Source organism: Dipteris shenzhenensis, chromosome 5 (genome assembly GCF_047967505.1).
Source record: "Dipteris shenzhenensis isolate YYH24624 ecotype China chromosome 5, Dip_SZ_1.0, whole genome shotgun sequence".
Lineage (NCBI taxonomy): Eukaryota > Viridiplantae > Streptophyta > Polypodiopsida > Gleicheniales > Dipteridaceae > Dipteris > Dipteris shenzhenensis.
In genome coordinates, this window is record NC_141600.1 from 10,338,213 (window position 1) to 10,482,391 (window position 144,179).

At 42.0% G+C, this 144,179-nt stretch overlaps 1 protein-coding gene across 2 annotated transcripts; it reads right to left on the reverse strand.

The window, feature by feature from the left end:
- Positions 1 to 44,502: 44,502 nt before the first annotated feature.
- AUG3 (HAUS augmin-like complex subunit) lies at positions 44,503 to 116,636 on the reverse strand. Of its 2 annotated transcripts, XR_015541011.1 has the most exons (19): positions 116,327 to 116,636; positions 92,420 to 92,456; positions 86,906 to 87,009; positions 86,482 to 86,677; positions 86,062 to 86,128; positions 85,547 to 85,650; positions 85,295 to 85,379; positions 82,720 to 82,777; positions 82,085 to 82,216; positions 70,069 to 70,138; positions 69,867 to 69,924; positions 69,702 to 69,757; positions 67,889 to 68,041; positions 67,636 to 67,747; positions 67,402 to 67,543; positions 67,237 to 67,312; positions 45,525 to 45,620; positions 45,170 to 45,361; positions 44,503 to 45,046 (listed from the first exon to the last, which is right to left on the reverse strand). XR_015541011.1 is itself a non-coding variant. In XM_087374848.1 (18 exons), exons 1-18 carry the CDS (start codon positions 116,500 to 116,502, stop codon positions 45,233 to 45,235), a joined length of 1,851 nt encoding a protein of 616 aa, XP_087230974.1. In that variant the 5' UTR covers positions 116,503 to 116,636; the 3' UTR covers positions 44,503 to 45,232. The 2 variants fall into 2 exon arrangements, 1 of the variants encoding a protein (XP_087230974.1); XM_087374848.1 differs by having other exon boundaries at positions 44,503 to 45,361.
- Between the last annotated feature and the right edge of the window lie 27,543 nt (positions 116,637 to 144,179).

The window sequence follows — 144,179 nt, forward strand, 5'->3', positions numbered from 1 at the left end:
CATTGTAGAGTATTGATGGGTGTCGGATGATATTAGGATGCCCATCTTCTCTCTTAAAGGCACATTGGCCTTTAAGTGGGAGGTTGTTGGGGTAAAGTCCAATGGCCTAGTATATACCCCTTTGCACCATACATACATAATAAGAGCTTACCTTGATCTGGGTGAGTTAGCACCCACAATTTCAGTGTTCTCCCTTTCTTTGTTGCTCTCTGATAAGACCTCCTCTCCATCAAGCTATGGCGCTCCTGAAGTGGTGGCTCATCAACCGCCTCATGGTGGCCATCACTACTGCTACGCCCTTTTTATCTTCTATTATCTCTCCAGCAGTCGTGATTTCATAGGACAAGTCCTCGACCGGGTAAGGAGGACTCATGGTAGTGGTAGAGTCAAAGCGAGTGGTGTTTGTGCAAGCGCTTCCAGAGCGAGGAGTAGCAGTGGGAGTAGGAGAGGGCAAGGGACATGATTGGTACTGGGTCTCGAGACCAAGTGGAGACCTATAGAGATGTGAGTGTGCTGACTTGTCTACATCTCCCGAGTCAGCACAACATAAGTGACCCCTCCTACTCTTCCTTCCCTTATGAGGGGCACGCCCAGGTGATGACCCCTCAGTCAAAGGGGCTAGAGGGGATGGCTGGACAATAGGTCTAGCCGTTGGTGTAGGAGAGAGATTTGCTGAGGTCTTGTGGGATAGCAGAGAGAAGAATCTCGCTGCCTCCTCAACATTCATCTGTGCGACAAACTCGTCGGGACTCCCAACAAAGACATGGGCTGCTAGCAAAGGAGTTCCCCGAGGGGTAGTCACAGTGCTATGTCCGAGAGGAGTCGGGCCAGGGGTAGTCGTAGGGGTAGGCCCCTGAGGTGTTGCCTGAGTGGAATCAAAGTCCTCTGCAGAATAGAGATCATGATGTCTCCTCCTACGAGAATTTTTGTACTCGTCGGATGTGTGACATGATCCCATGTCTAATTTGGGGGGATCGGACAAACGTAGACACAAACACAAAAATAAAAAACAAAAAACAAGAGCTAGTAAGAAGTGGAAAGCATATGAGGGAAAGCATAAGAAGCAAAAGAGAAGGAGAAGCATAAGAGAAGGAGAGGGAAAAAGAAGAGAAAGAAAAGGGGAAAAGAGATTGAAAGAGGGGAAAAGAACCAAATATGCATAAGAGAAAAAAGCGAGAAAGCATATGCATAAGAGAAAAAGAGAGAAAGCATATGCTTATGCTTATGCATAAGCATATGAGCATATGCTCATGCATAAGCATAAGCATAAGCATAATCATAAGCATAAGCATAAGCATAAGCATAGGCATAGGCATAGGCATATGCTTATAAAAAGAAGAGAAAAAGAGAGGGAAAAAGAAGAGAAGGAAGGGAGAAAGAGAAGGAGAAGGAGACATATGCTCATGCATAAGCATAAGCATAAGAGAAGAAAAAACATATGCATAAGAGAAAAAGAGAGAAAGCATATGTTTGAAAGAGGCATATGTTTGAAAGATGCATAGGCATAGGCATATGCTTATGAAAAGAAGAGAAAAAGAGAGGGAAAAAGAAGAGAAGGAAAGGAGAAGGAAAAGGAGACATATGCTCATGCATAAGCATAAGCATAAGAGAAGAAAAAACATATGCATAAGAGAAAAAGAGAGAAAGCATATGTTTGAAAGAGGGGAAAAGAGATTGAAAGAGGGGAAAAAGAGATTGAAAGAGGGGAAAAGAGCATAAGCATAAGAGAAGGAAGAGGGAAAAAGAGATTGAAAGGGGAAAAAGAAGAGAAGGAAAGGAGGGAAAAAGAGATTGAAAGAGGGGAAAAAAGAAGAGGGGAAAAGAGATTGAAAGAGGGGGAAAAGAAGAGGAAAAAAGAAGAGAAGGAAGAGGGGAAAAGTGTTAGATATCAATGCTCCACTCTCGTGTAACTACGCGGGAACCAGCTAACTCTACTTGTAAGCCCCCCATATGAGGAGAAGGCATTTGAGTAGCTCGGTTATCTGGTAGGTCCTGGTTTGAACACCAGATGGGGGCCATGTGTGGCCTGATAGCTGGACAGCTTCAAATAGAGTTGGCACACCACCAACTAGGCTACATGCAAGTGCAGGAAGGCATCCCTTGACTGACCGCACTGAGGGTAGATGGAGCATTTCTCGAGGCAGCCCACTCTCGGGTTGCGGGGCCTGTTTGGAGCCTCAGATGATCCCGGATGGCTGTGGGCCGAATAGTAACCGTAGGTTTGTTGCTCTGTCTTACACACTGGTTCTATCGTATGGTCGATGGCCTATTTTGGGACCGACCCCTAGTCAACCGTTTTGGGTGGACTGGGTCGGCCACCCAATTGAGCCTAACCGACTATGACTGGTGGCTATATAAGAGCAAGCCCGTGAAGCCCATTTCATCACTAGCTACAGCAACCTTGATTCCTTAGCATTCAGCCTCCGTCTTCTACTATTTCCAGCACGCCATCGAAGCTTCTTTCACAGGGGCGCACGGCTAGGAGGCAGTGCCATCTATTGTATCAATTCTATAGTAATCAAATTTTTTATTCTCCATACTATCTTGTTTTCTCTCTTGCATACGAGATCCTATTATCTGTTGAGCACAGACATTGTATTATTTTCTTACATGGTATCAGAGCCTAGACTCTAGCAAGAAGATTTGGTAGTGTGTTTCTGTTTGCAAGTAGATTGTGAGAGATGGCCCAGCCTGCAAGACTGCGAATCCCACCATTCAGCGAAAGCAGAAAGTTGGACGGCTCTAATTATCCTCTCTGGAAGTTCAAGATGAAGACCATCCTAAGTGCATATGAGCTTTGGGACACTACTACTGGGGTGGACGTGAGGCCGGTTCTAAGACCGAATCTAGCCAATGCAGGACAATAGATAGTACCAACTACAGATGAGATTCTCGCGTGGACAAGAAGAAATGCAGATGCACTGTGTTGTATTTTCTGCAGTGTTAGTGATTCCGTCATGGCGTTAATTCAGCATGTCACCACTGCGGAGGAGGCATGGACGGTCTTTAAAAATCGGTACGAGACCACGAATCAGATGCGGATTCAGAATCTGGAGACTCAACTCGCGAATGAAAAGTTGTCTGAGTTTGAAGCAGCACAGAAGTTCATCACCAGGGTGAAGAATCTGCGCGATCAGATGACTATGATTGGCATCACCATCACCAGCGAGAATCTAGCACGAAGGTGCATACGGATTCTCCCACCAAAGTATGATGGTCTTGTTACGACGCTGAATACGCAGAATAGAAATTCGCCCCTCAACTTTGAGGATTTCAGCGTGATGCTTCTGGAGGAGGAGATGCATCAAAAGACAAGGACTAGAGAAGATTCGGCTTTCTGGACCGGATCAAAGGTAGGTAAGTGTAAGGTTTCTGGTAACCCATCTTCTTCTGATGATAAAAAGAGAAAGAAGAAGATCAAGTGCTTCTATTGCAACAAGGCAGGGCACAAGCAGAATGAGTGTCGCAAGAAGATTGCAGATGAGAAGAACGGAGTGAAGAAAGAGTCCAGCAATAGTGCGCAGGCAATACCCATAGAGCTGTTCATCGCAATTGAGGAGATTTGCACAGAGACAGTTCATGTACCTGCGGATGAACCTTGGATCACTGACAGTGGTGCATCACGCCACATGACCAGTCGAAAGGATTGATATACCTCTCTATAGTCGGTAGGGAATGACATCATGGTAGCAATCAGCAATGATGCAAAATGTCCAGCAAAAGGAAAAGGTACGATTGCTCTCAAGTCAGATGGAGTTGTAAAATAGTTGTCCGATGTTCTTTATGTGCCAGATATCGAGAGGAACTTGTTGTCCGTTTCTGCGATCACGAATCGGGACCTCAAAGTTCAATTCGATAAAAATGGTGCACAGATCCTAGATCTTCAAGGAAAGGTCGTTGGTAAAGGTACAGGTGCAACAACATTTACGAACTCTCAGCTTTCAATGCTCGAGCGGATGTGAAGAACACTAAGTTGTGGCATGAGAGGTTTGGTCATCTAAACCTTAGTTCTTTCAAGGAGATGCATAAAAGTGGAATGATTGCAGACCTACTAGAAATTTCAGATCTACCCGATGTATGTGAAGCTTGCATGATGGGCAAGCAGCATCGGCAGCCCTTTCCTAAAGAGGCCAGTAGGGCAAAGGCTCCTCTAGAGCTTGTTCACACAGACCTCTGCAGAAAGATGGAGACAGAAGCTTTGGGTGGTTCCTTCTACTTCATGATGTTGATCGACGACTATAGTAGAAGGATATGGATATACTTCTTGAAGACGAAAGACGAGGCTTTCAGTAGGTTCAAGGAATGGCATGTAATGGTCGAGAAAGAATCGGGGAGGAAGGTGAAGAAACTGAGATCAGACAGAGGTGGAGAGTTCACATCGACTAAATTCAAAAGTTACTGCAAAAGTCATGGAATCAAGAGGCAGAAACCCCTGCCACATACATCACAGCAAAATGGAGTAGTAGAACGCAAGATGCACGTCATCTGTGAAATGGGCTGGAGTATGATGAAAGGGAAAGATTTGCCAAAGACTTTCTGGGCTGAAGCATGTAACACTGCTGTTTACATCCTCAATCATAGCTACACGAAGGCTATGAACGGGATGACTCCACTACAAGCCTTTTCTGGTAAGAAACCTTCAGCTGCACATTTCAGAGTTTTTGGATGTAACTGTTTTGTGCATGTCCCTGATGCTACCAGGACCAAATGGGAACCGAAGAGCCAGAAGTGTATTTTCTTGGGCTACAGTGAAGAGGCGAAGGGTTATCGTCTCTATAACCCTGTTACCAAGAAGGTAATTGTAAGTCGCAATGTGGTCTTCTCAGAACAACCGCATCAAGCAGGACCAGGATATCCATCCACTACCCCCACCAACAGCAGACCGAACTCCCCCAATGGTGCTTGGGAGGATTCAAGACAAAGAAGATGAAGAAGAGCTTGCAAAACCACAACGGCAACGGCCATTTTCGAAGTGGGTAAAGCAGCTTTTGGACGGTAGAGAACCTCCAGCAATTGAGGAGGAACCATCCGAACACCACCGATCCAAGAGATTAGAGGAGCAAAGAAGGGTGCAGGAACACTTGGTCAACTATGCTTTGATGACACAAGTGATCCGTGCTGATGAACCCAACTGTCTTGAAGAGGCACAGGGTGATGATAGGTGGATGGAGGCTATGCAGTTGGAGTATGGCTCCATAATGAAGAAGAACACTTGGGACCTTGTGGATCGACCACCAAAACGCAAGGTAATCGGAACCAAGTGGGTGTACAAGATCAAGTACAAGTTCGACAGCACGTTGGATAAGTACAAGGCTCGGTCGTGGCAAAAGGATTTGCATGGGTACATGGTTTTGATTATCAAGATACTTTTGCTCCCATAGCTCGACTAACCACAATTTGCAGTGTTTTGGCTTTAGCTGCCCAGGGAAGTTGGCCCGTGTTTTAGATGGATGTGAAATCCACCTTTCTGAATGGAGATCTCAAGGAGGAGGTATACGTAGAACAACCACTAGGTTTTGAGATCCCCGATTCAGAAGGTAAAGTCTGCAAACTAAAGAAGGCACTTTACGAGCTGAAACAAGCCCCACGAGCATGGTACCAGTGAATTGATGCCTACTTTCTGCAAAATGGGTTTAGGAGGAGCCCATCTAATGCAAATTTGTATATCTTTAGAGAAGGAGGCAGGTGTATGATCATGGTCCTTTATGTTGATGACCTTGTCATAACAAGGAACCATGAAGAGAAGATCTTGCAGACGAAGCATTTGCTAGGAAGAGAGTTTGAAACGACAGACCTCGGACTGATGCATCTTTGTTTGGGGATTGAATTTTGGCAGGAGCCGAAACAGATCTTCATTTCACAGCTGAAGTATGCTAGAGAGATACTGAAGGCATTTGGCATGGCTGAGTGCAAAACAGTTAGTACCCATATGGAGGTTGTTGTGAAGCTCTCAAATGAGGATTCATCACCACTGGTGGATGAAGTGAAGTACAGAAGGCTTGTGGGCAGCTTGATCTACTTATGCAACACACGGTCGGACATCAACTTTGTGACTGGTGTACTAAGCAGGTTTTCCAATAAGCCCTGGGAGAACCATTGGAGGGCAGGGATGCGGGTGCTGAAATACATCAAAGGTACACTGATTACGGTAGCACCTATACCAAGGGCAACATCTTGATCGGATTCTGTGACTCGGATTGGGCAGGAGACGTGGACAGCAGGAGATCAATGACGGGGTACTATTTCTCACTTGGATCTGGAGTTGTGTCATGGGTCAGCAAGAAGCAATCCATAGTTGCTCTTTCTTCTACCTAGGCCGAGTTCAAATTTGCATGCTTTGCTTCTTGCGAGGTAGTGTGGTTGAGGAGGATTTTGGGGGACATGGGTGTAGTGCAGAACAAGCCTACGTAGTTATCATGTGACAATCAGAAATGCATGGCGATTGCAAAGAACCCGGTGTTCCACGCTCGCATAAAACACATTGAGATTCAATATCACTTTGTACATGAGCTGATCATGGATGGAGAGGTCGACTTGGTGTACTGTCTGACTACAGAGAATGCTACGGACATCTTCACGAAGGCTCTTGGAAGAGACTTGCTAGAGAGGCATCTTCATTGACTTGGCATTGGGCCGAAAAAGTAAGTTTACTTGTGGGTGGACATTGAGGGGGGGTGTTAGATATCAATGCTCCACTCTCATGTAACTATGCGGGAACCAGCTAACTCTACTTGTAAGCCCCCCATATGAGGAGAAGGCATTTGAGTAGCTCGGTTATCCAGTAGGTCCTCGTTTGGACACCAGATGGGGGCCATGTGTGGCCTGATGGCTAGACGGCTTCAAATAGAGTTGGCACACTGCCAACTAGGCTACATGCAAGTGCAGGAAGGCATCCCTTGACTGACCGCACTGAGGGTAGATGGATCATTTCTCGAGGCAGCCCACTCTCGAGTTGCAGGGCCCGTTTAGAGCCTAAGATGATCCGGGATGGCTGTGGGCCGAATGGATACCGTAGGTTAGTTGCTCTATTTTGTGCACCAGTTCTATCGTATAATCGGTGGCATATTTCGGGACCGACCCCCAGTCAACCATTTTGGGTGGACTGGGTCGGCCACCCAATTGAGCCTAACCGACTACGACTGGTGGCTATATAAGAACAAGCCCGTGAAGCCCATTTCATTACTAGCTACAGCAACCTTGATTCCTTAGCATTCAGCCTCCGTCTTCTACTATTTCCAACACGCCATCGAAGCTTCTTTCACAGGATTGCACGGCTGGGAGGTAGCGCCATCTATTGTATCAATTCTACAGTAATCAAATTTTTTATTCTCCATACTATCTTATTTTCTCTCTTGTGTATGAGATCCTGTTATCTATTGAGCACAGACATTGTATTATTTTCTTACAAAAAGAGCACCTTTGATAGAAGAGTTACAGATCTTATAGAGAGGAGTGCGGGTCTTTGATATTTCTAGAGCTCGTAGACATACCAATGATATTTTGGTCAAGGGTGTCTTGATGTGGACCATGCATGACTACCCAGGATATGGAGAGTGCGCAAGTACGTCGTTGTGTCTTTACATGTATAATATAGGATTATGCTTTTATGACTCTCTTTCGCACGCATGTCTTATCCTAACACATTCATGCATGCATGCAGGACTTGTTACAAGTGGGTACCATGCTTGTCCTATTTGTGGACTGGGTTTGAAATTGCTTGCACGATACTCCAAACATATGAGGAAAAATGTTTATGAAGGTCATGCTCGATACCTTCCATTGGACCATCTCACGCGTGGAGGTCAGCTTGATCCACCACCACCATATTTGAAGGCAAGTGATTGGATTCAGGATTGCTGGAGGGCAAATGGAGAGGAACCTCCTCGTGGTATGAAGAGGCTATCGATCTTTCACAAGCTTCCTTATTGGGGTCAGTTACAAATCAATCATCTCTTGGATCCCATGCATATCTTCAAGAATGTGGGGGCTACTATTTGGGCACACTTGGTTGGTTCCAAAGACTCGAGAGGAGTGCGAGAAGACTTGTGTGCTATGAATAGGATGTCTCGTTTGTGGCCCCAAGTGCATGCTTCGGGAAAAGTTATCCTCCCAAAAGTAACATGGATCCTCTCCATGAGAGAGGAGGCAGCGGTCAAGGCGGACATTGTCTCTTTTCAAACACCCACAAGGTACATGTGTTGCTTGAAAGGAGCATTTTCAAAGGACAATAAGCTTAGTGGGCTCAAGTCCCATGATTGGCACAAGGTCTTACAAGTATTCTAAGCTATAGGATTAGTGTACCGATAATCGTGATGCATTAGTGTAATTATGATTATGTTATATTATTGACATGACTTCTTTGTTGCTTTAATAGGTCATCCTCCCAATTACAATAAAAGGGTGCTTATTACAAGAAGATGTTAGAAATGCTATATTCAAGATCAGTGGTATTGTGAGGTATGCTTACTATCAAATCGCATTGATTGCATTTTCTTCAATTTAATCTTAATAATCTGTAGACTGATTATGAATATATATTACATGGGCATGTGAAATAGGTGGATATCTCAAAAAGAGATCTCCATAGCGAGCATCGAGAAGGCTAGGTTGGAATCCATCGAAGCCATGTGCTTGCTTGAGAAGCACTTCCCTCGAGCATTATGACAACTCAAGTGCACTTGCTTGTGCACATAGTTGATGAGGTGGCCATTGCAGGTTCCGTTCATAGTCGGTGGATGTTTTTTCTCAAGTGGTTTATGAAAACTTTGAAGGGATTTGTAAGACAAAGAGCAAGACCAGAAGTAAGCATCGCAGAGGGATGACTTGTGCAAGAGTCATTCGGGGTTGAACATGTTGTGGTGGATGCACTGGTGCATATGCATGGCATGGCTGCAGTGGTGCGTGCGGCTGCGTTGGGAGGAATGCAACATATGATTGGGGACGTGGGTGCATTGGTGCTTGTGGTTGTGGTGGATGTAATGCAGCATCTGACTGGGGGCATGGGTGCATTGATGCTTGTGGTTGCAGCTGTGCTTGGGGGCATGGGTGCAGTGATGGAAGGGAGGTCGAGGTAGCTCCTTTGCCTTTGTAACCTCACCACGCATTCTTGATGTATGTGACCCTAGCATCTATAGTAGGACCCTCCCACTTTGTGTCACATGATTTTATTTCTCAATCTATTTGACCAAGGCATCGTCGGCCCTCCATCACTAAGTGGTACAAATACTGGTCTATAGACTCTACTATGAAAACATCTAGAAATCGATCACGCAAGGTTCTCCCTCCATGCTCTGCCATTGTCCTCATCAAATTTTGTACACCACTCTCACCATTTTGGAAAGTTGTCTCAATGATGTCCTGATCGACATTCATTAAGAAGTGTACATTCTTGTTTTTCAGCACCTTCCTCTGAGACTTTGTGAGATCAGGTTGTTGACACTTCCTCTTCTCACTTGCATGAGCCATCTCATATGCAGTAAGCTGCAACACAGAATTCAATAAAGAATTCAGTGCCAGGCGCAATAAGAAAATCAATGCAAGCAGTCTAAGAAATTACTTAGGTATAACCTCTCAACTCAAGCTCAAGCCTCAAATCATGTAACATACTATAGAAAATCAAAACACAAAAAATGTTCTAGGTATAACCTAATCGTGGACTTCACCATCTAACAATAGGCTTCAACTGCAACACACAACTATCAAGGGACAGTTGAGTGCCAGACTAAGTGTCTAAAAGCACATCGCATGATTTCTAACTTAGGCTACAATACACAACTATCCAGGGACAGTTGAGTGCCAGACTAAGTGTCTAAGACAATGTCGCATGATATCTAACTTAGACTGCAACACATAACTATCAAGGGACAGTTGAGTGCCAGACTAATTACTTGAAAACATCTCTAAACTTAGACTGTAACACACAACTCTCAAGGGAGAGATGAGTGCCAGAATAAGCATCTATGAAAACATCACTAAGTTTGGACTGTAACACACAACTCTCTTAAGAGAGATGAGTGCTAGCCCAAGAGTTCCTACAAACAAACATTTTTATACAAACTGAGACTGCAACGCACAACTCTCTTAAGAGAGATGAGTGCCAGTCTTAGGTAAAAGATAATTATTTATATTATATTTAAAATTGCAAGACACGACAAAAACAGACTGCAACACACAACTCTCGCAAGAGAGATGAGTGCCAGCCTGTCTACACACTTAAATACAATACAAAATAAATATTAAACAATTTAAAAAGACTGCAACACACAACTCTCCTAAGAGAGATGAGTGCTAGTCTTAAACAAAACAAGAGATAGAGAAACATTGATTACTAATGAAAGATTATAACAAAAGTAAGGTGTAGTAAGGTACCTATGACGAGAGCTGGTAGGTATGGAAGTAAGCAACAGGTAGCACGCAACAGGTAGCACGTAGGCAACCAAGAGATGGCAGGTAGGCAAGCAGGTGGCTCAAGAATACAGTTGGATGTATTCATATGAATACCGAAAATAACAATTGTTTCAAATTTATACTATGTTTATTCGTACAAATAACATCATTTATTTGTACGAATAAAGGTTTATTCATACAAATAACCTATTCGTACAAATAAATTAGGAAAAAACATTGGATTCGTTTTAATTCGAGAAATTGCAATTTTTTGCGTTTTTTCGAATCGAAAAAAAAAATCGAGCGAATTAATGCAACTTAGGTGCACAATCCAACTTCTAAGAGAGCCTGAGGACCACAGAGAGCCATGAGGGCAAATGCCCTTAAGAAGCGGAAGAATTAGGGAGGGGAAGAATCTGAGGTCACAAATGATTGCAAAGAAGCCCAAGATGTATGAAAAAAGAAAAAGGGGAAATGACTCTCTTGTAGATTTGATGCTGTAGATTAAGAAATGGAACCACTTTTGACATGCTTATGGGCCTCATTACAAGGTTGTGACTCTAAAAGTAACCACTGCAAAATGATAAATACTGTGGGATTTATTCAAAGATCAATGTGCATGTATGAATTTAGCTTTTTATAGTGCATCTATTTATGGGTAAACTTAATATCAAATTTCACAAAATATCAAAGTTTTGAGACCACCATGCACTAGTTCCATAAGTCTAGAGTACATTTTTTTAAAAAGTTTGCCTTTCTGACCAAATGAGAAAAGGTTATTGAGCTTGCTCTCAAATGTATGCACACAATTGCAGCATAGTACTAGAGACCCCCTAAAGCATAGCAATGGTTCTCAATTGGTTTCCTCCTTTGGTTTATTGGAATCTCGAGTAGTGCAGTTTGAACTAAACAATTGCTTCTATATATGTGTACAACAATTATTTGATGCTTTTAAAATTCTTAAGATATCCTATATAGTCCAAAATGCATGCTTCATAGGAGTTTTAGCATTTTCAATAGTTTAATTATCTCATTCAAGATGCCAATTGTGTAATTTTTTGGCCTCAAATTCAAGTTTAGAATGTGTGGATTAGTTCAGACACCAATTTTGTCAAATTTTACTAAGAAATGCATAAGTTATGAATCGAGCAAGTCAGCCATATGCAAAATTTGCCCAAACTTCATAAAAAATGGCTACACCCAACAAGGTGACTGTTCGTTTGTTTAGAAATCGGTACACTCTTGTAATAATAGATAATGGTACTAAATGGGTTCAAAAGTGAGCAATGCACAACAACTCAATGGCCTCTATTTCCAAATGAAGTTATCATTGCAAAGTTCAATTGCCAAATCAAGTTTGTCAATGACTAAGGTGGACATTTTATCAACGATCTTATCAAAGTGCTGATGGAGTGGCACATGATTATCCATAAGATGTCCACCACGTCTTGCATGTAGGCTAATGTTCAAGTAGAGTCATCTAACAAAGTCATGTAGGTGGTGATAAAGAAGATGGTAATGAGAACCAAATTGACTAGGACCAGAAGCTATATTCTTCCCTATAGGTCTTTTGGATAATTTTTAAGGACACCATTGGCATTAGGTTGGGATTACCCCTTTTCAATATGGTTTATGGAGTCAAAGTAGTTGTCCCCATGGAATGCACAAGAAAGAAAAGGTCAAAACATACTTAGGAAGGATGAAAAGATTAATAGCAAAGTGTGTCCCCCATCTGGATGACTATCTCATTGCATGGTTCATCTCTGGACTGAAAAAGTACATTCGCAAGGACATGAAAAAAGTGAGCAACTATGCGCATTTTAGCAATGCTCATGAAGCTAAATTGACATCGAGGACAACATGACCAATTCTAATGGCGATAATGATGACTATAAATCAAGTTATCATGACAAGAAATTTTCAAAGAAGGGAAGCACTTCCACCAATGACCACACCACCAAGGACCAAGGACCAAGTGGAAGCCATGGCCTTAAGGGTAAAGGACAACATGCTGCAAGCCCCAACAGAAGGTGATAGCCAAAGTGACATCAACAATTGGACATAGGAATTTGTCACAATCAACAACTACGAAACAACACATCCAATGTTGCTAGATATGGATGCACAAATCTAGGATGAAGAATCAGAGTGGTGGATGTACCTATCTTCATGGCAGTCATAGAATGGATACTGATCCCAAAGAGGCCATCATTGAAGGCTATGGTGACAAATTTGATTGAGATCTAGAAACAAAAGCTGAGAATGCCACATTAGAAGGTCAAATCTTTGATAAAGGCTTGACGATCCTTCATGCACTAATGGCGATATAATATCCCAAGCTAGACTCTCTGGCAGAAATAAATAACAGAGGGTCAAGGAAGAAGAAAGAGGGTGTCCAATGCTAGAAGGCTAAGGTGGATCACTTCAACAAGTTAAGCCAGGGTGGTGGAACTATACTTAACCAAGCCCACCCAAGTGCAAGAGCCACCAAATTTGCAATGGGACCCAAAGGGCCTTGAGGGTGTATGCAAGGCAGAGGAACCACTCTTAAAAAACGAAATGCCCATTGAGAATCAGAGATGTTTTTATCGAAGCTATGCTTAAATATTGATATAATATCTTGGCAAAAGTTTACTGAGATAAATTTATTAGTTTCATAATTTTGATAGAACATCTATCAATTTTACATATTTTCTTTTGAATTTCAAAGACAAAGTTGTAAATCTTGGGGAAAATGTATAATTTTTCTTATAAAAGTTTCAAATCTTGGCGAATGTTTGAAACCTTTATTTTTATCCAGGCATACAAACTTTCGACACCAATATAAATTTTTTTCTTCTTAACAAAACTAATAGGAAAAAATCATCCCTGTTGAGAACCCAGTGCCAGTCTCCCAAAGCAAGAAGTTGCATAAGTTTAAACCTAATGTGCGGATGAAGATTGAACTGGATAATACACTCACAAAAAAAAAAGTCGGTATCGATTCAACAAATCAAGGCTCCTCCACAGTAAGAAGTAGCACAAATAGTCAGGCTAGCACCTCATAATGCTATGAAAGCCTTACATTAGGGGAGAATTGGGGTCTCAATAGGGCCTCATGAGGAATGGATTAAAAAATGGATTAGTCCTAATGAAAAGGCCAAGGTAAATCCCAAAAAGTCCTAATTCCCCCTCACCTAGGTGAGTTAAGCCCAAAAGTGACCCCACCTCTTACACAACTCTTACTCCTAGGTGGGAACCAAAAAATTCAAAATTCAAAATTCAAATTTTGATCGTCCTTCTTTGTCCTCCTTCCCTCCCTCCCCCTCCTCCCTCCCCCTCCCTCCCTCCCCCTCCTCCCTCCCTCCTCCCCCTCCCTCCCTCCCTCCTCCCCCTCCCCCCTCCTCCCCTCCCCCCCCTCCTCACTCCCTCCTCCCCCTCCCTCCGTCCCTCCTCCATGCCTGCTCCTCCTGCCCTCCCCCTCCCTCCCTCCTCCATGCCTGCTCCTCCACCCCTTCCCCTCCCTCTTCCTCCACCACTGCTCCTCCTCCCTCCTCCCTCCTGCTCGTCCCTCCTCCCTCCCTCCTCCTCCATGCCTACTCCTCCTCACCCTCCACACCTGTTGGTCTGCCCCCCTTTCCTCCTCTTCAACTACTGGTCCTCCCTCCCCCATCCCTCCTCCTCCTCGCTCTCCCTCTTCCTGCGTGATGCTCCTTCAAGCTTGCATCTCCACATCTTCTCCTTCTCTACACTCCTTTAGTCATAGCACCATTCAAGGACATCTCCAACAAGTACCAGGTTCACTTAGAGTTGGACATTGAATATGCAAGCACACATAGTCTAGGATTGAGGGGAGCTTCCAAAATCCACAGTCTTCATTTGCAAGGAAAGAAGCATCTCAACCTTTGGGTAGAAGGATCCTTGTATCCTTTAGATCCTGCCAACCAAAAGAGCCCTCCTTTCCATACAATGCATGAGCTAGTTCGGTTTGTTGGAAATGGACATGCGAGGTTGCTTGGTTATTGCAATCGATTAAACAATGCTCAATCAATGGCTATGCAAGCAAGCAAGATGCGCAGAGCCCAAGCAGAGATGTTAGCACATTTAGGAAGTAGCACCATTGTTGCAATGCATAACTCTATGCAGGATCTTTAAAGGAAGACCCAGGATCTTCATGATAAAACCAAAGCATTGGACTTGGAGCGAAATGCATTGGACTTGCAGCGACATAAATTAAAAGAGTCACTCTATAAGCTAGTTGAGTCCAAAAAAAGCTTGGAAAGATCTATATACAATCAAGTTCGACGAGCCATAGAGAAGGAATGAGAGAAGGAGAAAGAATGAGTGCAGAAGATGAAAGAAACACCTTTGGGATTGAAGGAGAGGAAAAGAATGTACTTACATAACATGGATGCATTGGCACCCACTCGTGGTGCTAGAAAGAGGAGAGTCTGGGCTACAAGGTTGGTTATTGTAAGAAAATAATACGTCTGTGCTCAACAGATAACATGATCTCGTACACAAGAGAGAAAACAACATAGTATGGAGAATCAAAAATTCGAATCAGGGTTGTTGTATCCAGTGATGAAATGGGCTTCACGGGCTTGCTCTTATATAGCCACCAGTCGTAGTAAACTAGGCTCAATTGGGTGGCCGACCCAGTCCACCCAAAACGGTCGACTAGGGGTCGGTCCCAAAATAGGCCACCGACCATACGATAGAACCAGTGCGCAAAACAAAGCAAGTGACCTATGGTCATCGTTCGGCCCAGAGCCATCCGGGATCATCTGAGGCTCGAAACGAGCCCCGCAACCCGAGAGTGGGCTACCCTAGGAAATGCTCTGTCTACCCTCAGTGTGGTCAGTCAAGGGATGCCTTCCCGCACTTGCATGTAGCCTAGTTGGCGGTGTGCCAACTCTATCTGAAGCCGTCCAGCCATCAGGCCACACATGGCCCCCATCTGGTGTCCAAACTAGGACCTACCGGATACCCGAGCTACTCAAATGCCTTCTCCTCATATGGGGGGCTTACAAGTAGAGTTAGCTGGTTCCCGCAGAGTTACACGAGAGTGGAGCATTGATATCTAACACCCCCCCTCAATGTCCACCCGCAAGTGACTTACTTTTTTGGCCCAATGCCAAGTCGATGAAGATGCCTCTCCAGCAAGTCTCTTCCAAGAGCCTTCATGAAGATGTCCGCAGCATTCTCTGTAATCGGATAGTACACCAAGTCGACCTCTCCATCCATGATGAGCTCACGTACAAAGTGATATTGAATCTCAATGTGTTTTGTATGAGCGTGGAACACCGGGTTCTTTGCAATCGCCATGCAACTCTGATTGTCACATGATAACTGCGTAAGCTTATTCTGCACTACACCAATGTCCCCCAAAATCCTCCTCAACCACAGTACCTCGCAAGAAGCAAAGCATGCAGATTTGTACTCGGCCTCGGTAGAAGAAAGAGCAACTGCTGTGGGTTGCTTCTTACTGACCCATGACACAGCTCTAGATCTGAGTGAGAAATAGTAACCTGTCACTGACCTTGTGCTGTCCACATCTCCTGCCCAATCTGAGTCACAGAATCCGGTCAAGATGTTGCCCTTGGTATAGGTGATGCCATAGTCAAGTGTGCCTTTGATGTACTTCAGCACCCGCATCCCTTCCCTCCAATGGTTCTCCCGGGGCTTATTGGAAAACCTGCTAAGTACACCAGTCGCAAAGCTGATGTCCGACCATGTGTTGCACAGGTAAATCAAGCTGCCCACAAGTCTTATGTACTTTGCTTCATCCACCAATGGTGATGAATCCTCACTTGAGATCTTCGTGTCAACTTCCATAGGGGTACCAACTACAGCCATGCCAAATGCTTTCAGTATCTCTCCAGCATACTTCAGCTGTGAAATGAAGATCTGTTTCGGCTCCTACCAAACTTCAATCCCCGAACAGAAATGCATCAGTCCAAGGTCTATCATTTCAAACTCTCTTCCTAGCAAATGCTTCTTCTGCGAGATCTTCTCTTCATGGTTCCCTGTTATGACAAGGTCGTCCACATAAAGGACCACGATCATACACCTACCTCCTTCTCTGAAGATATACAAATTAGCATCAGATGGGCTCCTCCTGAACTCGTTTTGCAGAAAGCAGGCATCAATTCACTGGTACCACACTCGTGGGGCCTGTTTCAGCCCGTAAAGTGCCTTCTTCAATCTACATACTTTACCTTCTGAACCGGGGATCTCAAAACCTAGTGGTTGTTCCACGTATACCTCCTCCTTGAGATCTCCATTTAGAAAGGTTGATTTCACATCCATCTGAAACACGGGCCAACTTCCCTGGGTAGCTAAAGCCAAAACACTGTGAATTGTGGTTAGTCGAGCTGTGGGAGCAAAAGTATCTTGATAATCAAAACCATCTACCTATGCAAATCCTTTTGCCAGGAGCCGAGCCTTGTACTTATCCAACATGCCATCGGAGTTGTACTTGGTCTTGTACACCCACTTGGTTCCGAATACCTTGCGTTTTGGTGGTCGATCCACAAGGTCCCAAGTGTTGTTCTTCATTATGGAGCCATACTCCGACTACATAGCCTCTATCCACCTAATATCGCCCTGTGCCTCTTCAAGACACTTGGGTTCATCAGCACAGATCACTTCTGTCATCAAAGCATAGTTGACCAAGTGTTCCTGCACCCTTATTTGCTCCTCTAATCTCTTGCACCGGCGGTGTTCGGATGGTTCCTCCTCAATGGCTAGAGGTTCTCTGCCATCCAAAACCTACTTTACCCACTTCGACAATGGCCGTGGCCGTTGTGGTTCTGTAGGCTCTTCTTCATCTTCTTTGTCTTGAATCCTCCCAAGCACCGTTGGGGGAGTTCAGTCTGTTGTTGGTGGTCGTACTACATGGATATCCTAGTCCTGGGACCCAAGACACAAGCGCCTACATGTGGCAGGACCACACTGATGCATAGGTATCCTCATGCTGAGGAATGATTTGCTGATTGAAGGAGGTGTGGATCCAAGGGTGGTGCAATGCAGCATGATTGAGCAATAATTGTTGAAATGTCCTGAAGACTGATGTGTTGATTTGAACTATTGAAGGGAATTGAGCCCAAGGCATGCTCTGTGTTAGAGGTAAAAGCATCAATGATGGATGTTGTAATGGAATCACCTGAAGAGTTGGATGCACTATGGCATAAATCTATGCATGCGGCTGGAGATGTGAGTGCCTCATACCGAGGACTTATCTATGCTAAATAACTACATGATCATAACTGAACTCTTGATGAGTATCCGCATGTGATGTGATAGTAAATGTAGTTAGATCCATGCATGAATGTGATGGCTCTACATCACTAGAATCAGATTGTGCTGATGTAAATGAGACTGCCTCGTACTGACAAATGTGCCTCGTGTTGAGGGCTTACCGAGAAGTGTGCCTCATTCTAAGGGCTTGCCGAGGAATGTACCTCATGCTGAGGGCTTACTGAGAAATGTGCATGATCTACAATTTGATCCATGCTAACATGTGAAGTATCTGTATCCAATTGCTCAAGGCTAATGAGGCTCGAGTCTGCATCATAGATTGGTACATACCCGATGGAAATGAATGGTCGAATAAGGTTCTCTTTCCACTCACGGATCTCGTCTGGAGTCATGACTAGTGTATCATCAATTGCATGATGTGGATAACTCTGTGCCAAAGTTATGACTAGTGTATCATCAACTGTGTGATGTGGATAACTCCATGCCGGAGTCGGTTTGGTGCTCTATGCAAGAGGCTTACCATACCAGCGAGAGTGTCTACCTCCATGAGAACACTGTGTGAGAGTTGCCACCACTAGGGGGGGCTTATACTGAACGGTCAAAACCAAGTCATGTGAGAAGAACTCCAATGTGCCAAGGATCAAGACTATAACTAAATGATGACAACTATGTGTTGGGATAGCCAAAAGGCTGTACAAGGTTGAGGTATGTGGAACCAATGCCAAAAAATAGTCATCAGTGCGTGACTTTACATGGGTGTCCTGTGTGTGTGCAAGAAGTATGCCACCATCTTGAATCTGAGAGAGATCATTGCCAAGTGTTACTGATGTGCTGAAGTGCCAAATGCCAAGGGACTGAGCTGGTGTCAGATGTGTGAAAGTATACACCAATGATAGAACCACATGCATTGATGCTAGTGGGAACTAATTGGGTAATGTGACAAGGCTAACTTGGCTTGGTGGAGTTGGATCTTCTCTATGGTAGTGCTAGTCTACAACGACTACACATTGAATCATAAAATTCAGCAAATGAATTTTATCTTGATTCATTTTATGTGTTGGGTACACTGCAAGGATCAAGAGGTGGTTCTGATGATGAGGATGCAATGAAGTTGACCTATGGAAATTTCAGATGTAAAATCTAAGGTAATAGGTGCATAGAGCACAAGCTGACAAGCAATTTTACTTTTTGGAGTCCTGCAAAATTCCTCCTAGATCAAAAGATACGGCTTTTGGAAGGAAAAGCCAAACTTTGATTCCAAGAAAGTGCTCAAAATGATGTGGATGCAGTGATGTGGTAGTGTGACATGGCAATGGTGGTCACATGTTGCTTACAAAGCTGTGGCTATATGGCATTGTGTTCTTACATGGCACTGGTGACATAGCACTCTATGTCACATGCAAAGAGCAAAGTGTGCCTGTGAGGAGACAATGTGCCCAGAAGTCACATGCTGATGTTGCAGTGCCACATGGATGCTGAGGTGGTAGATAAGGTGCCATGTGGCAACTTCTAAGCCTAGGGTTGAAGTAAACCACCTTGCCACATGTCACGGTACTAGACCAAGGTTAACTTAACCTAATCAACCCCATAGTAACTTAGTCTAACCAAACCCCAAACTAACTTAACCAACCTTATCTCTTCACGGTTGGCTTAAGTGATGCCACTTGTCTCTCCTAAGGTTTAAAACCTTGGAGATCAGGATGACAGAGATGAAGATGAAGAAGCAAGGCCTTTTGGAGCCGTGGATGCTCGGAGTGCCAGTGTAGAAGCTACCAGTTAAGTGCTCATAAAGAGTGCAAGCCTGTTGATGTTCCTTCCTTTGTGGAGGAGATCCCCAAGTCTGTCGTGCATGGAGCTTGGCCGTTGCTACGCTTTGTATGTTGCGGCATGGAGACAGAGGAACGACCTACTTGGGAGAGTCAACAAAGAAGCTTATTGGTGGCTCATCAATGTTGGAGGAGCTTGCAGGGAAGCTGTTGCATGACAGTGAGAGTCACTTGGCATTGAATGCATTGAAGAAGTGTTGCTTGAAGTCGTATAGGCTATTGGAGATAAGCGTACAATGACCTTCTGATGCCTCCAATGTAAAACTGCAGATTGGGAAATGGGTAATCTTTAGGGGGGAAATACATTAGTAAGATTAAATGAAGCATTTAATGGAGTCAAAACCATTGTCACTATCAAGCTCCCTTGGATGGTCCAGATGCACGAGAGCAGTTTTCAAATATTTGATCCACGAGATCAAATGACTCACAAATGGCACTTCAATTAGAGCCATTAGATCAATTTCATCAAAGGTTCATGAGCACTTCTTGAATTCAAACGTTGGATCATCACATGCATTTAAGGGTGCACAATGGCAAGGCTTTGGTTGGCGTGGTGACATGTCACATAATCTAAGATCAAGGGTACACCATCCAAAGGGACGTGATCAGCACGACATCTCCATACTTGGATGGAGATCTTCATCCAAGGATGCACAAAGCACGCCATATGCTAGCCATTAGATGTCAAGGAGATCTAATGGTACTATGTCAAGGGGTAGACCATATTAAAAACATACCCTAAGATAAGATAGGCTACACAATGAAAAGAATTTGATGACACACAATCATCTACTATGAATGTGGAGCATTGGATGGAAAAGCTCATCCAAGGGCATGCAAGAGTTGCCATTCTCTAGCCCTTAGTTCTTTGAGATCTAAGGGTTGTGATTGAGCTCATGTAGGCCACCACCATGATTGACTCTTGCATTAAGTGCACCTTTAGTTTATCTCACCATATCCATTGGATTATGTATGGTCCAATGGATTATATTTATCCATTGTAATTTGGGGGCCATAAAAGTAATTTGGGGGCCTAGGGGTAGGGAGCCATGTCTCTCCACCAATTCTAGTCCCTTAAGCTAAAGTTCTCTTTTAAACTTCAAATCTCCCCTAATGAATATCCTCATGAACGAGGCCAGGTACACATAAGAAATCTACTACAAAATACATTGAAAAGCCATAGACACATTCTTCAAGTCAAAGGTCATCACACTTGATGCAAAAACTCCCCATTTTATGATGAGTGCTTTCTTTCTCATCTAGACCTAGTTTTAGCCACTCAACATATCAAAAAAGGAATACATTTCATGGCTGACAATTGCTTCAAGCATAGAGTCCATGAAGGGTAGTGGAAAGGGATCGTTCATGGTAGTAACATTGAGTTAGCAATAGTCCTTATAGACGTGCAGCTTGTTATTATCTAGGACAATGAAAATGGGCAAAATCTAGGTAGCCCTATCAATCGAATAAATGAATCCCACTTGAAGCAACTTGTTGGTATAGTTTAGATTCATCGGATATTGTCATTGGCACATTGTGTTTGCATCATCTTTTAGCATGATCTAGTGTTGGTAGAACTTGGGGTCAATGCCCTTCATATTTGTGTAACTCTAGCTGAATAAATCAACAAATGAGATGAGTAGCGATGACTAAAGTTCCAACCATAACTTTGGGGTGAGATGCATGCTAACATGCTTGGCCTCCATCTTGAGGTTGAGGTTGGATAGTTCATCTTCCTTGACCATCAAGATTGCAGAAGCTTGTGCTCATAATCATCATCCACATTGATACTCTTGATAATATCATATCATCTTCCAAGTTTAATTTGTGTAGAATGTTGGTGTTGAAATGTGCAGAATGCTAGAGTTCAATTTGTGTAGCATGGTGGAGTTGAAATGTGCAGAATCACCATCTTGCTACACCACTGCATCTCATGGCAACAATTGATATTTGTCTAGAATTGCCACCACATCCACATAAAATAGGACGATGAATTATGAGATTGGGGTTTATTTTTAGGTATTAATCCTCTTCATATCATCATTCCACCTATCAACCATATTAAATCCTTCTACTATCCTCAATCAAAGTCGAGTTTGAATCAGTCATCGTGCCTTGATGGGATAACTTTTCATTATTTTATCCTTTGTAGATGGTGACTCTATCTCCCTTCCACACTCTAGCTTGGGTAGCCAAGGCCGTTCCCATAGCATGGGGTAAATATCGCTTATACCTTCCATGCATAACACCATAATTGTGATGATGAACTTGATGTCCATGAGTGTAATTGTAACTTATAGAGAAGGTCTATTGGCTGCAGTCACCATTGGTCATCCATTCTAACTGCAGAAGGGGTGGGTTCTAATCCAAAAAACCATAGCTTCTAGCATAATGCATTGACCATGATATTGACACCCAAGCCTGCATCAAACAATATTCCAAAATTTCCTAGCCATTTAGTCTCATTGTGATGACCGTAATGATATCATCTCATAAATCGAACCTTTCAAACCATCTAGTGGAAAATTAGGCTATGCAATGTAGATGGTCAGACAGTAAATTTTAAATTTTACATATAATATGTCTCATTAATTTTTGACTAGTGCACCCTCCAAAGCAAAAAGTACACTTAATTTTTAAAAAACTAAACAAAATGGCAAACTTTGAAATTGTCTATGTGAAATACCAAAGGTTGTCCATTGGGGGGTGGGAGGGGAGAGAGGGGGATGTTGCTCTTGCTACAAGGGGGAGAGAAGGGGGAAAAGGGGAGTGAGGGAGAGAGGGGAATGAGGGGGGTGAGAGAGGGGGTATGAAAAAATATGAAGAGGGAGAAAAGAAGAGTGGAGATGAGGAGAGAGCACACCACAAATTAATTGTACACTTTATTAGTTTAAAAGAATGAATTTGTACATATCCCTTTAAGCTCAGAGTTAGGGATACGGTTAGGGATAGGGTTAGGGTTTCTAACCCTTTCACCTTTTAGCACTCTTTGTGTTAGTGCTATGCACATTATGATGTTGAGATGAATGAGAGAGAGAGAGAGAGAGAGAGAAGAAGCAACTATAGATAAGTGGATTCAAAAATCTACATGAGTATTAACCCATTTCTAGGGTTAATATATTGGCCATCCATGTCAGCAGATTCTAGCTAGGCACGTCCATAGGCATGACTAGAACTTGATAATAAGCTTGTGAGGGACCTATTGCTCAAGCTATCCAGCTCACAAGGGGGTCCACGGATGGTTGTCAGTTGAAGATGCAGATTCAATTGAGGGATCCCAAGAATTACTTAGTGCCTTAGAAGCATTGAAGAAAATGTGGGATGCATTTCCAAGTGGTGGTGGTGTTGTACCTTCAGCAGCAGTAAGTGCAGCAGTATGTATGCCATCTATAACATTTAACCCTCAAGTTATACTTCCAATATCTGTGGCAATAACTACGGTAACTCCAACAAGAGTAACTACAATATCTGTGGCAATAACTACAGTATCTCCAACTGTACCTACACCATCGACTACTACAACTACAGGAACAAGGAGTGATCATGGAGCAGATTCAAGTTCTACAGCTATTCCCAAAAAGAGAGCAAAAATAACTCCTACTCCACGTGCAGATCGTTCAAGTGCAGGTTATTTAAAACCAGGCAAAAATTTGGATAGCGATGAACAAGAGGATCCACAAGAAGAAGATACAAGTCTCGAAGACTTTTCTATAAGTGTGCCAGACTTACATCCTCCAAAGGATGAGGGGTACATTTGGGGATTTTCACAATTCAGCATGGCCACAATGCTTATTGATTAAGCTTCATTGTTCACAAATCAAAGAAAGGTAGATAAGACATTTGCACGCAAATTGTATGAAGATACGAGGAAAACAAGAACTCCAGTTGCCACTAATATCACTCTTCGTCCTATGGCATTTAAGAGACTTCAAGAAGATGATCCTACATTGCCTGATGTCACATTTCAAAAGCGTGCGGACTTTCTTGATGCTTTTGAGAACTTTAGAAGGAGTGACTTTGTTCATGGAGAGTCTTTGTACCAAAGCCGATATGGGACTGACATCAAGAAGAGATACATGCTGGCAAAGAATAGATTCTTGGAAAGATGCAGGTTTGAGCCCATTGATGCGCAACACTTTTGTGAAGCTTGCAGGATCGCCCTTGATGAGGGAAGAAAAGGAAACTTGCCACAGATTGAGTGGATGGAAAAGTTTCAACGGGTCATTTGTCATGTATGCATATTTAATAATGACTCGAAGTACATTCTAGAATCAGAAAGGCTGAATTCTGCTCCATTTAGGTTGAAAAAAAGCTCTTCTCTTTCTGAGATCTTGATAAAGGCAAGGGAGTTATGGGTGGGCTGTGGAAAGCCACAAACAGTGAAGGGTAGGAGACCTACATCTGAGTACATGGCAAAGAGGACTCAGTTCTATAGATGCTTGAAAGGTGTTGTAAGCAATACTCAAGGCATACCAAGTAATAAGGTTGAGGCAAAGGATTTGAACACCACCGTTGCAAGATACAGGGATGTTACTTGCATTTTCTTCCACGAGGACTCAGTGTTTCAGAGCATGGTGGATGTTTGCCAAGCATATGAAACAGGGAAGATATCCTTTGAGGAACCAGAGCACACTGCAACTCAGAGGAAAGAAATAAAGAAACCGATGTCTATTGTTTGGGGGAGAGCATTAAGGTTTGTTCCAGATGCAATAACAGAAGAAGTATGCAAGAAGATCCTAAGTGGTGACTGCTTCTTTGGAAAGAAGAGCAAGCATAGCAACTTGGATGAAGTGGTCACCCGAATGATTTAAAGTGAGGCTGCTCTCTCGGCACTATTGTTTTTATTGAAATCTGATGATGAGTTAGTTGGCAAGTCAATTGATGTGGATAAGAAGAAAGCACTTAGCCTAGGTCAACTCCTTAATAAGACATGGGCTAGAAAGTGGTTGACTTCAATGGATGCAGATGCCACACCAACAAAGGATCTAAGAGCTAAAATGCCAAAGGTTGTTGAGACAGAATATATGGACATCAAGAAAAAGGCCTTGCAGTCCACTGCCCAAGGTAGAGCAATTAGTGGTTTAGATGATGGTTCTCCATTCAGCTTCTCCTATATTAGAGAATGATACAAAATTTGCACACATCAATGGCATTGATATAGATCATTTCATAACAATGAGCAGTCATGCTTGGGAGAAGTCATGCGTATTTTTCATAGATGAATTGCAAGACCTTGCAGTGTCACGGATAGTTGAACTTGTGCGGTTTATCATAGAAGGTCCTATGGCAGATAAGAAAAGATCAACGTTGGTCCTGCTCGTGACATAATCACAAAGAGATGCCTTGTATGCGAGTTTGACATCTGCATTTGGGTATTTACTTTCAAAAGTATACCATGGTATAGTCCTACGCAATCATATGACTATCTTGGAAGGCACTGCCATTCAAGTCTTGCAGCCTTTCTTGATGTGCTTCTTATCTAGGGGTGGTGGCAATCTAATCAAAATTCCTTTAAGGACTCTCGAGCTTCATTACTTTGAGGACAATAAGGTTAAGCTTGATGCAGCAATGGTGGATTACAGAAAGCCGATGGATCCTGATGTGATACTAGAGATGACAAAGAATTTATTGAATGATGGGTGGGAAGTAGCATTGTATCGAATGGGTTTCGCTGCTAAGAAATTGCTACGCCAAGGTAGAAATGTAAATGTCATTGATACCCCCCATCAAATTGAGTTCTTTGACACATATTACAGTTGCACTACCTTCTTTGAAGAGGAAGCACTTCCCTTGAAATTAAAAGTGAAGAAGGCACCCTTGATCTTGGGTGAAGGACATGCAAGTGGATCAAGTAAGGAAGCCTTACTCAAAGAAGGTATGGACGAGGCAAAGCATGACCAGGAGAAGTTACCAGGAGGCATAGATGGTTCTTCAACCATGACCTTACAGACTCCACAGCAGCCTACTAGTCAAGAACCTAGTAGCCAAGTCCCTACTCACCAAGAACTTGGTCATGAGACTCTAGAGCAGCCTACTAGTCAGGTGCTTGGAACTGAAGAGCAAACTACTGAGGACCTTGCTACTGAGACTCTAGTCTTAGAGTAGCCTATTAGTCAGGACCCTGGTAGTCAAGGGCTTGGCATTGAGGACATTGGTACTGAATAACATGATGGCTGACGGCTTTGTAATCACAAGTTTTGAACTTCTATGTAAAGTGAATATCTAATAAAAAGTTTACTACTTTTTTTATTTCTTTACTCTTATTATTGTGTATAAAGATTGTTTATGAGGTCCATTTTATACTTAATGGTGTATTTAAAACTTTATGTCAAATATATTTTTATAGTTAAGGGTGTTTTTTAATACCAAGTGAGGTGTATATGTACACCACTTGCATATAAAAGCATTTATCTACACCACATTTCTAAAAGAAATGGTCATAAAGGTGTGTGCACACCACTTATACATAAAGGTATTTATTTACACCAGCTTTCTAAGAGAATTGGTCATCTATTATTGGTCATCTATTGATGTTCTTAGGTGACAGTAGCTCAATTCACAAGAAGTTATGAGGATGTTTATGTAGACCACCTTTGTAAGAGATTTTTGTGAAGTTATGAAGATGTTTATGTAGACCACCTTTGTAAGAGATTTGGTTATGCATTGATGTTCTTAGTACTTAATCATCAAATCTTTTGTTTTGAGTTGTCAAATCTAGTTCAAAAAACAACATTACTAGTATATTCAAAATTTTTGGACTGTTTTTTAGTCCATTTCTCAAATTGGACTTTACACAAGTCCAAAAATTTTGAATAGTGTATTGAAAAGAGAGGACATTGCAAAGAATGCACTTGGAATTGCACAAAAGACAATGGAGGAAGAAAAGATTCAGAAGATGAGCAATGAGAAAGTTGGTGTGACCCTTGTTATTTTAAAAGCTCAAGTTCCATCAGCACAAGACAAGCTAGCTTCACCTCTTGAAAACTCCCATTGAGAGACCCAAACTTGAGCTACAAATAGCAACAAACCAATTAATGTTGGAGTTGCATGGAGTAGGATCAGATGACTCTGATACATTGTCCCTTATTGAGGTACTCTTATCAATTTTTGTGTTTCTCTATTTCGATTGTAATATGTAAGTGTATATAAATGAATTGCCTTTGCATGTTTTCTGTATTGCAAGCTGATGTGGAGCTACAGTTTCACCTCGTGAAGGAGTTGGAAGGGCAACATGCATTGCTTCTAGAGATGCTCTACAATTTCACCTCGTGAAGGAGTTGAAAGGGAATCATGCATTGCTTCTAGAGATGCTCCACCAAGTGCAAGCAAGCTACCAAGCTTGCCTTATACCATCTGCTCCTTCTATGGTTAGTAGTCATGCAAACAACCTAACTCATTCAAGAAACTATGTTGGTTGTGGAATGGCATCCAATGTAGAGGAGACCTTGATGCTGGTAATGCTACCATGCCATTTCTTTGCAATTGCATGCTCAGTTGGTGGTGTATGCAAATATCCCAATTATACGCTTTTGGTCGTTAGACTCTCTCTCTCTCTCTCTCTCTCTCTCTCTCTCTCTCTCTCTCTCTCTCACACACACACACACACACACACACACATGCATGCATGCACGCATGCACATGGAACGGATAAGGAGCTCATGGGTATACATACATCTAGGATGTGAGCTTAGATGGAACAAGCCCACTACCAAAGAGCAGTGACCTTGAATGACCCATGACCTCGAGCCCCACCACGGTAAAAGGAGTCGAAAAGGCATTCAATATGCCGCCTCAGGACGATCTTTCTCCCCTCGATTGTTGGGGAGGCTTTCGAATTCTAGAGCCTTTAGTGAACCAAGAATTGGCCCAAAAACCATAGAAACTGAGGCGATAGCTAGTCGGAGAGGGATATGAAGAGCTGCCTTTGGATATGCCTTGAGCACGATACTCAGAGGAGAGTACATAGCTGGGGAGAGCTAAGCAAAGCATCCTGGAGGTGCCAGCATTGAGCTTGACAATGAGTCTCTAGCTTTGGCAAAATCTTGGGAGCAACTCCAACAGAGCGGCTACCTACCTTGCGTGAATATGGAGTCTGCACAGGTAAGTTGATTAAGGCTGAGTCTCCATATCCCTCTTATATAGGATTGGTAGATTTTATGCTCATTTTTGCTTTAACCTTTTATATAATAATTAAAATTTCCCTCCCCTCATTTATGCTTTAACCCTTTATACAATAATTAAAATGTTCCTCCCCGCATTTATGCTTTAACCCTTTATACAATAATTAAAATGTTCCTAGTTAATACACTATTATGGACTTAATCACAATTAACCCCTTGATCTTGTCTAAACCGACCGACCCCTGATAACACCAACCCTTAACATAACCCGTTCCTCATTCTACCTAACCCTATCCATTCAAACCAACCCACCACCTACGGGTCGTTACTTGGCATGGCGTTATACACCGCCTCTTTCGCGCAACGTCCTCTTCTCTTTACTTATCTATTTGCTTGCATGGTAGCTCTTTGTCTCGAACCCGGTTCCCTGTACTTGACGAGCTGCATGCTTACTTGACGAGCTGCGTACTCTCACAGGCATGCTTCTACTTGTTGCTTCTTTTTTATTGCATTCTCCTTGTTAGTATTCTCCCTTGTAGATCATGTCGAGTCTTCGCTTGGCTTCTACTTCCACTTAGTTAATCCTAACTCCTCTCAGCTGCCTCTTACAAGCCCTTCTCAGCTCCCTTTCATGCTTCTTCGAGTCTCTTTTGGTTGTCAGCTCACTCTATACTCCCCTTTGCAAAGACCTTAGTAGTTAAAGCCGACGGGCTCTGGTCTCCGTCGTCGGCTGCTAAAAACAGGACGATGAAACTCTACCACTACCCCGAGTTCATTGCGCGGCACTCTCTTTTCTACTGGTAGACGTTACACGTAACAATGCTCTCAGTCCTCCAAGTTTCTTACTAAGGCATAGCTTATCGCTGATTTCTACGTAGCATCATGGCTTTGGTCGAGCAGGTGGTCGACACTTGGTCTGTCTACCTAGCTTTCTCTGAGTTTTGAGTCTTGTACACAGTTGTAATCTCCCGATGTCTTATTTCAGACAACTCATTGTGCTACTATGCTCTCACTAGTGTCGTTCTTGCTCTCACTCTTTCTTGCCTGAGCATTTAGTTTCTTCTCGGCTCAAAGGGGCCTCAGAGCCTGCCCTTTGTGTTGTCTTAGTCTTTTTTGCGCTCAAGAAGAGAGTCCCTTCTCCAACCTCGTTCACTGTATTATGTCAAGTAGCAGCTGCATGGCCGTCCTCTCAGAGCTGCACCAGTACCTCTCTTCTTACGTACTTCTTAGCCCTGATGCCGTTTCTTCTATTGCTCAGTGTCCATCCTTATAGAGTCTGAGTTGTCCGTCATTTCTTCTACCCTTCCTGCCTTTTTTTCGAGTTTGGTGGAATCTCTCTACTTTCTGAGCCTTCTGATAGACGATCAATCCTTCACAACTTTTGCTTCGGGACGTTGGTTCTTTGTCTCCCTTACAATTGGTCTTGGTTCCACCCTGCTCAGTGACCTCTGGCGTAGCTTGTATGCTTTATGTTCGAGATGCGTTGTCGGGACTGGCACTGCGGGTCCTTGGCTTCCTTCCCGTCGCCTTTGCTCTTCGCCTCTCTCTACACATATTGTACTTGTTTAATCTTTTTTACATATTTTTAAGTATATGTTTAGTCTTTTTTACATGTTTTTATTTACATTTCCGTCTTTCTTTTGGTTACTTATTTCCTCCTTTGTTTTGTAGCGTTCTTTAAAGACTTTTTCTTTAATTTTTTATAGTCTCGGTTATATATATATTAGCTTAATCTTTATATTTACTTGATTTAATTGATTATAATTCAAGTGCATTTAAGTAGTTCCCATATATATATATATCCTTTGTAGAGATAAATTATGATAATGTTTGCACTAATGGGTGTGGAAAACCCCCCTTTCTTTCAATTTTTTTGTCATTATGCCTTGTGAGTATTGATGGTCAACTTTTTTGGTAATGATTCTTTTAAAGCATAAACCCTCGCTATGTTCTTTAATTCCTTTAGGGCCCCTTTTTTAGAATTCCTAAAGGTTTGTTCTTATTCTTTGGTAAAGCGATAACAAGCCAGAGGATACAGGCATTACCTGTTTGACCAAATGCAACTTCATTGTTCTAACAATTAGTCGGTTTGGATGATGGCAGCAGGTAAGTAGACCCTGACCACAGAGCTTAGACTACCTGAGGGATTCGACACATTTGTACTAGTTCTTTGCTTAAATTTGCAACATTAACATAAAGAAAAATTCTTTTGCTGATCTTGTTACTCAAGTTAAAGTTATGTCAATTTTAGTTTCTTAAAAATTTCAATCCATTTATTATATGCAACCTTTTTTACTATTATCCAAATGATTGAATTAATTGTATGGTTCATTTATTGATGGGATTATTAAATCTACACACACACACACACACTTTCCCTTGGGGATCCTTGTGTACTATAGGTTTGTCAACATATTAATAGCCCATACGTTGGCATCCATCTATGATAGGAGAGACTATGGAGGGGATATTGATATTTTTGAATGACATTATGTTATATAGCATACGCCAGACCATCAAGACAAACTCCTATGATTTTAATATTATATAAGCTTGAATAAAAATGGAAGAAGCTTATTGACGCACGAATATTGTGGGTACTTTGCATAGTCCTCTAGTAGAAAATTTGAGATCCAATTGGGTTCGTGAAATGCTAAAAAAAGGGGTAGTACATGGACCTTTTCATTAATGATCTCCCTAATGGAAATATTGGAAATGTGCCCCAAAAAATGGGGCCTTTATGATAGTGGATAGGAATCCAAATTCTAAGAGTTGGAGCTCTCGACTCTTCTTCACCCTGCTGGCTGAACCACTGGCTTCTCCTTCCTTTTCAACTACAAGCTCTTCCATTCCTAGTTTCACATTGAAGTTCAGAGCAACAATGCCCCTGGAGACATTTCAACAACTCATACAACTTTGAAGGGGATCTGAGCTATGGAGCGCACTCAGGTAAGTCTCCTTTCTTGTTCCTAGTTAGCAATAGGATGGGTGGATGGCTATTAATGAAATGCTCCAGACATAGCTGAGTGGCTTAAACCATATATATTTTACTCATCAAGTGGTTCAGCACGATATTGGTCTGAAGCTCTCGTTGACAAGGCATAGATTCATCTCGATTGAAGAATCGACTGCTTGCTACATTCATTCCTTAACCTTTCATCACAGTTGAAGAAATGCGGCTCTTACTCTTGGATCTACCAATTACTTATTGAGATATCGAGCTCCACTCGTGATATGCTAGGGTGACCGTTGTGCATTTATGTCACTAACTTGTTAGCTACAGATGCGGTTGGTACACTGTCCATGAATAATAGCTAGATGACAGCTATCTTTATGTACTCTAGTTAGTGGATCAGTTAGTATGCCACCTAGGTTAGTTGAGTTTGGTTTGAGACCCACATATAGGGTTCACCTATTCCTTTTGTACTAAGAGAGAGAGAGTTCTTTTGGCTTACACAACTAAGAAGAGGAAAATTGTTTTCAGGCTCCACATTTGTGTGTATTCTCCCATTGTATATGTGAGAAAGCTGCAAGTGAGACACCTTACTCCTCTCCCACTCTCTTCACATGGTATCAGAGCTCGGTTCATGGTAAGGAGCTCAAGAAAGCAAACTAAGTTCGCGGTGTCTTGGTAAGAGAATCAGTGTTGCTTTCTTTTTTCGAGTTTGAGAGCAAATCTCTTCAGGTAGCACAGCCGGAAAGTATAAGAGTGCACTGTCTCAGATTGGGACACCCTTCGCGGTGTGGCGAGAGGGCAGTATATGCTGTGGGAGAGGGCGAGGTCCTTGGTGACATTATTTTTTCAATTCGAGGCCATTCGCGGCCCGTTTTGGTGGCGAAAGTTTTCCGTAGGCACTCAGAAAAGTGCCCTATTTTTGTTGTGCGACCATTATTCTGCAATCAGTGAAAAGTTGCCATAGAAATTGCATTGTATGCTTGTACGCAGAGATATTAGGAGTGACAGAATCATTCTTATTGCCTGTTGATGCAAAATCATCACTAGGAAGTGACTGTGTGTTCAAATACCACTTTTGTCAGTTTTGCGGATTTGCCGTTGTGAGGCAGAAGTGTTTTTTGCAGTGACAGAATATTTATGCAGTATTCTATAATGGCATCTGATGCTCTTTCACAGATAGTCACTGAAAAGCTTGACAAGAACAACTTCCAAGCATGGAAGTTTAAAATGACGAATTTTCTTAAGGGAAAAGGCTATTGGGAGTTCATTACTGGAGCTGAACAAGAACCAATTATTCGCAATGTTCCCAATCAACAGGAGTTGCACGCATTTAAAGGTTGGCATGAGAGAGCTAGAAAAGTTATGTATTGGCTGTTTATCAGTATTTCAGATTCTATGATTGTGCATATTCAGGATGCAAGCATGCCGAAAAAGGCATGGGATACTTTGACAAAAATGTATAGCACAAATACGCAAGCCAGGAAAATGTAGCTCATCCAGGAGTTGCATAATGTGCAGAGAGAAAATATGAGCATCAATGACTACCACATGAAGGTGAAGAAGATTGCAGATGCACTTGCTTCCACTGGGTCACTAGTGGAAGATGATGATTTAGCTTCTATGACCTTGAATGGTCTAGGAAAGGATTATCCAGAACTCCGGACATCCATTGCCATCCGTGAAAAATTTTCTAATTTTGAGGAGTTGATTGCTCTTCTAATTTCTGAAGAGTAGAGAAATGGTGGTGCATCTTCTTCAAGAGAAACTTCAAAAGAAACTATCTTCTACTCAAATGCTGGAAGAGGTAGAGGCAGAGGTAGAGCAGGCCGATCTGGAGGCCGTGGAAGAAATCAGAACATGTAGCAAATTTAAGAAAACCACTCCTATAGAGAAGGACGTGGTAACTTTAGAGGCAAGGGGAGCCAAAGGGGTCGTGGTGGATGGTAGAGAGGCCAAAATGCAAACAGCAATGTTGAATGCTACTACTGTGGTAAAATGAGTCATATGGTTAGAGGCTGCTATAAAAAGCAGAATGACATCATGACTGAAAAATTACAGCAAGGCAATTATGCATCCTCTAGTAGATAGGGTGATGACAGAAATGAGCATTTGTTTATGGTGCAGCACATGACCAATTCTGTAACAAGTGCAAAAGAAAGCAATGATGTGTGGTATGTTGACTCAAGTACATCAAACCACATGACAGGTCATGCAGAATGGATGCAGGATGCAAGGAAAATGGAAAGACCAGGATTTGTGGAGACTAGTGATAATACTACACATCCTATTGTGCAGATTGGTAAATTTCCTTTTTCTATGCAGGATGGGAAAAAGAAATACCTGTCTGATGTATTTCATGTCCCGAATATCACCAAGAACCTGGTTTCTGTTGGTCAAATGGTTGAGCAGGGCTTGCAGGTCAGATTTAATCCTCATGGATGCTCTGTTGAGGATATGAAAAATAAAGGTCGCTTGATAGCAAAGGGAAGAAGGGTAGGATGTTTACGTTGGCTGCGAACATGCCTGAATTGAGAGCACTGCAAATTTTGCACATGGGACCGGTATAGTTGTTGACATTGATATCTGGCATAAACACATTGGTCATGTTAATGTATAGCGACTTAAATTAATGTAGGCCCAAAATATTGTTGCAGGATTGCCTAAGTTCAAGGTTGCAGAATTGCATAAGGTATGTGAAGCCTATCAATTTGAAAAACAAGCAAGGAAACCATTTACTAGACATGTTCAAGAGAGTAAGAGGCCATTGGAATTAATCCACTCTGATGTGTGAACTACTAAAGCTGCATCTATTAGCGACTGTCATTATTTTGTCACTTTTATTGATGACTATAGCAGAAAAGTTTGGGTGTATTTTATGAAAAAGAAAAGTGAAGTGTTTGGGCATTGCAAAGCTTTTAAAGCTATGGTTGAAAAAGAAACAGGCTTGCAAATAAAATACCTAAGGTCAGATGGAGGGGGAGAGTATCTCTCAAATGAGTTTACAAGGTTCTTGCAGGAGCATGGCATAAAGCAGCAATATTCATGCAGTCATACCCCACAACAAAATGGACTTGCAGAAAGGAAAAATAGGTATATTGGAGAGGTATCTCGTGCCATGCTCAACGAAAAAGACCTGCCAGATTATTATTAGACTGAAGCAGTTGCTACAGCAGTCTACATAATGAACAAGATTCCCACTGCAGTAATACATGGCATGACTTCAGAGGAGAGGTATACTAGTAGGAAACCAGATATTTCTCATTTGAATTTTTTTGGTTGCATCGCCTATGTTCATGTGCCAGATGAGTTGAGATCCAAGTTGGATCCAAAAGCTAAAAAGTGCATCTTTATTGGTTATTCTCTGTAGCAGAAAGGGTATAGATGGTATAACCCTTCTACTCGTAAGTTTACAGTGAGTAGAGATGTTGTCTTTGATGAGATGAGTAGCTGGTATAAACTAGTAAATATGATTGACGATGTAGATGCACAAAATAGTAATGCTGCACAGAATTCACAGCAGCAATCACAAAATATTAGTGGACCTGTAGTGTCCTCTAGCAGTGGTTCACATACCATCCTAAAAATATTACCAATGCTGAAAATAAGTCCCTTTACCTCCCAGTGTTTCTTGAAAGAAAAAATCCACTTCTACATATCTTTCACTCTTTAAACAACAAAATCTCTTCAGTAAAAAGTTAGAAAAAACTCCAACAAGTTCTTATGATTAATCTAAGGAGTAGGGTGGACCAACATGGGACAAAAGGAATCAGCATGGTTTGCTATCCTTAGCATAATCCATGTGAGACTTGAGGGGTGATGAAAGGTAGAGAAAAGTGGCTTCGCCTAGATTGGGTGGGAAGAGGGACTTGAGGAGAAAAAGGGGCACGCTATAAGATCATTTGGTAGGTGCCCATTTTGGCATAGCTGTCCTTATTACATGTGCAACTAGACTTAAAAGCTAATTATGGTCCGCTTGTGGAAGATTCCCACTTTATATATACGAATAGCCTCACCAATCTATGATGGGTTAGGGACTCATTGTCATCAGATATTCTATTGGGTGAAGAATTGCATCCACTAAGAGAGATCTTTGTCAAATCTTGTTTTGGGGAGGAATTGCCTTTGGTGGCTTTCAACAAATACATTCTACTACACATTCAAGCTTCAAGCTCCACCAAGACTCAATATCTTAAGAGGTGAGCTTGAACTAGTTTGTATGGACAAAGCTACTTATAGACCTCTCACTCACACCTCCCAGGAAGAGAAAGCGTCATGACAAGAACTCACATCCCTCATATGTGGCCAAACATCTCCTCTACAAGCAAGAGCATGAGCCCCATTGAAATCCTTCCTTCACTCTCCTCCATGCATTAGAGCCCCCGCAAATCATGGTTGTCCTTTAAGATTACGAAACCCTTCCTTCCTTCTCTCAGCCCTTCCACCCACCATGGGCCAATCTCCACCCCTAGATTTCCCCCCTTGGTAGATGAGAAGTTTCCACTCCACAAGCTCCACCTTAATTCTACCAAAAGAAATGTACACACATCTCCCTTACATTGACCATTGTCGTTGCATGCAAATATGTGAGGTTGGGATGCGGAGTTGGGTAAACAAAAATATTCAAAGGAATCCAAATACATTATCTTATATAAAATTTATAACTTTTAAATATTTTTAGCAAATAATTCATATTATTTTATATTTCAACCTCTTTATATGTAGAAATTTCTATATGCTTAGTAACATTAAATACATTTGACATATCTTTTTATTGCACACATGTTACATATTTCCTTGAAAACCTCAATAGAGGAGTCGGTGCTTTAGGAAAATTCTATTTTGATTTAAAAGGAAGTGTTGAGAATCACATTTGGATTGCAAATGAATTTCTTATTTCTTAGCAGCTCCAATGGGTGTTAGTTATATCATATAGTCAAGCACAGAGTCTCAAAGCACTAATACGACCACTCATACACGGTGCGGGGTGAAGCGATTTGGGGTTAATCAACAACAATCCAATACAATGTATAATCGAGCAATACAAAATAGAATCAATCTATACATTTTGCTTCAGTATGTCTTACTATACTTCTAGGTAAAACCAATTATACATATATAAATATAAGAACATAATATATATATTTATTATTATTATTATTATTAAAACAAAATTTTAAGATAAAGAAGGACCAAAAGATAGAAAACTGATTAAAGAATTAAATAAAAGAGAGAAAGATCACACTCAAAAATACAAATAGAAGCAAGAAAGGAGACTAAAATGAACACTAAAAGGCATAAGACTTACCATGCAAACCCATCGAGTCTCAATCCATCACTCAGTTCAAAGGAGAGGTTACTAGACTCCAAAACAAAGGGACCACCAAAGAAAAGTCAACCAAACCACCCGAAATATAACAAAGCACACCAACCAATAAGAAGAACCACCTGGAAGAAGACGACCATGAGCTCATGGGTGATGAAAGAAGGATCATATCATCATGGAAGTCATGTAGAATCAAGAGCTCATTGAGTAAGTTGACTAATCCTATGAACACAGATTAGTGCCCAAAGCTTCATAAGGTCTTTAATGATGAGTAGATCATCGTCACTGGACTAGAGGAATTAGGAAAGAATACAAGCATCAATTCTTTAATTACCCATATATTTAAAAAGGGAGTAGATTTAAAGACAGATAATCAATAGCTAGCAAACCTCGACAAATGCTCCCATCACGACAACAAAATTTTATAAAAAAGGCAAAAGATTGAATCCATTTCACAAACATAAACAAAAATCACTCATTAATTAAAGAGATGCCCAAGTCAAGCTAACTTCACTTAACATACTTACCATCAATCACTCTTCACTAGAACCGCACTATACAAATTAATTTAAAAATCCCCTACTACAATGGGGCATGGCACTCAAAATGATACATTTGAAGTCATATGTTTATTTATGTATAATTATATAAAATTATTTAAAATTATGGACTCCCTAGAGTTAAGCATGAGATGAATCGAAAATCCCAGACAGCTGCAATCCATTAATCCAGAGTAAATAGAAGCTAGTTATTAATTGTTGAGACACATAAATCAAGAGCATCCACCACGTAAACTTTAAGCAATATAAAGTAAATTTTACCTATGCTAAACATGACTTTCTCACGTAAAAGAAATGATTCTTACAACAAGCAATAACCTCAACAAACTATAACCTCGAAACAATAAGTTAGCCAAATATAGGTTGGATATAAGGCCACACATTGGCCTAATTAAGGTGTTGATTGAGTACTAAATTGTACTATCTTGGATATATTCATGACAATAGTACATTGTATTTACATTTGATGCAATATTGAATGGCTTCATGTTCAAATAGATAAAACCTCCACATTATTACCAAGCATAAAATGTTAACACTAGATTGTACTTGATTGCATGATCTGCTTTTGGTGCTTAATTTTATAGATCTATCCAAACTTTTAAAAATTATATTTAATTTGTTGGCGAAATTTTCCAAATATATATATTTATTGTTTAAAAATTTGGCAAATTTTTATGGAATTTATTTATAATTTTATAATCTTAAAGGCTAAACCTAGCTCTCTTTTTATTTTAGTTTCATATTGTGGCAAATATACTGAGCTTTTATTTTATAAGAGCATATAAACTTTCACAAGCCAGATAAAAATTTTGCTTATTAACGAAACTAACGCGAAAAAATTCATCCCTGTGAGGTACATGAAGGGTACCAACAAGGAAATGTGCATCTACTTTAGCAAAGGAGAGATGCATGTACTTGGGTACACATATTCAAACTATGCAAGGCATGTGGATAAGGCATGTGGATAGCAAGAGATCCACTTTAGATTATGTTTTCACCTTTGCAGGTGGCGCAATGGCATGGATGTCTCACACACAGAAGTGCATTGCTTTGTCTACCACAGAGGCCGAGTATGTTGCAGCCATAGAGGGTTGCAAGGAGGCTATATGGCTTGATCGGGTAGAGGGAGACTTGGGGATTCATAGAGGTGTACCAACATTGCATTGTGATTCCATGAGTGGTAGTTAATTACCAACCACCACGGTGGTTTGTAATTAATATGGTTCATGATTATTTGGATGGCACCCTCCTTGGATTTTGATTAATTAAGGTGGTAGTCATGATTATTTTGATAGAACACCTGGCTTCGAGCCTCCAACCAACATGGTGGCTTGAACTGTATAATATATAAGATCCATGGCATTTGGCATTTGGCATTTGGCTACATTGCTCTCATCCGCTCCTGCTCTGCTACTTTGCTCCACATATCCTCCTCCATCTCTCTTCCGCCCCTTCTCTACTTTGGTCCACGCTACCTCCTCCAACTCTCATCACTCATCTACTCCCCTGCTCACCCTCTCATCTTCACCATGCCTATTGTAACTACTACCACCCCTCGATGGAGCATGATCCAATGTTGTCTGCCTTCTTGTATAAGGTGATTGTGTTGCACTCTATAGGACTAGAAATGCTGGCTCTCGTGGAATCCCTTCGTTCCCTGAGTCGATTCCCCCCACATCTGCGTGTTGTATGGATTCCCCCTAGACGTTGACGAAGTGCTCTAAATTTTCATAGTAGAGTACTCTCGTCTTCTTGGGGGAGCCATAATCTGAGTCCTCGTAATGTGCACAATCTTCGGCCTTTCCATCGTCTCCTCCATCGGCTCTCCAAAAAATTTGAATCCAGCAAGCTAGGCTAGCAACAACAAGACTAAGTTATACAAATATCATCTTGCTCGATGAGACTCATAACCACTCAACAATGGCTGGATGTAATTTGTTGGCCTCTAAGGCTCTCAGCGATCTTTTGGCTTGGTGGGTGTAATCTTTTGGTCTTTAAGGCTCTCAGCACTTGCTGAGTTTTAAGAAATGTAATCTTTTTTGTTCAATTTGAGGCTCTCAGTATAAATTGTTGTTAATTTTTATATGAACCACTCAGTAATGGCTTAGTGGTTATGGTCGCTAGATGTAATCTTTTGGCCTCTAAGATTCTCAGCAACTGTTGAGTTTTTATAAATGTAAGATCTTCTATTCAATTTTTGGTCTTAGTAAATTATTGTTAATTTTTATATAACGTGTTATTGAATGTAGATATAATCTCTTTTGCTCAATTTTTACTCGATGAATTGTAGTTGATTATCTAGATGGCACCACCGGGCCTCCAGTCACCACCACGATGGCTCAGAATACTTTTGCCCTCATTTAGGATATACTGCAACAAGGACTAAAATACCAATAAAGTAGGACTATATTTTCCTTGGTTTATGACCAAAATAGTGCAAAAATAGCTCCAATAACCCATCGCGGTGGTTGCATGGAGATACATCTAGAAAAATACAATTAAACTCTTAGAAAATGCAATAAACGATATGGCCCTTGAGGGGTCCCCTCTAGGGGCAAGGGCCATATCAACATTCACTATCCAATATCCAGGATGTCACTAGACAGATATGGCACGTCAATATGGCCCTTGCCCCTGAAGGGGACCCCTCAAGGGCCATATCGTCAATTGCATTTTCCTTGATTGCACAAGAAAATAAGTTTTCCTTAGTGCACTAACATATAACTCCAAGAACTAGCGCGGTGGTTGTCATAGATCTCCTTCTATTTTCCAGTGTCATAATCATCATAGATCTCCTTCTATAAGAAGTAAAAATAGGTAACTCCATAGCTCCAAGAACCAGCATGGTGGTCACTCCAAGCCAACCTTGAATTTTTGTGATCTGCATGGGCACGCTACTCGATGACAGGTGGCAAAGCTGCTGCAAAAGGCTGGGCAATGATAGGTGGTCAGGCCAGAGAGTGTTCGAAATGATAGATTGCACCTCATGATTATGCCAAGAACCAGTGCAATGGTCTCTCCATGCCAACCTTGAATTTTCATGATCTGCATGGGCGCGCTGCCTAGTCACAGGTGGCAAAGATATAGCAAAAGGATGCATTATGACAAGTGGTCAGGCCAAAGACTGTGCTACGCGAAGTAGTGCAAAGATGCATGATGTAGTCAGGGCTGTGCTGTGAGAAGCATGGCAAAGTTGCCATGTGTCAAGCTTTGCAATGTTCAAAATAAACAGATTGTATCTTATTATTATGCCAGTGCATCATCATGACGTCGAGAAAATTTTTAGCGAGAGTGCGAGTTCGCCCAAAATTCAAAATGTCACTCAAAAGCACATCGCATCATGGCCCCAAAATGGCCTCGAAAATAGTTTTGCTATTGGCTACACCAAAGCAAACATTGACCCTATGTGATCATAGTTTCTTTTTTGCTTGTTTTTCCCACATTCACAAAAGCACACAAAAAGATTTTCCAATCAGCACAACATAAAAATCACATCACAAATATCTCATTGAACATAGAAATCAAACTATCAACCTTTGCATAGGCATGATCCAACCTACAATCTACAGAGAAACCTAAGTCAATTACCAACCTGGCAAATGTCATCATATTTCAACTACATCATCTTATTCATTGCATGAATTGCAAGGCGAAGTGCAAAGATAAACGACATGTAGATATAGAAAGATAAGCTACAACATGATCATTAATACTTCCCTTATGTATAGCATAACGTTTCACTCTCATAAAGTGTATATGTATCAATCTCTTGCACATAGAGATGCATAGCTAAATATTAGTAGCCAGAATTAGATGTATCCAACGAAACCCTTCCCTAGTCTCTTGAAGAACCCAAGGCATTCAACCAATCATCCCTCCCCTTTGTGGTAAAGAGACAATAAAGAAATAAAATGAATTTATGCAACGCTCTACGAGGAAAGATTCGGCCCGCCCTCCGTACCACCTAGTTCTGATTGACAAATACCCATCCAAATGAAAGTTTTTCAAAAGAGGACAGTTTAGTTAAACCAATCCAAGTTGGCCCCATTAGTTTAGAAAGTTCTTTTTGCAGGCAAGCATACCCAAGCACCCGCGTCTTCCCCTGAGGAGAGGTAGAAACTTCTTTGAGTGGCAAGACCATGTATTGAGCGTTAAATACCTTCAAACAATCACACAAGCCTAGTAAACGATCATGAGCTCTAAGCCCTGATGTTCCTAGTTGGAAATCAAATGACACAGTCCAAATACGAGGATCCTAGAGATTAACACGATCAAGGGCCCTCATGGACAGCTACAATTTACGTTCAAAATCATCTCTACTATAGCAAAGTTTCTTATCTTCAATGAATTCTATATCGCATGCTTCCTATAGGAAGGTCCAGAGACTAAAAGAACGTTCTGGAAATAATCAAACACATCACGTTCCAAAATTCCATGCTTCCGTTCAAGAACTAAATTCAACATGTTCGCAACAAGCCCCACCGAGTTGAAATACAAGAATGACCCAAAACGCACAAGAGGCCTAGGCACTTCCAAATTCTTGACCTCGGGCCTAGAATTCCTTTGCCCTCTCACAACACCACCTACATCCATGCGCTCTTCACAGCACTTCGATCGTTTGCAACCTCTGCTCACTCCATCGCGTCAATGTAAAGAATCTCAAATGGCATAAGGAGCAACACGACCCAACCATGTAAAGCTCCAGTTAGCTGGAGTTAGCTGGAGTGGAGCAGCAACTGGCTCTAGTTAGCCAACCGTGGACAACAATTATTTGCAATTACCAAAAAATCAATACGTGGAAATTTACATTCCCCTTTGAAATCAACCCCAAGTCGATCCTATAGCACTATCTCCAATGAGCCACTGCTAATAAAGGGATGAGTGGAAAAACAAAGTAATAATGTGTTGAAATACGTACCTAAGCAGTCATGCAAGCTATGAATATCATGCACTATCCACATTAGAATTTCCTTCATTAAAGATATTATTGTATAATCGACCTTCAAGATATCATAGTCTTTAAATACATTCCACAAATTTTGGAACTCATCCACCACCAAACCAACAAGATCTACATCTATATTCTTCACCTTAGACATCCCTAGGATACACATCTATATTCTTTGCCTTATGCTCCATCAAAGCACTGAGATACACATCCATATTCTTCACCTTCTCCACCAAAGCAATGAGATACACATCTGTATCCTTCTCCTTATCATGCTTCACCAAAGAAACAAGATACACATCTATATTCTTTGCCTTGTGCTTTTCTAAGACAATTCTCATGAAATATAGTTATGTTCCAAGGCAAACTTTATAAAACAAAATTTTGAACATTTGTATATGTCTTTTGTCACTTAGGGAACCCAAGGATTGTCTTGCAAGATCTTGGTTGCCTCAATAGAATGCTGCCCTGAAATGAAAATGAACTCTACTTGGAAACATCATCTAGGATGTTCTTGTATTTTTAATAATAATTCATAAAAAGAGCCACGTCATCCATAAGATATGCTTTATGAAAGTCAAATACTAGCCTTAATACCATACCATTACTCTGTGTTCTATCATGCATGTAGGTATGTAGTGCCACCCGTCATGAGCCTCTATCAAGGGTGTACCAACCTTTACCACCAGGCTTGCATGCATGATTACTACGAGTGCAGTAAATTATAGTAATGAGGGATTAGAGGCGATTAGACTTCATGATTTACTTTTGTGGGAATTACTGCCCGATGGTGGTGGTTGTCATCAGCCACGTCTGTTGTGGCTACGATTCCACTGTGCCACCGCAAACCCACCACCACACTTTAGCATGCATGATCACTACAACTACAGTAAAAATTGCCAGTCACCGGGCTCACATGCTCAGTTATCTTCTTTGGTGAGCCTTCAAAACCCTTAGTCGTATGTGTTAAAAGCATGGATTGAGCCCTTTCACTACTTAGAGGATTTCCTAAATTGACATTAATACTATAGTAATGGACACTACTTAGAGGACTATCTAAATGGGCACTAATACTATATTAATGACGACACATGCAACCTAAGTGCACCATCATGAAGAGCTAAACTAAGTGGACATAGAATGACTTTCAATTTGTACTAGTAAAGAGACTTGAGAGCTTACACTATAGTATGACATGAAAGTGACCTCCCTTTTATAGAAGTGGGATACATATTTGCATTGCATGGGATGCCTCCTTGACATGTGCCAGAATGCTATTGATTGATACCTTTACTCATACCTTGCCTTTATTCTTGTGCGCATAGCAAAACAACTCTCAACTCCTCCACTCAATGGCATGATGTATTGGCTTCATCAAGGTGGTAATATATAAGTTACCAATGAAAATACCTCTCTTCTCCTTAGTGCAATACATTGCTTCTTAAGTTACAGATAAAAATACATCTCTTCTCTTCAACGGCGAAGTATGGTATTACATGTCAATGCCCCTAGAGGCTTGAATAGAGACTCTCTGGTGGTCAAGTTTGATAACTGAAGAAACTGCATCTAATCATATGATGACCATTTACAACCATTGGCTAAGGTGGTAAGACCTACTGATTGCTTCTTCACATTAGTCTTTTGCCTTGATAAAGAATCCTTATAGCAGATTTCATGCTAAGTCTTCTTTTTGCTTGATTGATGTTAGTCTCTTCCCTCTTCTTGTGAGCTGCTTCTTGCCCTATTTTCTTCGCTCTCTGGCTTGACTCTTGGCTCTTTGGTAGCTCCTTTTATGTGGAGTTGATGCTCCTTTCATGATAAATTTGTTCTTGAATGGGGTTTGCACCTTTCATGCATTATGTATGGATGCCATGTTATGTGCTACAACCATCTAATACACTCAATATGCTTTGGTCGACATAGGACAATGCTTTATGCATTCATTCTTTGATGTGTTTTTCCTTTTTTTAATAAAGTTTTGCCCAATTTAATTCTTTCAAGTTTCTAATTGCATGCAAGAGTTTTGATGTAGCATATGTGAATTCTTCATAGATCAAAATTTATGGCTTGTCAATTTTTCTCAAGAAGAAGGGTCAAAATGATAATGTGGCAATGTCTCTTCAAATGCTAATTACAAACTAATCTTAGCAAGCATTCTGTGTACTTATGTGGCAAGTGTGTAGACTAGACTACCGCAGAGCAATAATGATGTGAAACTACCATGTTTCATTGTGCTCTAACTTACCATGTGGATGCTACCTATCACAATTGCTATCTTATATTGCCATGTGTACTTATCTAGTACTACATTCCTTCTCTAGAGAACTTGTGTTGTTGCCTCCCACTTTACCATCTCCAGTTACATGTGTACTAAGTTGCCTTTGCATCACGGGTAGCTGTGTTTGCAGTCTCTTGCTTATTGTTGGTGCTGCATAGTTATCTGGTCAAGTCTTGAGTTTTTCTTATTTTGGTATTGAAGATGTTTTTGCATGTTGTTGCTACTGAGCTTAGTTTTGAGTCATTACCTACATATGTAAGTGTTTAAAAAGAACTAATGCAATGTCCCTTGTGTATTAATGTCCAAAGCCATCCACACCATTAAAAGAAAAGCAAATTAATTGTGCCTCCTCTCTCCATCAAGTACTTCAACAGTAGTTAAAAGGGTGTACACCAAAGCACTTCATGCTAAAAGGTCACCTATGCATGCTCAAGGCACATTAAAGTAGGGAAATCGAACCTCCCATGCATCATCAATGAGCAAAACCATTAGTGCAGTACGTGGCTACATCAACAAAGGAGGTGTCATAAATAAATCTTAGAAAAAATACTAAGGTCAAGAATTTTAAAAAACCATTACATGTGTAGTCTACTTGGTGCACAATGTGACTACCCAATCTCTCCATGGATATTAAAAGACATTTGGATCTTCATTTTCATGCTAGAAGAAAAGGCATTCAATGTGGGTAATTTCTTCAAGGCCTCTTCTCTAGTGTTCGTTCCACACCGCTTAACACGTGTCATCATCTTGCAAGCTCAAAGTTCCCTGAAATATATGCCACAACATGGAGCATAGACAACAAAAGGGTACCTTCTTTTTCTCAACAAAAAGACCATCAACAAAAAGACCACCAACAAAAAGTAAAATTCCATCGATCAATAATGTAAGACTCTTTTTCCCTCCTCAAATTTGTGATACAACTCTTGTTCTCGTTTCAACTCCTTAAAGGGAGAATTGACAAGTGGGTTCACTAAGGGAGAAGAATTGATTGTAGAGGGGAGGTACAAACAAGCCTTGGGTTCTAAGGGATGCCCCACAAATTCCTACATCCTCTAGGGGGCCTTTGTGGCTAGCTGGTAGTCCAACCTTTGCATAGGTGGCACTTAATCTCTTGCTATTGGACATTGTTACATTGTTTTCTTCATACAATAGTGATGATTTGCCTCAGATGTGTTGCTTTCATAAACTTTGCCTAAACATCCTATGTTTTTCGAAACTATGGAAGGTCTTCCGCTTCAGTTAAGCAATAGGACTGAAGTCAGACTAACAGTGAGTAACATTCCAATAGGCAATGTGGTACAACCATTCTATTTGGTCATTTTACAGAATTATAGCTCCAAACAGGTATCAAAAAATGCAATTGTTTGGGCTGATATGTGCATAAAAGAGTAATAAATCGAGTTCCTGCATGACCAAATATTAGCTCAGCCAATAAGAATCCATCAGATCAGAAGCAAAATTGATGGCTAATGGTGTACAAATTGGAAGCAATATTGACGAGTAAACGTCGAAGGATATATATAATACCATGAATTGTGCCATGAGAATTGGCACAGGACTAAATGATGGGAGATGATTCAAAGTAGCCCTTCAGACTTGCAAGGCTTTAACTCGTGCTGTCAACTCTCTGACTTGATTTCGAAGCCGATCTGGGGCACAAAAAAAGTCCACAAATACCTGTCTTTCCCTTCCTACCTCATGGGGGTGGTGTTTCACAATCTGCAGAATTGGCAGTACGAATTTGTAATGAGATCCAGCATATACCACAATAGCACCAGCATATTAGTCAATCTTTTACAGAGGAACCTGACCATAAGCTTGATACCAGAGCGGAGTAGAAATAACATTTCAAGATATGAAACTCCGTGCAAACAGCCAGTACCTCAGCTTTTTCGCGATGTTCACGGGTCACCTCCTCTACTGCAGTAGACAGCTGCGAGTTTACCTTTTCCATTTCTGCTAGCTCTTTCATTAGGGGCTGAGACATATAAGCACAAAAACATGAAGAATACTTTTAAATAGTCTGCCAGATTGCTAGAAGACAATCAGCAAGATTTGGACTAAAGCACATAGTCCATGCCACATGTCTTTTCGCCAATGATAGTCACCACCATTATTCCATCGTTAAGCTAATTTATTCAATCGTGTTAGATGGCTTCAATCCTAATGGATACTACTAAGTGTTATATATTAGCCATTTGATCATTGTGAACATGCTAGAAGACATAATAACGCTATTGCGTCTCACATGGCAACTTACTCCAAGGAGAGGGAAATGCCACAAAACCAACTCCCTAGTTCGACCAGCAGCCCTCTACACAGGGGCTTTTTGGGGAATAGACCTCAAAGAGGATGATGGACTGGTTCTGAAAGACTACAGGTCATGATGCTATCTTGTATGATCCCAGGAAAGAGATGTACTCCGCAAACATTATCCTAGCATAGTTTGCAGGGAGACCCCTCCGCACAGATGCCTCATTCCATATCGTCTCTCATCCTGACCGAGTCAAACAATTTGGCTGGACAGACGCAAGTCAATAGAGGCTACCATGGAGATCCCTCTCATCATCTACGCAGCTAAGGAATAGGTTCAATGCTTGTAGGCACGAGTCTCCAGATGGTTCCAAACACAGGGCATGCCTATCAATCATTCACTGCCATACTAGTACTCACTAGATGCTCCTTGCTTGCGTCTGACACAGTAGGTGACTCATCAAATCACCCAATACGATCTATGGAAGGTTTACATCCATAGGCCATAGGTAACCTCGCCCCCCCCCCCCCCCCCCCGCAGCAGCAACATGCAAGGAAGATGGCCTTCTATGGAGAGTATTTCCTCCAATTGAGCGACTACGGCTTCATCCAAGCATCAGGATACCTACAGGTCCACGATTCCCATGCAGTACAGATCTCCATGGGCGAACACTCCAGACCTCATCTCACAGATTCCAGGCCAAGGCAATCCACGAGACTACAACTACACAGCACCATAGAGGTTTGAGGCTCTGTACTCATTGTAATACACACAAGGTGGAGACCAAGGAGCATTTCTTGATGCAATGCCCAAGATACTATCAGAACCGAGGATATGAGCAGAGTTCCACAGATGCACCAACTCTTCATACATGAGGTCACCCAATCATGGGGCAGGCCCCTAACAGTAGGAGATTACAAACTTCTTCACAGGAGTAGTGCTTGGGAGATGTCAAGACCAAGGGAAAGATAATTTGCTGGCTGGGCTGTCTGGACAGGATCTTCCTGCCTGCGTCTCCTCTGCTAGCTCCCCCCGCCCTTTGACCTCCATCGCCCCACCCTCCTTCCCCTCCATCTGTTTCCTCCCCGCCCCCCCCCCCCCCCCCCACTACTTTCTTTTTCCTCCTCCTGCCGCTTCTGCCTCCTGCTTTGCCTCTCTCCTCTGCGCATTTCTTTCCACCTCAACCCCCTTTTGATATCCGGGCCCCTTAGTCTCGTCCTTGCTGTCGCGCTGTTTGGCAACAGCCTTTTTGGCTGTTTCTTCCGTCGAATCAGCCCCCCTCAGCTAGCTCTCATCTAGCCTGTTCAAAGGGTTGTTTTTCCACTGGTCTGTGAGCGTTGGTACTGAAGGAGTTCCCTCGAAACTGTTAGTCCGGTTCCTATGGTGTTTTTTTTCACACTGCTGGCTCGTTGTCAGATAGGCTAGCCCCTTCTTCTGTGGAGATCTTCACCAAGCATTCTGCCTGCTTCAAGTGGGTCTTCTTTGAGGGCAGATTCTCCTCTTCAGAACCCCCTTCTTTTTTCCTCTTTTTTCCAGCCCTTTTCCCTCTGTTTCCTCTCCTCATGCCTTTCTTTCCTCCCCGCTAACAGTTCAGCGATTTTGCTTTCTTGACTCTTGAGAACGCTTTCTCGGTGGTGACCACTTGATCTAGTAAGAGGGACTCACATGGCAGCTCCCTCGACCTGTTCGGATTGCACTCTCCCCAGAGGACAAGTGACACAAACAGACATAGAGATACACTGTACACACAGACAAATAATTATATAGTCCCCCCCCGCCCCTTTCTCTCTGTCTCTCTCTCGTCCAGTAACTCCCTCTCCCGCTCAGCAACTCCAACAGTTCGTCACTCAGCAACTCTTGCTCCCACTCAGTAGTTTTTCGCCCAACAGGTGCGTCACGGTGCAAACTCTTGGCCATCCAGTTACAGTTCCACTTCCACTTCACCCTCCAATTTTCAATTCAGCCACTTCGGTCACTTCAATCGTTCCACTCAAACAGTCACAAGTCTTGAGCCCCTCTTTTGGGTTTCCTCCTCTCCTTTTTCCTCTCACCCTGAGTTTGGGCTGGCCCCCCAGCCCAGCTCAAGAGTTAAATAGCCAGGGGGATTCGGTCCACTATGGACTACGGAAAAGTACCACCATAGCTCTCCCTACTTCGACTCCAAAGAACAGACTATCCTATGATGCCATCACCTCTGCCTTGAACCCCACCCCCTATGCTTTGACCTATCATAGACAACAGCAAGCTCACAGCTACCCTAGATTCACAGGAACAGATTTATTTTTTACAGCAAGAACTCCAAGAGGTCAAACTTCGACTTGCCTCTTTAGAGATGAAGGCCTTTGCATGGAAATAACAGGAACAAAGTAATACAAGAGGTAATGCAGAAATGCAATGCAGCAGCACCTGCACCACAGCTGATGACCAAGGTCTAGGACATGGTTACCACCCAGTTCAAGTCCATGAGACAAGAAATCACAGCAATAACGGACAATAAATGGGATGTGTACAGGGAGGTAAAAGAACAAACCAAGGCTTCCAATACCCAAGTTCTACGCATAGGAGGATTGCCTAAGGCTGGCATAATGGAGCATGAAAGGAAAGATTGATCAAAATCAAAGGAAATTTCCTCTGCATAGATTGTGTCGTCTAAAAGGGGACACAAGCACAAGTAACTTTCACCGACAAGTTGGCAAGGAGCAAGGTTCTCAAGAAGACGACGCAGAGCGGTGGAGCCTGCAACACAAAGTGTGAGGCACTAATCGGATACATAGATCTCGGAGACCACGCCCCCATCCACAGCAAGAGACAGCTCGACAGCTACAGATACGCGACATCTTTGTGTCTCATCGGAGGGCTACCACGAACCCTAGATATGTCCTTGGAGATTTCACACTACCTACATCTATGTTATAGACCTTGGTAGGATCCAATTATTCAAAATAAGGTCTACTAAATCCCCTAAAAGATTCCAGAAAATCATCTCCCAGATTTTCTTTTCTTCTCTCCCTCTCTCTTGTGAAGGGATCCCAAACCTGACCTTGACCTTGAGGAAGAGGTGCCGGTGGAAACTCAGCCAAGTATCCACTGGGCTGATTGATGTCATACGACATCTCAAAACCGTCCATAATGATAACTCTGTCCAGAGTTTACCCAAGAGCTACCAAAAGGATTCCTCATTCCAAGGAGTCAACTTCTCATGTCGCTTCTTTGAGAAGCCATAATTTCTCTGAGTTCATAAAGTCTAAAAGCTGTCTTGTGTTCCTATCTTGTACTCAATCCAAGCACAAGATCAACTTACGGAGTTCCTTTACCAGCTTGTCACTATCCAAGTGAATCCTCACTTTAAAATAGCAATCATTAAAAGGTTCAATAACCAAAAAAGTCAAATCATCCACTATATAGATCCCTTCAGAACAGCAGGTTGTCCAACCTATTACTATTCAAGACATCTTTGCCAAATCCATAGCTAAACAAATCACTCATCGTGCCCTTGTTTGTACCCATTGACCTTAGTCAATCCCAACTAAGACTGCGCATCCCATACTACACAGCCCCAGCCAAACTAGCTGTCGTTAGGAAGACGTAGGTTTGGATGGGTCCAAGGACCAAAGAAAGATTTATGTCTGGGATACCAGTCGATAAGATAAGAACATTAACTTGGAACACGCATAATATTCAAAAGCAATGGGAATAGTATAAAAGTTCCCATTCAAAAGAGAAGCACTTAAGAAACTCGATGCAAGTAGCACCAGACATGGACAGCAAAAGTAATCGTCATTATATTTGTGGCATACAAAATAGAAAATTACCAAGAGGTACCAAACAAAATAGTGGATGTTTACATAAGACCTCAAATTACTTCCTCCCGGTGTCCTCTTTACAAGACAATTTATCAGATGAACTGTCTGTCCGGGGAGCAGGATGATACCAAGGGGTCTCTGCTCTTATTTGTTCCAGACATCAGATAAAGCTAGCTACTCCGGAGCTTTCCTCACTGTTGGTCCATCCGACCTGAGGAATGGCTCTTATGTGGAACTTGAGAGCAGTCAATTATCTCCATCAATTCCAGATGAAAACAAGCTGATTCTCATCCCAAGACCTCAAAATCACGAGATCTTGGCCAAGATGGGGCCTCAACACATATTGGCTTACCATAGATTCTATAAGATGTAGCCTTCTTGAGAAGGGTACAAAGAATCTCAATGGTAGTTGAAGTGAGCACCTTTAACATCGACAACAGGGAGAATATTAGAGTCTGGCTGCTATCACTTATTACCTCCACTCCCACTGTCACCTATGTACGTATCATCAGCCAATAGTCTACTGCTGCAGTCAGAGATAACCCAAAGAATATTGGCAAAAACATACTAGAACAAGGCCCTCACAGTCCCGGACTGTCAAACGACCACCTTCAAAAGTCATACCTAGCTGTGATTCCCTGCCATAGCCAAAAGCCATCTCGTGGGGCAGCATGACAAAGACTAATTTGCTGCTGCCCCCTCAAGGATGGATAGGAAGAAGCCATAAGCAGTCCCAAATATAGGAGCTTTTATTCTCAAAACTTCCTAAGATAGGCACCAATCTGATCATACACTTAAATCCATAGGAAATCAGCTTCATAATAGAGCTGCAAATACCTGGAATATTGCCTGAAAACTACCGAAGTTTGCTTAGAGATAATCCAATCACCATCTCTATAGAGCTGAAGCAGAAGATTTGAAACAGTAATAACTGCGGGAGGCTTTTTGAGAACCGCAAGGCATCAACTCACAGGAAGAGATATCCTGTGCTGTCTTCATCTGGCAGGTCATCCCTATCGTCCCTTTTTTTTTTTTTCGGTCTCCAAGCTTCAATAGATCTTCTTTTCCCAATAAAGCAAGTCCCAAAATTGCTGGGGGATATAAAAAGCAATTTCCCATAATAGAGAATGCTTCAAACACAATCCTAGGCTTCCAAAACAGGACTGGCAAAATTAGGCTCTTGCTCCCCAACTTGCAATTGAATCCTAAATCCTTAGGAAATCAAAAAATCAAGCGCAAGCTCAAAGTAGACCCATAGGAATAACGATCTAAACCCTTGATTCACCTTTAGGATTAGGGCTTTATGCATCTCATGTGCACACAATATTACGGCAAAACACCCTTCTTGCATCAGCCGGAAACCTAATCACATATGATCCTCTTCTTCTCTAGAATTTGGGAGAGAACAGCCCAGCCGAAACTACTCCCTAGACCTGTATTATCAACAGGTGTATCAAACCCCTTTTTGGGTTGCCCTACAGGTATCAACTAATCCATATATCGCCTCCATAAACTAGACGTTTTTTTTAAGGAAGGTTGGTGACTAGTCTTCGTGGAAAAAGATTTCCGGAAACACCCTTAACACTTTGCAAGGATTAAACCTTGTAGAAGAAGATCTATAGCAGATCATCTTCACCCCTTCTGTCATGTGCAAGTCTAGCTCTAGACCTAGGAGTGATATGCTTTTCCCTCCGTGCGTTTCGTAGAGAACGGGTAGAGCTGAGCACTTCTTTTGCTGGTCGAATTTGCAAAAGTGGCTTTTTCTAGACCTTTTTTCTTCTACAGCCTCTTGGGCCTCTACTCTTGCAAACCTACAGCTTTTTGTTGAATTTTGAGTGGTCCCACGCGCTGGTTGACTGGTCTTTCTCAGTTTTGGAGGACTTTCTGACGATGAAACTTCTCCAAAACCTTCTCAATGCATTCCTCTTTGAAGCACACTTCTTTTGACCCCAAGAACTCCCACTTCTTCGCGACTGAAGTACTTCTTTTCGCATTTTTCAATGGAATTCTTGCTGGTCGGCTCTTGTAAATGCTCTTTCTTCATGCCTTTGCACTCCTCTTTGGCTGAGAATGCAATTGGGCATTGGCTACTATGTCCTCTTGGCGATTGAGAACTTGGTTCGAGTTTTCAGAGCTTGGTGAGTTGTGATTTTGCTGTTGCAATTTCTTTTAGCCATAAGCTATTGGTTGGCCTTGTGTGCCGCCTCTTTGTTGGTTCACAGGTGCCCAGGTAGTACTACATGAGTCATTCTTTGGTTGGGTACTTTGCTGATTTTATTTTGGATCTTTGAAAAGCTTTGTGAACGCCATCTAGAAACCACTCAAAGAGAGTGCAGAGCTGGGGTGCAGTGTGATTGCATCTGGACAGCCAATGGAATTACACTCGGAAAAGAGAATGTCTTTGGATTGAGCCTATGGGTTAAGTGCACTTATGTGATGGTGTTCTATGCTTGAAAGCCTTGCGAAGGCTTAATGAATTGGGGCCGCGTGCTCAGTTGCAGGGAAGGTCTCCCAGATGCAACTTGTAATCATTTCACTGTGAAATATAAAGAAATACTGAAAGGGGCACCACAGTGTTTGGGGCCAATCGGGTGCACTCATCTATGTTTGTTGAGCAAGGGCATTCTAGCCTCCATCCCTTTTTCAGTGGTTTTGTTTGTGAGCAAATGGGTAAATGCCAAATGGTGATCTATGCTTTGTGAGCTATAAATAAGTGCTGAAGTGATTAAAGGTTTAGTTCCACTGTCCTCTGAGTGATTAGAGGCCGGTTTCATTGGTTCCATTGCCGGGATACCACACACTCTTGCTCAAGAGGTGGGCCTCGGTAGTTTGGTGGAAGGATATCTTTGCTGCACTTTTTGACAGCTGAATATTACAACCATAAACATGGTGAGTACCCATGAGCAAGAGAGCTCCACAACTCCTCAAAGGAAAAGGCAGGAAAACCTTAATGATCCAGCTAGTGTACAGCTGCAAGGAGCACAACAAATGCCTTTTGAGCAGGCCACACATGAAGCTACAACTCAGCTCAACGGTGATACTAGTTCTAGCAGTGAGTCAGATGATGCTACTATGTTGAATGCACAGCTTGCAAGTGCAGTGACTGCTTTGACTCAACTGACACACATGCATCAGCTTCTCATGGCGGACAGCACACTCATGCATCAGTTTCCCATGAGGGACAGCCATCAAAAATGACTCAAAAAGTGACTTCCAAGAGAGAGGAATCCCCCAAAAGAGCACTTGAGAAAGAGGTACAAAAAGTACAGCCAGTGCAACAATATGAGCAGCCAGCACAAGGCCTTGGTTTGGGTACTTCTACTCCTTAAAATAATAATGTGCAATCCATAAATGTGGCTCAGCCACCTCAGCCATATTTGAGGCAACAACCTGAATATTTTGGTACATATTCTATCTTTGATGCTATGTTGATTTCACCGCCAACTGGGCATAGAAAGCAAGCCATGTATGACAATGTGGGAATGCAGCCAGGCATGCAAGCCACAACATATGCTCCCATGCCTAATGTTCAGCCAAGCATGGCTCTCCCTAGTGAAGGGAATGCTGCAAAAATACAGCCAACATCAAATGTATATAAAGAATTTAAGGATGGTGGTTCTCATGTCAAGTTTGGGACAGCCAACATCAAATGTATATAAAGAATTTAAGGATGGTGGTTCTCATGTCAAGTTTGAGACATATAATGTAGTACAGGACAGGTACAAAGCCCTCACATTCCTTCAACAGTTTGATGCTGCATTTCTTGGGTGTTTGTTTACAGAAGCATCCAAGATGAGGAAGGTTGCCACATTTTTGAAAGGCAATGCACTAAGTGGTACACCAACCTTATGCTTCATGGAGATGCACCTGCTACTTGAAGCAAGTGTTCTCTTCTACTTGGCTTACTCCAACTTTTGAAGTTGAAGTACTTTCACACTGGCATGACTTGTCATACAAACTTTGCAAGAATCTTGATGATTACACCAAGAGGTTTGGGATGTTTTGTTGCCATTGAGCTCTTACAGGCATGTTTCTTTGAAAGAGCAAATAGAGAGGTACTGTTGTGGATTTCCTAGTGAGCTACGTGATTATTGCATCAAAACCAAGGTGGGTTCTATGACTCAATTAATTGAGAATGCAAGGACAGCATATGCATGGATGCAGGAGAAGAATTTGGGCTTTATGGACCGCAAAAAATAAGACAGCAAACGAGCTGCCAAACACCAGGATAAGGACATCAAATCTGAAAATAAAAATTATGGCAAACGACCATTTCAAAAGGGAGGAAAAGCCCAATTCAAAGCTGGTCAAAGGCGTGGACAGCCTAATAAACAGCCCCGTACCAAGTTATCTGATGAAGAGAAAAAGTCACTCATGGAGCAAAACAAATGTTTTATATGCAAAGGAGAGGGACACCGCTCTTATGATTGCCCATCCAAGAAAAGAGATAGGTCAGATGATGATAAGAATGGTGATAAACAGGCTGATCAGAAGGGCAAAAGGCCTAAACCTTCCGCAGGACTTCTTCCAAATGTGATTGGGAGTTTGCCACATGCACATGATGAAGAGGAAACGAAAAAAATTGAGATGTGCAGAGCATGGGGGAAAATCAGAAATCAGAATTGTTTGTTTTTCTTTGATTCTGGGGCAAAGGTTAATTTCATAACTCCTGATATGGCAGGAAGGCTTGGCATCAAGCCTGAGGAAATGGGGCCATCCGGCATGTGTGATATGGCCAACCCTGAACTCAACACACCTGTCACTCCTATCATTGGCAAGTTGAGGATGCATATCCAGGGATATCAGGATGCAGAGGACTTCTACATTATGCATTTGCCAGAGTGTGATGCTTTGCTTGGGATGCCTTGGATGTACACGGTGGGGGCTGATGTACAGATGAGAAACAAGAAGATTTATTTAACTCATAGAGGCAAAAATCATGTACTTGATGTAAAGTTGAAAGGGGAGTCCATCCCTGTACTTTCAACTTCTTGTATTTCCAATGTAATAAAGCGTCATATTTTAGTGTACTTGATTTTTGTCAAAGAGAACAGCTAACCAGTTCAAGAAGGCTCTACTCTTTCTGCTTTAGATAGAGAAAGGGCTGCTTTTATTTCAGATTTTCAGGATTGTTTCTCAGATGCACTTCCTCAAGAATTACCTCCCAAGAGACCCGAGGATCATCAAATTGATATAATTCCAGGAAGCTCACTGCCTAATATACCTCCCTATCGTGTCAGTAAGGCACAACAAGAAGAGATAATGTCACAAATGAAGGAACTCTTGGAAAAGAAATTAATACAACCAAGTATTTCTCCTTACTGTTCCCCTGTGTTGCTTGTGCAAAAGAAGGATGGCAGTTGGAGAATGTGTATTGATTATAGGGCTTTGAATAAAGTCACAATTAAGAACCGTTTTCCAATTCCACACATTGATGATATATTGGATCGGTTGGAAGGTTCCTCAATGTTCAATCGTACTGACCTTAAAAGTGGATACCATCAGATAAGGATACGGCCTGAAGATGTCTACAAGACTGTCTTCCGTACTCCATTTGGCTTATATGAGTTCGTTGTGATGCCTTTTGGTTCGACTAATGCACCTGCCACTTTCAATAGAACGATGGACAGAATTTTCAGAGCGCACAAAAAGTTTGTGGGCACTTTCTTTGATGGCATCATTGTGTTCTCTAAAAATGAGCAAGAGCACAAGAAACACCTCACTATTGTGTTTCAAGAGTTGAAAAGACACAAGCTGTTAATAAACACCAAGAAAAGTGAGTTCTTTATGCATGAGATTCATTTTCTCGGTCATATAGTGTCAAAGGATGGAGTCAAGATGGATCCTGCAAACGTTGAGGGCATAAGGAGTCGGCCAATCCAGAAAAATCTGCATGAAGTCAGAAGCTTCCTTGGGTTGTGTTCATACTATCGGAGGTTTATAAAGTACTTTGCAAAAATTGCTTCTCCCTTGCATGCTTTACAGAAGAAAGTTGTACTGTTTCGATGGGGACCAAAGGAAAATGCAGCTTTTGAAGACCTGAAGCAAAAGTTGTGTTCTGAACCCGTTATTATCTTGCTAGATCTTGCAAAACCCTTTGCTGTAACTTGTGATGCATGTGGGAACAGCATAGGAGGCACTTTGATGTAGGATGGCAGAGTGGTTGCATATGAGAGTAGAGTTCTCAAAGATGCTGAATTATACTTGCAGACATACGAGAAGGAAATGTTAGCAATGATACATGCTTTGACCACATGGAAACATTACCTTCTTGGAGCTGATTTTTATGTGTAGACAGATCATCAGTCACTTAGATATTTTCTCACACAAAGAAAATTATTTGAAAAGCACATGAGATGGGCTAACTTCCTCTCAATGTTTCATTTTCAAATTGTACATGTGCCGGGTAACAAAAATGTAGTGGCTGATGCACTTTCCAAGAAACCACAGCCTGAAGCAATCTCCAAGAAACCCAGTGTTTCAGCAGTGACCATTGCTTACAACAATGTGTTAGATGTGATGAAAGATCAGTATGTTAATGATGCTGATTTTTTAACTATTTATGATCAGCTTTCTGATGGTCAAAGGCATGATCACTATATGTTGAAAGAGGGTTTCATTTTAATGCATGGACGACTCTGTGTCACTGATCAGATGCGACAGAAAGTCATAATGTAAAGTCATGCTCCTCCATATGCAAGACATAGGGGAATTACAGCAACAATTACAACAGTGGAGCAATACTTTTATTGCCATCTTTGAGGAAAGATGTGGAAGAATATGTGAAAACATGCATGGTCTGTCAAAAAGAAAAGTTTGACAGGCAGAAGGCACCTAGGTTGTTACACCCTTTGTGTAATCTAATGTAATGAAATCTACCCACAAAGGACAGCCAAAATCTACACGTCTCGCTGGTTCTCAACCTTCTTGCTTGTGCAGTCTTACGACAGCTCATAAATTACAGCAAGGAAACACTCTCTAATGCTCTCCCTCTCTCCCTCTCTCTACAGAGTCACTAAGGCCCAGGACAACCGTCGGGCTGGACCCCCCCCGAAGGATTTTTATTACTTGAGAGAAGATGGAGTACATAGTTCAGCGTGAAATCTGTTCATACATATCCAAAAACGTGAATGAAAAAAATTACATGAGCTCTCAGGCTCCCCTTCTTGGCAACAAGCCACTTGTCGATTTCTACTTTACTTTCCTAATTACATGCCACTAAGGGCAACTCTAGAGTCTTCGAAGCACTTGGTCACGCAAACTGCCTCCTAGACTCTGTTAGGCTCCCGTAGCGCTTAGAAAAAAAAATAACTCTTCCTAGTACCTGCAACAATTAATTAAAGCGCACCACCATGGCACCCATTAATTGTTAGCGCTTTGCATGCAAATAACACACTGTGGACTAATTCTAGTCACAATGGGCATCCCCACTGAACACATGTGCACACAAAACAAATATAATAAATATATTTATTCTCTGGTTGACCGGAGTCAACTCTCTTGATTATAATTAAGAGGCTTTGACCAAGGGTCGAGGCGCCTCAATTATAGTCAAGTCTCTCCAACCGAAGTTGGCACATCTTGGTTAACCGTAGTTAACCCTCTTGGCGCATGCCAAGTCTAGTCGACTGAAGTCAACACTCTCTGACCGTAGTCAGCTCTGTGGTTCTCTCGTTAACCGTAGTTAACCCTCTTGGTAGTATACCAAGTCTCCCTGACCGAAGTCAGGCTTACTTGACTGAAGTCAAGTATCTTTGACCGTAGTCAATTCTTTGACCAATAGAAACAATTCATTTGACCATAATTAACCTAGATGAAAAACTCTTTAATTATGATTAAATAAATGGTCAACTGTATTTTGACTTAGGATATTTACATTGCGGTGACATCCCCTCGACTTCTATTTAGTTGACCTCAACTGAAAAGCTTCCTTGTAAACATCCAAAAGCTGTGGATAACATGTCTTCATCCATCCACTTAGCATCCAATGCTGTATAATTCTTGAATTTTACAAGATACCTGTAAAACTCCTTGCCCTGAGGGCCCTTGCGTACGGTATGGTACACAACCTGCTCTGGCTGAAGGACCTCTTCCAGCTCATCCACTTTTGGTGGATCCTCTAATACTGGCTCTGTAGGCTCTGGCCCCTGGAATTTCTTTAGAAGACTCACATGGAATGCATTGTGAATCCTCCAATGCTCTGGCAATGACAACATGTATGCAACCTCATTTATTCTTTATGTAACCCTTAAAAGGGCCATAATATCTGGAGGATAACTTGGCATACACTTTCTGTTTGCCTTTAAACTTGCGGAGCCTAGCTTTCTCGAACTTCAAAAGTACCCAATCCCCTTCCTTGAGATCTAGCTGTCTCCTATGCTTATCTGCAGCTCATTTATGCTTCTCTTGAGACCTTTCAATTGCTGTCCGGACTTGGCTATAAGCTGTCTGGAGGTCTCTCACAAACTGATCAGCTACAAATATTTCATCCTTGGTCCTCAGGATAGGTGGCAGAATCACCTTCCCATAGATGACCTCAAAGGGGGCTTTCCCTGTAGAGCTATGTACTGTATTATTATAAGCAAACTCTACCAATGGTAGGCACTTTTCCCAATCTGAACCTTGGTCACCCACGTAGTATTTCAACATATCCAATACTATAGAATTTGCTACTTCACTTTGACCATCTGTATGGGGATGAAAAGAAGAAGAAAAATTCAAATTCATCCCCATGTTGTCAAATAAAGCTCTCCAGAATAGACTAGTCATTCTGGGATCTCGATCACTGACAATGGACTTAGGCATACCATGATACTTAAAGATCTGTGCCATGAAAAGCTTAGCCATATGATCTACCTTTATGGTTTTGCGAACCAGAATGAAATGAGCTTGCTTGCTGAATCTATCAATGATAGTCCAAATCCCATCATTCCCTGACTTTGATCTTGGCAAATCAAAAATGAAGTCCATTGTAATACTTTCCCACGGTGCCTGAGGCACAGGAAGAGGCATAAGTAGGCCAGGTGCCTTCCGTCAATCATACTTCACTTTCTGACACGTAAGGCATTCACTAACAAACTGATGTATCAATCATACTTCACATTTATGGTTTTGCGAACCAAAATGAAATGAGCTTGCTTGCTGAATCTATCAATGATAGTCCAAATCCCATCATTCCCTGACTTTGATCTTGGCAAATCAAAAATGAAGTCCATTGTAATACTTTCCCACGATGCCTGAGGCACTGGAAGAGGCATAAGTAGGCCAGGTGCCTTCCGTCAATCATATTTCACTTTCTGACACGTAAGGCATTCACTAACAAACTGATGTATATCTTTCCGCATCCCTGGCCAAAAGAAATACCTCTCTAGTGCTAGAGTTGTTGCTGTAATTCCTCTATGTCCAGCATAGGGAGATGCATGGCATTCCTCATCTCCTGGGTGATGCATAGGCAGTCATCTTTCATTAGATACCCATCTTTCAGGGAATAGAACTGGTGGATTACCCCTCTTGCATTTGCTCTAAAATCTCACCAAAATCTGCTTCATTAGCATATTGCTCCCTCATGCCTTCCAGATCCTGATGATAAGCAATAGTCACATTATTGACTTGGGGTCTTCAAGACAAGGCATCTGCCACTTTGTTCCGAATCCCTGGGGTATGGACAATCTGAAAATGATACATTGACAGCATATTTGCCCATTTCATATGCTTCTCGAAAAGTTTTGTCTGAGTTAGAAAATATCTCACACTTTGGTGATCTGTTTTAACATTAAAATCTACACCCAAAAGATAGTGCTTCCATGTATGGATGGCATGGATTACAGCCAATAACTCTTTCTCATAGATTCCCAGATATCTCTCTGCATCTCGGAGTATCCTGCTCTCATAAGCCACTACATGACCATTCTAATGCAATGCAGCCCCAACACATTCCCCACAAGCATCACAATCCACATCAAATGGTTGATACAAATCTGGAACAATTAAGATTGGCTCTATAGTTAGCCTCTCCCTGAGTGTGGTGAAGGCTGTCTTTTGAGGAATTCCCTATCTGAAAGCTGCATTTTTCTTAGTAAGATCGTGGAGTGAAGCGGCTATATCCGCAAAATGCCTGACAAATCTTCTGTAGTAAGAACACAAGCCTAGGAAACTTCGAACTTCATGCACAGTTTTCAGCTCTGGCCATTCGTGAATGGCACGAATCTTTGTCAGATCCATCCGTATCCCATCTTTAGATATTATATGCCCCAAGTAATGGATTTCTTCTAGGAAGACTTCACTTTTCTTGCTGTTTGCATAGAGCTGATGATTTCTCAGCCCTTGAAACACTATAGCAAGATGTTCCTTGTGCTCTTCTTCAGACTTAGAAAAGACAATTATGGCATCGAAGAAGGTACCAGTGAATTGTCTGTACGATCCATCATCCTATTGAAAGTAGCTGGGGCATTTGTCAGTCTAAAAGGCATCACTAGATATTCATACAACCCAAAAGTAGTGCAGAACGCTGTCTTGTGCACATCCTGAGACTGTATCCTCACTTGGTGATAGCCACTCTTTGAGTCTATCATGTTGAAAACTAAAGCTCCATTTAACTGATCGAGCACATCATCAATGCACGGAATAGGGAATCTATTCTTGATGGTCATTTTGTTCAATGCGCGATAATCAACGCACATACGGAATGAACCATCTTTCTTCTGTACTAGCAGTACAGAGGAACAAAAAGGAGAAGAACTCGGCTAAATCAACCCCCTGGACAACAAGTCCTGGACCTGAGTCATAATCTCTTCTCGCTGAGTTGCACTAACTCTGTATGGGGGCCTATTGGGTGGCTCGCTACCAGGAATGAGTTCTATGCCATGATCCTTAGGTTTCTCAAGGGGTAGCTCCCCTGGCAAAGTGTTAGAAAAGCAATCTTTAAAATTTTCAAGGAACTGCAATTTATTCTGATCTGCCTCACTTATTTCACCATGCATTTCCACCTCTGCAGAATTCAGCTATCTGTTTAGGAGTGAATGGGGATTTGCCTTTATATGACTTTGAAAACTGAGTACCCCTCAGCTTCTGAGGCTGAAACCCTTTCTTTTCAACCTTGGGATACTCTTTCTTTTCTGATTTTAAAAAATCAGTTTTCTTTCTTTCGGCACATCCTGCATGCAAGGATAGTACTGTGGATGGATCTTGTAATGGCACAAGACTAGCTACTGAAGCTGAATGCATAAGGTCTCGAATGTTCTTTGCCTCCAAAGCATTCACTACCGCCTGAATTCTTGGACTGAGACCTGCTCTATACTTTCTCATTTGGGTTCCTTTGGAGATCTTTTTGAAAGGTGCAACCTGCAAATAAGCATCCCAAAAATTTTGGTTGTACACATCCACTGTATCTCCTGCATCCATATGCAAACTGTCCCAATCTTGAAGAACATGATCTCTAAACTGTTTAGGCATAAACTGCTGGTAGAAGGCTTTCTTGAAGTCCTTCCACTTCTTTGGGGCTGACCCATTTGTGGTTTGTGCACTCCACCATGCACTAGCTGTCGCTGTCAAGTGCAAATTGACCATTCTTAACTTGGAGGATTCTAAAAAATTTTCTATACCGAATGCAGCATCAAACTGCCTGACGAACTGCAATGCTTTGTCTGTATGACCATATTGTCCATTATAGGTCATAAACTTGACAGATTTACCTCCCTCTTTGAATTCCTTGGTCTCTCTGGAAGACTTTCCAGGATGGTTTATCTGATAAAGAAGAAGATACAGAAGTCGAGCTCGAGGTAGACGGTGAAGGACTGGGAGATCGGTGATGATGCCTCGATCTCTTCTTGCTATGAGACCGTCCCCTATGAGATCTCTCTTTCTCTGGTTGTACACGAGAGTGTGCCTCTGGCATTGACACATCATACACTACATTAGGCATAGTTTCTCCTTGAAACAAATGCTGAGCTCTTGGATCCCTTCTGAGATTTTCCATCTCCTGCATACGAGTGCGTACCATCTGTTCAAATTCTTGCTGAGTTTGTTGCACACTTCTCTGTCTTTGATGTGCATCCCTATCTTGTGTATCCCTCTGGATAGGTGATTGGGCCATTTTCTTACGACTCGTCTCAACAAGAGGTGTCTTGCATTCACAATCTATGCCAGTACCGGGCTGTCAACTCAAGGCATATACCCACAAAGTACTAAGTATGCATCTGATTCCCTTTTTCTAAGCATAAAGGCATGCATCCCTTTACTTGTGCAATTTTCTGATTTTCCTCTGATTTCTGCTTTTTCTGACAGTAAATACTTTCTCAGATAGGTGAAAACTGCTAGCAGAAACACTCTCTGCAACCTTTTTTTTTTTTTTGGACAGTAACTGGATGAATAACCGGCTGGTTACTCTAACCACACTAATTGGCTCTGGTCTGGTTGGCTCTCAACTGGACCTCAACCATCAATAGTCTAGTTAACCAGCTATGGTTTGGTTAACTAAAACTAAGGTTAGTTGGTCAAACCTCGTTTGACTAACCAATCTAGTTTGGTTAGACCAACTAATTGAACCTCTAACCAGGGCTGGCTAACCAGAGTTAGTCTAGCCACTGGTTTGCCACCTCAGCAATCCAGCTGGCAGTCCAACTCAGCTGCCGTCCTGCCATGTCATCACCCTGCATGTGCTACCACGTCAGCATTAGCTCCCACTGCCACATTAGCATCCACACGTGTCTACCACGTCAGCTGGACCTATCAAGACCTCTACCACGTGTGCGCCACGTCAGCTCGCACGTGTGGCTGCCACATCACCTATGCAGCTCTGTGCATACCTGCCACGTATGCCTAAGGTTTCAGACCTTGGCTGGCTGGGCAACGTCGCGCGTCGCACCTTCCAAAGACCTCCGACCGGGACTTCTGTCAACGCTCAACGTCAAATACGAAAATCCGGCAAAAGTTTCCATCTACAAGGTCCGCTCATGGATTCACTGCGTACATGAGAACTGGGACGCTGTAATGCTAGTTGCGCTCACGCCCAGGCCTCGGTGACCATCGCTCTGAGCATGAGCATCTTCATAATGCCTTACCAAAAATCAACGTCACCAGCCACGCAACAGAGATGCTCATAGAGGCGCTCACAATTTGTGATCCTCCTTTCGGTTTATGATTGTAAGATTCCCTCAGCATCTTTCTTATCTAGACATGTGGCTATTCATAAGGCTTAAGGCTTGGTCAACCACCCAGCAAGGGTAGGTCAAGAAGTATCCATGTGGTAATTTATCTAAAACCTAAGCCTTATCTGCCACATAGGTAGACCAATAGTGCCACATTATTGGGTCCACGTTAGCAACGGGTCCATTGTCCATGTCCACATCACTGCCACCTCAGCACTACGATGTGGCAATCGCCCCCTTGCTGACACATTTACCTCTTTCCAAGCAGTGCAACCCGTCGTTGGATTCCACCCCTTGCCTGTTGCATAGAGCTGCGGTACACCTAAGCGTATACTAGGCCAATGAAAGCAAATACAGGCATAAATCGTACGTCGACCAACTTGACGTGAGCCATTTGAGCTGTATGTCATTCGTGGCTGTTTGGCTTACCATCATCGAGGTGTCATACAAATCTAGGATGCCAAACGAACCAAAATCATGACGACGTACTGGACGTTAACAACACTTGCATCACAATTCTGTGAACGCTCTCAACATTCAATTTTCACGATTTACTGCTTGCATCGTCCCAATTTCTGCCATCTCCCACAAGCTCCTTTGATCGTGGTCACCATAGAAGGCAATCCTTGCCTTGGCTCTGATACCAATGTAATCTAATGTAATGAAATCTACCTACAGAGGACAGCCAAAATCTAAATGTCTCGCTGGTTCTCGACCTTCTTGCTTGTGCAGTCTTACGACAGCTCATAAATTACAGCAAGGAAACACTCTCCAATGCTCTCCCTCTCTCCCCCTCTCTACAGAGTCACTAGGGCCCAGGACAACCGTCGGGCTAGACCCCCCCGAAGGATTTTTATTACTTGAGAGAAGATGGAGTACATAGTTCAGCATGAAAGCTGTTCATACATATCCAAAAACGTGAATGAAAAAAATTCTATGAGCTCTCAGGCTCCCCTTCTTGGCAACAAGCCACTTGTCGCTTTACCTTGATGCTTTCCAGTTAGACCCGACTACGGTCTGGGCTCCTACATGTAGTTCAACAGAGCGAGCGTCTGGAGCATTACCTGCTGTTCGAGAGGGGGTAGCACCTCCACTCCCTCAGTATAGACGGCCTCACCGTGATTTCATGAGGTCGCTTGATGACACTGTATGTTTCATGCGAAATACTGAACTGACATTATTTTTGCTGTGAGACTTCATGATATTGATGCATCTTGACTATTGATTACCGAGGATCACATAGATTTTGAGCAATGTATATGAATGGATGCATGCCTCTCCTAGCCATATTTTCACTCTTTGTATACTAAAGCTGCGGCTTTCTTGTATACTCTTTCATGGTATATTTCATGCTCGCTCATGTGTTTTAGGACAGCAAACTGTGGTTTGCTGTTTCAAGAGAGTGGTATGTCACAGGGGCGTGAAATTCTAAATACTTTAATGTACTACAAGACCGTGACAACTTTGGTTTTAAAAGTCCAAGTGTGGGCTTAATAATGTGTAATCAAACGCGACATGGTGCCTAGCATATAAGGGTAATTAATCCCTAGGCCCAAAGGCATTCCAAGGAATTAAAAGAGTGGTTGTTGGAAAATGATGACATGGCACTTTTAATGAGCCCCCTAGAGGGGCCATGTACCTTCCGTGGCCCCCCTAGAGTTCCAGGTGGCTCTAGTGCCTTCTACATGCTCCTTTGTCATTCCTGGACCTTCCTGGGCCTTCTAAACTTCACATGTGTGATTTTCTCTCTCATCTTCTCCCTTTGTTGAGATTTTGGACTGGTTTTTCAGCCTCCTTCAGCTGAATTCCTTTTTTCTTCATAACTCCTCACCCGTTTGGATTCCTCGACACCCGTTTGGCCCAATGGTTTCCCCTCTGCCTCCCCTTCGCACTAATATGCTTTTTCCTCCGTGCGTTTGGTAGAATGGGTAGAGCTGAGCACTTCTTTTGCTGGTCGAATTTGCAAAAGTGGCTTTTTCTGGACCTTTTTGCTTCTACAGCCTCCTGGGCCTCTCCTCTTGCAAAGCTACAGCTTTTTGTTGAATTTCGAGTAGTCCCACGCGCTGGTTGACTAGTCTTTCTCAGTTTTGGAGGACTTTCCGACGATGAAACTTCTCCAAAACCTTCTCAATGCATTCATCTCTAAAGCACGCTTCTTTTGAGCCCAAGAACTCCCACTTCTTCACGACAGAAGTGCTTCTTTTCGCATTTTTCAGTGGAATTCTTGCTGGTCGGCTCTTGTAAATGCTCTTTCTTCATGCCTTTGCACTCCTCTTTGGCTGAGAATGCAATTGGGCATCGGCTACTATGTCCTCTTGGCAATTGAGGACTTGGTTCGAGTTTTTAGGGCTTGGTGAGTTGTGATTTTGCTGCTGCAATTTCTTTTTGCCATAAGCTATTGGTTGGCCTCGTGTGCCACCTCTTTCTTGGTTCAGACGTGCCCAAGCAGTGCTACATGAGTCATTCTTTGGTTGGGTACTTTGCTGATTTTATTTTGGAGCTTTGAAAAGCTTTGTGAATGCCATCTGGAAACCACTTAAAGAGAGTGCAACTGGGGTGCAGTGTGATTGCATCTGGACAGCCAATGGAATTGTACTCGAAAAAGAGAATGCCTTTGGATTGAGCCTATGGGTTAAGTGCACTTATGTGATGGTGTTCTATGCTTGAAAGCCTTGCGAAGGCTCAATGAATTGGGACTGCGTGCTCAATTGCAGGGAAGGTCTCCCAGATGCAACTTGTAATCATTTCACTGTAAAATATAAAGAAATACCGAAAGGGACGCCATGGTGTTTGGGGCCAATGGGGTGCACTTGTCTATGTTTGTTGAGCAAGGGCATTCTAGCCTCCATCCCTTTTTCAATGGTTTTGTTTGTGAACAAATGGGTAAATGCCAAATGGTGATCATGCAATGGTTAATGGTTGTGATATATGCTTTGTGAGCTGTAAATAAGTGCTGAATACTTAGCAAGTGATACCAAGAGAATTCTATTCGCCTAATATCAAGAAAAATGTGGTGAGATTTGTTGTGGAATGCATCACTTGTCTTGTCAAAAACTAAAGAGTTATAAAGGAAAGACTCTTTGATTGCTAAAGTCTTTATCAATTCCTACTCAATCTTGGGAGCAAATATCGACCCTTTAGTAAGCACGTATACTTCATCCCCTGTACTCAACAAGAAGCACACATGTTCATCCAAAAGATCTTTGTTTGACCCAAATTATAGATCTTGTAGTAACTTTTTTATTGCATTTTGACTCAGTTAGGCTTTTCTTCAGCTTTTCATCCAAAATCTAATGGAAAAACTTAAGTAGCAAATAGCACTATTTTGGATATTCTAAAAGCTTATGTAGGAAGTCAACCTCGAACTTGGGATAAAATCATTGTTACCAAAAAGCATGTGTCAAGCCCACAGAGGCTCTGTAAACGCATCCCTTGTTTTTGTGGAGGGAAGGGATAATTTGGGCTCCTTGTGGTGTTTTAATTGAAACATCTCAAATACTCTAGACAAGGAAGCAAGAGCCACTCATCTAGTCGGAGGGGGGGGGGCACGTATTTTGTACCCAATTGGTGTCAGCATCTTCTTGTACTCATGGTTCCTTCTCGGTTCTTCAAGTGGTGCTTTGTGTGTGAGAGAACTCTTGACTTTGGTTACATGATCACACTATCTATCTCTCTTTGGGCCCATGCACACCCGTCTCATATGCTCCTTTGCCCTTTCATAATCTCCGCTGGCCCTGAAACCCCTCCCCACCCCCCCCCTCTCTCTCTCTCTCTCTCTCTCGGATAGAGAAGTTGCAAGCATTGTACAACACAAAAGAGCAATAGTGGAGAATGAGTAATTTTTATGAAGCCCAAAATTGCCACTTATTCCCGTTGATACTTCCAAATGTCCGTAATATGTCTGAAAGTTCCCAGGGCATAGGAGGCTGCAGATTTTGAGTTCTGAATTTCTCTGATGAGCTCTCAGTTGCTTAAAAGCAACTTCAGGATCGATGAAAAAAGTAGCAGGATTTAGAGCTGGAAACACGAGATTGTAGATACTGTTCGGTCCCCCTAGCACATTAACAAGGGGATGTTAAAGTTAAAGGCCAGCTTTGTTCAGAAATTTGGTGGCGGATATGTGTTCCTTCCACATTTTGACATGTTTTTGGGATGCAAACCTTTTTACCTATTATCTGCTCTATTTACAAATATGGACACACACAGACCCAAAAGACCTAGAGCATCTTCATTTCTTATAAGCCCAACTTCGACTTTAAACTGGCTGTCCTTGTCCATTTAGTATTTATAGCTTGTGTCTCTTGTCGGCATCCCAATCAGTTTCTTGAACAAGAAGTACCAAAAGATACCAGTAAAGAAGGAAATTTGTGTCTGAACATTCACAAAACTCACCCAAGGACTTAAGACAGGCTGTGCCGTTGTTGATGATGCAAAAAGAAGCTGCTGCATCCTTTGGATAATCTCACAGCTGGACAGACAGTCAGGACACAGTAAGCAAGCTAAACGGCAATCAAATTCGAAAAACACTCTTCACTCAGCAGTCCAAGTTCTTCTTACAGCTCATTTATGCACTTATTCTTTTCCTCCATAAGAGAGCTGTCAAGTTCTGTTTGCAAATACTGCAGTTCTGATTGCAAGTTGTTAATCTGCTGAACAAGGCCTGGAGCTGAAACATAGATCGGTGAAGCCCCCTGATCATCTACATGATACGCAAAAGATATAGCAAAGGTGAGGCATGAAATACAGAAAAATGCACTTGAGCGATTTGGCAGTCTGGATAGCCCAACTCACTCGTGTAGATATTCAGTAAATCCCTCACTCGATGAAGAAATGTGTCTCTGTCATCAACGGCACCATGTTCCTGCACTTCTGTACGTGCTTGAATCAAAGCAGAACACCTTTCCTGGCATGCAACAGTAAAAGGAATATCTGTCATTGTGAGCAAGGCAATGTGTTGCTTGAAATACAAACAAAGAAACCAATGGAGACCTACATTTCGTACAAAACTGTTAAGAGAATGCATTTGAAACACAGTTGCACTCACTATGCGTCCCAATGTCGCTTGTGCAAAGGCATGCATCTCAGCTTCAATAACCCTCAAAAGCTCATTAGCTCCATTCATTGTCTTCCTTTCCAACTGGCATGCTACTTGTAGGAAACGGTGGCGGGCTAGCTGATTCACCAGATGGTTGATGAACTGCAAGGCAAGAACAAAGAGATTTCTATGATGGTTGATGAACTGCAAGATAACTGATTCACCATATGATTGATGAACTGCAAGGCAATAACAAAGAGATTTATATGACTTTTGATAAAAAATGGCATGCGTTATCCCCCATATTTATGACACGTAACTTTTCAGCTTGCCCAAAATATTTATAACTTTTCAGATTGGCCACTTATTGCAATTGCAATAATCTTTTGTGGCAGAGCAAACCAGGAAGCCACTACATAGAAGAAATCTCAGAGACATGAACTCTTGAGCCACCAGCAGACATGTATAAATTAGTCTCTTCTAAGCTATTCACTGACCAGCATACATCTCATGGACCACTTGATCCATAGGCAAATGTACATAATACTCAGATATTTGTATGTGCGCAAGTGCATGTGACATGCATGAAGTGGAGACAAAGGAGCATGTATTGATGAGATGCACCAAGAACTCTAGATATGAGGTTGATAACATATTCGACCGTCGATTTCTAGACATGAGATCACCAGACGTATGTAGCAAACCTGTTCTCGGATATCACAAGACATAGATACAAACTCATGAAACCTGTAGCCGGTCAGGGACCCTCGGTAACAGGTGATCAAAAAATTCTTCATGAGAGAGAAGCCCACATGGAGTGGACATCACAGGGCATGAGATCTTGAGCCTATCCTTCGGAGATGCCAAATTTACAGCAGGTGAATACACAACCAGCTAGAGGTACCCTCATTGCAGCATCGCAATGCTAGGTCACCTCATGAGGCCCGCGGGTCTCTCCTACAGAGCAGAGCAGAGGACAACAGCAACAGACATCCAACATTCCTTTAGAACATCGTTCCACAAAACATGGAACGCAATGAAACAAAACATGTGTCAAAAACATTGTGAATTGTTTCAAGAAAAGGGGGACTTCACATCATCTCAGAGGTTTCAAGACGATCCAAACTATTAAAAACTTATGCCCTATACTTACAGGTATAATGAGTACTAGCAGTTTGTCATGTAGATATCGCTAAATCACTTATTTATACATCTACTAACAGTTTTAAAAATTGTACAATAATAGCCTACACCCTGCAATTAAACTGTGCTCAGTGAAAATTGAAGCCTATAGCCTAACTTCCAAGCATGTGATGTATGGTGAAGCCTACATTAAAGTTTGAACTTATCAACAGTCAGGTGGAATTCAAGTTACATCTCAATTCTAAAGTCTAAAATTTAAATCATAACTTTGAAGACATATGAGTCATCATTGCCCCTGCATGATAACAAAAACTCACATACAAATTGGCTGAATCAAATACACTCTTCATTTTAGCCATGCTGTCTCTTTTTAAGACCCACTTGTGACTGAGGTTCAGGAGCTTCTATATAGCTTGGCTTGCAGTACTGATTGATGGATCTTACAACAAACAAGTACAGCTGTTACTCGGGCTTAAAAACATCACTTAAGATCTGGATGTCCACAATTCTGATTCACAGACCATATGTTAAGCAACCCTAGAAACTGCATAGAGAAAGCTGCATTTCCAAGGCTAATCTGGACTGGCCGGAGCAGATACAATTGCATTGGATAGGGTAGGGGGTGAATACAATTCAGTTAGAAGCTGCTCATTTTAAAAAATCACAGCAAATCACTGACCCGTTTCTGCTGTGAGATGTAATATTCCTGGCGCATCACTTTCAAGTCATAGTCACCTGTTATTTTACAGATAACCAGATTACTGTAAGCAGTAATCTGGAAATGAAAGGACGTATTTCATAAGCCACAAAAAACTATGCCTTTAAAACCAGGTTTCAGACATGCCTTGCAGAATGTATGTATCCTGAAGCTGAGCTAGTTCGTTGCATAGTTTTGGAATAACCTGAGGAACTCAGAAAATAAAGATGAAATAAGATGGGAAATACAAAAGGCTTAATTCAATTCCTGAACCTCCTTACTATAGGCCCACTTTTTTATATTCAAAAAAGAAAAAGAAAGCGGAGAACCCTGCAGTCATCAATAAAACCTCAGAAAGTAGTTTCTCCTCTTTCTGTGCCATGCTGTACAGCTCATTTCCAATCTCAGCATGCCTGCGCCTGCACAGGACCATAAGAAAATGTACTAAGACTTGACAGTCCAGATTCACTGGATTGTGCTCTCTCTCTCTCTCTCTCTCTCTCTCTCTCTCTCTCTCTCTCGCGCGTGCGCCTCTCCCCACAGCTCCCCCACCCATGTGCCTCTCCCCTTCCCATTGCAGCTCCCCCCCGACCCTGCCTCCCCTGCCCTGCTCTCCCCCTCTAATCACACCTCCCCCAGCCCCTGCCTCTCCCCCGACCTTCTCTTCCCAACCCTGCACAGCCCACACCCCTCCCTGCCCCTCTCCAGCCCTGTGCAGCTCACCCTCTGCCCCCCCCCCCACCTCCGAGCTCTTTCCCCTGCCCTGCATGCTCTCTCCCCCGGCAGCTCTCTCCCTTGCAGGAGCCCGGGCCCTTTACTAGCCCAGGTCTCTCTACAGCTAGGTAGGAGATTCAAAAGAGCAGGCCCTATTGTGTGACCTTGGGGGTCTGTTTGGGCCTCCCCAGCTGAGAGAGTGGATGCTGACACAACACATGGGGGAAACAGGCCCTCGATCAGGCCAAGGCCACCTTCTTGCCTGGAACACCAAATAAGGCCGCATCTGATGTCCTTTACAACTCTGTCTTGTTTTGATCGGGATGATTAACTGCTTGGATGCCACAAAAGTGGCATTGATGGGTGAAAAAGCACACGTGGACAAGGTCCTAGTTCAAATGAGGAAGGGGGGAAGTTACAAGAGGAATGGAGAAAGGAGAAGGATAAAAAGAGAAGATTGAGAATAAGAAAAGGCAGAGCTGGAAAAGACCAGCACAAGGGGGAATCTGGAAGCAGAGCTGAATAAACTCAAGGACATGGAGGTGTTACCTTAGGTGCAATGGAGGAGTTAAAATCAGAAAATGATTGGCTCAAAAAGAAATGATAGCCGTGAGGACTATGCAGGTGAAAAACGAGAAGATCATGAAGGGAATTACAGACAAACTTGCTGAATTTTCACAGTAGATCACCGATGGAAAAGTAGGGATGCTAAAATGGAAAGAGGTGGTCAAAAAAGGCAACTCAGCCTCCAAAAAATAGTTCATATCAGATGCTTTCGAGGAAGATAAGAGGACGGACAGCAAAGCCTTGAATGTGCTAGTCAGAAGGCTGGCGGTAGGCAACACCCTGATGGGGGATGATGAAGCATTGGTTAAGAGAATGGGCATAAATCTGACATTCAAGGCAACCTGGAGAGTAGACAAGGCTGATGCACAAACAACGCCGATCGTAATCAAATTCAGAAATGCATGCAGCAAACAGATCAACTTTCATGGGAATGAGAGCGGCACTAAAGGGGACTAGGACATACCTAGATGATGACTTCACACTCTTTGCAGCAGCACGAGCACAGAAAGGAATGAATGATTCGAAATAATGGCAGCAAGATGGAACTGTATATAAAGAAGGTCAAGGTGATCATCCAGGAAAAATGAGAAAAAAGAGAGAAGGATAAAAAGAGCACATATCAATGTCGAGCCTATGGGACAGAGGTACAGGACAAATTGAACATGGCTGTGTGGAATTGCAACAGCACTCTATGGTCTCATTTCTCAGAGGCATACACTGGTAGGGATGTTATTTTTTATACTGAGACACACGAGAGCCTTGAGAGAGGGCTAGCCAGAGTGCCTGGATACAGTTAGGAGAATCCACCCTTGTAGAATCCCCTCTAGCATCTAACCCTAACACAGTCTACAACAACATCAACCAGAAGGATAATCAGCAGGCGACTCACCTCCCAGCCGCACCCGAGCACATGGGGCTAGAGATCATACTCCCACAAGCCCATGCCTATAGCTCTGTACCACCAGAACCAAGGAGCCATCGGCACAAAATCTCGTGATCCAACATGTAGAAGGCAAGACTCTAGGCTTGAGATCCAAACCAGACTATCTAGTGGTGTGTACCCACTGAATACCATCACAACAGCCTTGGCCACTCTCGTATATAAGAGCATCCTGCTTTATGGAAAGCATTCTCGCTAAAATTAGCCAACTAGCCCTTTGCTAGTGTTCCAGTCCTCAAGTCCCACATTAGCCTGCCCTTAATCCCAAAGCTCCCTAACCCTGCTAGATTAAGTCCACTAATCGGGGGATTAGCGTCTATGTACATAACATTTCTTCCCTCCTTTTAAGCGTTTACTCTTAAAATGAAATTGGGAAAGCTCTTCTGCAAACTAGCAATCGACTCCCAAGTTGAGTCCTCCTCAAACCTATCCTTCCACTTAACTTCAAACTCCGAAATTAACTTATGGTTAAGTTTCCTTTCCCTTACATAACTCTTTCAAGTTCATGTGAAATGTAGGTCAAATCCTTAACTTCCAAATGTTCTTGGGGCGAAATGAGACTATCTCCAACCACCAGCACCTCTTTTAGTCTAGTACCACAAAAGACCGGGTGAACTTTTACATGTGGAGATTCTAGTTTATATGTAACCTCATTAATCTTTTTCAAGATTCAAAACACCTTGGGGATAACTTTTCTACCGACCTCGTTCGCAACGTCCTTGAATCCATTGGTATCTGCAAATACACACATTCCCTTAGAAAACTCTTTGGGTGTATGCCGTCTATCAACACAAAACCGTGCTCTATCCTCAACACTCCTAATACATTCTCATTCACTAACAGCTCTTGCATATCCAACAAGAAATTCGTAGCTGCATCTAGCTGAATACCCTACAATCCTGCCCTTCCCTCCTTACCCCTTGCTCCTCCTACCCCGCTCCCCCTACCCGCCTCTACCTCCAACCCCGCTCCCCCTACCTGCCTCTGCCTCCTACCCCGCTGCCCTCTCCCCTCCTCTCCCTACCCCCCCGCTGCCCCTCCTTCCTCTCCCCCTTCTCCCTCTACCTCTGCTTCACCACCTCCCTCCCTCCCTCTCCCCCCTCTTCTTCCCTTGACGGAACGAGAGAGATATTCTCTCTCTGGCGGCAGGTTGTCGAACGGACAGAGCATCCTCACGTTCGTGTCGGCCCTTCCACCTTGATTGACGAATGGGTTTCCATTCAACCAATCCTCGACCGCAAAAACAGTTACCTTTTCCAAAGACGAGCTTCAGCAGCTCAAGACAGACTCAGAGCAGAGGAGTATGCCACCTCACTCTTTGCTCACATCCACGGTTCCCACCCCTCCAGGCTACAGTCTAGGGATTGGATGCTTTCGGCGTTACCTGGAGACCTCGTAGGGCACCTCACCGATGTTCGTTTGCTCGGGCGAGGGTTCTTTCAGGTGGTATTTAATTCTCCAGAGGCAACAGGTTCACTACTCAAGGCTAGTCCTTTGGCATTTCTATCTCTTCTTTGATGCTCCCATTGGACACAGAGTCATAGTCCCCTCTAGAGCACAGTGGGTTATTTTGATGATTGCCAGGTGTAAGGTTGGCCTCCTTAACCTTTATGCACCCAACTTGAGAGGGGATCATGTCCTCCTTTGGAAAGAGTTGCTCTCTTGGTCACATATTGCAGATTCTTGGATTATTGGGGGCGATTTCAACATGGTTGAAATGCCTTCAGACAAAAGAGGAGGTAGGGAAGGTGGCATTCACTCCCTGGAGAGAGCAGCATGGGATGCCTTCCTTTTTCAATTCAGTGGCAGAGATACTTGGTATGACGATGCTTTTCACACTCAACCACAGTCTCTTCTGTTTTCTTGGTCGAACAGGAGAGTAAGGATACCTATCCATGCACGGATTGATAGATTTTATGTAGATGATTGGGCACTGGACAGAGGTGGGACAATTTGCATCAGTGCAGGGGTTTCCACTTCATATCATTTTCTAGTTGTTCTGGTGGTTTTAGAGCCTCGGGCGAGAGGCCGCTCTGCCAATATCAAGATTCCATATGCCCTCTACGCAGAGAAGGGCCTCACAGAGGCAGTGCTACGGATTTGGGATTCTCACCTGCAGGGTGGGCAGCCGTCCCCGTCAGATGTGGCTGCAGCCCTCACTAATATTAGCAGCTTTTATCATTCTGTTGCTAGTATTAGGAGAGATGAGATTCACACGAGAGAGATTGCCATTCGACAGCAGCTGGCAGCTCTTCAGAGAGGAGCAGAAACGGCCTACAGATGCTTGGATTCAGGAGCGCCTTGTTGCAGCAAGGGCTCATCAGCAAACACTTCTAGATCAAAGAGCAGAGTATGCCTTTCACGCCAGAGAATCTTTCTGGATGCAGATCGAAGGTAGAGTCAACAAGCAATTCTTCTCTACTCTCGGCCCTAGACATAGAAGAGAAAGTGTTTTGTAGCTTGTTGACTCAGACGGGATACTTCAGACACATCGAGATGCCGTCATGCAAATTACTTCAGATTACTATGCCTCCCTTCTGACTGCAGATCCTGATTCACAGGCCAGAGATGATGCTAGACAGGTTATTTGGCAGCATATTCCTATGTTGGTGGATAGAGGTATGAGAGCCTCACTTGATGCACGCTTCACCAACATAGAGTTCAAGTTCTCTCTTACTGCCCTTCGTAAGGGTAGTTGTCCAGGGTCAGATAGGCTTACACCTTCTTTTTTTATTATTTTTTGGGATCAGATTGGGGATTACATCACCTCAGCCCTTCAGGGCGTTTGGGACTTGGGTGAGATGCCGGACTCACTCTCGAAGGGTCTCATTCACCTTATCCCAAAAGGAGGTTGCAGAAATTTAGTGTCTCAGTGGAGACCGATCACCTTACTGGGCACTTTGTATAAGATCTTGGCAAAAGCCATCAGCATGCAATTGCAGCCCATCCTGCCAAATCTTATACATGACACACAGACATGCTTTGTCCATGGCAGAAGCATCTTTGATAATATATTCTCATTTTGGGAGACTTCTAAGTGGACTATGCATGAGGGCCATAGACTGGCAATTCTACTCCTGGATTTCGAAAAAGCATATGACATAGTAGATTGGGATTTTCTAGAGGGAACCCTTCTTCGCTTTGGATTTTCAGATTTGTCGATTAGAGGGGTTTCTGCTCTTTACAGGTCAGCCCATAGCCAGGTACTCATTGGTGGAGTCAGGGGAGACAGGTTTCAGATATCCAGATCAGTCCGACAGGGATGCCCTCTAGTCCCCTTTCTAATCTTATTTGTGGCTGAAGCTATGAGCCTCTATATCAGAGCTCAAGCTGATATTTTTGGGCTAAGACTTCCGTTGAGACAAGAAGATGAGTTGCTGGACAATGAGCTGGCAGATGACAAAGCTATTTTTTTGGATGCCACTCCACAAACAATCACCTCTTTCAAGACAGCCTTGGATTTATTTTGCATTGCAGCAGGGGCTCACATTAACTGGAACAAATCCAATGGTTTTTGGATTAGTGATGAGGACACTCCAGATTGGGGTGCTGATATTGGATTTACTTGGATTCAGAGGGGTGTCTCTGTCAGGTATCTTGGATGCCAAGTTGGGGTGGGCATTTCTCCAGCACAGCAGTTTGCTCCCGTGTTGGAAAGCATCAGGAGGAAACTCCTATTTTGGAGTTCGGCCAAACTTGACCTTGCATCCAAAGTGGTGGTTGTAAACCAGGTACGGTTGGCTACAGCGTGGTTTGTTTGCTCTTGTTGGTGCCGAACTACAAGCAGTATCACTCAGCTCAAGAGACCTATCAGGAATTTTTTGTGGAGTGGATTAGACGGCACTTCAGATGTGATAGCCAGGGTGGCTTGGGAGACTCTTATTCTACCCACTGAGGAGGGGGGCCTCAATATTATTGATCCAGACTAGCAGTGTAGAGCCTTGCTCTGCAAGATGGTGGTCAGAGGTTTGATGCCTGGTTAGGAGCCTTGAAAGGATTTTTTCTTACGCAGTATACATACATGCACACCTTCTCAAGGAGGAGATTGGATGGACAGCCCTAGATAGTTCTTTACGTCAGCCCGTCTCAAATCTCCTACTTCCCCTCTCATGGCTGCCATTCTCAAGACTTGGGACAGCTTCAGAAGTACTCTTCGGAGAGTTCCACCCTCCTCTCATGAAGAAATTGACAGGCAGCCCATCATGTGGAATGATTGCATACTAGATGAGCATGGCAGATCAATGGGCATGTCACATTATATGCAGTGAAATGGGGCTGGAATGAGAACAGCTCAAAAAAACAGCCTATAGGCAAGAGAGAGAAATCCTTTATGGAGTGATAGCTGTAGAGAGAGAGTGCCAATGCTGATCCCAAGGGAGGGGATGTAAGAGAGGAGCTGCTGCTGTTTCAGTGGCGCAAAGAAAGCAAGGGGAAGGGGCTGGAACAGTAGAGAGAGAAAATTCTGCAGTAGAGAGAGAAAGACTGCAGCAGGAGAGAGAAAGGGGCTGTGGCTGCTCCAGGCTAGAAGAAGGAGAGAGAATGCTGCTGCTGTTCCAGAAGAGCTGAGAGGGGGCACATTTCTGGAGAGGAGGGGCTGGAACTGTAGAGAGAGTGTGTGTTGCTGTAGAGAGAGAAAGTGCTGCTGAGGTGAGAGAATGGCCTGAGGAGAAGCTCGCTGCACCCAAGGAGCTGGAGAGGTTCTGCTGCATCAACCAAAAGGAGGGAGAAGAAAAGTGACGAATTTTTTCAAGTAAGGAATGAAGGGGAGAGGCCTTCTTTTATAGGCTCAGCCCCCCCAGGCCCAGAGTGGAAGGTGGACACTTGTCCCGGATTTCTAGTGGGCTGCAGTCCCAAAGAGGACAGCCCACAACCTGTCCCAAATCTACCAGATTTGGGGCTAGACACTTGGCCTGCATGCCCTACCACCTACCATGCATGCTGCCACATGTGTGGGACAAGTGGACTGACCTGCCAGCTCAGATTCCATGTGGCAGTCTGCCACGTGTCAGCTGCCACGTGTCACTCCCAAAAACCCTAAAATTTCAAAGTTGTCAGAATTCAATTCTGATCGCACCCACGGGTTCGTAACAGCTTGGACTATCTACTGACGTACTCTAAGGTCATAATTGAGCCATACTGAGCTCATTTGTTTGTCGTCTTATCTTGTATCTCCATTACTCTTGGCATGCTGCCAGGCCCACATCCAAAGCTCAGGGAACATTCTCTTGAATAAATACCTAGGTCAGTATGCAATCTGTGCATTTGATTGGTCCCATGTTTGGGTACTCAGGTGGGGTGTGGTTTCCAGATGTCCCTCTCAAAGAGAGGTCATCACTCTTGTGGGTCACTAATGCCCATAACCCCAAGCAAGGGGGTCCACCCTCAAATGCTAGACCTAGTTCCCATTGACCATAACTGAACAGTAGGAAAACATTTCATTTCTTAATAAGCATACTATTGAAAAACAAAAAGAAATATTACCAAACAAGTGGATACATGTTGTTGAAGCAAGATGACACAGAGTAAGGCTTTTCCAAATAAATACCCTGCTGCAAGTTGGATCTTCTTTTCATCAAGATAGGGGTGAAACTGGAAGTGTACTTGCCACTCGTGCAACCAAGTGTCTACCACTTCCTTGGTCCTAGACTTCTGAACTCCGGGATAGGGATCTCGGGTAATGTTCGGACTCACAACACTAAAGCTAAAGCATCCACATGAGAAAGCACTTGAACAATGCTGGTCAAAAGTGAAAGAGAAGATTGAATCCCTTGGAGTTGCGTGCCAACTCTGTATGATTCGAACAGATTAAACCTTTCGTCGAGAACGGAGGTGAACTCACTGAAAGCATTCTTTGTAACCAGATCGTCATAAAGACCCTAGTTGTCCCCTCCTTTAAAATCCATGTCTTGAACCTCCTCACGAGATTGAGTATCAGTCGTATCGGCCATGAGGATATGATGGCAGATTATAGGAGGATAGAGGCTGAATTCGATAGAGAGAGCAGGCTAGGAAAAGGGCAAGCTGAAAGTGGAGTACCACGCGTCGGAATAGGGGCTGCGACAAGGAAGAAGAAAGAAGTGAATAGCGAAGGTGGTCACAGGAAATAGGGGCGTTAGAAATAGGCTATGGAGCAGCAAGAGTTCGGCTTGACTGAAGAAAATCAATGTAGGACAACCAAGGGTAATATCTTGCTGCAAATGTTTCCAAAGCCTAAGCACTGGGTGGGGGGGAGGGGGGATCTGAAATATTTATAGGCTAAGGTGAACCTTAGCTTTTAAAAAGTAGAGCTTTTCAAAGCCATCCACCTAAATGTTGGCATGCTTTTTCTTTTTTTGGTTTCCAAGCCTGCCAAATCAATCTCAGCCCATCTCCCCAACCCCCAATGTACTTCACCTCCTAGCCTTGTTCTTGCAGCACCAACACTATGCAGCCCTCAGCCGAATTCATCGCTGCATCCCATGGCCTAAACCCTGATTTCTGTGACCACCCACCGCTTCAATCTTACAGCCCTATGCCAACAGGTCCTCCTGCCTGGAAAGTCATTCAGCCACGTATTCCTAGATACTCTCCCTGCTTCTTCAGCGACTCTACATCTCTCTCCCTACTTCCAGCGAATCAACATGCACTCTCTTCAAAAATCGTCTCTATCCCAATCCAGACAAAGCTATATCCCTACCTGACGAAATCTTTAACTCTTGGCAAGGTACCAAAGGAAATTTTGAATTTGAGGCTTACCTAGAGGAAATCACGTCCACACCTCTCTGCAGAGATTCATACCTCTAGGAGTTGGCTCTGATATGACCCCAGGGCTCCTAAGAATTCAGACCTGCAAGCAAACACAAGAACAACAAGAAACGTGAGGATCTGAGCAAGCTGCTCACCACCCTATCACAACATATGTCCCCTCCGAGCAACGAGCTGAGCTACTGGCATGAACTCCCAACCAGCCTGGTGTCCCATACCACAAGGTGGCGCCTGTAGGCCTTGGATCTGCTGATGGGCCTTGGGCTACGCTAGGATGCAAGCGTACGTCCACGACATGATCCAAGATCCAAACCTTGCACGAGAGAGCTAGACTTTCTCTCCCTTTCTCTCTGAAAACTGAGCCCCTGGGCCCCTTTTATAGACTCGGGCCCAATGCGCCAAAAATAGTGAAGATCCCTATCCCCTTGTCACTCAACCCGAGAATCAAGCCTGCCTAGCCCTAAGCCACCCCAGGCTAACTGAGCTAGTCTTGTGTACCTCTATACACATTAGATACCCATCCGTGCACATCTCACACACACACACACTTTTTTTTGTGGGAAGAAATCTTTTATTGCTGTAAAATAATTACATTCATAGTTACTTCAAAAACGAAGTAACTACTACTCAACTAAAGATCTCAATATAAGCTGTATATACACCCTGATCAATCAAACGAGTCTGAACACAATCGTAGAATGATTGTTGCAGAGATCATTTGAAAAAAAGAAAGGATGAAAATAGCGGATCACCAAAGACTCTATGATTTCTGTCCATCCATTAAGTCCATAGGGTCCAGTAGCGCACCCATACAAAAAATAAATCAAAACCCTGTCTCGGTGGATGAAAACCAAACAACCAGAAAAATCTGCCAAAAGTAACAGTAGGAAATCTTGCTCGAAGCCTCTCTCGAATGAGAGCGATGAAATCACAAGTATGTGGACAGAACCAAAAAATGTGAAGCACAGATTCAGTAGAGTGCTGGCATCTGTGACAAACAGCCGGATCAATATGTCTATGTGCGAGTAACTGGCCGGATGGAAAAATGCCAAAAAGAACTCGCCAAAGGAAAAGCTGTTGCCGAAGAGGGACTTTGTAATGCCAAAGGAGACGCAGCCTTTTTCTCCACCACTTCATTGGGCGATCCATATGCCAAACAGTATTTGCTCTGTGAGAAATCCAAGGCGGAGGTAGTAACACTTTATACAGAGATGACACTATGATATGTGAGAGCTTCAAGGGACGGGCGTATGAGGAAGAAGAGCATAAAATCCAATCCTCAAGCCGATTCTGAAGTTCCAAACGAGATACCGGCAAGTACGGTTGAAGCATTGCTGAAATCCTATGCCATAAAGGACGATAATGAGCTCCCAAGCCGTATTTACTAGCAACCATAGAAAAGGATAAAATTGTGCCATCATCCTGAAGTACATCCGCGACAGATGAAATGCCTTTGAAGGAGAGAAAATAAGAACGTCTCGGTTCTTGTATGGCCAAAGGAGGGTGGAATACTTTAGACCAAAAAATATTCTCAACCCTCAAAGAGTTTCCCGACAGAGAATCCCTGCCATGCCATTCCAAGTGGGATAAGATATGTTTCCAATCAAGAAGCAGACGAGAGACAAAAGGGCAGCCTCTGATCTTGCCTTGTATAGAGCCAAATAAGAAATCCCACTGAGTAGGCTGCCAATGCCCAAAGGCAGAGGTATGAATATGTAATAAGAGAGAGCAGATCATGAAACCCAAGGCTGATCTCCTTGCATAAACTATATCATCATTTTCCCTCTGTGAGCAAGTAAATGCATTTGAATATTGAGAATGTTCAGACCCCCGTGCATCTTTGGAGAACAGAGACGATGCATAGAGAGTAATCTGAGACACACACACACACACACACACAAGTGGTTGTTGATCACATCTACATGTGTCCTAGAGTTATGGAGCATTTGTGCAAATGGCATGGGCACTTTTTGATGGCCTAACAAGTCATGGGCCTTCTTCCCCCCACTCCTTGACCCCTTCTCTCTTCCATGCCTCCTTGTTAGCTGAGACCTCTACACCTCATCCCACTTCCAAAATGGCACCTCCACCAACCGCTAGTCCTCCATTTCCTCATGCATCAAGGCTCCAAGCTCATGTTCCTTCTTTGACTAGTAGGGCTCTTACACTATCTTATTACTCACTACATCCACTTGTAGGACATCCATGATCAACAACTTGGTTTGCGGTGGGCCAAAGAATGAACCTCCAATGCCAATCAACGTAGTGTGGGGGTGGCAAGGGGTTTGGGAGGGGGGGGGGGGGGGGGGTTGATTTCCAATTCCCTAACTCTGTTATTTCCACAGATTGTTGACTGTTGACTACACATCTTCTACCTTCTTTCCTTTCACAATCCACTTGGCAAGGTGTGTTCACCATAGGATTAACTACTATGGGGGTTGGGGGAAATACTTGGTTTTTGGAATGCATGTGAGTGTACATTGGGTTTGTGTTTTTACAATTCTTAATTGATATACATCCATAGGACATGGGATTCCTACCCACTGTCACATGGCCTTCTAGAGAGAGCATTTCCTCCACCTAAGCGACATCAAGGCACCAGGATACGTATAATCCACCTTTCCATGCAGTACGGATCACCATGTGTCAACTTAGGAGTCAAGACCACGGGCAACAAGTGTCAATTGTCACTTTCATAAACTCAAAGATTACATGCTGAATTGAGACATCAGATGGCATTAGCCATGTCATATCATACACACATGTCAAGCTCTCATCAAACCTTATTAATGGGCACATTTTCCCTGACAACATTATTACAGCACTTACATATTGTTAAACATAGCACTAGATGGAGATACGATACTCACATATTGCTAATGATAGCACCCATTTTTCTCATTCATTAAAAAAATATGACAACATTATTACAGAACTTACATATTGCTAAAGACAGCACTTTTATATTGACAATATATTTCCTAAATCTTTCTCTATCACCAACACAGGCAAGACTTGTCTCAATTTCCTTAGTAGTTAAAGAATTGAAGTCATTCTGATAGTATGCACAAGTAACATGCCCCAACTGCAGGGAGGAAGACATTTTGCAGTAAGTGATCAATAACAGTGCAGAACCCAAACATCATGCCTTATTACTCGTCTTCATACCGTGTATTCTGACCCATCCTTGCCATGACAACACATAAAATGGAGATGACAAGTGTGATATGTAAAAAGTAAGCAGCAGCCAACAAAGGAAACAAATAATGAAAACCGCCTGGTAAGAAGAAGAAAAAAAAGTCTGGCTGCAGATGCAACTTCTTGGGGTAATTCCTTCATCTGAATGTGGAAACAGTTACTATCCATTTTTAGTTATGTGTATACACAACACCAAGGTTACCTCAGAAAGTGGAGGTCCGAGTGGACATGTGCTTCATCAGCTGAGGCTTGCAATTTCGCTGTAGCCAACACAGCTTGTTGCTTTGAATTCTCAACCTGTGCCTCCACCCACTGCCTTTCGCTTATACCAAATCTGTCAGTAAAAAGTTTTTGATAGGTCAAACTTGCTTACTTCGTTATGTGCAGAGACTTCAAGATCTGATCTTTGAAATTAACAGTTGCTAAAGATTTAAATAAGTACTTTGTCTGCATTCAAACGCAAACCTATGTATTCCAGTAAGAAGGGTGGGCACAAGTGATTTTGACAAGAAGTAAAGCACATTTCCTCTAAACAGCATTTAGAGTCCAATGGGCATTTTACGTCACCCATTCATAGATTGTGCTCTCAATCTACTATTGCCTTATAGAGACACAGTGCATATATCAGCTCCCAAGCAAGATCTTCAAATATAAACTGATGTCCTGTCAAAAACACCTTCCTCCACCTACCTAGAACTACATCAAGCATAGAATACATGATTGCTACGAGAGAAAAGATCTGCTTCAGGCAGCTCGCCATCAAGCTACCAACAAACTCATCTAGACAAAGGTCCAATGAACAATTTCTCTCCAAAAAAAACAAAAAGGAGCACGCACATTGAGCGCAAGCGTTGTAACTCCACAACCCGATGATGATACATCTTCTCTGAGTCTCCTAAAAATAGAATTACCAAAAAACAAAACGAAATAGTTAATAACAAATTTATTACAGGAGCCTATCAGCCTCACTGACCAAAGCTTTCAATGTCTTGCGAAAAAGAGGAGTATGTATAGAACAAATTTTTTAAAATGAACGAATCAAGGAAACAATTTGAGGAAACAGTGCTCAAGTCTCAAAAATAATTAATCAGTGACAGTTAGTTGCAACAATGTGAGTTTTAGTTCCGGCCGGAGCATGTTTGCAAGGCTGAAACTTCAAGAAATTGATGGAAGGGCAATGCCAGCAGTCAAACCTGCGGCTACAATTGTTTGAAGACAGGTTTACATGCACAACACTCTATCTTCAACCTATAAATGGAATTTGACAAATTCTTGATACCATTGAAAAATTGTCAAAGATATCATCAAGCAAGAGAACGTGTATCCAAATGTTTGGGAGACTGGATTCAGAAAGGTGGGAGCTCCTCATGACAAAAGACATACTCAGTATGCACTACTGGGTCATTGTAACTACACCCCTCTCCCCCAAAAAATATTTAAAGTGCTATCTTGCTGCCTTTTGGCTGTCTCACTCAATACTGCCTTTGCTAACCTGCATACTCCATAGTTCCACTTCTCAGAATGGTTTTAGTCAAACTTCATGTGTGCTCCCCTCCTAAACTGACATGTATTAGTCAGTCCGGGCAGGGTGACCTGATGATCAGCTTGCCTATTTATGTGTATCACATATAATATGGGCAAAATACACTTTATGCCCACATGCAATCACACAAGTAGAGAGAATAACCAGAGAGTTACAGCTTAAATCAAACAATCAGCACAATCAGCTGGTCCATTTAGGTGCAGCACATGCTTTATGCCCACATGCAATCGCTCAGTGGTTTGTCCAAGAATGTCAAAGCCCAATTTCAGATAATCAATTACATGTTCCAAGGACAAGACTACGTGATGTCCATTTCTGTGGATAGTTTGTCATGGAATATAATGAACCTATGTACTCAGCATTTCCACTAGCTTCATGATGGAGCCACATTGAAACCCTTTGTTCTTGGAACAGCCAACCGCAAATTTCATAAATGTCTTCACAAGGGCGTTCTCTAATTCATGGCCAACCCAGATGGACTCAAAGAATATATTTTGGCAGGATGGAGAACCAAGGAGCAACAAAAAATGGACACCTCTGGCACAGGACTCCAGCTGGGTATGGATCTGTGATTTCAGGGAATCTCCAACTAGGTAGAAGATACATCAAGTGGCCGAACACACGATGTCTATGCTCTTGCTGTAAGAAAACTATAAAGCTAGCCTTCAATTTTGGACATACAGTGATTTCCTTTTTTTACTCACTTGTCACAAAGTGGGTCATTGCTAACATTTGCAGAAAGAAAGAAAAGAAAAATATATTAACGTCCACGGGAGGCCTCGAGGGCCTATGGGACAAAGTACAAAGTACACCAAAAGGGAAAAACCCATACACCCCACAAAGGGCTGGGGCAAGGGCGCACTAAGACCCTTGCTGAGTACTATACTCCCATAATAAATTTATTCTTCGGCAACTATAAGTGGATTACACTCAAGGATAATTATAATCTGCATGCCATTATATCGTATTGAATGAGCCTTTGGCTATCAATATAAACATAAACAAGATTTACTGATTTGCTGAATGCAGTATTCAGTATTTAGATTCTCCCATTCAGGAAATCACAAGGGAGAATCAAAGGCTGCTTCAAATCTTAACACAAATTTAGTAAATGGGTATTAAAATGTCCTGATTTTGGTCTACTTTTGCCTGCTTTTTTCCAACACCGTGGAGGTCTTTTGGCTTGATTATTTTCCCAGTCATCATTCACATCTTGAACATGACTTTTTTAAAAATTAGGAAAATTGTATCTGTATAACACATTTGTGAATCCTTGGTACATACCTAACACTGTAGTCGTACATCCTTGGTTTTAAAAAATCAGGAAAATTGTAGCCATATAAAACATTTGTGAATTCTCGGTACATACCCAATTTTGGGATAAGGGTAATTGTGTCTTGTTTTCTAGACTTGAGATCAGGACCTTATCAGTTTTCCTTTCCATGGAAACAATTCCCCCATAAGATTCCAATAGATTGCCGGTGTAAAAGGAAATTTTCAATGGATCTTTTTTAGAAGTATCAATTCCTTGGTACATACTCTAAGTGACAATTGCAAAACCATAATGTCTTCTGCTTTTGACTTGACATCGATGCCCTCCCATGGAAACAATTTTCCCATAAGCTTCCAATGGCATAAATTGCCTCTGTTAAATGGACTTCTCATTGAATTCCTTTTCTAAAAGTATTGAATTTCTAGAATAGGATCATAGCTCAATCATTAGTAACCACACTTTGACCCTTATCTCCCACCTTGAACAGATACTTTACCAAAAATTTCAGTCAACAATAACAACTTGAACAGATACTTTACCAAAAAACTAAGTTGTATCCTCTAATAATAACGTGATATCAGAACTTTCTCACTCACCTCGCACAAATCGGTTAGTCACGTCATCAAGGCTTACCCAGGAACACTTGGATTTTCCCTCTTCTGCCACCAGCCGGGAGGGACCCTGACCAAACAGATTGAGATTAAAAATTTACGAAGCCATTTGCTTCCACTCGATGTGTTATGTGATGAATCATATTTGTGTTCATGATTTCCACAATTCACACAAAGGATGCCAGTGGCATTTTCTTATTTGCTTTATTTGAAATTCCTAAGATGAAAGAATCTCACTGCATCAAATTGCTTGACAAACCACTGATTGAGTTCCTTGGTGCAAGACAAATCTTGTATTGTGTATGGACGCAAGTCCGTAAATGAGATGTAAACTCCCTCCTCTGTAATGAAGCATATTGCAATAGAATAAGCGGATCAATTAAACTATTGATTGTCTTTTCTCCCGAAAATATGAAGTAGAAAAAACCAAGTAACAGTCCATCCTGACAGAATAAATTTCATCACATCTATGCATTCAGAAATTGTATGAAGATTGCTAGATAGCCCAAGTTTTAAATCAATAAACATGCTAAAGCAATCTGCATAAACAGCTAAAATGAATTACATTTCAGTAAGATAACAGTCACTCATCTTCCCATATCCTTCAATATTTTACTCCATAGCCCGACTCCGAGAGGAGTCACTTACTTCCAAATGCGCTGGCTTTTTCCACACGTTTGCCTACTGTGAATAGCCAGTCCTGGCATAATGCAAGTTAGTCCAGGGTAGGCTTATGATGGCATATAAATTACCTTCACCAGAGTGATAATGAGCAAGTTCTCGAGCAGACTGTGATATCTTCTCCAGCACAGAATTGACCTGTAGATATAGCCATACCACTAATTTAGATACAAATGAGAATTTAACACCAGACACTTTGATGAAATGCACAATGGATACAGATCTAATTCCTCTCATATAGCCCCAATTCCCATGGTATCAAAGTTGGCATGAAGACTACTAAGTCGGAACGATCACTAGTAAGCACAGGGGAAGCACCACTTTTCATACTCAGTAAGAATACACCAGGGAATACAAGAGGAAGGATCCAGAGAGAGGCAATGGATTATACCTGCAAACAATGTTGCTCAGAAGAAAAATTGGGCAGAACCCATGCTCAGAAGAAAAAGCATAACCCATGATTGGAGAGGGAAAAACCATGTCATCCTTACCTCCAGATTCCTATTTGCAAGTTTCTCATCAGCCAAAAGGAGTTGCCCACTCGCTGTCGAGGCAGCAGCACTTCTTGCCCTTCTGCCTTGAATCAGGGCAGAAGCCTGCCCTGTTACTACATCCAATTGGGACTGCAAGCGTTGGAGCCTCTTTTGCAATTCTGCTGCCTCAGTTCTATATGCCAAGGTTGCCTCTCTGACAATAGTGTAGCAAGGCAAACCGCATTGACATTTAAATTATTACATCATGAAAAGAAACTAGATTAAGACCAGCTTGCAATGTTACCCAAGAAAAGCCAAAATGAAGTAGCAATCTAAATGATTTATTGATGCTTAAACTATACCCTGCTCCAAAAATAAAAGTAATTGAGATTTAAAATTTTCTTTAAGAATTTAGAATTTAAAAGCCAAAAAATATGTGCACCGTATTTCCTTCAAAGATTCTTCTGCACCCAGGACAGCTTCCTGATTGCTCCTTCGACTTGAAAATGCAGATATACTTTCATAGGCAAAATCCAAATCTTCTCCCTAGTACAGATAAAAAACCAGTAGTGTTAGTTAGAGTTATCTTCTCCTAGAGCAGATGAAAAAAACCAGTAGTGTCTTTAAATTCTTAGAAAACTTTCCATGTAATTACTTGCATTAATAGAAATACAAGGATAAGTTGATGACCTTGCAACTAATGTTTGATGTCAAAAATTAATAATATTGCTTTCTCTCGATTTTTGTATTGAAAGTCAGTCGAATCAAGTCCTCTGATTGGGAGGCTTAGCAGCTAGAGAATCCTACCCTTTCTAGGGTGTGGAAAACACTCACAAACAAGGTTGTGCACACTTATTTTATTAATGCAGGAAATGTGAAACATGTAATACACTTGGAACTAACACTAAGCCTATGAGCAAACCTCCATCAAGCACTCTATTACAGAGAGAAGAAGTGGAAACCCAAATGGGAATTTCTGGAAAAGAGTTTTATCTCTTATAAGCACCTCCTATTCGCATTATTAGTCTTCTTGTTGAAAAGAAAGATGTGTTTTGCAGATTGTGCAAAGACCACGAACATTTCAACAAGGGCAACATTAGAAACAGATTCCTGATCTTCTACCTAAGTAAGATTAGATCCTAGAATGGCATATTGTGTGCCACATGTATGGCTCTAAAAATTTTAACGACTCATAAGCTAGAGGACCCTATATACCTTCCCTTAAGACTCGACGTAGAGCTAGGAAGCCTTGAGGATAAGTTACACAAGTCTCGTTCTCGTGACCAAAGTTTCCTAGTGTTTAACAACCAAATATAATGAGACCGATTCCAATCAACAAGGGCATTATTCCAACATTTCCCCTCATAACGCAAAATAGATATAATGACATACAGACTCAGCTCATCAATATAAAGATCAAAGAGGGTGGGGGAGAGGGGGACCCATGCTTCACCCCAACATAACCCCTATGTGGTGCACACTCTACCTGTAACTCTCATACAAAGCCATGACGCCCATATAACGTCATGTGCAATACCAAGGCTCAAAGTCTTGTGATGAGACGAGTCCTTTGGAGAGATTATGCGGACACAGCCCATGCCCGTCTTAGAAGACATCCGTCTCCCACCACCTCCTTTATCACAGTCTACCTCAAAGAGGCCATCAAGAACTTAAAAAACGATAAAGCCAAGGATTAGGAGGGTCCCCTAGCTGAACTCTCAACCTACGGGTGGGAAGTTTTTGCTTCAATCTTAGCCAAGCTATTCAATGAGGCTTCTATGACATATCACATCTTGACCCTTATGGTCCTCATAGAGGAGGTTTGACACAAAATTTGAAAGCAGAGTGTATATTGTCGCTTTGTGGACTCCCAAGAGGCCTCCACTTTCCAAAAGCCTCATCTAGAACTCCTTGGAGTTACTGCTATATAGGATATTTAAGAGCTTTTGTTTGTGGCAGGCAAGAAACTATTATTCGTTTCCTCGTACTCAATGTCGATACTCTTTTCTAGTACATTCTTGGTCAAGGTTTCCTTGTTTGATCTCAAAACGCAAGTATGCCTAAGCACTTTCCACTCGATCATATCAACTACTTTGAGATACAAACCCTTCGAGCATTGTCCCTATGTTTTGCTGGAGGCCAACATCTCCTGATGTCACTGTAGAGAGAGAGGGCCTTGCTTGTGGGTATGCTCGTCTAGTGAGAGGCTAGGTTAGGTTGAGTGAGGGACTTCTTTCACTAAGAAACTCTTAGAAACTCTTATAGATCACACACAACCTCACAAATTCTCAAGAAAATCGAAGAAGGTATAGCCAAACTTCACAATGCAATAATTTTCATTCCACAAGTCAAAATGAAGAACATTTTGAGCAGAAACAAAGAGGAACACACCCTTTACACAACCATTTGAAGAAGAGGGAGAGCATGGAGTGCACAAGACACGACTAATTGTGCACCACATTGAAATGAAGAACACTCATATATTCATCTTTACCCCTTAGCGTTGGGGTTAGGCTTAGGGTTTGTCCCATGAACCTGATGTAGTCCTCTCTAGATGCTGCAAATTATACGATTCTCAACCCTAGAATAGCCTTCAACAAAAGCTAAGACATATTTATTACAATGTCAAATGAAGCTCTGCTCATAGGCCTGATAAGATCTAAGTTGCACGATCAAGACAACCTTTTGCTCTTCCATAAGTTGCAAAGGATGCTATTCATCTCTCCAATTTTCCTTTGTCTTTTCCACAACCACAGGATGCAAAGGTTAATTCATCGCCAATATTATCCTCCATGCTCTGAAATAATGTAATGATTCTAAAGGAGCCAAGGAGTTCAAATCAAGGGGATGAGATATTTGTCCCCTATTCTCTCATCAATCACTGCACGCTGCTGCATAATCTTCCCAATTCAGGAAGATGTACAGAGAGTGCATCTCCCCTCTCATCTTGAACGAGGGGAACTAATGCTTGCATTGTAATGCTCTGCTTGTGCTGCTGACTTCAATTTGTTTACCAAAATTTCTGTGCCTAAGCTGAAGTCTTTGCACTCATTATGTGATTATAACAGTAGACTTGACATTGCCTGCATTCGTTTACATCCTTTATCTCCCAATCCTCAATTTTCCAAGCATCACTGCAGGGACTTGGCCTACAGACCCTTGGCTGTTTTCCATAATATCTTGCCAATCAAGCATTTAAATGATGGAGTTCCATATTGGATCGTTCATGTTGCCATGGAGCGTTTCAACATGAGGCTTGCTTCTTGAGGCGCTTGCTGCCTGAGGCCAAACTCAAAAAGAAAAGCCTATCCCCCAGCAATTACTTCACAAAGAGATGAAAAGCCACACAATAGCACCTCAATGAAGATGAAACCCTAATGTGGGCTTGGTGTACTCACTAGATAGGGGATATAGCTGTTTCTCCCCTTTTACTTCATGACTACTTGCAAAATTCGGTAAAACAAAGCTAGAAACTCCTTGATTTACATTCTAGTATACACGTATAACCAAGACTGACAAGATGAAACCAAAAATGGCCATATTCACACCCAAAAAATAAAAACAAGCTGTATTTTGCTCTCTTCCTTGAATTTTCCCAAGTATTTCACACGTATGCTGACCAAAATGAAGGGCTACAACAGCAAATAAAGTTGAAATTTGGTCACCCAAAGTGCAAAGCACATGTACAGAGAGCTGCTTTGCAGTTTGGTAATTGCCTCCTGCAATTAGGGTTCTATCAAGATTGTACAGAATCACGCTTGTGAAAATTTTCAAGAAAAGAAATTAAAAATCTGAGAATCACCTCGAAATGTGTGCCACCTGGAAAAAAAAACTATTTCGGCAGCTATAGATGCTATGCACATGTTCGTACAGCTTGTAGAAGGCTGAAGATGCAAGCAGACTTGCCAAGGGTTAAAATATAATTTGGTATTGCATGAAGCTGCCTTACACTATGTGCTGTCTAAAAAGGCATCTGCTTGCTCATTTTCACATGTCTGCTAGGATGCTCTCTCTTGGGTTACCTCCGGAGGTTCACAGGAGCATGCGCTCCATGTTGGACTGCTGTGGAAGGGTGGTTCTCATACCCATTGGAAAAAAAAGGACAGGAAAGATACGCGCTAAAGAGCAAAGCCAAAATTCATTGCACACTTAAAAATACAACAGAAGTGAGGATTTTGCAAGATATCCTAAACCTAAGTAAAATTACATCCAAGAGTGACACGTGGTGCATCACATGTAAGGTCCTATAACTTTTATTGACCCACAAGCTAGAAGACCATAAATACCTCAACTTTATTAACATCAGATTAGCAATCAAACACTTGGACATAAAGCTGCAGAACCCATAACACTAGTTACACAAGTCTCGGTCCTACAAACAGATATAAAATGAAAATGAATACAACCAATGAGGGCATTGTCCAACATTCCCCCTCATAATGCAAAATTTTTATAATAACATACAAACCACTCCATCCTTAGAGGCATTAAAGCATGATGGGGAATGGAAGAGAAGGCTTGCCTCTCAAAAGTTGATCTCAAAGCCCACAAGAGCAAAGGGAATGAGCAACTCAAGCATGAAAGTCTCTTGATAGACTTGAAGCTGAATATTCCTAACAATTTCTGATGGTTGATCCTAGTAGAAAGTTTATGCACTTTGAGATAATTTGCAACATTCTTCCAAATTTCGACACAAGGTTTGTATAGCTCTGATATTACGTGCATGAGCAGCAATAGTACTTAATGAAAAAGTAGATATTCTAGAGTTTATTTTATATCAGTCAATTATTCAAATGCGACAGAACTTGAATAGATTTGGAAATGAAAGAAAAGACTTAGAATAGAAAATAGTACTTGCTAAAAAGAAGGGAATGTAAAGCTCTACTCCTACGTACACCAGTAGTACTAAGGCTTCATTAAAAGTTAAGACCTTCCTCCTTGGATTTGGTATGCAAGTGGCTGAAATATCTGAATAGATGATTTTATCCAAATGTAGAATAGGCCCTCATATAATAATTGTTGTAGGCCCCCAGTAAATGCATATGTAAATGGGATAAATCCCAGCATGTACACATTATATCCATAAACCTCCAACAATAAAAGCCCTATACCTACTGGAAATATCTTATTAAAGCACATGAACAAGCTATTGTAGATGTCACTATAAGCTCTATCTGACTAGACAAAACAGCTCAGAAGACTGCCATGTCAACTTTGTTGCAATAACTGAAAGTTAAAGCAGCTATCACCGAGAGGGTGTCTCAACCCATCGATCATAGACCCAAACTGTAGCTCCTTTCACTACTGGGCCCTTCCGCTGTCATCTCTCTCAACTATGAAAACCCAACAATAAAGCAAATCCAAGTTATGATAAACCTCTGCAACTAGGACATTTCTCCAGTGAGTGTGTCATTTGGATAAAGAGAGAGGTGCTGATTGGTGGTTCAAACTGGCTGACTGAAATGGACTCCATCCCAGATTAAACTGATAAAGCATAAAGTGCCACAGGTGTTAGATCAGAGCGCTTAACGTAATGGTATCATGAAATTATACATTGGTCCTCATCAAGGTGTGATATTTGTTTGTTTACAGTAAGGTATGTCACCCAGCATGTCTTTCAAGTATTTGGGTAAGCCTATAAATTTAGAAATGAACGAATTTGAATTTCTTTAGTTCAAAAAGCATATAACATGTTCTTGGGGGAAAAAAAAAAAGCATATAACATGCTGGGTCCAAGATTTACAAAAACAAAATGATGATGCAAGATGGACAAACTTTCCTCTCAAAGAAGGCACCGACAACGGTAAGGATTGCTTAACATGTTAACTTTTTTAAGACTGAATGCAAAAGATAACCAAATCTTTTGTAAAGATCGCCACATAAAGCACCCAACTGCATCCACATACCCAAAGCGAAGAAAAACCCACCAAAAGTACGTAATTGCTAATTTTAGTACCTCAAGTAGCTTGCCGTCTACCAAAAGCTCCTTGTGTCTGTTTCAATACATCATGATTCATTTATTCCAGTAAGAAACATTTGCGAGAAAATACATGGGTTAGCGAATGAAAAAGCATAAGATTTTAGTAGCAAACTTTCGCAAATCTGGGTTCTCACCAATGCACACTAATGAGAAGTATACCATTAAGAACTTTCATTTGCAAAACAAATTTTTCATGGTATGGGTGCATGAGCATACCATACATGCATATATGTCGTGCAAAGCGCACACGCCTGTGTGTAAAGACACTCTGTCTCTCTCTCGTACTTTGAGTTTGTGTTTTGTATTTCTGATTTTAGTCTAGTATAGTACTCAGCAAAGGGTCTTAGTGATCCCTTTGCCTCAGCCCATAGCGGCTTGTATGAGCATAAGTCACTTTGATACTGTACTTTGTCTCATAGACCCACGAGGCCTCCTAACGACGTTCATCCATCTCTCTCTCTCTCTCTCTCTCTCTCTCTCTCTCTCTCTCCATCCATGAGACCGGCGATGCAGGCTCGCTTGAGGAGCCTCGCTGGCCAGAGTAGAGAGGCAGTGCTTTCACTCACACTTTCAGGCCCCTTGGACCAAGTGCTTACTTTTTTACTCCTTGCTCCAACCAACGGGGGATGTACGGCAGGGCCATATCTATCAGATATTGTGTGAGCTCGCGTGGAGCGACTATAGTACTCATGTTATCACGGATGATTCGCAGTAAGCCATCGGTTCCTCACCAGATCATCCACGCTGAGTTTGGATCATCTCCATTACAGCTCGATGCAGCATCTCAAGTCATCACCTACCTATATCGAGTCAAGGCATATGAGGATTGCGCCTCCAGATGCCAACAAAATACCGTGGCTAGCATTGTCCTCTTCTATGGCTCTATCAAATGCAGGTGACCAAGTTTGCACATACAACGAGGTGGCTTGAGCAACTGGGGCTCCACATGGACAAACTTTCCCCTTCCAATACAGCATTGATGCACCGTTCCCCCCGCTACAGTATCACGAGGTCAACCAAGTCATACATGAGGATCTTTTGCAGCTACACACATTCCGAGCCTGATTGGAACCAAGTGAGCTCCCAGTGAAGCTCAGCTTTTACAGAGATCATTGCCTACATATCTCAGATGAAGGGTTTATCGAACCACCGGGATATAGGCGGATTCATTTACCCCATTAGCTGAGAAGGGTTTACCCAAGGAGAGACATATGTGCACCTTATGTGGTCTACAGGAGATTGAGTTTGAGGAGCATTTCATTTTCAGATGCCCAGTGTACTATGAGATCCGGGGACACTTCTATTGTCTATTCACAGATAGCTCCGGATTGTTATCCCGGTTCCTCTCTTTTCCAGATCAGAGATGCTTCGCGTTCATTCATGAGGCAGTCAAACATCGTGAGTGCCTACTTCGATCATAGAGACAGAGGAGCATACCCTAGTAGACTCTTCTCAAAGCATGATCACGGAGTTCTTCCAGCCGGACCACACATGCTCCCACTCTACAAGCCCTAGACGCGATAGGGATCCAGAACCAGTGACATGACAGCTCAGGCAGAGGGCTGACGCACAGATTATGCTTGGGGACAATCCCTCCTTGTTCAGATTGGGAGCGCGACCGGCATGGGTCACGGTCACCCTTGTTAGACATAGAGCTGTGACCACGAGATAGCGCAAGACTATGCCCACAAGCAGCCAGCAGAATTCTATCTCTGGTTTTATGCTCTTGCTCCCCCACCATTGACGAGGGGGGATAGAGTGGACCACAATCATGACATTAGAGCATATTTCACTTTGTATTCAGATGACATATTATCTAATGATGATTATGATGATAGTGACAATGGAGATGATTATTATTCTGGTATGACTATGTAGCATTTATCTTTTGTTTTCTGCATGGGTGTTGGTTCTTGCAAGTAGCTCCACCCTTTCAGCTTGATTGTATCAAGTTTCTCACAGCCTCATAGACCCATCGGTCTTCCAAAGACTTTAATAAACTTTATTTCTTTCTCTCTCTCTCTCTCTAGTCCATCTGCTCCAGGTTCATTTGGTTTGTTGTAGGTCTATCAACTTATCTATTCATCTTTTCTGCAGACACAAAGGGACCCATAAACATTTACCCCTAGGAGATTCCCTTTGAATCTGAAGGGCAAATTTGACCCCATACCCCAATTTCAGAAAGGACAGCTGTATGATGCAATGGTTAAATTGCAGAATGAAAATAGACAGCTAGTCAAAGTGGTCAATCAGCTGGAGAACATCATGAGAGAGCTACCCCAAAAGATGCTAGCAATGGTAAACAAAATGGAGATGGGGTATGCCAAGGTCAGCAATGGAACACCAAATAAAAACAATAATTGCTAGAGAAAATGGTGCAGGGGGAATAGCTCAGATACACGCCCTCACCCACATCTTCCAAAAGACAATGCACATCTCAGAATGAAATGGTAGGAGCCTTTAAGAGTGAGGAGGAAAGGCAACAGAGCCAAGACAAATAATTGTCAAATTCCAAAGACACGCAGTCCCACCTTAGGTGTTGAAACATAAGCAACACCTGAAGGGGCACTACATATAGGTAAATATGGACTTTACAAGAATCCCATACTCTCAAATCTCAAGGACTTAAAGCACTCAAAAGTGGAAAAAAGGAGGGAGAAAGAAAATATAAAAAACATGCGCTTTTATAGCTTTGGAGACATGGGAGCATGAAGGGAGTGAAGTCCCAGAAATACAGGGTTTTCTATAAACATAAATATGGAACCAAAAAACACATAGGACGAGAAAGAAAGAAAGAAAGAACCAAAGAAAGAAAGAAAGAAAGTTTATTAAAGTCTTCGGAAGACCGATGGGTCTATGAGACTGTGAAAAACCTGATACAATGAGCCGTGGTAGTGGAGCTACTAAACGAGCATCCACACCAATGCAAAATGCAAAAAATGCAAAATGGTAGTACTAAGTCCTAAGTACAACATAGTACAACATAGTCATGTCGATAGTCGACTATATGTCAATCTCAACATCATCATAATCATCATCATCATTAGCAGCAGCAGTGGGACATCAAGATGGATGAGGCAGTGGAGGCATGAGGTCAGCAATAGAGCGTTGTCGACCCCTCAAAGGTGCAATCTAGGTACGTCTCCTGGTCGTAGCTCTGCGTCTAACCAGGGCCACTCTGACCCCCGTCGGTCAATTACAAATGGAATGCATGCGTGGAAGGGAGAATAATGGGAGGTTTGAAAGCTCTATACAGCTTCCAAAATAAGTGTAGGAAGGCACACCTATGGAATTGGCAAATGAGATGCCCCGCTTAGGGCACCCGGGCTCTCCAGAGCCTGTTGGAGAAGAATAAACATTACCAAAACGCTTTCTCATAGGATAAATAGGGGTCAAGGTACAGACACCCGATCCTATCCTACTGGCTGAGACTGGTATGATACCTCTCAATGGGAACAATTGTGGCAATAAATGGTATATCTCAATAACATTGAGAAGATGGATGCAAGCAGGATCCCACACAAGGCAATGGAGGCTACAAAGACCACTCGATGGTAGAGGGGGAGATGGATGGAGCTGTGGGGCATACAAGCAAGTGATATCCTAGAAGATATTGGGGAAACCAAAAATTTGGCTATGCACAAAATGCTACATAAAATATGGCAGGACCGGGGGGCGAAAATGCAGTTCTACAAACAGGAAATTAATCCAATGCACAGATATGAAATGCAAAAATACCTCAGGGAGGATATATCCACGGTCAAAAGACATCAAATTTGCAAAAGAAGGACCAGCTCGCATGACCTAGAGGTGGAAAGGGGCAGGTAGGAAAGACTCAGGATCCCGAGAGATGCAAGAATCTGCAAGATCTGCCCCACAGGGGAGTTGGAAAATGAGCAGCATGTGCTCCTACAGTATCGACCCTATGGACATCACAGGGGGGAAAATAGCTGCAGCACTCACAACCTAAAAACCGTCCTGGAACAACCAGCCAACCGCTGGGGGGCTACCGGAAGGAAGTTATGGAACACTGCAACAATGTCCTCGGGCTAGCACACCAGATGGCTAAGCAAATACAACACACAACATAGCAAGTTTTGTTAAGATTTCTTATCGATTTTCGGATGTAAAAGAACCGCTATTGGTTAAATTCGCATCCCACAAATCTTTAAGGGTCTCAAGTAGACTTTAATACAATCATATCATATCGTATCGTATCGTATCATCTCTCTCTCTCTCTCTCTCTCTCTCTCTCTCTCTCTCTCCTCCTCCTATACCCAGACCAAAGATGCCTAGCAGCTTTTATTCATGCAGTAGTCCGACATAGAGATCCTCTCATTAATCAAGGAGACAGGGGCAAGGGACTGTGCCCGGCCCATCCCAGAGTACGATCACAGAGTTCTTCCAAGCAGAGCAGGTCGCTATCACAGCCACGGTTAGCAGGAGAGGCAGAGACCCTGAGACAGAGACGCGACACTCCAACAGAGGACGGGACACACAGATCACACTCACTAACATCTCCTCTGTTTTCAAACCTGGGGTGCAGCCTACCGGGGTGACAGTGGCGCTCGTTAGACTTCGGGTAGCGGCTAGGAGGGCACGAGCACCGACAAGTTACTCACCCAGATAGCAGGCAGCGATCAATTACAGGCTCCTTGCCTACACTACCTAGTCCGACGTTGTGTGTATCTTGATGTTCGATATGCCTATTGTATTATAGTGGATCAAACTATGTCTCCACATGAGGGAGATGATGCCGGGATGGCTGCATAGGTTTGTGGTGGACATGTACTATGATATCACTGACTATGTCTACACATTTCTCTAGCATGGGTTAGGATGCTCGCTTAGTATCTCCACCCTTTTGCTCATTGCATTAGGTTTTTCTTCAGTCTCATAGACCCATCGGTCTTCAGCAGACTTTCATAAATTCTCTCTCTCTCTCTCTCTCTCTCTCTCTCTCTCTCTGCCGCGCACACACATGAAACGGAGAATGAGAAACTCGAGAAAGATATGGCTGCCCTACTGGTCACTATACAAGGGAAACATGAGGAACTCTCACAACAAATAAACAAAGGGAAGGGAGAAATAAGGGAATGGAAAGAGGTAGTTGGAATAGAAAAGCCTTAAATGTCCTCATTAGAGGCCTAGCAGTGGGAGATACTCCGCTGGCAAATGCCAAGGCATCTATCACTAAGATGGGGTTCAATCTCACCTTTGAGGCAGCCTGGAGAGTGGACAAGCTTGATGCACCGACGAGACCCATGGTGGAGAAATTCCAGACTGCGGCGGATAGGTCCACCGTCACAAGTACGAGGGCAGCTTTGAAAGGGACCAGGACATATCTGGACAATGACCTCATGCTTTTGCAGGAAAAACATTGAAGAGAGGGGATAGTCCAAGTAATGGCAACGAGGCAAGAGGGAAAATGGGCTGCATACAGAGATGACAAAGTAATCATACGTGAGAATGCAGAAAGGGAAGAGCGAGATGTGAAAAGCACATGACAATGTCGGGCCTACGAGACAGGGACATAGAACAGATTGTGTATGGCTGTTTGAAATTGTCACGGCACCCTTTGGTCTGATCCAAGGGGTTTCTCAGAGACCTACACACACAAAGGTGTCATCTTCTAAATAGAGACACATGAGAGTCCGGAGAGAGGACTGCTCATTGTGACAGGGTACACCTAGAGTCGGCTCACGGAAGGAGATGACGAGGGATACTGGAACACAAGGCTCTGCGGGCGTAGCTGTCCTTTTCCGATCACACTTGAGACCACTCATATCCGTGATGCACCATGCACGGCATATGTGGATACAAATTAAGCACCTGGTGCATGGCTGATTTTCATTGTTGTGTGCTCCTTTCCCCCAGACACATCATCTTATGCGCATGAGGTCACCCCTGAGCGTCACAGCCCATATGAGACGATATATGATGATATCACGGAGTTCTCTAGGGAGGGGCCAATCGTACTTCTATGCGACTTCAATGCACGTACAAGGGGCAAACAGGTTGGCCTACTTGCTTTCAGATCGGACCCCCTCAAAGTACCAGAGATGGACCCTACAAAGCTCGGGATATTGAAGCACTCAGAGGATGCACCACATGTGAAGGCTATGGACGACACTTACTGATCATCTATAGCGGTCTTCAGAGATGGTCGTTATCCAGAGGGCTCACTTCACTTGTTTCCCACATGGAGGGGAACAAGTACATTGGACTACTTGATGGGCTCCCCATCCTTTGTGCCACAAGTACATGACCTCACTATCCCTCCCCCCCGGACCCCCGCCCTTGGCGCCAACCACTCGCATCTAACATTTAGCATCTCGATTACCATGCTAATCGTTGGACGGAACCCTTCTGCCCCCAACCATGCCCAGATGCATTTTGACCATGCCCTTGATGCGGTATATATGAGCCACTTGCCTCATGAGTTATCGACCTCCCTTGGAGATAATGCAAATATCACCGATGCCTCAGACTTAGCAATCCAGGATGTGCTGCCAAATTATTACCTACGACCCAATCCAAATCACGCCTGAGTAGGTGCATGGGTCATAGAATAAGGGCAGGTGTAAATGGGAAGATGGAACTTGAGTGATCTCAAGGGACAGTAATGAAAGGGTATCACCCTTCATTGTGAATCTCACGTAGCATTCTCTCTACCACATTACATTCATCTGCCTTCTCTCTCCCACCTTGCATGTAGGTCGAAATAGAAACAAGTACTCTCATGAGGGTACTCTTCCCCATTGGAGGGCCAATTGGCATTCAAATTCTGCATACAATGCACACATTCGCATTCTCGAGAAGTCTGGTTCTTCACATTTGGTATCAGAGCGGTGACAGTCCATGATCGGAACGAGAGGCAGGGGAGGAGGACAGAGGGCGGCGCGAAGAAGAGTGTGGCACGACAAAGTTCGGCGAACGTGACGGCGGGAAGACACGCACGAAGGACAGCATGGTGCGAGAAGGCACGCGACGACAAGTGATGCACGACGTGCATTTAATGACAACAATCTAAAACCACGGCGAAGCGACGAATTAGGGAAGGAATGCTTCTCTGATATATATTTCCAACAAGCAGACTTTCGCTCCTGCAACAGTCCTTCCAGCAAGCCTCGAACATTATGCTGCAAACAAACTTTTCTATCCTCCAACAAAGGCTGAAATTATGACTCAGACAAGGGCTTTCTTTGAAATTTGTGGCTCTTGGACGGGGAACAAGGTGTCCTAACGGGGTGACCCCCCCGGCGGGTGTGAATGTACCCTTAAAATCTTAAAACCAGGAGGAAAGGAGACCTCCCCGTTCTCCCCAACGGAAAGTCAGATCGGAACAAGATTTTAAGGGGGTGATCCACCCACCAAGTACCCCCTACTTAAACCGTGAGAAAAAGAGACCCCCCCATTCTCCCCAACGGAAAGTCGAATCGGAACAAGATTTTAAGGGGGTGATCCACCCAAGTACCCCCCCTCCCCTCCCCATGTAAATGCACCCTTAAAATCCTTAAACCGTGAGGAAAAGAGACCCCCCTGTTCTCCCCAACGGAAGGTCAAATCGGAACAAGATTTTAAGGGGGTGATCCACCCACCAAGTACCCCCTATAACGGTATCTAGAGCTCCAATCCACTCAAAATAAGTAGCCCAAACGGAGTGTACCAGTTTACAGCAAAAAGACAAGAAGAAAAGCCTAAAAGAGAGCGAAGAAGAGATCATTTGAAGTGGTTCTTGGACACAAGCGAAGCGGGAGTCTGATAAGTACCACCAACTTTACAACACTTGACTTTTGTTGTAAAATAAACCCCTTTTCTGAAATTACAGCAAGTCATTTTCTCTCTTGTATTACTAAAAGGAAAGAATGGAAGGGGAAGGGAGATATAACAATGAACTTATTCCTTTTCCTCCATTACCCGAAAGAGAGAGAGAAAGAACACCTTCACCCCCTCCTGAGGATGGATTAGGTGAGAGTTACACACATCTTGAGTATGATAACCCACAAATAGATTTACAGCTGTCTCTCCTTAAAGAACCTCTTGAAGGGAGTTCTCCTTTCGTAATGAAAGAAGAAATGAGACTATCCAAGAACAAGGAGATGAGTTTACTGTTGGAAAGGTCAGCTCCCCATGTGTAAGCCCCCATATGAGGAGAGCATGGGGGAGGTAGAACAGGGGATATTGGGGCTGCCACATGGGCAGCACACAACAAAAGGTAGAGGCTGCCACATAGGCAGCACACAGGCTGCCATGTGGGCAGCTATCCAAACAGGGCCAATGGGCTAACAAGAAGAGTACCTAGCAAGTCATGGAGCTCCTAATTGTGAAAGCAGTACAGAGCAAACACATGGACATCAGGGACCTGCAGCAGCCTGATTGCACAGGGTTTTCCAGCAAGAACAGATGGCGCATCAGTACGGACGGGATCCATACGTGGCTGTACGCGGCTGGTGTAGGCCTGGCAGGAGGCAAGGATGCTGCAGCAGAAAGGCGCATGCATGCAGAAAGATGCGGGACAGCTGGCGAAGGCTATGGGCAGGTGTGAGGCTTGCAAAAGGCCCTAGATCTGGGGCAGTAGGACCCTGGCCAGTGGCGCAATGCCACGCGGCTGGTCGGCCCTGCAAATGGCCCTGAAGGGGCCTAGTTTGTGAGCCCATGGGGAGGGCTGCTAAGTTGGCCAGTGGACCCCACAATGGTCGGTTTTGAGCAGACTGGTCGGCCACTACGGGGCTGCCAGTCGGTTACCACAAGGGGCCCTTGAGGGCCTATAAAAGGAGAGGCCTCAGCAGCAGAGCAGGACCAATTGGGCCTATCACCAAGAGGTGAATTGGGCTGAGGAGCTACAGACTTAGCTCACAAAGGGCTGCCTACCTAGGCTGACACACAAGGCAGCAAGGTTGAGAAGATCATTATGGATAGAAAGTCTACAGACGCTCGAGGTGAAGCACGCGGGCTCGAGTCTAGAGATAGCCGGCAGATAGGAAAAGGACCTTGTGGTAAGATCAAAGGACCACACCATTGGTGGGACTTTGGATGTATCTCTTTTGTATTGTGTCCATAGCTTTGGATGAAAATATATTATTTTGGTGTCTTCTATATCTGGCTGGTTCATTGTCTATTGATGAGTCTGCACATCTATATGATGCACATTAAGTTAAGAAGTTCGTGATTCCACACCACACTGTGTGAGCTCTTGGGCTATTCTATCAGTCTTCCGCTGTGCATACCCTCTGTTGGTCCATTTCTAGCATGGTATCAGAGCCCAAGTAGGAGGCTCACAGGTGTGGGAGCCTAAAGGTAGGGACCCTTCAACTCAAAATCCAACACATGGATTATAATCCCAAGAGTAAGAGAGGAGACTCCTGTGGATAGCTGATTTTCAGCTTAGCAACATGATTGAACAGTCCATTATGACAAGATTAGGGACTAAGAGGGCTCTAAACTTTGGGGATGAAGAGTTGAGTACCCCTTCTAAGAGATCCAAATTCCAACCAGAGAGAATCGAGTTCTCCAAATATGATGGGGCAAGGAAGGCTGACAAAATCTTCGATTGGATTTGCCATTTTAAGCTATACTTTGCCCATCAAGACAAGACCGAGCAAGAGAAGCTTGCTCTTGCCACATTGCATCTGCAAAAGGATGCTCTAATGTGGTGGTCTTTGTCACAAACATCAAAAGAGCCTATTCATGAATGGGCTAAGTTTGTGGAGCAACTGAAAGCCAATTTCATGCCACCGAGGCATGAAGAGAACCTGACCTTTCGTTGGGAGAGATTTAGGCAATTTGATAACGAGAGTAATGCAGATTTTACGGCCAGGTTTTGGAAACTCTCTCTAGAGTTACCCGAAAAGAGTGAGGAAGATAGGAGAAAGACGTATTTAGCAGCCTTAAGCCTAAAAGTAAGATACAAGGTTGAAATGTTTAACCCGACCATGCTTAAGAACCTCACTAAGCTGGCTGAAATAGCCGAGAGGAAATTGAATCCTCGTAAACCCTTCAATAAGGAGGATGGGTCAACATCTAAGACAAACAACATACCCACTTTTAGGAAACCAAACCAGTTTAAGAATAACACAGAAAAGGGTAAAACTCTTGTACGGAATGTGAACAGCCAATCACGTCTTGTATGGGTGCCATTTCCTTCTATGACGAACCAAGAGAAGAAGATTTGATTAAGGAAGGAAAATGTTTCGGGTGTAAGAAACATAAGCCAGGGCACGTATGGCATAAGTGTCCCGTTCTCTTGGCTAAAACTGCCAAGACGAATTCGGTAAAAGGGAAAGCCAAGGCATCCAAGCAGGAGGGTGAGGCTTCTACCTCGTCATCCTCGAAATCTACCATGACTATTGAGCCAATATGATGTGGGGTATGGAATCACAAACTTCTTAACTTATGTGCATAGATGTGCAAGCCAGTAAATAGACAATGCTCAGAGACAAATATAGAGGCAACACTTTATATTTCCGTCCATCCAGAAACTAGGATAGGATACAATACCAAAAGGTTCTTCAACTACAAGCCTGACACTTCTAGATCTCTGAGCCCGCATGCTCCACCTCGAGCATATGTAGACTCTCTGTCTAGATCCCTTCCACCTTGCTGTCCGGAAGCCAGTCTAGCTGGGCAGCCACTCTAGCTCAGTCTGCAGCTTCTCCTACGTCACCTTGTCCTCTTGAATGTAGGCCTAAGGCTCCCCCTTGGCTGCTCCAGTCTGCTGTCCTGAGGCTGCTCCAAGTGATAATTATGGAGGCCCCTAGTGGCCCCTTTTATAGGACAAAGCCCTACTCAAAATAGCCGACCCAAACTGGCCGACTTCAGGGTCTGTTTGGGCTGACCCCAGTCTGTGGGAATACTTGCTGTAGGCAGCCCCTTTTAGGGCCCTCTTTTCCAAGGCCTTTAGCCCACAGTCCAAGGGCTTTAGCCCTCCTTCCAAGGCAGGGTCCTAGCCTCGTCTGTCTGCCTATATAAGGCTTGGTTGGCTGGCTCCAACCAGCCCAACCAGCTCAACCAGGATGACCAACCCTGCTGCCGGTACACCCACCTCTGCTGCGCCCCTTTCTGGCACCCTATGCTGCCCACACGTGTGCGCCTTGGATGCACCACATGTCGCCTCAGTCTGCCCTCCTGTGCGCCTCTGTAAGGGGCCTGTTCCAGCCCGTATGCACAGTCTTTGAGGTGCCTCTGCCAAGCTGCTGTGCTGCCCACATGGCAGCCCATGTGGCAGCCCCTTTAGCCCTTTCCCTGTGAGGTGCTGCCCATGTGGCAGCCCCCTCTCCACCATGAGTCTTTTGGGCACATGCCCTAGGTCTCCCTCCCCCATGCTCTCCTCATATAGGGGCTTACAGATGAGGAGGTGACCATTCCAACACCCCCTCTCACCGAAACATCCAGGCCCAATGCCAATACGTCGATGACGATGCTCCAGTAACTCCCTCGTCGTAGTCCTCTGGAATATTTCGATGTCGAAAGAATTTCCTAGCTTTTCATTCAGTGGCTCCTGCTCCACCAAGTCTGGTTCCGCTTCCGCACACCATCCGGGTGCACAGGTCCATCTCTGGTAGCACCTCCTGGCACTACCTTCTTCTGTCACGTTCCTGCCTTCAAACTCGAGCAATCCAGCCATCACGATCTTCCACTTGTCCCCCTCAAAATGAGTGAACAACCTAGAGTCTTTCAAGCACCATGCTCTAAGGGTCTGTTTCAACCCGTCCTTCCTTTGGCAAGGTCTGCAACCAATGAATATTTCCAGATAACCTGGACCATGAACTCTCGCTGAGTTCTTAAGTAGGTACTCTTCTGGCTTCAGTACTCTTTGTCCATCACCTTCTAGCAATCTGCTTCCAAGATTTGAAGAAGGCCAATTTCTTCCAATGTCGTATCTCTTGAGAAAAATGAAGAGCAGAGTCACTCCACATCATTCTATAAAGGCTTAAATGCAAAATATCAAGTACATACCAGACTGTTGTACTCCCTATGTGTTTTTTCTGAAAGCAAACCCTGTACCTCATTGAGGCACCCACCAAGAGCCTGTGTAATCCTCTATTGTCCCCTTCTGAAGTACAGCATCCATCTGACCATGAGACCCTAGGGCCCTCCATGGAATGGACCCTCATGTTGAAGGGTCAATGAGACTGAAAGGAGCACATACAAGGTACAAAGTACAAAGGTCGATGAGAAACGCCATCACGTCAAAACTTGGATAATGACAAGATACAAGTACAAGGTACTTGTACCTAGACCTAGGACTAAGTGTCCTAGGTGTCACATAGGACTAAGTGTCCTATGTGGCCTAAAAGACACTAACACTACAAGTGCCTACACTTATGCCTACAAGGCACATACCATGGCCTATAGAGCATCACTAGAACCACCAGAAGATGGCCTACAAACCCCCCTCCATGGGATGGGCTGAAGTACTCTGGAAACGTCTGAGAATACCTGGTAGTTTCTGGTCATGGTGACACATGTTCATCCAAAAGGATATAGCCACCTATGAATGTACAAGGGATGTCAGATCATGTAACAAAGGGAACCAAGTGTAAAGCCTGTCGGAAGACTTCGACCTTTGGACGAGGAAGTGCCTTTGTAAACATATCTGCTATGTTGTCCTCTGTGGGAAGATAGGACAACTCTATGTCTCCTGCTGACAACCGCTCCCGAACATAATGATAGTGAACTTCAATATGCTTGGTGCGTGCATGAAACACTGGGTTACGCACAATGGCCAAAGCACTCTGGCTGGCTGTCAGTGTAGACAATAGTGGAGGATGTCTGGCAAATACCAAGATCTGTAAGTAACTGTCGAAGCCAAACACACTCTACTGTAGCGGTGAAAGCTGCCCTGTACTCAGCCTCACAGCTAGACATGGCAACTGTTGGTTGCTTCTTGCTGAGCCAAGAGATACATGAATTGCTAAGCAAAAAACAATTGCCAGTATGTGACACTCTAGTGTCGGAACATCTTGCCCAGTCACTATCCGTGTAAGCATGCATGGTAAGTAAACCCTGATCACCATAGAAGAGGGCTAAATCTTGAGTGCCTCTAAGATATCCGAAGACTCTCTTCACTGCCTGCCAATACTGTGAACTGGGCATGTGCATGAATCTGCTGAGCTGAGATACTGCATACTGCAAGTCAGGTCTGGTGTGACATAAATAAATAAGGCATCCAACAGCCTGCTGATAAAGAGTGATATCACATGGTGGACTCCCATCATGAGCTGAGAGTTTGAAGCCAGGGTCCACTGGAGTAGAGATTGCAAGGAGCTGTCCAATATACTTGGACTCAGACATCATGATACCCCCCTCAACATGAGCAAACTGAATGCCCAAATAATAATGGAGCCGTCCCATGTCTGACATGTCAAAAATTTGCTGCAAATAAGCCTTGAAAGCTGCAATTTGCTGAGTATCTGGGCCCGTGATGAGCATATCATCCACATATAAAATCAGCACTAAAAAATCAGATCCACTCCCACGGACATAAAGAGTGGGTTCTGTGGGACTATTCTGGAAACCAAGGGATAGTAAGTGTGCATGAATTTTGGCATACCATGCCCTGGGTGCATGCTTCAAACCATAAAGGGCTTTTCTAAGCCGGCATGCCTTATTTTCAGAATTAACAACCTCAAAGCCACGAGGTTGTGTGACATAGACTTCTTCCTGCAGATCCCCATGAAGAAAAGCAGTCTTGATGTCAAGTTGGTGCACTTGCCAATGATGATGGGCTGCAATGGCAATGACACATCGAATGGTAGTAATCCTGGATGTGGGAGCAAATGTCTCCTCAAAGTCAATGCCTTGTTGTTGGGCATACCCTTTTGCAACAAAACGGGCGTTGTATCGATCTATGCTGCCATCAGATTTCCTTTTTAATTTGTAGACCCACCGTGTTCCAATGGCATGCTTGCAGGAGGGAGATCTACTAATTCCCATGTGTCATTTTTGGCAATAGATTGTAACTCAGCTTTCATTGCATCCATCCACTCTTTGCTATCAAAAGCATCTTTATGGCACAAAGGCTCTTCATTGCAAGCTGTAGCAAGGAGTGCAAACTCAAGAAAGTGACCATGCTGTCTATTCCCTGATCTTGTCCGGGCAGCAAAAGGCTGATCTTGTTTGCTGTCCCTCAATGTATCAAGAAGCCATCTGGGAACTTGTCTTTGCTGTCTATTGACAGCTCTTTCTTCAATGACTGCATCATGAGTAGTGGGATCATTTTGTGCCGGAAGAGAAACCTGCAAATCAGTATGAGGTTGTGGCTGATTATTGCTTAGTGGAGGGCCTGCAAGAGGCTCATGTTGTTGGTCAAAATCCTCTTCTGATGATGGCAGAGGTAACCAAGATTCAAAGGCATCAAACATGTCAACATCTGGCTTTGCTTTGCAGTCCACAAGAAAAGAAGCTGAATGTTCAGCAAAGATCACATCTCTACTGACAATAATCTTCCCAGTATTTGGTTGATATAACCGATACCCTCTGCTCTCCTGACTGTAACCAATAAATATGCATTTGATTGCCTTGTCATCAAGCTTATGTCTCAGCTGAGATGGTACATGAACATATGCAAGAGACCCAAAAACTCTCATGTGTGAAAGTGAAGGCTTCCTGCCTTTCCATGCTTCATAAGGTGTAATAGTCTTCAATGCCCATGTAGGTGATCTATTCAGCACATAGTTGGCACACATTACTGCATCAAGCCAAAATTTATTGGGCAAAAACTTGGCCTTAAGCATGCATGTTGCCATCTCCATTGTGGACCTGTTTTTCCTTTCAGAAACAGGATTCTGCTGAGGGGTGTATGAGTGAATAATGCCCCGTGAAGACAGAAATGCATCAAACTCCTTTGACATATACTCACCCCCCCTATCTGTGTTGAGGGTGACAAGCTTGCTTCCTAATTCATTCTCAATCATATTCAGCCATCTCTGAAAGCATAAGAAAACTTCAGATTTGGCCTTTAAAGGATATACCCAGAAATATCTTGTGAAATCATCAATGAGAGTCATGAAATACTTATACCCCCCAATGGCATTTGTCCTCATTGGGCTACAGATATCACTATGTACTAGCTGTAATTTCCTTTGTGAGAGTTTTGGACAATTCTTTTAAAAAGGAAATCGATGCATCTTACCCAAAAGACAACCCTCACACACATGTTTGGAAACTGTGTGAGTCTGAGATACATCATTTGCCATCTGCTGTGAATGTAGCTTTGCAAGAGCTCTATAATTGAGATGGCCCATTCTCTCATGCCAAAGATGAGTTTCAGCAAGCTGTGAATCTGAAATAGCCACCAATGCTTCAATAGAAAGTGCAGAGGGATGATGATCAAGGTGATAAAGCCCTTTTTGCAAAGTGCCAATGAGAACTATGGCATTGTCATCACGAAGATCATAAACTAGACATCTGTAGCCATCAAAAATTACTCTGAAACTTGAAGTAGCAATTGCTGAAATTGAAATCAAGTTGACTTCAATGCCAGGCACAAAAAGGACATTTGTCAGAGTGACAAGATGGCTTGAAATGGATGTGAGCTGCACATCTCCAACTCCTTTTACAGAAGCATTATTAGCACATGTAATAGTCCCCCCTCGAGGTGCATCAGCTAAAGAATGGAACAACTGTCTGCAAGATGTGACATGCTTGGAAGCACCACTATCAAAGTACCAGGACTGAGCATCATTAGCAATAAAGAGTGCATCAGTTTTGAAGGGATCGGACAGCCCATGCCCAATCATCCTGAAGAGCATGTGCATGTGAAGCATCTGCTAGCTCATGGGATTCAATAGCATGTGAGGCAATAACTATCAATCCTGCTTTCTTTTTCTCCGAAGCAATGCGCTTCCTGCATTCTGAAATGTCATGTCCAGGCTTGCGACAATAGTTGCATCTTTTCTTCTTTGCCTTATCTGCTGTATTTTTAGATGCATGGGAGGAATTGCAGCTGCTATGCGCAGATTTTGGCTTGCCCATAGGCTTGGAAGCCTTGCCTCTTCCTATCTGCTGTGAAGCAAATGCATGATCAGGAATAATGGCTTGTCTGTTAGCTCTACTTTGCTCTTCCTGCAAAAGCAAAGTAACTAGCTGATCAAAAGAATAGTGGTCTGGATTACCCATGGCCACTAATCGAAGGGTTGTAGCAAACCCTTGATATGTATCTGGCAGTCCATTCAATGTGGTACTGACAAGCTGTGAATTTGGCACCACCTCATCAATGTTGGCAAGTTGTTCCATGAGGTCCTTGACCTTTGTTAGGTATGCATCCATAGAGTCACCTTCATTCATATTGACTTCCTGTAATCGCCTTCTTAAATATGCAACACGAGCTTCATTGCGAATCTGATAGAGAGTAGCCAATTTATCCCAAGCATCCTTTGCTGTCCTGCAAGACCGGATGTGTGGAATAATGATTCTCTTGCATGATAAGGCAATGCATGAATGTGCAAAATGCATCTCTTGCATCCCATCTTGATTGTTCTTGAGTTGGAAGAGCAGCGGCAAGAGTGCTAGAGGAAGAGGCATCAGGAGGAGTACCCCCTGCAGCAGTAGAGGCAACCACTGTAGCATTGGCTGGCCTCAGATCATCCCATCTTGATTGTTCTTGAGTTGGAAGAGCAGCGGCAGGAGTGCTAGAGGAAGAGGCATCAGGAGGAGTACCCCCTGCAAAAGGACCAGCAGTAGAGGCAACCACTGTAGCATTGGCTGGCCTCAGATCAGCCCTAAAAACAATATTCCACAAATGCTTTGCAACAAGAATATGTTTCATGAGATAAGACCACATCGGATAGTTGGTGCCATCCAACTTATCATCTTCACGAAGAACTCCAAATAAATCTTGATTGTTCCCAGCCATAGCAAATGTGATACCCTGAAAAAAGACCTGAAAACCCAAAAGCCTCAAGGCTATCACTGCAAAAAGCTGGCTGTCCAAAAATGACAGCAAATATCTGCAAATTTATGACCCAAATCAAAGGGCAAATGCAGATCTGACCCAAATGTGACTATGGCAGGCAATGTTCACTGCAAAAAATAGCAAATTTGGCAAAAGCCCCAAATTTATTGAGGGCAAATAGGCCAAAAAGAGAGCAAATGCAAAAAAGCCCCAAATTTTGCTGAAATTTTTGCAAATGTGACCCAATGTATGCAAATCTGACTCAATGTCCTGCAAATGTAACTTAATGTCCTGCAATCTGACCCAATGTACTACAATCTAAACAAGAAATTGCAGACCAAATCCCAAAACTCCAATATTCTTGCAAGAAATTGCAACCAAAGGAGGTGAACTGAAAGCCCCAAATTTGCCAATGTCCTGCAAAAGCCCCAAATTGCAAATGTCTGTAGATACCACTGGTAGTAGATTCGCACGTGCGAAATTGTACAGAACACTCGGAGCAGGTACAAGCTGTACGGTCAACTGTTCTGCAAGTACATGTGTACGGAATGCAGGTACAAGTTGTTGACGGCTGATTTGCAAGTGAAACCGTACGGAAGGACGTACGGAGCAGATACGGTGCAAGTACACTTGTACGGAGAAGAGCGTATGGCTGTAGCAGATACTTGTTCCGTACGACGGGAGTATGAAACGCAGGTACGGAAGGCAATACGGCAAAGTACTTAACATAGGTACGGAAGTACGATGGCGATGCTGGGCAGGTACGGAACCGTACAGTTGTGCGGCGCAATTGGTACACGTAAGAAGATGCAACAGGTAAAACAGCTAGCGACATAGCTAGATGGCAGGACTCGAGATCTGTACGTGATCCGTACATAAGTCCGTACAGTCGTACGGATTGTACGGATGGAGTGCAGGCTGTTGAAAGCTGTGAGCGATGCAGATCTGGAGGCAGGGGAACAAGTCCAGTAGCGCTCTGATACCACTGAAGGGTCAATGAGACTGAAAGGAGCGCGTACAAGGTACAAAGTACAAAGGTCGATGAGAAACGCCGTCACGTCAAAACTTGGATAATGACAAGATACAAGGTACTTGTACCTAGACCTAGGACTAAGTGTCCTAGGTGTCACATAGGACTAAGGGTCCTATGTGGCCTAAAAGGCACTAACACTACAAGTGCCTACACTTATGCCTACAAGGCACATACCATGGCCTATAGAGCATCACTAGAACCACCAAAAGATGGCCTACACATGTTAGTGTCAACAGCCACGCACCTGGAAGGAACCAAGCACTCCATGCTATCCTTCACCTTCACAAAGACATCTGATTCCTCGTCGACCCACATCTCTATGTCAGACATCCTCACTATGATTTCTTGGTCAACACATCTGACCTCGGTAACACTCGGTGATGTCACCAGGAACAACTCTTTGATTACCACATTTTGCTTTGGCCTCTCCCTCTGAATCTGAGTCAGACTTCTTTTTGTTTTTTCGATCCGCCTTTTTCTTTCTGCAATCCTTTGCAAAATGTCCTGGCGTATCACAGTAGAAGCACTTCTTCTTCTGCTTCCTCTTCGAAGTCTCCTCATCGTCAGAGTTGTCTTTCCCTTGCCACCGTTAGGCTTGCCCTTTCCTTTGCCGGCGTAATCCTTCGCCAGCAACGCCTTGTCGTCTTTGTCGTCGTTGTAGAGCTTCTTCCGAGCTTCCTCCTATAGCAGTAATGGACCCAACTTCTCAAACGTCAAAGGTTTGTCCTCTGTCCTGTTGGCATGGTCATAACAAAGCTCTTGAAACTCCGAGGTAGCCTCCTCAATACCATCAAGGCAAAATGGCATGAGTCTGTCTTCTGACCAACTGCCACCAGTTGATCCCTCACCACCTTGACCTTTGTCAAGTGGCTATGGACCGTATCTCCTTCTTCTATATCAAGATTGTAGAGTTGATGCTAAAGAAGCAAAATCCGGGAGGTGTTGCCCGTCTCGTATAGATCCTTCAAAGTGACCCACACCTCTACTGACGTCTCAGCCATCTGGATATGTGGAAGAACAGAGTCCACCGTAGTCCCTATGTTTAATGCCAGGGCATGGGCATCTCTGTCTTCCCAAGCTTCGAGCTCCTCTCTGTCTACTACCATGACTATCTTCCCTTGCTTGTCCTCCGGCTTCGCCTCCACTCTCGTTGTCAGCTTCCACAACTTTCGAGCCACTAAATGGCTCCGGATTTTCACCTTCCAGATCGGGTAGTTGGTCCCGTCTAGTTTCCCAGACTCTCCAAAGTAAGGGATAGTGAATGAGAGAAAGCTGGGGAAGGAGGAAGGGAGAGCAGGGGCTGAAGAGGCTGTAGAGGTCGACATCTCTGCTGTTATATCACACAGCAAAGTCAACCAAACTCAATTTTTAGTAGACCAGAACTCTGAACGCACCTAACTAAACCTGAGTCACCCTCCTTCTCACAAGGGCACAATCCTCCAGTCGTGGAAGTGCCTGGCACTTCTAGATCTCTGAGCCCGCGTGCTCCACCTCGAGCATATGTAAACTCTCTTCATTAAGAATTTTGCACGTCTTGCTTCTCCACTAACAGATTTGTTGAAGAACCATTCCTTGTATGAGTGGGGAGAGGTTCACCAAGTAGCTTTTGAGGAGGTTAAGCATTGGTCATTGCACCAATGTCAACGCTTCCGGATATGGACAAAGAGTTCTTTGTTGTATGTACGGATGCGAGTGATACCTCGATTGGTGCAATGTTGATGCAAGGAGGGCATCCCATTGCTTATGAGAGTAGAAAGCTTCAAGGGGCTGAATTGAAATATATCACGTATGAGAAGGAGTTACTGGCAGTCATTCATGCTTTGAAGTTATGGAAGCATTATTTATATGGTTCTGCTTTCAAGATTAAGACTGACCATCAAAGTATCAAGCACTTGTTTTCTCAACCCATTGTTTCTTCAAGACAAATCAAATGGGCTGAATATATTCAATCCTTCATGCAACCAAATATTGAATATGAGCTAGGAAAGGAAAATTTAGTAGCTGATGCTTTGAGTAGATGGCCCCAAGTTAATCACATTTCTGTGATTAAGGAGAAATCACTAGGAGCAATGGTTGAAGCTTATCCTTCAGATGAGCACTTCGCTGAAATTTATGGGAAGCTCCAACGTAACAAAGTTGGAGAGTAGAGGCCTATTCCATCGTGGATGGATACCTATTGTTGGGACGTGCCATATGTGTACCCAAAACATTTCAGTATCTAGTCATGAGTGAGTTACATGCGAGTCCATATTCTGGACATAGAGGCATTAAAGGGACCATTGATAATATTGAGAGGTACTTCCATTGGCCTAAACTTCGCAAAGAAGTTTCAGCCTTCGTTCAACAATGTGATGTATGTCAGCGCATTAAATCTGACACAAGTAAACTGTAAGACTGCTGGCCTTGTCTACTCCCTCTGAAAGGTGGGAACACATTACAATGGATTTTGTGTCAGGTTTCCCCAAGGTTGGTCAGGTTGAGCAGATTTTCACGGTTATAGATAGACTGAGTAAACAAGCTCAATTTATTCCCTGTAAAAATGAGTTCTTTGCTCCTGAAAGAGCAAGGTTATTCATTAGGGAAATCTTTAGGTTACATGGGTTACCAAAATCTATTGTATCCGATAATGATGGCCGTTTCATTAGCAACTTTTAGACAGCCCTATTAGAGAATCTCGGAACCAAACTGAAATTTACTACAGCCTTCCATCCTCAAGGAGATGGACAAAGTGAGAATGCCAATCAAACCATAACTACTTTACTTCGAGCGTATGCCCATGACCAACCTAGAAAGTGGCCAGAATTCTTACCTATGTTAGAGTTTGCTTATAATAACACTGTACACACTTCCACCAAGAAAGCTCCATTGGAAATCATGTATGCACACAATGTTTACCCACTCCAATAACACAGTTGGGGGAGCGAATTTTTACTGCTGACCAGTTTGCTGAGGATATGTCACAGGTTATTGACCAGGTCAAAGAACATATTAAGAAGCTCAGGTTCAACAATCCAAGGCAACCAATAAGAAAAAAAAAGAAGTTTATTACAAGGAGGATGATTGGGTTTTACTGAAGATTGATAAAAGAAGAATCAAGTCAATGAGAGGAAGTACAAAACATGTCAAGTTAGCACCAAAGTTTTATGATCCATTTCAGATTTCTGCAGCGTTATATCCAGAAGAAGGATCTAGAGCGTATGAGTTGAAATTACCAGCCCACTGGCGTATGAAGAATATCTTTCATGTGAGCAATTTGAAGAGATACCATGGCGATACTTCTGCGTTTTTGGATACTCAGCATCAAGAAGAACCTGAACTTGAAGATGGGACTGAAGTTCTACCTCCGGAACAGATTGTGTACCATAAAGAGAAGAGTACTCGTGGAAAGAAGAGATATATGTATTTACTGAAGTTTAAAAACCAGCCAGCTAGTGACACGCAGAAGAGTTCTTTACAGATTTTCCACAGATACTCGCAGATTATATAGAGGCGATGCAATTGCAGAAGTAACAAGAGAAAGTGCACGTAAGAGGAAGAGACAAGCAATAATCCAAAAGATAACTTCTCCTCATTCAAGCAGGAGGGAGTGTTATGACAAGAGAAATGATTATTTAGTTAATTAATAGTCATCTCTCTCTCTCTCTCTCTCTCTCTCTCTCTCTCTCTCTCTCTCTCTCTCTCAAACAGGGGGATGGAAAAAGATGCCAAGGGAGAGTAGAATATGCCAACTATGTGATCAAGGTATGGTTGAAACAGAAGAACACATGGTAATGATATGCCCTCACTATGCACACATTAGGGAAGAGTTCAATCACCTCCTTGAGGGACATAACAAACTGGCTGATTTGCTGCATAAAGGGTCACCTTCAGCTTTAGGAACATTTGTGTATAAGCTCTTCAAGCATAGGAATCCACCTGAATCCTAGAAGGTGGTTTCTCTTTCCACCCTCCCATCTTCGAGAGGAGTTTTCATGTACTTGTGATATTGTATTGCTCAGGTCCCATAGGCCGGTTTTGGTCTTCAGAGGACGATAATATATTCTTCTTCTTCTTCTTCTTCTCTCTCCTTCCTTCCACACACGTCCCACAGGGACACACAGACAAAAATCAAACAGCGAGAAAGTATCAACACCCTCACTCTTTCTCAAAAGCCAGATTAGGTTGAGAGATTTCACCAATTGCAGCAAAGGGCTGCCTTTGTTTTCTTAGTGGAAAGCTCCCTTGTCTGCTCCTAATGCTGCCCCACACTGCTCAGCTACGTCCTCCCTCATTCACAAGCGCTTGGCAAGAGCCCAGGAGCTAGTCTGCCTCCCACTACCTTCCTGTGTGTGTGTCACTGATACTTCTGTTAAGGCAACTAATCTGTTGCATTGTCATCCCATAGGAAGGCAATGGTGGAGCTGGCCCGCACAGAAGCTCATTTGGAAGAGCGCCGAAAGCAATGGAAAGAGGCCGTATTTGCAGTAGAGGGTTCAATTTGCAGTGCAACTTCGACCGAGTCATGCATCCAACTGATCCAAGAGTGTCTAGGCATTTCGACAGGAAGTTGGATATTCTGGTAGGCTGCCTCTTAGAGCTTAATCCTCACACATAAGCTCTGTTTAATTTGGGAGCTCTCAAATATGCAACCTTCTTAAGTGTTGGACATTTTCTTATATGATGCTGCTCAATACTGGCCACAGGTTCACAACGTGGGCAAAACTAGCAACACAAAGCCAATCTTAGATGTCAAGCTTATGCGAAACTCAAATCATTCACGACAGATCCTGAGCAAGGTCCATCTACCTGAGATCTACATACAGGGTTGTTTCGTCTATTCAAGTTGTTTTAGGTGACACTACATATGTAATAGTGTGTTAGACACCTGCACTTCCCCTAAATGAGACGTTGGGCTCATGAAACAGGACTTTTTGGTCTTTTGCACATGTTAATAAACCTCTCTCTCTTACGGTTTCTTTTTCCCCTTCCCCACAGCTCCCCACTCCCCTTCCCTGCAGGCCTGAAGCCAGCCTCTTGGCTGGCTGGCGGCTGGCATATAGGTACCCCTGGTGAGTTAATGGCTAGCCCTATGGGCTGGCAAGAGCTGAACGTAGTAAGCTGCAGTTCCCCTAAATGAGGCATGTGGGCTCATGATGTATCGCAGATTTTGGTCTAATTGGCCTTTTTGGTCTTCTGCAGACGTTAATAAACCTCTGTCTCTCTTACGTTATCCTTTTCCCCTTCCCCACAGCTTCCCACTCCCCTTCCCTGCAGCCCTGAAGCCAGCCTCTTGGCTGGCTGCAGGGTTAATGGCTAGCCCTATGGGCTGGCCAGAACTGAACGTACTAAGGCTGCGGTGATGACATTACTGGGCTGCTTCCTCCCCATGGCCACATGATAAGCCTGATGCCTTCTGGATAATCCGCAAGTAACAGACAAGAGTCATGTTCACATGCATCCTAGAGGAGAAGTAGATGCATGTGACAGGGGGAGGGGACAGTAAGAGCCCAAAAGTGGCTGTGATGTAGAACCAACATGATTTAGTTTCTGATCAACATAGATCACCCTTCAGTGAGACACTTGGAGCAATACAGAGGAGCATGGGAACAGCCCATTCTGAGGAGAGCATTCCACTTGACGCTAAGAAACATGATTAGAATCTCAATTTAGCTAGAACGTTTTGTTGCATTTCAATATGTTCTGACACTAAATTGTGTTGAACAGTATGGTAAAACAATGCCCGTAAGCAAAGCAAACTTGACAAGAGATGGACATCAACCACTCAAAGAAAAATTCAATTGCAAAAAGAAAATGAGCTCGATGGATTCGACAGTTGTCACTTGGAGCATTTGAGGGTGCCCTCGTGAATTGCAGTCCACAAGTCACATTTTGACGTGGAAATTTTTTAGAACTGCTCAATCCTAAAGCTTAAGAACCCATCGATCCTATAATTCGCGAAATAGGAGACACTCACTGGGTGACTTGCTGAATCGAAAGCACATTGGAGGGACGCAGGTTAGAGCAAAGCCAATCCAGGAGGGGCCGGGTCTCCTCGTACTGGAAGGGCCATTCGAAGCTATCGGGGTCGAGGAGCTGCCAGTCTTCGTAGCCAAGCTCCACTAGGAGATTGCAAAGTTGGGCTCCGCTCATAGCGGCAGTAGAGAGCAAGGGTCATCTGGATCTGCACTGTTCTCTTATGTGGGCATGTCGATTGTGGACTGTTCTTCAATCAGAATATGCCATTGGCGCTTCTAAAATTTGAAGGCTGCTACTATACAAATCTATGTATTTATGTATTCGGAATAATCCTCTGGCTCAATAGAAGTGATAACACTCATATATATTTTTTCTTTGAAAAACAAGGTGAATTACATTCAAAAGGCATGCCCTGGAGGAACAATAATAGTTGTGTAAAGGAGAGAGTGGTCGGACCAGTAAATGAAGTTTGTTCCTATTAATTTGTTTTTTGTACTAGAGTTTGTCCATATGTGGCCAATGGTTGATCCATGTATTGTAGTTGGTTGTTAAATAATTTGTTTGAAGTTTTGTTGTTCAAGAAATGTAAATGTTGGATTTGTGTTGTTATTGGAGATGTTGTAATTTATATTGAAATCCCCTATGATGGTAGTGTGTGTTGTTTTTTTAATATTGTTTATCATTTTTTATAATGATGATTGGAGGATTGAATTAGGTGTTGTGGGTGATTTATATACATTAATAATTGCAAATTCATAGGAATTTATGGTGGAGAATATTGTTAACAAGCATTCGCATTTGTTGTTATATATATATATATATATATTCCTCGTGTACTAATCTCAAGGAGTCCTTGTAGCATGTGGAAATTCCACTTCCTTTGTTTTTTTGAAGGCATGTAAAGTGTGGTAGGTGGAGTTTGTTGAATGATTTTGTATGCAATTCTTGAAGGCATAATACTGTTGCGCTTAGCAAACTTTTGTCATGTAGTATGTCCTCATAATGTGCGTTAAGGGCTCTTGTATTGAGGGATTGTAGTGTTGGATGTATGTTATTAATGGTAGACAAGTTTTTTTGATGAAGTATCCATTGTCGCTCTGATCTCAAACGTTCAATTTCTTTGAGAACATGTTGGTCCACTTTAATATGTTTTTGTTGTATTGGATTGACAATGTATAAGTTATCTGGGTTTTTGACTCGTGATAATGTTGTGTATGTTACGCCATGAGATTTGATTGATGTTGGGTCAAATGCTAGTGAAACCATGGATAGTCCTTGCGATCAATGAATTGTTCGTGCTGCAGCGGGTTGTATGGGAAATTGTCGCCTTGTAATTGTGTTTAAGCAGTTTTTGCCAATCTAAAATTCTCTTGCGATTTGGTGAATAGGTTTCCAAATGGTGGGGATATTGGAATTGTACAAGTTTTTGTGTTTGTTTCGTGTTTGTTTTCCGGTATTATTGTCGTTAAACAAGATCCAAATTACATTTTTCTCATTTGAAAGGTTTGAATCTTTGAATACGCCATCTGCACCATTCACCAAACCATCTGGAATGTCTAAGTTGCCTGAACATATTTCTGCAATCATGCCTGGCTTTAGGTGTAGAGTTTTGTGTAAACTTGCAGTGTTTTTTGCATTGTTAGGTGGTATTATTGTTTTGTTGCATGTTTTGTGCCTTTTGCCTATTGCATGAAGAATATGTTCATTATCTTCTAGCAAATAAAAAATTTCTTTGTTGTGGATGTCTTTGGCTGCATTAGTGTAGAAGAGGTGTGGGATTTTTTATTTTTGGAACGGTTTACGACAATATTGTTGGTTAAGTTTGGAGATGTCTTCTATTATTTGGTTGCCTATTCTTATTTTGTTAAGGAGTTGTATAAAGTCATTGTTCTTTTGTCACATTGGAATGTTGAGCTCGTACATCGTTACATTGTCCTTCAAAAAAGATGATGTTATGGTTGTTTTTTATGATTGTTCCATGAATAGCCAAGAGTCTTTGGTTGGGCTAGCTTGGCATAGATCTCCACAAAAGAGGATATCCACCCCTCCAAATGGTTGCATGTGATTATGTTTTATTTACCATAACCTCATGTCAGCAGCAACAAATGTGCTGTGGCCAATAAGGGATATTTCGTTAAAGACAACTAGGTCTAGGTCTTTTTGTATAGTTGCGATAGCTCTTGCAATTTTTTTGCAGATAGACTCGTGTAGTGTGCTGCCATAAGGGGTAAATGTAGAGCGGAATGGATCGTTGTTCCACCTATGTTGTACGCTGATTTTCCCATGTAAGCTAGTAATAATACCCTAGGATGCGTTGGATCACTGTTGTCTTTGTGTGAGTAGTGTCTTAGTAGTGCTTGTACAATTGCCAATAGGTTGTGTGCTTTTCCTGTCCCTGCGTTTCCAATTATGAAAAGGTGGAATTATTTTGAAGGTTGAAGCCTTTTTTTGAGCATTGTGTCTTCAACTATTAGTCATTGTTCTTCATTTAAGTTGCGAAATGTATGGTGGTATTCATTGTTGGGTTGTACTTTGTATGTAAGCAAGAAATCACACCCAAATGTCTTTGTTTTTGTGGAAATGTTCATGTCTAGGCCAATGTCAAATGTTGCTTTGTTGTTGGATATTGTTTGATGAGACGAAGATGTAGTTGTTTTGGATTGTGTTGTTGATTTGGGAGGATTTTTGGGAATAAGTTTGTTGTATTTTAGTATGTTTGGGTCGATGATGTGTTTGTTACACAAATACATGTCGTGCCATGTACTTGCATTGACATCAAGTTGTGGTTCTTCATTTTGATAGGGCAAGAACAATGTACACAATTCCCTGTAGTAGTTCTTAGGGTCCATTATCTCACTGTAGTTGTTGAATCGAATGATACGTGGATTTTTCCTATGCTTTGAGCATGTTGCATTGAATGTGTATTCACTAGCAAATGTTGCTAAGCATATGTCTTGTAGGTATCGGTGGCGTTTCAAGTACTTCGTGATAATGTAATCGAAGAAGATGTTCGTACTTTCTGGATGTAGTTGCTCAAGTTGGTTGTGTCTTTTCAAAAGTAATGTTCTTTTCTCAAGAGGATTTGTGTTGATGTATTGAAAATTTTTTGTGGATGTTGATAGTGGTAGAGACAAAGCTAGGTACACTGCTTTTATATGTTGGGTATTCAAGATTGCGTTACCTATTTTTTGAATACGGTCGTTTGCAGGTATGTTATTATGAATGCTCTCATTCATTGCGGCTCTAACGGCTTCTATAGTTTCTTTGTCCATTTTATTCATGTATGATGTACAATATGAAGCTGCTCCATGCGGGTTCAATATGAATTGTATATCTGTGTTTGCTCCCCAAAGATTCGACACTGTAGTGTTGAAATTATTTGTGTATGCATCTTTTGGTTGTCTTTTAAGAAATATTATTGGTTGTCCAATGGACGATCTAAGAGCTAAGATGTATTCTTCTCAACCTTCTTGTATGGGTAACAACACTTTTGTGGACGCCATAGGTGGTCGTGGAAATTTAAATCTGCATGTTGGTTTTTTCTTGAAACAAGTTTTGTGATGCTTGTGGGTTTGTATGTCTTTTTGTTGCAATGGAAACATTGAAATTGTCTACAAAAGTTTCTATGTCTTCGTTTGAGGATACATCATATGTTGGTGCTTGTTCAACCCATAGTAGACCGTGATCATGTTGACTTCCTCTATTTTGGAATTCGGTTACGAAGAAAAAGTCAAGCACATTGCCCAAAATAGAAGGGTCTTTTCTCAATAAGTTTTTTAGTGCCTGAAATCTATGAACGTAGTATGGTGCTGTTGTAACAGGGTCCGATCGAATTAATTGCCTCAAATATTTTTTGTAGTTAGGGTGTGTTGCTGTCAATGTTTGTGAATTAATATTTTGAAGGCAATGGAGCAATGGCACCCAAAGTTTTTCAGTTGCAGAAAATGTGACAAAGAAAGTTGGAGGTCCTAATTGTTGCAACATTGTGAAGAGGTTTTTTTTGAGGTGGTACTTGTAATCGAATGACGTTCTCAAGTTTGTGAAGTCACGGTAACTTATGTTTGATTGGAGGAGTTTTTCGACATTTATATCTTCAATTTCATGCTTAGCTAGTATTGTTTGGCCACTTGTTTGAGCCTTGCGCATTCTTACCCACGAAGACGACAATACTTGACGTACCAAGATTTTCATTGTCTTAAAGAAAAGATTATCAATTGAAAGAGCAAACTGATGATCAAAATTTGTTAACTCCCAACGTGCAATTGTTTGATATGAAATAGTGTTCAGAATGTTGTATTGTCGCTGCTCTCTAAAGAACAACTTGGGAAATGCAAGTTCTTTGCAATATCTGTCTTTAAATATACTTAATGGGGAAAAACCTTCGGATGGAGCAATTGCAATTGTTTTGTCTTCGAAGTCCACTACCTGTTGACTGCTATATATACCATGCACCAAAGTGTTTGTGTTCAAGCAATCGTCATTGTTGGGTTTGTTATGATCTTCGAGGTTGGTTTCCAGATCTTCATCTCTTTGCAACATTTTGATGTGTGCTTCCCAAAGTGGATTTATTGTAACGCCATTTTGCAAGTACAGCGGTGACTTCATTAATTTAGCTAGAGCCATCATTGTAAATGTTGGACGCATGACTCCACTCATGTAACTATATTTGTAGGATAGTTTGCGTTTCAAAGATACTGCCACAGTGTCGTCTTCTCGCAAGAAGCGAGGAAGCACTCGTGCTTTGTTGATGTCCGCAAGAACGTTAACTACGCTTCCGTGGAGTCCATATTGGCCTTTGTATGTCAATTCTCAAATTTGTGCGAAAGGAATTCTAATGGATATCAAGCATGCTTCAATGTCATTTAGTTGGCTTGTGTAATTTGTCTTTGTTGCCATTCTCATATTTTTTGAGTTGGTACTTTGTTAATTTTAACATCTTTATAGCAAATAGAACACAAGTAACTTGTGTTTGTCTGTGTAATGTTAACACCATTTGTATGCAAAAATATTGCCATGTTCTCTTGTAATTTTCTAAGATTTGAGAAGAACTTCAATGACCCACAACAAATACAAGGAAAGCTTGGAGTATCCAATATTTTTTTTTGGTATATTTGTTGGAATGATGAACTAACTTTTTTCCTTTTTTTAGGGCAAACTTAATTTGCAGAAGTTGGCATTGTTATATGTTCGAATAACCTTTGAAAGTTATTTGTTGGTGTAGTAGTTCTTCGTATTTTGTATATTTTGTTTAAAACCTTGGTTATTGTATATGAAAGTTCCAAAGCACAATTAAAGAAAAGAGAAGCTATTTCTTTTGCAGTTGAGGTTGGATTTTTTTGAAGTAGTTCTTCTAGTTTAGCTTCATCTATGATATACCATACTCGGTATGTGCGCTTTCCTTTTAAATGTACCAATGGTGTTATTGTTGGATAGTTAGTCGATTCCTCCAAGAACAAAGTATTGATAATTTTTCCCTTGCTTTCACGTATTGAGATTTTTTAGGACATCTTGCTGCCATCATAGCAAAGCAATGCAAAAGAAGATCCAACATTGAATAGAAACATTGAAGAATGTCCACAATCAATGCACAAGAAGCACAGGATGTTTCAGCTAGGTTATGAACATCTTTTATAAATAGTTATGTTTTTGTAGTAGTTGATGCTAACTAGTGCCAAGGATTGTTTTGAATTACATTTGTGCTTGTAATATTCATAAACATGGTTTCAAGAAGCTGTTGATAAGACATGTTGGGAAGAATTCTTGAAGACAAAAAAGTATATTTCTATTGTTTGGTCTTTCAGCAATGAAATGTTCATTTAGTGATAAATGTCTACTACTTAAAAGTTCAACAATATTCATTGTAGTTAGATGTTTCTTTCCACTTATAGAATGAGTGGCTTACAATAAATCAAAGTGGGGCACAAAGGAATTATTTTTGAATGTATATGAGCAAAAGTAAGTGCATTCAAATTCAGGAAGGAGATTACATATTTGGCTCAAATGCAATCACAAACCCAAAGCTATCAATAGTGAAGTTCCCACTAGGTTTTCAAGTTTTGAGTCTACCATGTGCTCCATAAGATCCTCTTCATATAGTTGGAGGAATGGAACTTCAAAAGAAAGTACAATGTCTACATAAGGCCCTCTGACATGAATAGGAACATCTTCTCTGCCACACTGCACAATGTCTCCACTCAAGGAAGGGACTTGTGCAATAGGCTGAGGACCTTTGCAAGTGTAACAAAATGGACGCAATGGATCGCGGCAAACTCGAAACCCACCACAAGTCTCACAAATGTGCTCTAGCAAGTCTGATAATCTAATCCGCCATACATTCATTGCTTGGCACTTTGATTATAACCATTGCAATTGTCCCCATGACATTGGGAACATTAAATCTCCCAAAGTTTATCATCTCCGGCTGACCAAGGAACATATTTGCAAATTGGATGGTCAAGCAACAAGCGAAGATTTCCTTCGAAAGGTTCTCCTCGAATGATGCATGTTGTTGCATCAACTAGAAGAGAAAACTTTGAAGTTCCACCATCGGTTATCCCTCTTGGAACCACAGTAGCACCCTCAATTCTATAAAACTCACCAATTTGAAAGAAATTCACAAATTGGTAAATATACGTTGAGGGAACAAGTAGTGTCACTATGTGAGAACAAAACTTGTCTGTGAAGTCACCTTTCAAAAAGGTTGGGTATTTGGGATTTGCAACTTTGAATGTACCATACTTGCAAAGCAATTTCCCCTCAAAAACAAATCTATGAGGAGTACAATCAAATAGTTGTGTAATGCTTAACAATACTAATGAATTCCCCCCACCTTCGAAATGTTCTTTGGAAGGAATAATTGATTTAGCAATGGAGGGATAATTACGGGGAGATGGTTGGAAACTTTTCCCATCATTTGGGCCATTGTAAGAGTTTACTTCGTCATTGGCCTCAATCAGTGCATGTTGCTTGCTTACTGCATATACAAATTTCAAGTACACCAAGATTCCACAATTTTTAATAATCACATTTTTTCAAAAAATCTATGTCAAAATGCTTCTACTTAAAAAATGTAATTGTAAATGTAGTTAAAATTTTTTGTGTTATTGAAAACAAGAACATAGAATTGATTCTATGAAAAAGTTATGATATAAAATTCAATGACATAATAAGAAAGTACATGTTTTTCTTTGATTATAAAGTTAAAGTAAATTGCAATGATAATACTTCATATTCAAATAAGGAAAATCATCTTCCAAACTAGAAATTTAAGTTTTACTTAGGCTTGGAATACACTCCCAAGTTTAAAAAGCATCTTCAATAACACAATAAGTCTCAATCAATAATTGACCTAGTCCGAGTCAATATTAATTATGTCCACAACATCTCCCTTATGTGAGGATTTTTTTGCACTTGAACGATGTGCATGGGTTGGTTTACTTGCTCGTTGAATTTGTGTAGTGATTTTGGATTTAAAGTTTACATACTCCAGATATTCCCGTATGATCTTCTTCGCTGAATACAAAACAGCAACACAAAATTCACATGAAACAAATCAAACTGAAAACTGACTTGTGAAAAAACAATGTATGACGAGAGCACACCTTTCGCATAAGCCTCCTCCGCGACCTCCTTGAAATAAATTTTCAAGGTGCGATGAGTTGGTTTCTTAATAGGAGAAATTTTCAGCAAATTCTCTTTGGGAGGCTTGCTTGGCGAAGCAAGTACAAACGCACTTAGTTTGGGACTAGGTGGAGATGTATTTTGCATGTAAGAACATGCAAAAATTGTAGTACCTCCTACAAATAATTGATGAAATTTTAGTTGTGCATAAAAGCATTAAAGGTAAAGAGATATTTTCATTTAAACGTCACTTAAACAAACTAGAAAAAACAGATAGCAAAAATTAAATGACAGTGTTTAGAAAGGAAAAACTGACAAAGAAGAATGTTATTAAAATGCAGTAAATCATTAGTCCTTCACTGCTCAATGAAAGTATTTTATGTGAAAAGGATCATAGAGTTACGAAATGTAAATTTAAAGTAAGGTAGATGTAGGAATGCACACATAATAGAGTACTCTCTACTATTGCAACAAAGTACAGAGGTTTGTTCCAACTGTGAGATTTCAAGAGGGGACTGAGATGAGGACTTGCGCTGACCAAGAAAAACCTATGTAGCAGCGCAGCAAACAGAGAGGGCTGCAATTGTGAGATTTTGAGAGGGGACTCAGGGGAAGACTTGCGCTAACTAAGAAGAAGGTAAGTATGGGGTGAAGGACTGCCGCCACATCGCAGCAAACAAAGAGTGCGTCAGTTGCTAAGTTCTACACTAGAACCACTGAATAAGCTAAGTAGTGGGGACTCAGGAAATGCCGCGACGAATCAAAGCGAGAGCACGTCAAATGAATGAATTGTATAGCAGATGACTTTGAGAAGGGGAAACATGGCCAATTTGAAGTTAAACTTCAATAAATAGCGTACCAAGAGTCCGTTTGCTTTTGCCACTTTCATCAATGAAGTCGTCCTTTCCCATGAGTTTTGCAGATGGTGGCGTGGTAGGAGATGAAACTTCAACTAGGCAGACTTTCGCAAGGCCTACAATAAGAAGAAATCAAATAGGTTCAAGTGTCCGTAAAAGAAGAACGAGGAAAACAAAGTCAAGACAAATACAAATACAACAGAGCATTCAAAGGACCTTTGGCGAACGCGCCACTGTCGGTGTCCATCTGATCAATGGAAACCTCCATCAAAAGACTTGCACAAAGAAGAAGACGAATGCAATGCAATGTACGTGCATGACTTAGGATATTTATAGGCAACAAACTCGTGACATGTAGACGTGATACGATATCTGTGCACCTCCAAAATCAGGTCGTAATATTCACATTCACATTTTGAGACAAACACGCCGAAAAAATCTTCTTAACCCTTACCGTCGTCAATTGTAATTGATTGGGTTTTCTCTAATTATGCTTTCCACTAGGAAAGTCTTCGACACAATCACTAAACTAAGGCAATCATCTCAAAACGCCGAATGAAATTAATTGCAAAATAAATTACTTACCTGGCGCAACAGATTTGCTGGTGACAAATGAATTGAATTATGTTGCAATTGATCTCCTTCATCGTTTGCGAGGGCTCATTGCTTCATCCCTTGTACTAATGACAAGGCAGGTCCACATGCAAGGAGAGGAGGAGGAGTAGATATGCGATGTGGCGTTCAAGGATTGGAGGGTACATGTGCTTGCTCGTGCATGTTTGGGAGCTACATTCAGGAGAAGCATGGTCAGCCGCATAACCACAATCTAATTTCTAACTACAGTTAGTGCCTCGGACCAACAATTTTGTTGGTGTCCATAGTTTGAGACCAACTCAACTGTAGATGTTGTGGATATTGGCATGCATTAGTTCTCAATGTCATAGTAGGAAAAGTCCATTGTCCATTGATATAGAAGAGATTACCATGAATACTCTAATCACCAAAATGTTCTCCAATGTGGTTCGTAGGCCAGCTTCCGCCTTGTCGACCTAGTCCATGAGAGTTTGGACCAAGGATTCGTTTGTGGCGAGGACATCTTTGAGGGAAAAGTGCCCCTAACCCACTAATTACATTACATTGGCCACTACCTAGAATATAATAATAATTATAACACCCCCCTGCAGTGCCAATGTGGTGTACAAGGTAGCGATCAATCACCAAAAGGAGATAAGTTTAGGGCACTACCAAATGCCTCAAACTTCTCACGTGAAAGTGCTTTGGTGAAGATGTCTACAACATTGTCATGTGTTGACACATAGATCATACTGATCTCCCCTGCATGCAACTTCTCTCTGACATAATGACAATGAACCTCAATGTGCTTCGTGCGAGCATGAAACACAGGATTCTTTGCCACTGCTATAGCACTCTGACTATCACTGAGAATTGGAGAAGGACCCTCCAATAAGAGACGAAGATTAGCAAACAAACGTCGCAGCCAAACACACTCAACTGTTGCTGTGAAAGCTGCCCCTACTCAGCTTCACATGAGGAAGTAGCCACTGTAGATTGCTTCTTGCTCAGCTAAGAAATGCAAGCTTTGCCCAAAAAGAAACAATTACCACTAGTGGACTGCCTCTCCGGCCCAATCTGAATCACTGTAAGCATGCATCTGCAAGTCACCCCCCCTGGGAAACATCAAGCCATAAGACTTTGTGCCTTGCAAATAACGAAAAATGTGTTTTACAGCCTGCCAATGTGTTGTCTTTGGGTTGTGCATATATCTGCTCACTTGAGATACTGCATACTGAATATCGAAAATAGTATTGCACAAGTATATGAGGCATCCAACAGCCTGAATGTAAAGTGTGACATCCACTGATTCACCTACATCACACATAGTAAGCTTCAGCCCCGGCTCCATGGAAGTGGCAATAGGCTTATAATCATGCATGTTGAACCTATCCAAGAGCTTTTGCACATACTTGGATTGAGACATAACGATGCCACCCTTATCTTGTATAAATCGGATCCCCAAATAAAAATTTAACATGCCCAAATCTGTCATGTCAAAGTCAGCTTTCAACTTAACCTTGAAATCTGCAATTATATCCTCATTTGACCCTGTGAGCAGCATGTCATCTACATAAAGAATGATGACTAAAATATCCACCACATCCTTCTTGATGTAGAGGGTGCTTTCTGCGAGACTATTATGTAATCCCTTACTTGCCAGGAATGCATCTATCTTGGCATACCATGCACATGGGGCTTGTTTCAGCCCAATTAATGTTAAGCTTACAAACCTGAAGTGCATTGCCAAAAAGTTCAAATCCAGGAGGTTGTTTGACATAAACCTCTTCCTACAAGTCCCCATTAAGGAAAGCTGTTTACCTTGTGCTAGCTGTATCCTTGACATAGCCTGAGGCATTCCCTTGAGGGGAGGTTTGTTGGGATATCTCAAGAGGCACACCTTGGTTTCTATGTGTGAGTGCTAGAGGCACAGTTAGGTGCCCATAAGCACAGTTAGGTGGTGATAAGCCACATAGGATGATTGAGAGAATCTAGGAGCAGATTGAGGAGATGATTGTGGAGCTCTGAAGTCATCAGTGATGTCAGTGAGCATGTAAGAGGTGCCTACATAAGGACCTCACTCTTCTTCATTCTATATGCAAGTATTCTGAGTTTGTGTTCACTCTATTCTTTCCTTTCAGTTTACCAACAGGGGGGGTCAGCTTCATACGTGCACCTCAAACAAGCAAAGGCTCTCTCTCACAATCAGCGCAGAAGGCAGCGTAGATCACCAGCGACGTATAATTAGTGCACTCTTCTTCCTCTTCTCCAAATTCCTAGATTCGTCACCTTCTCTCCCGCTTTCTAGAAAGCCTCTCTCCCCTTCTCTACAATTTGTGCTCCCCCCTTTTCTAATCGCAGCGTCGACTCCTTTTGGAAGTCCCTTCATGCCACCCACGTAATGAGACAAGTCTCCACATAAATCGTAGTTCCTCATGCAAGCCACCTATTTACGTAGAATTTCCACGTCATTGCCTCCTTTTACCACTCTTCTACCTTGCCTCAAAAACCATTTCACCAAGACCATTGCTCACACAATTGGGGTCACATTTCACTAGCACACAACCATCCTTCAAAACAAGGTATTCCTTCTCCCTCCCAGGATCTCCCTCCCAGCTCCTTTTCTCATGACATGTGGCAACGTTTGGTGATGACACGTGGCAAGGTTTCCTCATGACACGTGGCAAGGTTGCCTCTCCCCTCCCTCCTTAATAGAATAGAAGAAGTTCATTGTGTTCTTAGGGAGTATTGCCACTATGAGTCTTATTCACATTGGGGCTCCCTTGTTCTTTTGTCATAGTAGGAGGTCACCATATCAATTTGGAAAAGTACATCTTCCATAATTAGTGTAGGGGCCTTAAATTACTTTCAAGTCTCTTTAGCATATTGTCATGGAAAAATATGTGCAAAATGAGATGGTGACCTCCACAGTGCGCTAAGGATACTTGTACCTTCAAGGCCACTTAAGTAACACGAGACAGGTCAACATGTGAATGTATAATTTCACTTATTCATTCATGAATATGCAATAGAGAGTGATGTATCACATACAATCTCACTTATGTACAAGCTCTCACCATCATTTACATGTGATTCAAGTTCTCAATTCCAAATCTCTTTATCAGATACAAGCTCACTCATGTCCAACCTCTCACCATATTTTACACATGACTCAAATTCTTTGACTTACCTATAACTAATAATTCAAGTGCAATTAATGAAACTTCTACCTCGGTAGAAATTGCATACAACCCATCTTGCAAGGGGTGGGAGAGGAGGTACAAAGGGAACCGGAGGTAGCAGAGGCCCAAAAGGCAATGCAGCGAAGATGGAGTTCAGTTGTAGTCTTGTCCATTTGAGCTTTTGTATTTCAAATTTATTATCCTCTATAGAGGAACAAAGTATTTCATCATTGAAAGCTGTAGCTTTTTATTGGATATGTAATATACATACTTTAGAAGCACTTGCTTTGAAATAGTATTGCCATGGTTCTCATTTACAAATTTCAGTTTCTTTCATTTTTTGTTGTAACTGTTTCTATTCTAAAACTAAGTTAACACTTCTTCAAGAATTAGTAATATATTTGAACAGTTTTCAACATTCTTGTAATTTTATTTGAGTTAAGCAAGCATATACATTTACTCTTAGATTTAAACATGGTCTTCTTAGCAATAGAAATAGTACATTTACCTAATTACTGATGCTATTCTGTAATTTTTCCTTTCAAAGCAATCAATTTCCCATTTTCAAATATGATATTTTTTAATATTATCTTCTGATATTGTTTCATGTCTAGCACTAGACTCAAAAAGAGCATTGTGTTTTTTTAAGGTGTTTTATATCAGTTTAGGAAGCATATAAATTATAGTAATCAATGATGGTGTACTAACTTCATTATGATTACTGATAGAATTCATAGAAAACAATTTCATTATATGTCTTAAACAATATTTTTATAGTTTCATTGATTCAAGTATATTTTTTACATAGTTAATTTCTGGTTTTTGTATATTGTATGACTAGAATGTAAACAGTTGCAATTCTCTGTCATTCATTTTCAAGCGAATATGATATCGAATTGTGATAATGTACTAATTTTACTTTAATTTATAGTATTCTGTATAAATTTATGATAAAGATAGTAAACAGTTGCATTATGTCTTGAACAAATTTATAACAAGTAGTTTGATGCAAGTATGTTTTATTCATAATGTATTTTTACTTTTTGTAAATTTTATGAATGTGATAGTAAACAGTCTATCTCTATCCGTTTGATTGCAAATTCAAATAAATTTAGAGTCCACTTCAAATTTTAGGTTTAAAAACATCTATCAAAGTGGTGTTCTTTTTTTCAACAGATAAATTGAGTCTTTAAATCTGCATTTTTTCTCATAGCATTAAAAGAAATAAACAGCATAAGAAGTAGCATTGAATGGAATCAATGGAACTATAGAATAGAAAATGTAAGAAACGTACCAATGGTTTCTAATTATTGTTTAATTTGTTTTTGAATAGAGGTGTTTATTGTGTCAGATACAAAAAGGAAGAATGTTGTAATTGAAGAGGCCTCTCCTTCCAAAACCCATGTTGCTAGTCCCTCTTTGATTAATGGTGTTGCCTCTCTTCTAGCATCTTCCTCTCCTCCTATTATCCAAGCCAAAAAACCTATGAAAAGAGCCTTATTTGAGTCACCCAACTCTCTAGAAAAGAAGCCAAGGTTTGTAACAGTGAAAGAAGAGAATTCTACATCCATTCCATATGTTGATTATGTCCCCTTCCTAGCCTTGTATGAGGTAGAAAATTGGGTGGAAGAGGAGAACAATGGACCTGTTAATGCAATCTTAGTTCCCGACATTGACCTTACTGTTAAGAATGCCATATTTGATGGAAAAGTTCTTAATAAGTATGGAACTTTCATGCTCTCAAATGTCAACTATCAAAAGTGTTTGAAAGTTGACCTTGCTGATAGGAAGGGCATAGGTTGTATAACTCTACACATAGAGGAACTCTACTATACTGATTTCATTAGGTTTCTCAATGTTGGAGATTGTATTCATGTGACCAACTTCTTAGTTTGCACAAAAAATCCTAGGAATGATGGTGGCACTCTTGATTATAGCATAGCCTTTGATCCTTCCACCCATATTGAACGTATACCTCCTTTTAGTGTGGTTTTTGGGATCTATCCTGAGCAAACAATTGTTGAATACAAAGGAAAAATGCAAAAATCAGATTAACAAAGGAAAAGGTAACTAGCTACCCTTAGCAACACTAGCAATCACTGTCATAAAGCTTGGTGCATTATACAAGCAACATGAAGAGCTTGTTGTAGGGGATGGGGAGTATCCAGATGATCTTATGATAGTAAGCTTCTTTTCCTTTTTGTCACTTTTAGAACATATCACTCATACAAGTTAGTAATCATGTAAGCATTGATCGTATTTGTATCTTTCATCATACTTGCAGATCACCTTTTGGACCAATAGGCATGCTGACTACATCAAAGTTGCCGAAAGATTTAAGGTCTTTGGCGAAGTGCAATTTGTTCTTCACAATGTTGGTTGCAAGAAGAACATGCAACCCATCTTGTTAAACATGCTCGACATCACAATCATTGCTCCAATAAAAAATCCAAATTTGAGTATTTTTCTTCAAAGAGTTTTTACCACACACATATTGGCTACGGGAACCAGGTCGTTAGCTAAAACAATTGAAGAAACTTAGATATTTGTTTGTTTGTTCAATACTAACAATTATTGTATTAACTAATTTGATTTTTATATAGGTCCTCGGCACACTTTCTGTGAAGGTGTGAATGCAACTTTATATGAGTATGCTTGTTCTCTTTGCAAGGAGAACAAGGGAATGAGAGAAAGTGATTTGTCTTTCATGCAACAAGACTACCTCACTTCTAAAAATTCCCAAAGTCAAGGTTATTGTAAGAAGCACCGAAGGAGCTACAGTGGAGGTTTTGCTTAAAGACAACATAGTGGACAAAGTGTTGCAATTGTCTCGTCTGTTTGTTGATCTCCTTCAAGAAAATCCTCCCTTGTTGAAATCCTATCTTTTCAACAAGAAAGTTGAAGGATGTTTCTTGATCAACATGTTTGGTATGGTGACTGCATATATTCCACCAAAGGTTGAAGAAGTTCAACAAGCAAAACGAATTGAGAAGCTTTGTAATTTTGTGGTTTATTGCAAGCAAACATCATTTGCATTGACTCATTGAGTTTGTTCTTTGAGTTATTTCCTTGTTGTATCATTCTTGGAAATGAACTAAATTTCAAATTTCAGATTCTCAATATTTGCAGTTTATTCTTGTTCTTTATAGTACTTCTTATTCTTGAACATTTACTTTGAAATAAATTTTAACCTTAACTTCTTTATCAATTTATCCATCTAACTTTATGTCCATCTAGCAAATAGAGTTTGCCTTGCATCATTATATTTTTACTTAACCTTGTCATTTTGCTTTCCTTTTTCTAGTTCCTTTTATAGATGCACTAGTTGTTCTTATAAAATTGTTTATTTTCAAATATAACAACTAAAATGTATTATAACAAGTCGTTGTGTAACATCCATATCAATGAAAACTTTGCCTCTTAGTTTCCTAACAATAAGTGCATCTTACTTTGTATTTCCTACTTAGCGAACTTTCACATTTTCATACAAGCTCTCAAACTACATGTGAACTTAGCAAAATCTTGGAGACAAAAAATGAGGAATTCTTTAAATGGAACCATTCATTCTTTCAATCACTCAATCTACAAAAAATTTATCCAGCATTAACAAGTGTGGAAGCATATCATATTCACTTGCAAAGAGAGGACTTTCTCTTCTCTCCATATGATAGCTTCTTAAGGTCTACCTTGACAGAGGTGTTTGCCTTCAAAATAGAATTGTTTCACGACACTCATGATATAGGCTATTTTTGCTTTGACAATCTTGATTTAGTGGCCAACAAACGATTACTTCAAATAAAAATACAACATCCACACATGAACATTTTTCCATGCACAACAAGTACTAATTTTGATAGAAGGAAAATATGGAGTGATGAAATGGAGGTGAGTTTGAGCACTATTATCTTAGAAGACAAAAACAAGTCAATCAAAGAAATGATGGAGAAAATGAAAACTCTTTACCCCACAATTAATATATCTTACACCTTGATAAGAAGGAAAGTTTCACAACATTCTTCGAAACAAAAGAACATGACTATGCTCAAATATTCAAAGAGAAAAACAACACTACTATTCAATCCACTTCTACCTTGCTAACAAAAGAAAACGTGGAGATTCAATAACTATTGATGAAAACCTCAATGAAGAAATTTACATGTCCTTGTTCAATCATTGTTCAAAACATGTTAAAAAATACTTGAAACAAATAAAGGACACACCAATAATAGATTGCTACTGTTGCAAAATATTAGTTTTTGGAAAAAATAAGATCTATCTTTCAAAACATAAATTTGATTGGATTTGTTCAAAAAGAGGAAATGCTAATTTATCGTACAAAGAGAAGACATACAAAATATGTCATGATTGCAATACATCAATAAGGCTTAATTCAATTCCCAAGTACTTTGTACCAATACATATTGCTTTGAACGAACCATTGGAACTTGAGTCAACTAAATGATATTGAGGAGCATCTAGTCACTCGGATTCACACACATCAGGGAGTTGGGATTTAATGGACAACTAGGAGTATTGCGAAGCATTGTGAATGTAGTGGCAGATACAAACACAATCCAACATGTTCTTCCAAGATTTTTGGACAATGAAGCTTCATTAACAATAGGAATTAAAAAAAAACTAGAATACAAATCCACTTATGCAATAGGCAATGTACGACCAACAATTCTAATGAGAGCTCTCAAAGCTCTCTTAAACAAACCTTTATATATAGAAAACAACATCACTACTATCAACCATGAGTGGTATAAACAAGTATTGGAAATGCAGCAAGTTCATATCAATACAAAATCAGAAGAGAATACAATTAACATTCAAGTGAACGATGAAAATGAAGATATTGAAATTGACACATTGATTCACAATATCTTAAGTGCGGAGCAAATAATTGAATATGAAACAAAAGTGACCTATGTTGCCCCAAGGGAGAATCAAAAGCCTTTAGGCCTTTTTCAAGACAAGCATAGTGAAGAATTGAATTTCCTAAGACTTTTCTTCGGATGTCCTAGACATGTTTGTAATGACAAATTGGTATTTGGACATTGTGAAATGGGAAATCATGCACAAATCTTTGAAATTCTCCCACAACATTCCAAACTTGTTTTTCAAATCAATTAAAGTTCTCATACATCAAGTTATGCAATCCATATGGGTGCGACTAAAAAAAGGTTTGTTGCAAAACAAAGTGTTTTACATTAAGGATGTGAAAAACAATACTAACATAGAGAGCATACTAAGATCGAGAATAGGATATCGAGACTTTGAAAGCCTTCGAACCTCTCCAGACTACAAAGAGAAACTGAGGAAAAAAGCTTTTGCAATGATGAGGCAGCTCAGGCCACCAACCTTCTTCATTACATTCTTGTGCGCTGAGCGACTATGGAATCCACTAGTGGACACTCTACAAAAAAGATATAATTGTAGTGCAAATGATTCTAGCATGGCCTTCACAAATAAGGAAATCGACCAACAAGTTCGCCAAAATCCAACTCTGTGTGCTAGGTACTACGTGCACAAGCTACAAATAATGTTCTCTTTTATTACTACACCGTAACTGAGTTTCAAAGTAGAGGGAGCCAGCACGAACATGGCATCCTTTGGGTAAAGAATGCGCCTACATACAATTCCAAAAACAATGTGGAATTGATAAATTTCATAAATGAACACATCACATGCGACGAGTTTCTTAAATGAAAACATAAAAGAAATACAAATGCATAAACATATAGCAACATGCACAAAGAAAAGAAATAAGTATTGCTAGTTTAACTATCCAAAACCTCTCTTGAATGAGACAATGATTCTTGCCCCACTAGACAACAAACATAGAGCTAAATACCATCAATTATACCAAAAAATACAAGAACAAATGACTAAGTTGGAACCAAACACAACAATATCATTCAATGATTGGCTGTAACAATTGCACATGGACTTGATTTCATATATAAAGTCCATACAATCTACCATCACCAAGACAACACTGTTCCTTAAACGTGACCCAAAAGACATTTTCACTAATGCGTTCAATAAAAAAAATTATATACTCATGGCAATCTAACATGGATATACAATTCATTTTAGACCCATATGTAGCAACATCCTATTGCATGTTAACTATACATGACTAAAATGGACAACACAATAACAAAATCATTGAAAGATATAGTGAAAGCTTGCATGGAAGAAAGTTCCAATACACAAGAATGTATGAGAAAAATGGGGAACGCATTCTTACACTCACAACAAATGAATGCACAGCTTGCTTCTTTCATTACTTTATCTTTAGCTTTACATAGATGCATACGAGATTTCCAATACAAATGAGAAAGAGAAGAGAGCATTCTTGCTAAAACGAAAGGACATACTACAAAAACTTCCCAACAACTCAACAGACATATCCTACGAAACGCTTATAGACAAATATACCAAAAGAGCAAACATGGAGAGCATATGCCTAGCAACATTTGCATATGAGTACAATCATTCAGCAGACAACTCCAAAATAAGGAAGAAGGCAAGAATTTTAAGGTTTGTTAAGTCAATAAGTTCAAGGATCCCGACAATTACTACCATGAGCAATTACTGTTGTATTACCCTTTCAAGGAAAACAAGAACCAAGAATTGCTATTACATAGAAGCTGGTAGACAACATACCATGAAAGAATAAAGACAATAGAAGAAAATGGGATGGGATATAACTATTGTTCTGATGATAATGTAGACGTAAATTATGTTGCAAATGATACAACACAAGAAGATGATAATAGTAATAACAACTACTATATGCAAAATGAAAGCTACAAAGAATACTACGACATTGGACTAGACATGCCCAATTTGCAAAAGCATTAAAAAAATGACCAATTTGTGATAAGCATAAAACAACAAAATTTGATGGACAACAATGAATACTTTGAGAATCTCCACTCGCTAAACAAAGAACAAAGATCCCTGTTTGATGATGTTATAAGAAAAAGGGTTGAACCGTCTAAAAAGTTACATTTGTTCCTCATAGAAGGAGTAGGAATAGGAGTAACGTATTTTCTCCTTCTACTAGTACAAGGACTTCTTTGATACTACAACCAAATCCTTTCGAACATTGACCTTGACTTACCAAAAGTTTTAATGCTTGCATATATGGGAAAAGCAGCAAGGAACATAAATGGCAACACAATACATTTAGTGTTACATTTGCCAACACATACCAAAAACCTAACATCCCTTCCAAGAGAAACATTAGACATAGTAACATCACTATATGAGCAAGAGCAACTCATGGTTTTTAACGAGATTTCATTTGTAGGAAAGAGAACAATGGACTTTGCAGACCTAAGAATGAGAACATTGAAACATGACTACTCCGATTACTTTGGGAACATCGATGTGACTTTTATCAAGCTAAGCTCGTTAAAGACTCATGGGTTTTCAAAAAAGAAGAAGATGACATTCAATCCATCGCTAACACATACTGGCACACAAAACCTCAATGCTATGAACTAAAAACAACCATGAGATAAAACAACAACAACTTTATAAATGCTTTGAACTCCTTCACTAATTGCACACACACTCCAGCTAAAGTGGAATACATTACAAAAATTGATTGTGACCAATACCAAATGATCATACATTCCCACACCTATTCTACACGAACTCTAACACAAATAAACACAACCAAAAAGCACTAGAACTATCTTGTGGAAAAAGATACACATTCAAGGCCATTGATAACTTCTCAGAGAATATATGCAAAACTACTAGAAGATCCAAAGGTTACACTACATACAACAATAGAAATCAAAGAAGGTATGTTAGTTGAAATTTGCTCTGGGAATATCAACCAACACAATGGACTTGTGAACGGAGCAGATGGAGTTTTCATGACAGCCACAACTCACAATGGAAAAGAAATAGTATGGATACAATTTCCAAATGATGACATAGGCATGCAATCTAGAAAAGAAAACCAACAAGCATACACAACATGTATTAAAAAACAATGGACACCGATACTTAGAGTGACAAAAGAAGTTCAAATAGGTCCATAAAAAACAAGCATACTCACACGTGAGCAATTCCCAATACAACCGGCGACTACAATAACTATCCACAGATCTCAAGGACTAACAATGGAAAAATTAGCATTCTCGCCAAAAGGAGTGGGTGCGCATGGCTTAGCATACACAGCTTTATCAAGAGTTATAAATATAGAAAATTTGTACTTGGTAGAACCCTTGCAATTTAATAACTTCAATGTGGACAACGACGTGAAGAAAGAAATGGATTGCCTCACTAACCAAGCATCTTACAAAACAATATTGCAAACACGATTGCAAGATATACAATTATCATTCAATCTTTGAACACTAGATCACTTGCAAAATATCAAAAAGATGTGAAAGCAACAACACATCTAATGGAATCAGATGTCATTTACTTCCAAGAAACAAGAATGAGAAATACTAGAAAAATATTTGATTCTAATTTCCATTCAATAACTAACTTCTCCCACTCCGGATCATGCACACTCATTCGCAATGGTGTAACAATACAAAATTCAGAGACTTTCAATGACAATGGAATAGAAATTACATGCATAAATATTTAAAAAAATAAAAATAAATACACCATCATCAATGTGTACAGACCATCATCTACAAAGTACAACTTATTCATAACCTGCCTTTAAAAAATATTAATGAAAATAAATAATAAGGACTCTATTACCATATTGATCTGGGATTTCAACATTGACATGTTGCAACAAACACCACTATCAACAAACCTTGAAAATATAATGCGCACCTTAAACTACAAATTGCAATTTAAGGAACCAACAACTTCTTATGGATCACAGTTAGATCACATATGGACCAATTATGCAAATACAAACACAAGATCAGGAACAACTTTTGCTTATTGGAGTGATCATTCCATAGCATACATATACACATAGTGGTTTGCCACCTTGTTTTGATTTATGGAAGGAGAGTTTGATCTATGGATCGAGTACAATGTTGACTGGATTAGGTAGATGTTATTAACTTAAGTTCATGTTTTTAACTTAATTTTATGTTTAGTGTGTCATGTTAGTGTTAAGTGATGAGTTAGTTGTTTTAGTGGTTAGTGGTGTGGTTAGTTGTTGGTATGGTTAGATAGGGTATCCAAATTGGCGGCCACTTGAGGGATCATCGTTTCCTTATGCCTCTTCTTTGGCTTCCCTTTCTGCTCTCTTGTGAGGTCGATGGTGGCTCGGACGCTCTCGCTGGCTCGCATGTGTGCGCATTCTCTCCTTCACTATGGCGGCTTGCCCTCCTTATTCTCTTGCTTCTCCCGCCGGTGTCTCGCATGAGTCTTCTGCTTTGCCTCTCTATTGGTTTTCATGGGCCCTCAAGCTTGTGGTAGAGGAGAAAACTATGGAGGTCTAAATCGCATCTAGTAGAGGAGGCCCAAGATACTTCTAACGGCGTGGCGAGGTGACCAAAGCGCAAGTTCGTTCCACTGTTATGCAATCTTCTTGCTCTCCAAAACATGTCTGCGCTGACATATGTGTGTTTATTTGGATGAAGGTGCGAGATGTATTGCTACAGGCACTTATTGATAGAGGTAATTTTTTCCATGCGTTTGCGCTCTTCTTACCTTCAAAATTGATTATTTCTACTTTTGATTGACGAAGGTTTCTTGCTTCTAATTGACGAAGGTTATACGATTGCATGCATTGTGTCGAGAAGATTTTCAAGATTCGGTTGTTTAAGTCTGCCTCTAATGCCTGACATTTAGACTTATGATGATGTTTCTAGTGCGAAGAACGTTCTGGTTCATTTGTAGGGATATTTGGTCTCGCCGAAGGGAAGCACTTGCCTCTCCTGCTTCTATATAATGTGTTTGCCCTTCCTTTTTCGTCATCTCTTGTGGCCATTTATGTATACTTTTTGCTTATTGCTTCCCTCGTGAAAATGTTGAATCTGACCTTTCCATCAGTTTTCTTTCTTGTTTGTTGTTTAAGGGTTGTTGAATAGAGGCTCTGTCCATGTGTGGATGATCTCTTAAGTATTCCTCATTGTTCATTCTCATATATTCACTGCCTAAAGAACCCACTGTTGCGCAAGACATGCTTGTCATTATAGCACCGGGCCATCCTGCCATGATGTCCATGAACCTCATGTTTGAATCCACTACAACCTGCACCACCGTACTATAGTTCTTGTCTTTATCGTACCAATGTGTACTGTTCTCCTTTGCCGGTAGGTCTAAAAGGATGTGTGTGCAATAGATTGACCCGCAAGAATTTGGAAACCCGTGGAGAGCACGGAACCCTTCCTTCACCTCGTCCATCTCTGACTGTGTCTCTGGCCATCACAACCAATGGGCTGCTCAAACTCTCAAGGCTTCGATGAATTTCCATACAAATCGATAGGCACTCGACCTTCTGCATCCAAATTGCTCAGATATGTGTTTGTACTTATGGCCGGATGCCAAAAGTAGCAAGCAAATTGCCACTTTCCTCTCCATGGGAAAGAGTCGGCCACTAACATCACACAAGCCAGTCGTGATTGGGCCTTGTTCAAGATCTTCTCGTAGCATTCCGCAAAGGCTAGTAAATAGCCCAACGGGGAGGCTCAACACATCTCTAAACCTAACATCATTTGCCGCCGTGACAAAAAAGATGTAGTGATTCCACCAATGGATCGAATGGGGTTTGATGTACCATGTCCCCGCAGTCGGGTCATGGAGATGATAAATCAAAGAAAGCATGCCGGTTACGTGTTTCATGTGTTGATGGTGGAGCAATGCCATTTGCTCCATGCCATCATCCTCCTCTTCAACACAATTATGTGTGGTGAGTAGTCCCTACATCTGCCACAACTTGATAGCACAAATGATAAGGCAGTCAAAACGAGCTCATGACTGGCTTCATCCATGTCTATGTCCATGGCCGCTTCCATGAGTACCCTGCATGAGGCATAGAATGGTCTCAAAACAATATTAAACCACTCCAAAAAAAATAAAATTGAAGTCTTATAGCATATCTTCACATGTGCGATTTGGGAGAATGCTACTTGAAAACATTAATTCAATCTTGATTCAACAATCTATTTCTTTTCTGCAAACTTCTCTACAATTGCTGCAAGCCTCTCCATTGCACCATCGAACATTGTGCCAATACGAGGGTTGAAACTCACACTCTCCTTATTCACTTATATTGCCTCCTTATGCCGTACATTGCATCCATTCTCCATTTCTTCGAAGGATTTCTCCAAATTCACATTTCCCTCTTGAATCCGTTACTCAACCGTGCGTCTCTTTGTCTTCTTCCTCAATCCAGTGGATGAGTTTTTCCCTTCGCCAATGACATACCCTTCCGCATCAAAAAAATCATCCACCTTAGAGGTGGGTACATCCGGATGAGATCTTGGTGGTGTTTGCTCCTCAGGCCTGCATGCAAAGGGTAGAGATATATTAAAGAGTCCAAGGAACAATAAGGTATGCTTATGTGGTTCTAGTAAATTGAGATCCACATACCGGCCGCCGAAGAGTCGAACACATCAGCAGTTGGATCCATGCACCGCTCTCTATGGAAGATGGGATGCGTGATATCCCATAGCTCGCACGTGAACCTAGACACCTTCATTCACTTGGCTACATGTTGCTTTGGGGTTAGAGATCAGTATGAGGACTTTCGTGAAGGTATGTTTGCCTCATAGTCGCGAACCCATTGATATTGAGGCCATATTTTGGAATGTTTATCATAGGCTTGCTCCCACTTACTTGTAATCTCGCCTCGCCGCATTCTTGGGCAATCTTCTTCCATTGATCCTTAGCAGTCTTGATTTTTTGCATGAGCCCTCCCTCTTTGCGATGCTTGTCAAAGAGGAATTCGCATCTACACAAAGTACCAACAATTGACATGGTCCATGTCATTTTGCCATCTCCATTATTAGGAATTGCAGTCTTGGTAGGCTTCGGGCCCCGGGCCTTTGCCACGGCTAGGATGGCTTGTTTGGCTTTCAATGCGCTAAGAGGATGTTGCGCGAGTGGGTGGTGGATTCTCTACAACATGTGCAGAGGAGTCATGAGTGGAAACTGGAGTGGAGGGCAACTCCATGGCTATGTACTGTGATGAAGGTGCAACATCAACATCTGGAAAAAGGGAGTCCTGACTATCAATGTTCAGGTCCATGATCGGCATCCGTGGAGGCCTTGCCAACTGTGGAGGCAATGATGGTGAGGAGAGTCCATGCTATTGCATGGTAGATGGTGTGGACATTGGAATGGAATTCTCTGAAGAACCTTGGGTGTGCATGCGAGCTTGCCCATTGGGTTGGAACCCATGGAAGGAAAAGGGGAATGAGTACACCATGGTGCAAGACCTACAATACATGGTATTAAAGAACATGTCAAACAAAGTCTAGCTAACAAGGAAGTTTATAACCGTTAAGTATGAAGACACTAAATGCTATGTATGTATAACCCTATACTCTTTCTAAAAGGTAAAACATTTGAACTTAAACCCTTATCGGTAATTGCAAATGTAATATGTGATCTGTATATCTGTGCATTGACCTAAATTGTAGCCTCCTTCTACATGTACGTGATTCATTGCAAATTAACATATAACTTCTTAGATAGAGAATAGATAGTCCCGTTTGCCAAAACTCTTTTGAAAAACATATTAACATCAAAGAACTAGATCATGAAAATTTTCATAATCCATTTTTTTCAACAAATCTATCCTTACGTAGAATTAATAAATGACAGCATTTTTGCATGATAGCGAGAGGCATATGGAGCGCATGGGAGCCTGGGAGGTGCAGAAAAAGAGCTTAGGAGGGCACACAGTGAGGAGCATGGCCGCAACGGACGCAGCTTCTCTAGAAAGGAAGGAACGAGTTGTGAACAAGTGGTTGGAACAAGCGAAACAGCTATGGACGTAACAATGGATGCAGCTTTGATCCACCAGATGGTTGAAGCAGAGAGCAATAGATGCAATAATGGACGAAAATGGGACGCCATGAAAGTGGGACGAAAGACTTGCGTAGGGTCATGTTTTGCAGATGTAGTGGGCCACTTGGATGATGAGGAGGATTGATGCAAAAAGTAGGAGCAGCTACACGTACCTATCGATCGGCTGACTGCAACTTCAAGCATTTTGCATCTCAGGGATTAAATTCTAAGTTAGTCGAGCGTATGGAACAATTTGTTGCATTGTCATCTCCATCTTGACCTTGGAAAGTGAATAGAAGAGAGAGAGAGGGAAATAGAAGATGCGAGGGCTATAGAAGGTGCGAGATCTATAGAGACCTACACGGGTTGACTTGATGTACGCTTCCTGCACCAATGCACGGGCTCCAAGAAAAACGAACGGTACCTGCACAATCAGATGGAGCAATTAGCATGAAAGGAATGACGAAAGGCGCAGAAGGAATTCTTAGAAGGAAAAGATAAGTAGGGAATGCAACATACCTTATGGAGAGGCAGCATTCTGGATCGCTGGTCCTGTATTTGGAGAGCATCGTGTGGAGAAGGGTCCAAAGAAGGTTGGCAAGGCATATTGATCCACCGGTTGTGCAAGTATCCAGGCTGTGGGCATCAAAATGCCCGGGTGGAGATGTGCAATCCCCATCTCCAGTGGGGTGGATTTACGTTAGACCATGGCGTAGCATTTAATGTGGGCATTTCTGCCAGAATCGGGCATTCCCTAGCATAAATTCCCTTGCGGGAATGCCCTCAAAGACCACCCAGAGGGCAAGCCAAAAATCAAAAGATGCGAGCAGGCCCTTGAATGAAATTCAACTTGTTCAATGTATGGGGGTGGGACTCTTGTGCCATACATGTACATACAGATACAGGGGGGACTTCGTACTCTTGCTTTTTTTGTAAAAGCATTCCCCAACCGTCATTTGTAGTCCAGTCCTGTGGCCTTAGGGAAGCAGAAGAGTGCAATTTGAAGACGCAAAAGAGCGCAAAAAAACGTTCCCCAACAACCGTCATTTCTTTCTAGTCTTGAAGAAGCAGAAGTGCCATTTTGCAGCAACGATTTCTAGTCATTTCGTGCTTTTGTAGCTACCCATTTTTTGCGCCAAGAGAGAGGCATGCAGGATGCAGACGATGCCGCAGACTGCAGGGGGCAATCTGACGCGCCATAGATGTGGCAAGATAGTCCTGCATTTCAAATGGAAGAAGAAACAGCGCACGGAGCACGCAAAACCGTGTACAAGGCTTGGCGTCTCTTATTCCAAACTTCCCTCTTTTCCCCTCTTTGCGACACTTGGGTCGTTATGATTATGAACTTCAGTGACTTTGTTGCTTTTTCTTTCAGGTCAAAGAGATTGTTTTATCTTCCTCGACATATCTTCAGGCACAGGCGCGCGGCGAGTGCAAGAGGGTTGATTGTGCATTGAGGACATCTTCCTGACTATGTCGATGTGGTCAATCCTCTAATGGGAGTCACGAAGACCCTCCTAGTACCCAAAAATCCGGACTTGCTGGCAAATCATCGATTTCAACTAAAAATGCTAGCGAATGTTGCGGCTGGATTCTATCATATTATTTTTGGCCTCTGCTCGGAGGGGGGGGCTATAGTAATTGTTTTGCACTCTCAAAGATAATAAATTTCCTATCTGGGGCTGGTTGGGTGGAATAATTTGATTGGGGGTGGATTTTCTTTGTTGACTCGTGCAAACGGGTGATTGGTTGTCCACCGTTGCTATTTTTATCCTATGTGCTTGCTATTTTTGTCCCCATTTCTCTCTCTCTCTCTCTCTTCTTCTTCTTCTTCTTGCTTGCTATTTTTTTCCCCATTTTTTTCTCCCCCTTTCTCTCTCTCTCCCCTTCTTGGCCTGGCCGTAGGAAAGGCTAAAGTAATCAGTTGGTTTTGGTGGAGGTGATAAAATGCTATTTTTGGCATGCTCATTTTGGTCCTCATCCAATCGGTGCTTGCTATTTTTGTCCCCATTTTTTTCTCCCCCTTTCTCTCTCTCTTCTTCTTCTTCTTCATCTTCCAGGGCAGCTATTTTTGTCCTCATCCAATTGGTGCTTGCTATTTTTTTCTCCCCCTTTTGCTCTCTCTTCTTCTTCTTCTTCTTCTTCCAGTAATTTCTCTTAATTCCTATTGGTTGGGACATGCCATCTCCACCTTTTCCTCCTCCTTTAGGCAGGTAGCATTGTCACATGAAAGGGAAATCTGGCCTCTCATGAAGCCACATGTCATTTTATGAAATGATGTGTTATTATTTTATGCACTTTTTCCAATGTAACTGCTCGTTCTCCTCGAGAGCTCCTTTCTCTTCCGCTCTTGACTTGAGAAAATCTGAGTGCCATTGCATTTGTGATTTCCTTCATGGATTCACTCTCTGCATCCCCTTATTGATTCCGTGAGACTTCTTTGCAAACCTCAGCGCACCTCATTGATTCCTTTCTATTCTTTGCAAACTTCAGCGCACATCATCGATTCCTTTCTATCGCACATCGATTCCTTGAGAAAATCTGAGTGCCGTTGCGTTGGAAGCTTTGGCTTTTGTCTTGTGTTTGTTTTTGGAGTATGGTTGGCTTCCCTTTGCCTCTGCCTCCCATGTCTGTTTCCACCTTCCTCTTTGTT

What these genes read in the sequence shown, in the direction of transcription:
- AUG3 (XM_087374848.1), bottom strand. Translation starts at nt 116,502, where the DNA reads ATGAGCGGAGCCCAACTTTGCAATCTCCTAGTGGAGCTTGGCTACGAA. An exon ending in TCATTATCACTCTGGTGAAG is followed by an intron (nt 85,651 to 86,061) that starts GTAATTTATATG and finishes GCTTCATTACAG; the next exon opens with AGGAGGGAGTTTACATCTCA. An exon ending in GACTAACCGATTTGTGCGAG is followed by an intron (nt 82,778 to 85,294) that starts GTGAGTGAGAAA and finishes TTCTATTTTTAG; the next exon opens with GAGACTCAGAGAAGATGTAT.